This window comes from Oryza sativa, chromosome 6 (genome assembly GCF_034140825.1).
Source record: "Oryza sativa Japonica Group chromosome 6, ASM3414082v1".
In the NCBI taxonomy this organism is placed as follows: domain Eukaryota; kingdom Viridiplantae; phylum Streptophyta; class Magnoliopsida; order Poales; family Poaceae; genus Oryza; species Oryza sativa.
The window spans coordinates 8273618-8413961 of record NC_089040.1 but is presented as its reverse complement, the minus strand read 5'-3'; the positions used below and the strand labels follow the sequence as shown (position 1 = coordinate 8413961).

Below are 140344 nucleotides of genomic sequence, written 5' to 3'. Positions count from 1 at the left end.
CCGATGCTTGTTTTCGATTCAGAAACTGCCCAAATCTAGGCGGCACTGGGCCTAGGAAAAGGCCCAAATATATCTTTCTCGGCTCATAGGCATTTAAACAAGATTCAGTTATTTTTTAAAAAATATATATATTATTAAAATAAGTTTGTAAAAATAATAGTCTATAAATATCTTATTATACTATCTCGCTTTTTTAAATACTCCCTCCGTTTTTAATAGATGACGCCGTTTACTTTTTTCTCACATGTTTGACTATTCGTCTCATTAAAAAAAATTACGTAATTATAATTTATTTTGTTATAAGTTGTTTTATCACTAATAGTACTTTAAGTGTGATTTATATCTTATACATTTACATAAAATTTTTGAATAAGATAAATGGTCAAACATGTGTGAAAAAGTCAACAGCGTCATTTATTAAAAAACGGAGGTAGTATATGACATTGTGAACTCAAGGCATGACATCCCATTTATCTTATTAGAAAATTAAGTAAAAACATGTCATTTATTTTTGTCATGACTTGTTTTATCATTGAAATTACTTTACATATGACTAATATTTTTGTATTTTTAGACTAAATTTCCGAGTAAAATAAATGATCAAACGTCATATTAAAAATCAATATCGTCATATATTTTGAAACGGATGAAATATTACTTTTTAAGTAAAAATTGGTTCTCTAATCGACTCTTCGGTCATGAATTATAGGCACCATGAGTGAAACTCACACGGTCACACCAAGCGTGCAATGGGGTGTTTTAGAGGTATCGCAACTTAACGTCATGCAAGCAAGAACTGAAGAAAGTACTTTGAAAAAAATCATTCATATATATGCGCAAATTCCTACACATATCGTTTTACGACGATCTTAATTTTCACATATGAACAAATTCCTCTGTACAAAACAGAGAGGAGACTCATGGCTCCTGGGGCTGGGATCTACTGGCTAGAAGCACCGGAGGTGTGCTAGGCTGCTAGCCATCTAGGTTTGAATCATCCCTTGAAATTTACAAACGGGGTAAAATCTAGTATTGGAAAAAAAATATAGGATTTTGGTAAGAATACATATGCAAAAGTATACATGAAACCCTCTAAAGCAGTGAAAGGTAGGCAGTTTTGGGAATAAACTGTAAAAGCTTTGCAGGTCGGAAACAAACATTAAAAAGCACGACAGCATATTAAAAATGAAACAGACAAATTTTCAAGATGAATTCGATTTTCAGTGCTTTGAACTATTCGCAGAACTGATATGGTTTTTCACAAATCACCATCTATATCTTATATACATATATTTTTCAAGACAATATATTGATTCCGGTCCTTAGCATATTAGTGTGATGAAGACAGCAAGCTTTTAAAGTCTGCGTGTCATAATCTTGAGGCAACGATCGTACAGCTTTTTGTCAACTTCAGATAGAGGTTCACAAATAAGATCCCATATTTGTGTATTTTTTCTCTTGCGTTGATGTTTATTAGTTTGTGTTTGCTTCATGTTTGGGAGTGTTTTATTTTTCTTTCAACTGCGCTCGCTTTGAGTAAATTGGTGTAATAATTTACTGTAATTCGTCGAGCAAAGGTCGGGATAGTATTCTATTCCATTATTAAAAAAAATAGCGTTAAATAACTAAAAAGGAGAACAGAATTCCCAGGACAGAAAGCTCCTAGCCGGCCCATCATTTACGGTCTTGCAGAGGCCCAAGCCCATGACTAGCTCGCGGGCTATCTCTGTATCTATCTAGGAATAAGTTCAGTTTGACACTAATTCGTATCACTGAACCGCAATACAGGATATCTCAACCCTCCAACTATTAAAATCAGTATAATTTGACTTTCTCGTCGGTTTTGAACGGTGGTTTTGCTGACGTGACATCCACGTGATGGTATTGACCCGGTTTTCATTCCGTGTGACGTTAACGTGACGCTTACATGACATTAGAATCGAGAATGCTAATTAGCGCAGATCTCGCGCGCGTTTCCGGCCCATCAGTCGCGTGTGATTCCGGCCAGCCCACCAGCGAAAAAGGAGTCCTACTTTTCCATGCAAAAAAAAACGTTGGGAGGCACATGCTGACGCCGGTATTGGAGCAAAAATCGTACTTCCTATAATAACCGTATTAATTAACCTTTTCTTTTTTATTGGGAATTTGAAATTACATGAAATTTTAAACTTTTAATGCAGATCATAAAACTTTCAAGTCAAAATTTGAATTTTTTTGAAGTCAAAATTGGAAAACTTTCAACTTTTCATCTAAAATTTGAAAACTTTTCAACTCAAATTAAAAACTTTCGATCCAGATTTAAAAAATTTCAACACGAAATTGAAAACTTTCAACTCGGAATTTGAATTTTTTGAAATCAAATTTTGAAAACTTTCAACTTTTCATCTCAAATTTGAAAAACTTTCAATTCAAATTTAAAACTTTCAACCCATATTTGAAAACTTTCAATTCAAAATTTGAAAACTTTCAATCCAGATTTGAACACTTTCAACCTAGATTTGAAAACTTTCAAGTCAAATTTAAAAACTTTCAATTCAAAATTTGAAAACTTTCAAGTCAAATTTGAAAACTTTCAAGTCAAAGTTAAAAATTTTCAATTCTATATTTGTAAAGAGGTATGCGAAAGATTAGAAAAAAAATAGGAAGAAAAAAAAACACATCGGAAAAAAATTACAAAAAAAAGAAAAAAAAAAGGGGCGCGCGGGGCCCAGCTGACGCGCGCGCCAGCTAAATTGTTGGCGCGTACGCGCGCGCTAGGAGCCCCCCATTAGAATTAACAAAATATGTGGAACTCATTTATCATTCACACAAATGTGGGCCCACATGTCATTCTCTTTCCTTCTCTTCTTCTTACTCCTCCCTCCCCCCCTCCTCTCTCTCTTTCTTTCCACTTCCTCTTACCCTTTGGGCGGCGGCAGGCAATTGAGGGTTCTAGCGGCAAAGTCAAGCTCGCAGCGGCGATGGCGAAGGAAACGACAACTGGTGGTTCTACGGCATGCTCACGTTGGCCATGGCGGAGGCGCTGGTGCTCTGCACCGTCTTCAAGGATGAGGTACGATTGCCGTGGTGGGCGCTCCTCTGCGCCATGGCCGTGGCCTTCTTCTTCACGCTCCCCATCGGTGTCATCTTTGGACACTAATTAGATGGGACTAAAAATTTTTAGTCCGTATCACATAAGATGTTTGGACACTAATTAGAAGCATTAAGCGCAGACTATTGACAAAAACCCATTGCTTACTACACCAATGAGGAAAATCAGTTCCATCGAAAATATGAGGCTTAGTTGAAAACCTAGCGGGAGTAGCCATGGCAAAAACTTTAGATCGATAAAAATCCAAAGAAGAAAACGAGGCTCTGATACCACTTGTAGGATCGAATCACAAGAACTAAGCCAACCAGAGGAGGGGTGATATGGTTGGTATACCAAAAAACCGAAAACTTTTAGCGGAAATAAAAGTTACCCTCGAAATCGATGGAGATCGATCTAACCGAGAGGATGCCGCCGGTCTTACCGGTGTTGAATCTCCGGTCTAAGCGTCGAAGCTGCTCGCCGCGCCTGTCGCCGCCGCCGGTCATAACCCTGAACTAATTCGCGAGACGAATATATTGAGCCTAATTAATACATAATTAGCCTATATGATGCTACAGTAAACATGTACTAAGTATGGATTAATTATGCTTAAAAAAAATTGTCTTGTGAATTAGCTCTTATTTACGTAGTTAGTTTTGTAATTAATACATTTTTAATACTTCAAATTGATGTTCAAACATCCGATGTGACAGTGGGATCCAAATACCACCTTAGCTGTAAATTTGGAAATTTGGAGATACTGGAGCATGAACCAGGCCGTCTCCTTCATCACAGACTTCAAACTTGGCCACTACATAAAGGCCGTGTTTAGTTTCTCTCCTATTCCCAACTTTCCATCACATTATATCACATCAAAAAATTTTCTACACACATAAACTTCTAACTTTTTTTTCAAACTCCCAACTTTCTTCAAACTTCCAACTTTTTTCAGGAACTAAACCCACCCAAAAAATTCCTCCAAGATCCATGTTTCTATTCCAGGTTATTTGCTACTACTTCGTACTAGCATCTATCGATATACTATATCATTAATATCCCAAGCCAGTAATCAAGTACTATGAATAAGACGGTGAACATGTCAGTGGCGTGGTGGCTGTTGTCGACAGTGCTGCACATCTGCGACTAGAAGCACCTCCCGGACGAATCCAGATCCGGTGCAGTCATAGAAGAGTGCAAGTTTAGCAGTTGGAACCATTTTTCATCATTGGATCAAGGCAATCAACGGCTGAAACAAATGCTACAATTGTTTTAAACAGTAATTGCTACAGTGCCTGCTATAGGAACGAACTTTGTACGGTCATTTGTGAACAGTATCAAGGAAAGATCTAGGACGTTAATTTATAATCCAATGGTGTCCTTATGACTGTATAGCCACTGCATGTGATCCCAATCCCTCCCGGACGGGAGTCCGTGGACGTGCCCGGGCTCCAGCGTGTTCTTCGACGCGTCGCTGATTTGGGGCCCCTCGAGACGCAGAGACGCAGGCGTGACGCACCGGCCCTCCTCTGCGTCACCGCCCGCCTCCCCTGCCACGCCGACCGCGTCTGCATGGCCTGCGCCGCCGCTCCCCACCGCCGGATGCCGCCGCCGCCGAGAGGCATAGGAATAAGTTCACTTTGCGCCCGCCGTCTCCTCTGCCGCCGCCGCCTCCTCCTCCGCCGCCTCCATTCACGCCAGCTCCAGCCCGTACGCCGCCGCCACTCTGGCCCCCATCCATCACCGCCGCCAACGCTTCAGCCCGGCAGCGCCCACCCTCCCATCGCCGCTTCTTGTAGAAGTCCGAAGGGGAGAGAGGGGGGATGAAGAAGAAAGACGGAGAGGATGGCATATGGGTCCCACATGTCGGGGCCCACAATTTAGTTTTATGTATGATAAATGGGTTCCAGCTATATATTTTTATCTCTAATATTACCTAAGCGCCACGTCAAACCACATATACTAGGTGAACACTACCACGTGTACTCCATGTCAACGAAACTACCCTCTAGAACCATCAAAAGAGTCAAATTGCACTGGAACCATTAAAAAAGTCAAATTACACCGGTTTTAATAATTGAGAGTCGAGATTTTCGATATTATGGTTCAAGATACAAAACGGATCTAATCACAAGTTATCTAAGTGAACTTATTCCATCTATCTACACTGCGTCAGCAGCCGTCGGCGATTCGGTCGGCCCTGCAATCCACGACGAGATCTTCACCCTGCACAGCGGGCAGCTATCGCTCTTCTTCATCCACGACCCGACGCACCCCCTGTGGAAAATGTGGCGGCACGCCGGCACCTCGCTGCACAGCTCGCCGTGCCTGAGCTCCTCCAGGCAGACGGCGCACACCAGCGTCTGCGTCTCCGACGACGACGTCCTGCCCTGGGCCTGCGCGTACGGGAAGTAGGGCAGCGCCGCCTTCGCTGCCGCCGGCGCCACTCGCTGCTGGCCCGGGGGCGCCTCCACCACCCGCAGCATCACCACCCGTCCTCCGACTTGGGCGTCCCGTTGAGATGATGACCGAGGTCGTCGGCGGTCGTCCTCGCAGCAGCACATGATCGCCACGATAAGGCACAGGACGAACGCCACGTCAACCACGAGCATAGCCACCTCCCCCAAACTCAACGCCATGGCGGCCGGCCTGGATGTGTTGCGCTTGTCCGTCCGGCCGGGACGTCGATTTTTCTGCCTCTTGAAATAGCAGGATCGGTAGTCTGCTTCTGCTTGGAATATATGGGATTTGGAACTAATAGTTCAGAACTTTTAGTAGGACGAGGATGCCGAGCAGGGTTCGCCTTTCCGATTGGGTGTTGGATTCGGACCAAGTGGTGTGACATTTTTCGATATGTTTCGATCAAATTCCGGTCGAATTTCGATCAAATTCGGACCAAGAGAATCGGATTCTTGGAGCAGTTAAGGATGTAAGTTTCGGGAAATCTCATGCATGATTTTGACTCGGAAAACGTTGGTTGAACAATCGCGACACTACTCATCATTTCATCAAACACTTGTTGTTTAACTCATCCGACAATGGAGATCAGATATGACTGGGGCTCGAATCACACGAAAAGGCGACGGCGTTGTGCCGGCGCAACGGCGGCCGATCGATCTGTTGTCTGCACGTCTAAGGCTTTGGAGGCGGCGCGGCGTGGGTCGACGGCGACGCGCCGCCGCCCACGACGACGCGAGGCGCGGGGGTGGAGGCGGCGGCGGCGGTGGTGGCGTTCCCGTTCCCCTGTACGGCGCCGGCGCTCACCATGTCGGCGTAGAGGCGGTCGGCGATGACCTGGTTGGCAGCGTCGGAGGTGTGGTAGGCGTCCCAGAACACGAACGCCGTGCGGTCGTCGCAGAGCTGCGCCGTCGGCAGGCACAGCCCGCCCACCGTCGTGTCCACGTCGCAGCACGACGTGTGCGACGTCTTGAACCCGTACTTCTGCGGGTGCTCGATGAGCTCCATGACGACGGAGTAGCAGTCGGCGAGGGACATGCTCGCGCCGGGGAGCTTCGCGTTGAGCCGCTCGAGGAGGTTCCTGGCGGCGGCGTTGAACTGCACCGCGTACGCGTTCACGTCGTCCAGGCACCCGCCGTCGTCGGAGAGGACGCGCTGCGACGGGATGCAGCCGAGCGGGGCGAGCCCGCTGAACCACACGTTGCGCGCCCCGAGATCGTACAGCCTCTGCGATATTCGACAACAAATTCCATTTGGCCAAAGCAACAACAAAGTGTTCGTCCCAACAAAGATCAATGTGTGTCGATTTCTTACTGTGAGCTGCCTGTCCATGGTGTCCATGAGGAGGCCGATGAACTCTTCGTGGGTGTACACGATGCCGTCCGCCATGAACGGCCGCAAGAAGTTGTTGATGTAGTCGTTGCTCCCTGCAATTAATCAAGTTCGCCCCGTGTCAGATTGATCACTAATTAATCCCCTTTAGTAAGTGACAGAGCTGAGCTGAAGAAATTCTATTACCAAGGCCGACTTGGAAGATGGCGCCATTGACTACCTCCTCTGCGGCCTTCTTGCCAATCTTGGCGATCATGGCGTTCTTGATCTCCTCGAACGACGATATCTGGTTGTCGAACGACAGGTACTGAACCTGCAAAAACAGCAAGGCCACCCACATTCATGGCACGAACTGCAATCATGCAATGTCGAGGTAATCTTTTGCTGCAAAGAAGAGGAACACGTCGCCCGTGGCTTACGAAGTAAATGCCGGTCTCGTTGAGGAGGCCGGCGCCGCCGGACGCGAAGTTGACGCCGCCGAGCACCTCGTCGTCGGTCATGTACAACGACAGGAACGGCGGCGGCGGCGGGACGCCAAACTTGGCGGCTGCACGCACGCACGCACAGAAACATCACATATCTTGCCGTTCGTGCCGAGAGAAATCCAAAGCTTTTTCTGTCTGTCACTTGCTTACCCATGATGTCCCCGATGGTCCTGCCATTGGTGAACCGCCCGGTGGGGAATCCGGTCTCGTAGTCGACGCCGTACCAGGGGTAATCGGACTTCGCGAGCGAGAGGATGAGGTAGTTGTTGTTCCCGACGTCGGACATCGAGTCGCCGAAGATGTAGATCACTGGCTTCTTGGATGTCACCGCCGCGGCGACGCCGCCACCGCCACTGATAACCATGGCGACGACGAGAACGGCGACGGCGGCGAGTGCTGCCATTGCTAGCTCCTTTTCTTTCTTTGTGTGTGACAGTGTGTGTGCTGGTGATTCTTGGCCTGTGTTGCATGGACCGTGGCCGCATGTTTTATAGTCTTGGACAAATGGCCATTTCCTGCAAGTTTGGGTGTTCTTTTTTTTTTTTTTAGAAAATGGTTTGTTTGTTTGATAGGGTGAAGTGAATGAATTGCAACAGCTAATCGTGTGGGAAAAGGCTTGGAAGTTTAAACCAGGGAGAGAATTCAATTGGCATGTGAGCAGAGGTAGCTGTGGTTGTTGTTGAATTTGTTTGTGCACTCTGTTCACCCTGCTAGAGTTTTTCTTTTACGGATTTTCTTTCGCTTGGTTCATAGAACGAGAATTGGTTAGGAAAATGGCATGTTGGCAACCTGGGATGCAAAGATTTGCTTTCTTTCCGTTCGAGAAGGAGCACGGCGCTAGGTGAACGTTGTTGAGTTTTTTTAAAAAAAATGATGGTGGCTGTAAAAATGGATTGTATAAACTCCAATGCAACTATGCAAGTAACCATATGTCTCCAGGCTAAATACTGCTCCCATCGCTCCATATGAAGGTATTTTAGGTTTTTCCTAATTCGAACTTTTTAAACATTGGCCATTTTTTTAAAAAAAGATTAATACTATAATACTAAATAAATACAATAATAAGACGCGGTTAATGATGGATTTTAATTAACAAAACACTAGGGTTATGTATACTTAGTTAAAATTAGATAAGTTTGACTAAAACGCTTTACACTATTGAACGGAGAGAATATTAGCAATAAAATAATAAACATGGTTTTAAAAAACCAGTTTGCCGATACTACCAGTTAGCAAATAAAAATAAAGTATAGTGGCACCATATGTCAGTACCCTGCCTCTTTCTCTCAATCCCTCCCTCTTTCTACTGCAGCGCGACAATCATGAAGATAAATATAACCGGTCATCGGCGGTGACGATGACACCGCTTCCCAGTGGCTGATTCAGAAAATTGATTCATTAGTGTCATAACGTGCTTATTAGTGTTATAGTATGCTAATTATATTTAGATCATAGTATTATAATATATGGATAACAGTTTCGTTATATGTTTTACCAAAATTCATCGGTGTCGCCTGACACTGACACCGGTCATAACACTGCAGATCTTCCCCCTGCCGCTTCCTTCCCATCTTTCCGTGCCTCCCCGTCGCTGGCCTTCCCATATCCTCCCTCTCCGTCGTGCTCACTGCCTACCTATCGAAGGCGTGTGTAATCCGGTGAGAACCGAGAAAGGGTCTTTGACGATCTAGGCACCAAGGGCGTTGTGCGGGGATGAGTCGAACTCCTCCCTGATCTGACGCGGAGAAAAGGCATGGTGGTGTAAGACGGCCCATGGCAAACATGGCGGCTTGAGGATGCCATGGTAGCAACACAGGCTCATTGCTCAAGCTCGCCCTCTCTCCTCGTATCGACTGTCACCACAACTCAAGCTCGATCTATCCATGGTGCGTCGGTGCCAAATCGGGTCACCATCATCTCTCTGATCCGTTGAATTCTCATGATGCCTAGGCCACTTAGGGCTCCACTGGTCGCTGCTCCGAGCTCCCTTTACCACCGATCTTGAATTTGTCGAACCTATGCCTCCTATGTGCCACCAGGTCACCAACAGAGCCAAGCTCTATTGGCTGTGTCGGTGGCAGCTCCTAGTTCCACGGTATGGAAAACAAGACTAGCCGACCTTAAATCAGATCAACTCGAGCGAGCAGCAATGACAGAAGAGTTAGAACCGAAGGCTGTGTTTAGTTTAGCACAAAGTTTGGATTTTGGTTGAAATAGGAGATGATGTGACTGAAAAGTTGTGTGTGTATGACAGGTTGATGTGATGGAAAAGGACTGAAGTTTGGATCCAAACTTTGGATCTAAACACACCCGAAGGTGAGAAGAGGACAGATTGACGATGTGTCTGCTAGCTCGGATAGAGTGCCACTGGTGACTTAAGCACTGGCATGCCCGCGACTCGACAAGAGAATGGGGTTTTTTTTTAACTATTTGCCACCCTTACGGAGTGCCACTATTGAAATACCACTCTTCCAAAATTTTTTACACAAACACCACATGAGAGAGGTATTTTTCCTAACTAAAGTGCCATATCAGTAAGAGGGACTTGAAATGACCTTTTTACCCCTAGTATGAAAAATATGAGAAATTATATACAAACATATATAAGAAAATATTATTTATTATATCTCAAAAAGAGTTATCGCGGGCAAATATACGTCGAACAGGCTCACCATAATTTAATAATAGATTCAACATAGGGTGAACTTGTTCAACATATATTTATCCATGATAACTCTTTTTAGATATAATATAGTGCGTACTTACTATGTTGAATCTATTATGAAATTGTGGTGATCTTGTTCAACGTATACTGCGTGTGGTAACTCTTTTTTAGATACAATATATTGTGTTGAATCTATTATTAAATTGTGGTGAACTTATTCAACGTATATTGCCCGTGATAAATCTTTTTTAGATATAATGTACTATGCTAAATCTATTATTAAATTGTGGTGAACTTGTTCAATGTATATTTGCCCGTGATAACTCTTTTTTAAGATATAATAAACAATATTTTCTTATATATGTTATATATATATTCTCTCATATTTCTCGAACTAGGGGTAAAAAGGTCATTTTAAGTCCCCCTTGTTGACATGGCATTCTAGTTAGGAAAAATATCTCTCTCATGTGGTGTTTGTGTAAAAAAATTTGGAAGAGTGGCATCTCAATAGTAGAGGCACTCCGTAAGAGTGGCAAATAGTTAAAAACCCCAAGAGAATGGTGACTAACCGCTCAGCCCCCACCGACCTCCCAAGCCACAGACTGTCGTCCCCACCGCGTTGATGAACCATGTCATCTGAAATTGCTCTCAAAATATACCTGTTTTGCTTGTTTGAGAGGTGCAGCTCAAACTCAGGTCATAGCTCAGGGTCGCTTAATGGACTTATCCTTTGAATCGGTGCTCCGGCCATAGCCTTGTTACTGCAAGACATAGCCCATTGAGCTTGTGATATTGGCCAGGCCTAATCGTTGTTTTGGGCCTAGTAGACTTGTAGAAATTGATGCTTACAGCATGGCTTGTTAAGAGTGTCGGTTCAGACTAAACTCGGGGCATCAAGGTTATCCGGCCGGCGAAGTCTTGCGAAATGGACCGTCGTACTCTCGTAGACGTGTCCTTTCTCTTGTTCGTTGTGATACGTGGGCATTTCTGTCATTGGCAAACCGCACCAGAAGCGAATCCATCCGACGCAAACAAAGCCACTGGTAACCGCCACCATCCCAATTTACCAAAACGCCCCAGGGCAGCTACCCCCAACCCCAAAAATCACAACCGCAAACCACAGGGGAATTTAACTATTTGCCACTTTTACATTTGACAATTAACCAAATACCCTTCTTAAGATTGTACTTAAGAATTTGCCATTAGAGAGAGAAGCTTTTGTAACTTTTTGCCACTTTTTGCCCTGTGGAGTGCCACATGTGCATGCCAACATGGACCAACGTGAAAAATGACCAACCTACCCCTTCTAGCTAGTGGTAAGTTTCTCAGTTGCTAAGCCTGTCCGCATTGAATCTTAGTCATAATTCATTCACTGGAAAGATACCAAGAGAAACCAGCAACCTGCCCAATCTTCCCATTTTACCCTTTTAAATTTATAAGGCAACAACATCAATGGCACCATTCATGTTACAGTCAGTTCATTAACTTTTTGAGGCGGCATTCGGATGTCTTTTTTCTAACTTCTACTCACAGTTATTAGGACTGACCGGACCGGCGGTTGGACTGGAAAAAACCGAAACCAGGGCCTCCGCCGGTCTGAGTTCTACTCCCTCATTTTTTTCGCATGTTTCTTTAATAACTTTTTAAATAAAATTAAGTTACTTTAAAAATATATATTAATCTATTCTTTATTTATTAAAACTCAAACTAAATTAGTCATGCGCTAATTCTTTGCTCAGTTTTACGTGAAGAGAGAAATATTTCCAAACCATGCTATCGTACACCTTAATCGAGCTCACTCCAGGTGGCACCATCCCAACAATACCAGCCAAATTGGAATACCGTTTAGCAGCTTGAAAAACGTACACATGAAAAACGAGAGAGATGAGTTGTGAAAGTGAACAAAAGAACTCAATCTAAGTATCGTTTTGAAAGTTTGTTATAACCATCTCAGTGAATCTATTCCTTCAAATATTGATTTGTTAACTGATGTGGAGGTACTCGGTCTTTAATATAGTACCTCATAAAAGTGAACAGCATCCATACCGATGCAACTGATTCGCGAAAACAATTTGTCCAAATATTATTCCTAACTCAGCTTATATTACAGACATTACTAACAAGGGTAGATTAGTCATTTCGTGTGCCTGGTCCATGCTGGTATGTATATGTGGCACTGAACAGTGCAGAAAGTGGCAAAAAATTACAAAACCTCCTCTCTCCAGTGGCAAATTCTTAAGTGCAAATCTAAGAAGGGTATTTGGTTAATTGCCAAACCTCAAAGTGGCAAATAGTTAAATTTCCCCAAACCACATGCCCTGCCGCCGTCTTCCGTCTGCCGTCTGCCGCGCCATCTCCCCCAAATCACCGGGCAAAATCGAAAATTTCCCCCCAATCTTCCTCGGCACGGCGCGCTCTCTTCCCTCCCCTTATCCGCTCCTCCTTCCCTCGCAAGCCACCGCCAAAATCCATTCCAATTCAAAATCTCCCCACCCCCCCCCCCCCCCTCAAATTCCCCCCACCCCCGCATTATAAATGCCCCCTCTCCCCCTCCCCACCGCTCCCCACGCCGCCGCCGCCGAATCCCCACAACCCCAAATCCCCATCCAGAAACCACCCCGATCCGCGACGAAGATGCCGGCCGCGCCGACGCTGGTGCCCGCCTGCGACCTGGAGGAGCCGCTGCTGGCGGAGTCGTCCGAGCGATTCTCGATGTTCCCGATCAGGTACCCGCAGATCTGGGAGTTCTACAAGAAGGCGGTGGCGTCGTTCTGGACGGCGGAGGAGGTGGACCTCTCCGCCGACGCGCGCCACTGGGACGCCGCGCTGTCCCCCGACGAGCGCCACTTCATCTCCCACGTGCTCGCCTTCTTCGCCGCCTCCGACGGCATCGTGCTCGAGAACCTCGCCTCCAGGTTCATGTCCGACGTGCAGGTCGCCGAGGCGCGCGCCTTCTACGGATTCCAGATCGCCATCGAGAACATCCACTCTGAGATGTACTCGCTGCTGCTCGAGACCTACATCCGCGACGGCGCCGAGAAGGACCGGCTGTTCCGCGCCATCGACACCGTCCCGGCCGTGCGCCGCAAGGCCGACTGGGCCATGCGCTGGATCGACGGCGGCGAGCGCTTCGCCGAGCGCCTCGTCGCCTTCGCCTGCGTCGAGGGGATCTTCTTCTCGGGCTCCTTCTGCGCCATCTTCTGGCTCAAGAAGCGGGGGCTCATGCCGGGCCTCACCTTCTCCAACGAGCTCATCTCCCGCGACGAGGGCCTGCACTGCGACTTCGCCTGCCTCCTCTACGACCTCCTCCGCGGCAAGCTCGACGAGGCGCGCGTCCGCGAGATCGTCGCCGACGCCGTCGACATCGAGAGGGAGTTCGTCTGCGACGCGCTCCCCGTCGCGCTCGTCGGCATGAACGGCGACCTCATGAGCCAGTACATCGAGTTCGTCGCCGACCGCCTCCTCATGGCGCTCGGCTGCAAGAAGATGTACAACGTCGCTAACCCCTTCGACTGGATGGAGCTCATATCCCTGCAGGGCAAGACCAACTTCTTCGAGAAGCGCGTCGGCGACTACCAGAAGGCGTCCGTCATGTCGAGCCTCAACGGCGGCGCCTCCGCCAACCACGTCTTCAGCATCGACGAAGACTTCTGATTTGCCAATCTCCTCGTGTACATCTCCAACCCTCGCAGTCACTTGCTCTCTGCCCCCCCTTACTAGTAGTAGTAGTAATACATGCGCGTGGTGCTCCCTAATGTTATAGTTGGTGTGTTGCTGGTTCTTGTTGGTGATGTATCCTAATGAATTATGAATCCAGTTGTTTAGTATCAGCTGCCCGTGTCCTGCACGCAGGGTGTTCGACGAAATGGCTGAGGCCTAAGCTAATGTGTGCGCGCAGCCAGGGCGTTCGACCAAATGCCTACACGACGCCGTGCCAGTCTGGGAGTGCAGGCAAGGCGTTCGGTGAAATGCCTGGGAGGATAAGGGGTTGGGGACGGATTAGGGTTTTAGGAGAGCGCGGGACCATCTCCTGGCGGCTGGTTGCGGCGCGCCAGATTTGCCGGCCTTGGCGCCTGGCCCAGTAGTACACAGAATCTACATGTGAATCGCAGCTGTAACTTTCAGTTGGATAATATTGTAACGGTGAGATTTCAGTTTTTGTACCTATCTGTCAATCTTTTGTTAATCTGTAGTACTAATATCAATCTACCTTTGGTATTTATCTCTCAGTACTAAAATATAATAACTTCTGAATGGAGAGAGTATTATGAAAGGAAAATGTCATGTGTAATGCTATTTTGCGTGACATTAACAACCACTTTCGTGTGATCATGGCACGAAAAATGGCCTCATGTTTGTATGGCAGAAATGCGCCCACATCAGTGGTGAAATCAAAAGGTCCAGCATCCATCCATTCAGCTTTCCAGGCTTGTTACATGACGGTGTTCCGTACTCGCAGCTGCTTGGGAAGAGTGGCGCACGCTTTAGTTGTTTATGACCTAGTAGCTGTACATACACCCGCTCCATTAACTAGTCCGGTCCTTATCGCAAACCAGATTGGAAAACTGGAAGCAGGGCTCGCGGGAAAACAGGGCAAAAGTGAAGAAGGGCTTTTAGGTTTCGCGCCAACTGGGATTTGGGCGCGGCGGCGCGCGCGCCCACTGACGCTCCTCTAGTCCTCTTCCCTCCAAACCGTTTCTCTTCTCGCGAACATTTTCTAATGCAACGGTGAGCAATTCAGAATCTTGCCCAGATGCATGTGCCCCAGCCAGTTATCGGAAAAAGTACACAGGAGATCTTGAACACTAAAACCGGATATGGCGCATCTCCCAACTTATAATACCAGTGCAAATTAGATCCCTTATCGGTATTGTTCTCGGTTTTAGCTAGTGTGCCTCTTTAACTAGGTCTTCGTCTCATGTGGTATTAACGTGACGCTTACGTGGCAATTGATCCCGGAAAAAAAAAACGATGGGCCCACAAGTCAATTGCACTAGAAAAATAAAAAAAAGGGGCCCACGTGGGACCCACATATCATCCTCATTATCTCCTCTCCTCTTTTGGTTTTCTCCTTCTCGCCTTCGTCGCTCGCTGCCGGCCTGCCCGCCTCCCTCTCCCTCGTGTTCCTCGCGGTGCAGTACATCGCGATGCTCCTCACAGCCTTTGCCGTTGTTGCATGGGAGCCCCACCACCGCAACCGACCTAGCTGCGGCGGCACCACCGGGCACGGGCGGTGGCAGGAGCAACCACCTCCTCGAGAACGGATCAAGCGACACAGGGCGTGAGCCACAGCGACCGGCAGCGTGGTGGAGGAGGGAGTCGGCGACTATGTGTTAACGACCAAATTTGGTAATCCAAGGATCAGATATGAAAGAGGAATCGAGACGGAGTTCGAGATAGAGATTGTCTCGGAAACAGAGCGAGGATCGGCTGAAGTCCGAATCGGCTACGACTAAGATCGGCAGAGTTCGAGTCGGACAGGGTTAGCCGATTGAGCCGAATCCGACAATATGACACGGCATATGTTGTCGGGTTAGGTTGACACGCTTCATGATGATTGCCACGCATGGATAGAGTCCTGAGAAGGCAATTGTATCTATTAATTACGATATTTTATATAATTTCCTTAGAGATATGTTTAGGCAAAAGTCTGTCGCAAGGACTTATGGTATGTCAGAGATAAGAGTCGTGTCCGATATGGAAATATTTTGTAATTCTCGGGTATAAATAGACCCGAGCCCCATGTAATCAAACTAACACACATTCAATACAATCTCGGCCCATCACCACCCTTTTTACTTTTGTTTTGTTTCGACGAGTTCTTGCTTTCGGGTTGAGTTGCATCGGTTTCGATTTTCAACAAGAGGTAAAACTTGTTATGGCGGCTTGCGTTCTCGGGATTAGTGCTTCCATATTTATGATACTCTAATCTTGTTTATGTAATTCGTCGAGTTATCATATATCTTATATAATCTCTGCCAATATCGCTATCTAACCTCTATTCAGCTAACATCTATTACTAGAAGGCAGCCGATTAGGTTAAATATCGATGTTGACTTAGATTATATATGATATCTACCACTCTATGAAACATCCAACGGCTTGATTGTCTAGATATTGTTCTTCTTTTTACACTTATAGCTGCATCAGTTGAGTTTGATCTTATGAGTCGTGATTAGAATCTCAATCTCTAGCCTGCCTTTGGTTGCCGATTAGGGTAGCATTGGGGTTTCAGCCAATCTTACCTGATTTGACTATATTTGTCTTATGTGCTTAGTTTACATGTTAAATCTGCCCTTTATGTTAAGATTTTGTTGCATTTAAGTATATTAGGCTTTTGTTTGGTATATTCTACTTACTTTAATATCTTAATATAGAGTGGTATCGGAGTACTAGCCGATACATGCTAGATCTATCTGATCGGCTATGCTATGAACATACATAGCCTCATTATTAGTATATATTTCGATCTAAGTGATTTATACTGTCTCGGCATGGTGACCGATCTTTCCCAATCACTTGATTTAAGTATATATCGATATAAGGTTTATATATTGCTAATATCTACAGCCGATCGAGTAGATTTAGTTCTTTCTTACTTCTTAATGATTGCCGATCATTGCATATATGACATCAGCTCAAAGATAAATGATATGTCATCGGCAATTAGCCGATCGGCTATCGTTTATAGATTTAACCGTGGTTTCTTTGTCTTTGTTTCTTTTTGATTGCAGGATCAAATCAACTAGCACGCTCACACACCCAAAGGCAAGTTTTGGACCTGCACTGGAGTTAAGCAGATCTCCCAGGCCTCGTGTTTTTACATCAACACTATGACATGGGAGCAGGTGATGTGGAGGAGGGCATTGGCATCAGGCATGCCATGTTGTCGGCCATGGCTTCCTCCGCTAGCGGCCTTTTTCCACCACACGCACCACCATCACCCCCACCTCGTCGGTGACGACGATGACAAACTCTCTCCATCCTTCCCCTTCCCCTCCTCCGCCCACCCACCCCCCTCCTCCCACCTCACCAACAACGACGACCGCATCAACGCAAGCACCTCCTTCCCATTCGCCCCAAGCGCCGCTGCCGTCGCTCCCCTCATCCAACTCCCTCTTCCTCGGCGTCCTCTGTCACGCCCAGAAATTCCCGAATAGAATTCCAAGCAGAATGTGCATTAAAATCCCCGTCCAGGACCAGCCGGGGTACACAAACGACAATGTTGACATTCAGATCCACGTCTTACAAACATCATAAAGTCTTACATAAATGCAGCGGAAGAAAAGAAAAACAACAGGAGCTAAGCCTTGACTAAACTGCAGCGGGAACACCACTCCACAGGCATCCTCGACGGCACGGACGAAGCCTACTCCTCAGAGAAACCTTCATCTGACCCGAACTCGAACTCTGGGATTGGGAAAAGTAGAGCAAGACTGAGTACTACCCACTGTACTCAGCAAGTCATACCAGAATAGGGGTATGATGCAGGGAATCATCAAAGAAGAGCTAAAGTGGTTTATTTGCATAAAGCGAGCATTTATAAACAGAGATTGAAAGATTTAAACAGTTGTAATAATTAATTAGTATTAATCATCCGCTGTCCAACGCTAACCCACGTTGCGACAGGCCCAACCATCCACCTAAACTACCCAAATTCAAAAGATTATACTAGGATGAGACTAATCACGGTGAATCTGGTTGACCGCCCATAACCGCGGGCACGGCTATTCGAATAGTTTTACTCTGATCAGAGGTGTACAACTGTACCCACAAGACACAGCCCCACGACACGTTTCCGTGCGCCGACATGTCACCACGACATATCGGAAAGAGGCTGTGACAGGACCATTCGCATAACCCCCTCTAACCAAGCACACCACACCTCAGGTTTCACCCCCACTCCTCGCAAGGCAGCGGGCAGTCCCCTCTCGTGCCTAGGTGAATCCGGAAGCCGCATAGGCCGTCGCAGGGCCCATCCAAACTCCATCACGCCCACCCTTGCCTGGATGCGTCGGCTAGAGGAAAGCTACACTACAAGCCCAGCCGTTGCCCACGCTGGCTTGTGGTAAGTACGATAAGTTCTTCCAAGGCATCCCGCGAACCGGTCCTTAACTGCCATGGGTGCGACCAGCAAAACCATGCACCCACAGCCCACCATGTGATTCATTTTAATTAACCAACACCAGAGCGGTGGTACTAATCCAACATTATCATTAGAACCAACAGTCTAAACATTAATATGATTTTCCCCATTGTGAACTAGTTGAACTAAGCATGGCTAAGCAATTCCTAGTCCAAACTCTAATCATGTTATAACCCCAAGCTAACAAAGGAGCATGATATCCAAAAACATGGCTGTAACAATAGGTAACCATCCCATAGTAATATTATAAAACAATGCAATATTTGAAAGAAAACAATAGAGCATTTGCAATATAGGATCAACATGTTCAAGTGACAAGCATGACTTGCCTTGCTCTGCTGCTGGAGGAACCTCGGCGACTATCTCAAAGTACACCGGAGCGTCGGAGGAATCGGAATCTAGCGACATACAAAGCAAACATTGCAAACATGCTATAAGACTACTGAAACAGGGAACAAAACCATTTTTAATGGATTCTACACATTTTTCTTGATTTACTGAGACTTGAATGGGCTTAAACGGAGCTCGGATGAATTAGTTATGAATTTTAGAAGATTCACTGTGTTTATTACTATAAAAGAAAAACCTTAAATCATTTATTGCGCAATATATTCCAGGGCTGACGTCAGCACGGAGGGAGGGGGGTGCGGCGCCGACAAGCGGGGCCCGCATGTCAGCGGCGCACGGGTGGCCGGTCTACCGTGGACCGGGACCACGCGGGTGATCCACCGCCGGTCCACGGGATCGACGGCCCGGATCGGCCCGGGGCCGATCGGACGGTGCGGCGGCGACCAGGCTAGGCTCGGCTCGGCACAAAGCCGGCCGACCGGTCACGGCGACGGCGCGCGCACGCGCACGCGCGTTGCCGACGACGGCAACCGCCGGCGGAGACGGCGGCGCAAGGCGGCGCCGAAGGGCGGTGATGCTAAAGCGACGACTAACGGGCGGCGGCGCTAAAGCGGCGGCTAGGAGGGAGAGGGAGGGGAAAAGAAAAGGGAGGGGTGCCTCACCGAGGGTGGCCGGCGCGGAAGAAGATGATGGCAACGGCGACGGCAAGCCACGGGAGGACGACGTCGGCGGGCGGACGAGCTTCGGGGTGCCCTAAGGAAGGAGAAGAGAGGGATTAGAGAGAGGGAGATGGACCACGGCGACCGGAAACCATGGCCGAAGGCGGCGGTGGAGGTGGTGCTCACCCGAGTGCGAGGGAACGAAGGCTCCGGCGACGAACTTCGACGGAGGAGGGGTGGACGGGGTGGATCTCGGCCACGCGAACCCGACGGCGGCGACGGCGCGGCCTGGCGGCGACCCTAACGGCGGCTAGCGGCAGCCGGAGCAGCGGAAAAGGCGGCGGCAAGGGGTTGCACGGCGCGGGAGCGATGGGAGGCTCGAGAGAGTGCGGCGAAATTGGGAAAAAGTGAGAGGGGACGACGGCGATGCTTAAATAGGGGAAGAGGGAACCGGACGTGGCCGGGAGAGGCGGGAATCGCCGGCCGACGTGGGGAGTGGGGGAGGAGAGAGAGGCGGGATTCGAAAATCGAATCCCGGCCATCTCGGGCGCGGGCGCGAGCGGGAGAGAGAGAGGAGTGGGCGCGGGAGACGCGGCGCACGCGCGGGCGTGGTCGACGTGGCCCGGAGGAGGCGGAGACGAGGGCGCGGCGGCGGTTGCGAGATCGGCGGGAGGTGGGGGAAGGACCCGACAGGTGGGCCCCACCTGTCGGCGACCCCGGAGAGGAGGGCGGCGGGACGGCCTGGCTGGGCGTCGGCCTGCGGCCGGCCCAGCAGGGAGGGGGAAGAAGGAAGGAGGGAATGGGCCAGCGGCCCATCCGAAAAAAAAGAGGAAAAAGAGAGGAAAAGAAAAAGAAAAAGGAAAAAGGATTTTCCCTGAAATTGAAATATTGCTTGCTCAATTTTAATTGGTTAAAATTATTTCTAGAGCTCTGAAAATTCCACTAAAAATCCTGTTAATGAATTTCGACATGTTGAACTCAAGAAAAATTCCACATGTCAAATCCGATTATTATTTGCATTACTTTCTTAGGGTTTTCTCCTGATTTCACCTGCATTTTCTTGGGGTCGTTTTACAAATTAAATTTTAGGCTTGGGAGGAGAACTTCGGGGTGTGACAAACCTACCCCCCTTAAACGGAATCTTGGCCCCGAGATTCGGAGGAGCTGGTGAAGAGGTGCGGATGGGCGGCTTTCAACTCATCTTCCCTTTCCCAGGTTGCTTCCTCTTCCGAATGATGACTCCACTGAACTCGGCAAAACCGGGTGACCTTGTTTCTGGTTCTCCTTTCGCTGGTATCAAGTATACGAACCGGCTTCTCCACATATGTTAGGTCCTCCTGGATATCAATGTGTTCCGAATCAGCCTGTTCTTCAGGTACCCTTAAGCACTTCTTTAGTTGGGACACGTGGAACACGTTATGGATGCCGATCATGTTGGATGGAAGTTCTAGCTGATAAGCAACTTCTCCCCTTCGTTCCAAGATTTTGTATGGTCCCACGAAGCGTGGTGCCAACTTGCCTTTCGTCTGAAACCGGTGTACTCCCCGGAGCGGAGTGACACGAAGATACACGTAATCTCCTGCCTCAAAAGTGAGCTCCCTTCGACGGTTATCCGCGTAGCTCTTCTGTCGAGACTGAGCAATCCTCAATCTTTCCCTGATGATTCTGACTTTCTCTTCTGCTTCCGCTAATACCTCTGTTCCGAACAGTTGACGCTCGCCTGTCTGATCCCAGAAGAGAGGTGTGCGGCACTTCCGGCCGTATAAAGCTTCAAACGGCGCCATCTGTAGACTGGCTTGGTAGCTGTTGTTGTACGAGAATTCCGCATATGGCAAGCTTTTGTCCCAAGCTCCACCAAAATCAAGAGCGCAAGCTCTCAACATATCTTCCAAGATTTGATTGACTCGCTCGGTCTGACCATCAGTTTGCGGGTGATAGGCCGTGCTGAAATTTAAACGGGTCCCCATTTCTTCCTGCAGCTTCTGCCAGAATTTTGAGGTGAACTGACTCCCTCGGTCAGATACAATCTTTTTGGGTACTCCATGTAGGCACATGATTCTCGAAAGGTAAAGATCCGCCAACCTTTTGCCCGTATATGTGGTATGTACTGGTATGAAGTGAGCAACCTTAGTGAGTCGATCCACGACTACCCAGATTGAATCGTGACCCGACGATGTCCGGGGCAGTCCCGTTATAAAGTCCATTCCAACCTCCTCCCATTTCCATTCCGGGATTTGAAGAGGTTGGAGTAAACCTGCTGGTCTTTGGTGCTCTGCCTTCACTCGTTGGCAAACATCACAGAGTGCGACGAATTCAGCTATTTCCCTCCTCATGCTGACCCACCAAAACTTTTCTTTGAGGTCTTGATACATTTTGGTGCTGCCTGGATGAATGGAGTACTGGGTCTGATGAGCCTCAGTGAGTATCAGATCCTTCAGTTCCTTGTCGTCAGGTACACATAATCTTTCTCCCAACCAGATTGTGCCGTGTTCATCTTCGTGGAAATCCCGGGCTTTCCCGACTCTCATATTCTTTTTCAGCTCTGCTATTTCAGAATCATTTACTTGAGCTGCTCTGACTTGATCCACGAGCGTAGGCCGTGCCTCCAGAGCGGCTACGAACCCGTGTTCAACAATTCCCACGTTGAGTTGCTCAAACTCCTGCCGCAATTCCTCACACATGCCCTCGATGCATAGGGCAGTGCAGTAACTTTTCCGGCTTAATGCGTCTGCCACCACATTGGCTTTACCCGGGTGGTAGTGAATGCTCATGTCATAGTCTTTGATTAGTTCCAACCATCTTCGTTGTCGGAGATTTAGGTCCGGTTGGGTGAAGATGTATTTCAAACTCTTATGGTCCGTATATACTTCGCAGCGGTTGCCAATCAGATAGTGCCTCCAGATCTTTAAAGCATGAACCACTGCTGCCAATTCCAGGTCATGAGTTGGATAGTTCCCTTCGTGTGGACGCAACTGCCGTGAGGCATACGCAACCACCCTGCCCTCTTGCATTAGGACACATCCAAGTCCGTGACGGGATGCATCGCAATAGACTTGGAAGTCTTTCATCTGGTCGGGCATAATCAAAACCGGTGCGGATACTAATTTCTTCTTGAGCTCCTCAAAACTCTTATCGCACTCAGCTGTCCATTTAAACTTCTCATCTTTTGTCGAAACTAGATTTCGGCAATAATAAAAGGGGGTGGCTATCAAGCTGGAAAAGTGTATGGGTTTGGAGACAAAGGATTTATACAGGTTCAGGCCTTCTTATAAAAGAAGTAATACCCTACTCCTGTCCGGGGATGAATCCGCCGAGTGTATTATTGATTGTATGATTTGGGGAAAATCAACATATGCCCCTAGAGGCACCCGGACCCCCCTTATATATGGGGAGGAGTCCGTGTTACAAAAGACAATCTATATCCCTAACGGAATATGCAGATACAGATAGAATACAGTCGTGACCGACTAAGTCTCAGGGTATTTCCTTGATGCACAAGTTGAGAAACAAACCCAAGATACACATAAGATATTCTATCTATATTCGGTATCCTATATTCAGCCCAAATATCATCGCCGTGTAGATATGGGATATCCATAATCTCCACAGTAGCCCCCGAGACCTTTGCAGTCAACCATCATAGCCTGCTCAAAGATAATAATCCGAGTGCTTCAAACTTTTCATGCCAAGGCCTGCCGAGTAGCGAAAACGAAGACTGTAAAGGGCGAAAAGATAAAGAATATGGTGCATCGAATAGATGCACCTAATTAGGTATAGCCTCCAACTATGTGATTAGTTAACAAACTAAACATATAGTTGAGAACAAAATAATAGCATAATTATGCATCATATGACAAAAGCATACACGGCGCCTAAAGAGACATTCCAGCCGACTGCTTTTTAGCCATAATAAAAGAAATCCAAGTGGTTAACACTCTAAAAAGTTCACGAATGAACACACTTGACAGGCATCCGAATATAAGACTCTAAAGATTACCCACCAAATATTATAAAAATCATGGTAATGAATAAGTCTAATAGCCTAGGCTATGACTATTTACCACAATGAAAACAGGCATATAACATACCGAGGAAATGACTATGATAAAAACAAGTCATTCCAAGTTAACCCAGACAGCTTTTGTAGCCTAAAAAAAAGCGTACAAAAACAGCATAACGCCTTTCTGTCGGGCACCTTTTAATTTGCATTGCAATAATTCCAAAGAATTATATGACCGCGTAAAAAGGATTTTATCAGCATTGGGCAACACTATTGTGTACATAAATTGCCAAAGCAAAAAATGCCTAAGTCCCTAAGGAACACAATGGGCCACGCTGTTAAAAGTATTGGGCTGAGATACTATTCAGGCCTAGGCCCATTCGCACCTCCGATACCCTTAACAAGAAAACCCGAGATCCAAGCGACGCTTCGTCTTCCCCGCCGGAACTCTCGCCATTTTCCCCACTCCTTGCTACAGTACAGAGCTACGCCGGCAAACTAGGGTTCACCATTCCACTCAAATCCACCTTCAAAAAGTGATCAAAATCCTTCCCGTGATCCACCGCCTCAATTCCTCATCTCTCCCAAGCCATCCCTCGAATCAAATCAACGCATTCGGGGAAAATCGATGGCGGAAGAGAAAGAAAGCTTCGAAGGCCAATGGGCGCCGTCCGACGTGACGGAGGAGAACCTGAAGGAGATGGTGGCACACGGCGTTCTCCCTGCCAAGGAGATCATCGGGTGGCGGCCAGCGTGCGGTGAGGCTTTTCCGACCCCCGATACACACGAGGCCGTGGTCTTCTCTCATTTCTTTTATGGTGGATTTGCTCTTCCAACCTCAAAGTTCTTCCGTGGGATACTGAATTTCTATGGAATCAGCTTACATCATTTGAATCCGAACTCCATAGTCCATATTGCAAATTTCGTCCATGTCTGTGAAGCTTTTTTGGGCATTAGACCTCATTTTGCTCTGTTCCGCCGAATCTTTTTCCTTAAGCCTCAACCGAACAAAAACAAACCATGCGTAGTTGGTGGGGCTGGATTTCAACTGAGGGGCACTCTGAGCCAGAAGTATTTCTCTATGCCTTTCAAGACTTCAAACAAAGGATGGCACGCCAACTGGTTTTATATTCAAAATCCCGAGCCCGCTCTTCCTGAGTACTCCTGTCTTCCCCCAGTATACCAAGATACCTGGAACTCTCTTCCCATGGGAGATGAAGCTGCCCAAGCCTTAGAACTGATGGAACGCATGCTGAAGCTCAAAGAGCAAGGCTTACAGGGAGAGCAAATCACTCGGCATTTCATTAAGTGTCGATTAGCTCCAATCAAAGAGAGATCCCGCACAGCATTCGAGTTTGACGGCAAGCATGATCCAAACCGTGAAGACCCAGACTCTCTGGACTTTAAAATCATGAAGGAGAGAATGTATAAAATCTTCTCAAATGCTATTGTCGTCAGCTACTCACATCAGCTGCCAGTTGTACCATATAATGCATTCAATCCGCCTCCACAGGTATGTATCTGAAACCTTCAACTCATGACCAAAACATAATTTTATCTTCATGTTGAGTGAGCTAACCGTGGAAGCATCTCATTCAGGAGTACGTATTGATGAAATCTGATCCCCCAATTGCTCAACGCCGATCTCCTCGCCAGCACACCGTTCAGGGAAGTGGAGGGCCGACAATCAGGTCAGACCCGCAACCTCAAACCTCCAAACCGGCTGGGCAGACAGGTTCTCGCAAGAGAAAGCTGGTGCTTAATGACGACGAAGGCGATGACAGCAACAAATCTGGGGACAAGGGCACGCCCAATAAACTCCCAAAGCATACCATGCCCAGGAAAAAACTGGCTGGCCGTCAAATGCCAAAGATTAGAACATCTTCCAGGTATAAACTTCTCGGTACCATTTTATTTCGGCATGCTTCTCTCATAGAAATTACGCTGAATACCGAAAGGACACTTTGCAGGAAACCGTCCGATATAGATCCAACTGGAAAAAATCCTGATCCGGCTGCCACAGAGTCAAATTTATCCAAAGATGCTGATCCGACTGCCGAAAACCAGCCGACTGCCGAAAGCCAGCCGACTGCCGAAAGTCAGCCGACTGGCGCCCATGCTTCGGATGACAAGGCCAATCCGAGTGACCAGCCGCCGACTGGAAACCAGTCGGCAGCTACTGAAACTGCAACAACCCAAGAGCCCCCGACTGGAAACCAGTCGGATGTAGGTCTAAATCAAGAGATTCCTGAAGCTGAAGCGCAGGCGACAACTTCTCAAGGACCAGAGGCTGGTAATGACTCAGTGATTGGGTCTCCGGATAAAGAGCAGGGATCACCTCACGCTCAGCTAGGCACATCCTCAGGTAACTCATCTTCTCAAGTGATGCCGTTCAGAATAACTCCAGCTTACTCGTCTAATGTCTTGGGAATACATCAGGTCCACTAGGCGGCGACGAAGAAGAAATTCTCCGCATAAAGGCAGCTGATGACTCTCGTCCTCCTATCTTACTCAAATGGTGGGACGAGAACTCTCAAGTTTCCGGCATTGTCATAAATCGCCAAAAAGAAGATGAGGAAGTGTGCCAGCTGAAGAAAGTACTTGGAGAAGCTACTCGCATTGTGAATGTAAGTCTTCTAGGTGACTGCCTTTAATGACTTTGTTTTCTCGTTAGCAAAACTAATCCATGAACCACCGTGCAGAGAATCCATCTTCGCAATGAGGCCAAGACCACAACCTTAGAAAAGCTGGTTCCTCATTTGGGAACTCTTGAAGCCGTTAGGAGCCAGCTACACGAGGCCAAGGAGCATGCCAAGAAAACGGAGAAGGAATTAAGGGAACGAATTGCTCAGCTCCAGGATTCAAACTACGAGCTGAGTGGTTCATCAAAAGGTAATCCCTAGATCTGTCCCATTTATGCTGTCATAACTGGATCCTCAAATATTTGGATTTCAAACAGCGCAAGCCACCAGGATGGCTCAAATGGAGAAGCAAATTGAAGCCTTGAGAAAAGACAAAGCAGAACTAGCTGCTGAAAGGGACTCGGCCTTGAAGGAGGTTGAAGGTACTGCCAGCTGACAATCTGAACTTTCCTCTTTTTAATGCAGCAGATTCTTATTATAAATGTGTTTTGTAGACCGTAAAATCAAATCTCAAGCTCAGTTTGACGTCCTGGTTGGTAAGATCCAGAGGCTTGAAGGAGCAAGAGATGAAGTTGCCAATGTCGCTACACCACTTGTCCAAGCTATGTTCCTTAATAACAGTGGTCCGAGTGCACTTGACGCAACCGAAGTCTTTGACAAGCTGAGAGTTGCACCGGATGTATATTTCAAGAACATCAAGAAAGCTGGAAGTATGGGAGCTAGCATGGCATTGGCGATGACCAAATCCTTGTACCCGAGAATTGAAATCGACACCATTGATGGATTTGCAGACGGGACAAGCGAAGAGGCTGCTCTTGATCTTATCAACAATGCTCAAAATGCGGCTGACAAGATTGCAAGTGACGTTGTAGAGCAATTCCGCAACAACGACCTTCAGCCGAGCAACAATAACTCTGATGATGAAAGGACTGACTCTGACTGAGTATTAATGTAACAAATGGAGACTCAATTTGTACAATACTGGTGTATTTATGCTGTGCTTGATAGTTCCAGCCAAATCTTTGATTTCTTAAAAGCTTTTATCAAGCTTTGTTGAGTCTAAAACCCAAAGAAGCTATTAAAAACTTTCAGTCCTCGCAGACTAAGTAGAAAAATCGAACAAGGCAATGATAAACCAAGTAAGCAAATTGAATTGATAAAAAATCACACTCCATTATTATAATAATAGCCCCCGACTGACAACTTCAAGAAGAAAACTTGATGTTGACAGTCAAGATAGGGAAGTACAATGATAAACTTAAGCGTAGAAACGACGAAGATGTTCAATGTTCCAAGAGTTGTCGACGAGAGTACCATCTTCTCGCTTGAGTCGATAGGAACCTGGCCGGGTGACGTCAGAGATGATAAATGGCCCCTCCCATAAAGGAGATAACTTGTGCCGATCCCGTGTAGTTTGAATTTTCCTCAAAACCAGGTCACCGACTAAAAAGGCACGGGATCGAACATTGCGATTATGATAACGCCGCAACCCTTGTAAGTATCGAGCCGACCGAATCAAAGCTGCTTCACGGACTTCTTCCAACCGGTGCAAGTCATCCACTCTGTCCTCTTCGTAGCGTTCTTCACGGAAAGTTCGAAAGCGCAAAGATTCGAATTCAACTTCACTCGGCAACATTGCTTCTGCCCCATAGACAAGGAAAAAAGGTGACTGGCCTGTGGCCCGACTGGGTGTAGTTCGCAAAGACCAAAGCACCGATGGCAGCTGTTGCACCCATTTGCCGGCATAGGGTTTTAGCCGGTCAAAGACACGCGTTTTAATCCCTTGAAGTATCATGCCATTGGCTCGCTCCACCTGTCCATTGCTCATGGGGTGTGCCACTGAGGCATAGCAAATCTTAATTCCAAAGTCCTCACAAAAGTCTTTAAAAACTCCGCCAGTGAATTGTGTGCCATTATCAGTGATAATCCGATTGGGCACTCCAAATCTATGCACAATATTGATGAAGAAGTCTCGAGCATTATCTGCTGTGATTGTGACAACCGGTTTAGCTTCAATCCACTTGGAAAATTTATCAATGGCCACAAAGAGATGCGTGTAACCACCGACTGCCTTTTTAAACGGACCAACCATGTCGAGCCCCCAAACCGCAAACGGCCAAGACAGCGGGATAGTTTGCAACTCTTGAGCTGGTAAATGAATTTGTCTGGCAAAAAATTGGCAACCTTCGCACGTGCGCACAATTTTGTCGGCGTCGGACACTGCAGTAGGCCAGAAAAAACCCTGCCGGTAAGCTTTGCCGACAATGGTGCGTGCAGCAGCGTGATTTCCACATATCCCAGAATGTATGTCTTTCAGCAATTGTCTCCCTTCCTCTAAAGATACGCAGCGTTGCAGAATTCCTGAAGGGCTTTTCTTGTATAACTCAGCTTCATGCATAACATAAAGTTTGCTCCGCCTTGAAATCCGCTCGGCTTCATCTTTGTCTTGAGGGAGTTCTTGAGAAGTCAAAAATCGTATGAGGGGCTCTCGCCAGTCGGCTTCAATCATAGCTACGTCATGAGTGCCCGCAATTTGAGCAGTATCTTTGTGAGGTACCGTCGGCGTATAAAGGTGTTCGACGAAAACATCGGAAGGCGCCACCTCGCGCTTGGATCCAAAATTGGCAAGTCTGTCGGCGGCTTCATTATTATGTCGAAGAACATGACTTAGCTCGAGTCCATCGAACTTGTCTTCCAATTTGCGTACCTCTTGTCGATATGCCATCATATTGTCATCAAGGCAGGACCACTCTTTCATAACCTGGTTGACAACCAGCTGTGAATCGCCTCTAACTATTAGACGCTTTATCCCTAGGGAAATTGCAATCCGCAGCCCATGAAGGAGGGCCTCATACTCGGCAACGTTGTGGGACGCCGAAAAATGTATCCAAAGTACATAGCTTAATCTTTCTCCAGTTGGTGAAATTAGAACCACTCCTGCTCCAGTGCCGGAAAGTCTTTTTGACCCGTCAAAATGCATGGTCCAGTGCTCCATCTTCTCCGCGGGGGTATCCTCTTGGAACTCGGTCCATTCGGCGACAAAATCAGCTAACGCTTGGGACTTGATTGAAATTCGGGGCTTGAATGATATGTCCAAAGACATCAACTCCAAAGCCCACTTTGCAATCCGTTCGTTTGCTTCGCGGTTGTGCAGTATATCACCGAGTGGAAATGATGTGACCACCGTTACCGGGTGACCTTGAAAGTAGTGAGATAGCTTCCTGGTAGTGATTAAAATACCATATAACAACTTCTAAACCTGAGGGTACCTCGTTTTGGAGTCGGCTAGGACCTCGCTGACAAAATAAATCGGTCGCTGGACTTTCTGGACATGGCCTTCTTCCTCACGCTCAACGACCAAGACAGTGCTCACAACCTGGGAGGTGGCAGATACATACAGCAACAACGGCTCCTGCGGGTGTGGTGAGGCTAGGACCGGTGGCTCGGTGAGGAGTTTCTTGAAATCTTCGAAGGCCTTCTGTGCTTCAGGTCCCCACTGGAAATCATCTGTTTTCTTTAGTAGCTTAAAGAAGGGCATCCCCCGCTCGCCAAGTCTTGAAACAAATCGGCTGAGCGCCGCCATGCATCCAGTCAGCTTCTGAACATCTTTCTGGGTACTTGGCGGTTTCATGTTGAGGATAGCAGTAACTTTCTCCGGGTTGGCTTGGATGCCTCTATGAGACACCATAAAACCAAGCAGCTTCCCTGACGGTACTCCGAAGGTGCACTTTTCAGGGTTTAATTTCATCCTGAAAGCACGGATGCTCGCGAAGGTTTCTTCCAGATCCGAGATCAAATCATCCTTTTGCTTGGTCTTGACGACTACATCATCCACATAGGCTTCAACGTCGCGGCCAATCTGCGTTGAGAAGCATCTCTGGATCATACGTTGATAAGTTGCTCCTGCGTTTTTGAGTCCAAATGGCATGGTGACGTAGCAGTATGCCCCGAAGGGCGTGATGAATGAAGTCTTCAAGCAGTCGGATTCCTTCAGTCGGATCTGGTGATACCCCGAGTAGCAATCCAAAAAACTGAGAAGCTCACAGCCGGCGGTCGAGTCAACTACCTGGTCAATGCGAGGCAACCCAAAAGGATCTTTAGGGCAGGATTTGTTGAGGTCAGTGTAATCAACACACATGCGCCATTGCCCTGTTTTCTTCCGAACTAGAACTGGGTTTGCCAGCCAGTCGGGATGAAGGACTTCTTTAATGAAGCCTGCTGCTAACAGCTTGGTTAATTCCTCCTTGATCGCGTCCTTCCTGTCTTGTGCGAATCGGCGGAGTCGTTGTTTGATAGGCTTGGCGTCTTCTTTGACATGTAAGGAGTGCTCAATCACCTCTCTAGGAATACCGGGCATATCAGATGGTTTCCACGCAAAGATATCTTTATTGTTCTGAAGAAAGGTGATGAGCGCGCTTTCCTATTTACAATCTAACTCGGCGCCTATTACAGCAGTTTTAGTAGGATCAGAGGGATCTAGGGGAATCTTCTTAGTCTTGGCTTCGCTTTCTCCACTTTTTGAAGTCTTGGTAGCGGGCACTTCTCCTTCGTCCGCCGTGGCTGCAGCCAGTCGGATATCCTCTCGAGCAGACGCTATCTCGCGGGTTTGGGCCATGTCGCAACTCTCCTTGTCGCATGTGACGGCTTGCTTGATGTCACTCCGTAGGGATAAGACTCCTCGGGGACCAGGCATCTTCATCATCATGTAAGTGTAGTGCGGGACGGCCATGAACTTGGCTAATGCCGGGCGTCCGAGTATGGCATGGTATGCTGTCTCGAAATCGGCGACTTCGAAGCTGATATTCTCTGTGCGAAAGTTTTCCCGAGTGCCAAAAGTGACCGGGAGGGTGATCTGGCCGAGTGGAGTTGCGGATAATCCTGGAATTACGCCGTGAAAAGGCGCATTGCTTGGTTTTAACTCGGAGCGAGGAATCTGCATATCATCCAAGGTCTTGGCGAAAAGGATATTGAGTGCACTGCCACCGTCGATGAGGGTTCTGCGAAGCTTGACATTACGGACCACTGGGTCTAGTACCAGGGGGTACCGCCCCGGGTGGACCACTCGGTCAGGATGATCCGAGCGGTCAAACTTGATTGCAATCTCTGACCATCGAAGATATTGGGGCGTGTCGGGCTGAACAGCATTGATCTCCCGTTCGGTCAACTTTTGCTTCCGTTTAGACTCATAAGCCAGGGGGCCGCCGAAGATATGGTTGAGCTCCTTGCGGTGGTCTTGAAAACCTGCCGGGGTGTCGCCGTCGTCCTTCTTCCTCGACGTGCTTTGTTCTTCGTCGGAGTTCTTCCGTGTAGTCTTGGTGTATTGATCCGCGAATTGCTTGTAGACGAAACAATCTTTGGCCACGTGGTTGGAGTTAGGATGGTGCGGGCATTGGGAGTTCATGATCTTGTCGAACGTGTTGACGCGCGAACGCTGTCGAGAAGAGTGACTGGCGGTTGCAACAAGTTCTGCAGGCTTACGCTTGCGGTCCTTATGATTGTTACTTCCACCTCCTCCCGAAGCCGGCGTATCCTTTTTTGGCTTCCAACTGGGACCCGACTGCTTTGACGTGGTGACGGCGTCTTCAGCTTTGGCGTACTCGTTGGCTTTTTCAAACATGAGCTTGACAGTCCTGGGAGGCTTACGCCCGAATTTGCCAACCAATTCTTCGTGGCGAATCCCTTTGGTGAATGCGACGATGATGACGTCGTCGGTGATGTCGGAGATCTTGTTACGCTGTTCAGAAAATCGCCGGATGTAATCTCGAAGGGATTCTCCGGACTTCTGAATGACGTTGTAGAGGTCGTATTGTGTGCCGGGACGCTCGAAGGTGCCTTGAAAGTTGGCGATGAAGTGGTCACGTAACTCGGCCCAAGATCCGATTGTACCACGGGGCAATCCATGGAGCCAAGATCGGGCGGAATCCGCTAAAGCCACTGGTAAATAGTTCGCCATGGCCTTGCTGTCTCCTCCTGCTGCGCGGATTGCGAGACCGTAGACGGTAAGCCACGATTCTGGGTTAGTGGTACCATCGTACTTCTCTATTCCAGTCGGCTTGAAGCCGGCTGGCCAGTCCACTCGACGCAGGTCGTCGGTGAAGGCTGCTACTCCGTCAAGGTCGTCGTCGTGGCGGTCCGGCGAGTGATGATAGCCTCGAGCTGCGCGGCGCTGTATGATTGTATCGCGAAGATCGACGGGGCGGCGACGAGGTGGTGAGCGAGGCCGTTCCACTCGGCGCTCCCTATGGTGGTCGGGAGGTGAGTGAACAGACCGCTCGTCGTGGCCCCTGCTCCTGCGATTGGATCCTGCGCCGGTGATGCTGAGGCTTGGATGACGGTAGTCATGAGATCGGAAGTGGGGGACTCGGCTGCCAGTCGGCCTGTGGACGCTTTCGGAGTTAACTGGGACCGAAGCCGCAATCACAGTCTTCGTCTGGTTCAAGATGTTGACGACGTGATCGGATTGATTGAGCTCGTTTTCCCTGAGTAGGGTGTCAAGGAGGGTGATCGCGGCAACCGCATTCTGTTGAGGGGTGCGAAAAACCGGCGTCCCTTCAACATCTTGCTGGCCGATGAGATCACGCGCCCGGCGCCCTGCTTCCAAAGCTCGCTGCCGTCGATCCTCAGCCTCCTTCGCGGTCCGCTCACGCTCCTGCTGCTCATGCCGTAACCGTTCTTGTTCTTGTGCTTGATGCTCCTCTTCCAGTCGGCGGCGCTCAGTCTCGCGACGCGCTTCGGTCTCCCGGGCTTGGCGTTGCTCCTCCGTCTCGTTATTGGCCATGAAGACGCCAAAATAGAGAGGGGTGTAGTTGTCATCTAGGCTTCCGTCGAAGTCGTCGAGATCCGGGTCGTGGTAGCGAGAGGTAAACTCGTCGTACTCCACGATGTCGGTGGGGCGCGAGTCGACGGTGGGAGAGCTGTAGTCGCCATCTAGCTGATCCGTCGAAACCGTGCCGAGTGGTTGGAGGATGACGCCAACTTCCCTGAAGCTAGGCGAAATCGGTGTTGAAGCCGACTTCCGCCTAGGCCTACGGGAAAGAGACGCTGGCGTGATGGAGACGGCCGCCAAATCGTCGGGGAGCTTCATCAGGATCGGTGGGTAAACCCCATCATCTTGATCTGGTGACGTTGGTGAAGATGCGATCTCGCCCGAGTGGTTTGAAGCCGACTCGGTCGAGATGGTCTTGAAGTAACTTTCAGCCGCGTTTGGGAGTCCAAACGGGGCCGAAATCTGGTTCTCTCCCGACTGGTCCGACTCCGAGTCAAGGAGAGAGATCTTGCCGAAGATGTTGGTGACGAAGTCGAGGCTGCCGAACCGAAACGTCTGCCCGGGTGGGAAGACGAGGTCGTCGATGCCGGAGATGGAACCCATTGCACTGATCGGCGAAAAGCTTGACGCAACCCCTACCTGGCGCGCCAACTGTCGAAACTAGATTTCGGCAATAATAAAAGGGGGTGGCTATCAAGCTGGAAAAGTGTATGGGTTTGGAGACAAAGGATTTATACAGGTTCAGGCCTTCTTATAAAAGAAGTAATACCCTACTCCTGTCCGGGGATGAATCCGCCGAGTGTATTATTGATTGTATGATTTGGGGAAAATCAACATATGCCCCTAGAGGCACCCGGACCCCCCTTATATATGGGGAGGAGTCCGTGTTACAAAAGACAATCTATATCCCTAACGGAATATGCAGATACAGATAGAATACAGTCGTGACCGACTAAGTCTCAGGGTATTTCCTTGATGCACAAGTTGAGAAACAAACCCAAGATACACATAAGATATTCTATCTATATTCGGTATCCTATATTCAGCCCAAATATCATCGCCGTGTAGATATGGGATATCCATAATCTCCACATCTTTCTTGTAACGCCCCGATTTTCGTTCGGGATTAAAAATCATTAAATAATGCATTTTCTAGAAATTAAATAAAAGTTAAATCAATTTAATCAAGTGAAATAATGGGAGAATTAAAATTTTCCCTTAAAAATCATTGGCCGGGAATATTTTGCAATATTCTTTGTGCCCTAATGTACTCTCCGGAATTTTCCGTGAATTTTCGGAGCTCAAGAAGTAATTTTAATGGCACAAAGTTCATCGAATCAATTAAATAAAAAAAGAAAACAAAAACTCCCCTTCCTCCTTGGGCCATTTTCGGCCCAAGAATTCTTCCCCTCCCGCGGCCCGCGCCCTCTCTCTCCCTCTCTCGGCCGGCCTCCCTCCCCATCTCTTGGGCCGTCGGCCCGTTTCCCCACTTCCCCGCGAAGTCTGCTTTGCCTCCCTCTCTCGTTTTCCCCTCACTCTCCCTCCGACAGGTGGGACCCGTGGACCCCACCTGTCATCCCCTTCCTCCGGCTCCAACCGCCGCCATGGCCGCCCGAGCCTCCCCACGTCGCCGCAAAATCCGGCGCTCTCCCGCACCCGAGCTCGCATCCAACGACGTGGACACGACCCCCTCCACGTCCTCCACCATTTCCCCCACTCACCCCGCAAGAAACGGCGCCGGTTTGACCTCCCCACGAGCTCCACTTCACCTCCCCACTTCGCCGGCCGATTCCGCCACGTCCGGCCTCGATCCCGCCTTCCCGAGCCCATAAAAAGCATCCCCGTGCTCCCCTCGTCCGTTTCCCCCATTTTCCCCAAGCCGCCGCGCCCTCTACCGAGCTCTCCACGCCGATCCCCTTCGCCGCCGCTCGCCAGCGATCTCCAGCCGCCCGCCACCGCCGCTCCCGTCGCTGCCGCGCAGCGCCGTCGCCACCATCGGCATCGCCGTCCCACGCTTCACCCCGGCATCCGTTTCCCTTCCCTCCTCCACCCCCGGAACCACTTCTTCACCGTGCACCCGAGGCCGCCGACCCATTCGTCGCCTCCAGCCGCACCTCGTCGCTGCTAGCGCCACCGCCGCGCCGCGCAACCCATGCCGTCGGCATCCCCACTCCACGCCGCACGTCGTCCACCGCTACACTCCCCCAATCCACCACCGGGCTGCCACCTCCACTGCCAACCCGAGCCGCCATTGCCTTTGTGAGCGCCGGCTGCCGTCTCCCGTCGCTAGAACCGCCGCAGCACTGCTCCGTCGCCACCGCCGGCTTCGTCGCCACAAGCCCAAGCTCGGCCACCGTTTTTCTCTCCCTCGCCACCACCGAAACCACCATCCCACCACACACCCGAGCCACCACATCCATTCACCGTTTCCGGCCGGCAATCATCACCGCCATAGCCGCGGTCGCCGCTTGCCGTCACCTTTGTCGGCTTCGTCGTCGTGTGTTGCACCTCGTCTGCCTCCTCGCCCTCGCCATCCACCGCCGTGCGTCCCTCCGCGTCGTCGACCCAAGGAGCGCCGCCGCCTCCCTCCGCGGCCGTTCCCTCCGTCGCCGCGCCTCTCGGTGAGCCGCCTCCCTCCTCCTTTTCCTCTTTGCCGGCCGCCTCCCGTGCCAGCGCCGCGTTGCGCCGCCGCCGCCGCCGGTTGTCCGGCCGTCTGCGCGCCGCCGCCCTCTGTGGTCGGTCGGGCCAGCCCCGGCTGTGCCCGTGCCCGGCCACCGCCCTCCTCAGCCGCCCGATCGGCTTTGGGCTGATCTGGGCCGTCGGTTCCCGTGGACCGGCGGTGGACCACCCCGTGGTCCCGGTCCACGGTGGACCGATACCCTTGACCCGCTGACGTGTGGGGCCCGCCTGTCGGCGCCGGCCTCTTTGATGACGTCAGCGCTTAAGCTTTTCCTTTGAGAAAATAATTAATAATCGCGCAATAATTCGATAATAATTATAGAAATTCATTAAAATGGCTCAAAACCTTCTAAAATTCATACCTAATTCATTCGAACTCCGAATTGAGCCATTCAACTTGCAAAATTCATCTAAAATTAAGCTCTACATGTTTGTTTAGTTTTTATGTACTGTTTCCTTGGTTTTTATTAGAGTTTTTCCTCGTTTTGCGTGCCAGCGTGTAGTTTCCGTCGTTTCGGAAGTCCGCAGTCGCAAGGAAAAGAGTTCGGAAGATCAAAGTGAAGAAGCAAGGCAAGTCACACATTCCCCTTGAGCATGTTGATCCCAATTTATAAATGTTTTACCGTTTGCAAATAAACATGCATGTCTTGCTAATTACATGGGAATAGGGTTTACCTATCTGCTCGCTCGTGCCATGTTTACTTGATATCTATCCTTTGTCAACCTTGGGTGATAAATTGACTAGCTCGTGTTACTTATGTGACCTAGCTAGAACTATATGCTTAGCCATGCTTAATTACCACTAGCTCAGTTGATGGGATAATTACAATATTAGACCTTTTTAGTATCAGAGTGAGCTGTGTGCTCGAAACATCTGGCCATGTTTCATGGTCGTAATTATCCAACTAAAATGCGACTGAATGGTGGGCTGTGGGTGCATGGTTTTGTGAGTCGCACCCATGGCAATTAAGGACCGGTTCACGGGAAACCCTGGAAGACTTACAGCGCTTGCCACAAGCGGGAATGGGTAACTGCTTGATCTGAAGTATAGCTCGACCCTTTCCTAGGCACCGGTGGCGAGGGTGGGCGTGATGGAGTTGGGTCGGCCGGGGTGTCCGGTTGTCCAACTGCCGGATTCACCGCGGCGCAAGAGGGGACCGCCCACTGCCTTTTGAGGGGTGGGGGTGAAACCTTAGCGTGGTGTGGATGGTTAGGGGAGGGTTATGCGAAGGGTCTCGTCACAATCACTCGACATGGTGACGTGTGCATCATGGGCACATGATGACGCGGTGACATGTCGGTGGGTTGTGTCTTGTGGGTACAGTTGTGCACCTCTGGCCAGAGTAAAACTATTCGAATAGCCGTGCCCGCGGTTATGGGCGATCGACCAGATTCACCGTGATTAGTCTCACCCTTAATAAATTGACCCAATGCACTGTAGTACAGGTGGGTTGGTTGGGCCTGTTCAACGTGGTGTAGCGTTGATCAGTGGAGATCTAATTTACTTTAATTACTCAACAGTTTTACTGTTTTGCTCAATAAAATGTTTCACAACCGCCTTTATGCAAATAGCCACAAACCGTCCTTGTATCCCCTTGCACGTCCGCATCGTTGGTGTGGCTTGCTGAGTACGGTGGTTGTACTCAGCCTTGCTATTATTCCCCCTTTTCAGAAGTGTAGTGCTTCTGAGCTGAAGATGGAGTTAGAGGACCAAGGCTCAGACCCCAGTTGAGTTTTGCCTGTGGAGTGGAGCTGAAGCCCCGCTAGGATCGCCTTTTTCCGCTGCTGCTGCTTTTGTTTCGGTGTGAGGACTAAGTGCCTCTTCTGTAAGTATTTTACGCTTTATTTACGTTTGGAACTGTATATTACTTGTCGTTTTGTGTACCCTGGCTGGTCCTGGACAGGGATTTAATACACAAAATAGTCTGGAAATTTGGGCTAAATTTCTGGGCGTGACATTTCTTAAGCAACTGAGTCATGGGTCGGGCGATTCTGGAGAAGTTTTCGATGAATCGGCGGTAATAACCTGCCAGTCCTAGAAAACTTCGAATCTGCGACACGGTCTTCGGTGGGGTCCACTTGGTGACTGACTCTACGTTCGACGGATCAACTGCCACACCCTGGGCTGTAATGACATGGCCCAGAAATTTGACCTCCGTCAACCAGAAGTCGCACTTGCTGAACTTGGCGTATAGCTGGTGCTCCTTCAACTTCTCGAGTACTAGACGGAGATGTTGTTCATGTTCTTCTTCGGACTTTGAATAGATAAGAATGTCGTCGATGAACACCACAACAAACTTGTCCAGAAATTCCATGAACACTTTGTTCATCAGATTCATGAAGAATGCAGGTGCGTTAGTAAGTCCGAAGGACATAACCGTGCACTCATATAGCCCGTACCGAGTGGTGAAGGCCGTCTTCGGAATATCCTCTTCCCGAATTCTCAACTGGTGGTAGCCTGATCGCAGGTCTATCTTAGAAAACACTTTAGCTCCTTTCAGTTGATCAAATAAATCGTCGATTCGCGGCAAGGGATATTTGTTCTTGATTGTGACCTCGTTGAGTGCGCGATAATCAACGCACATCCTCTTCGTCTTATCCTTTTTCTCCACAAAAATGACCGGAGCACCCCAAGGTGAAGTACTTGGTCGAATGTACCCTTTCTGCAGCTGCTCATCAACCTGCTTCTTGACCTCTGCTAGTTCGTTGGCCGCCATTCTGTACGGTCTCTTGTAAATTGGGGCGGTTCCCGGTGCCAAGTCAATCCGGAATTCAATCTCTCTCTTGGGTGGCATGGTAGTGAGGTCTTCGGGGAACACTTCCGGATACTCGCAGACTATGGGTATATCTTCCATTTTCCCCAAGTTCTTCTCCACGGTGTCCACTGGGATTTCTGCTTCAATCTGATTCAAAGAGACCCCTTGCTTTGGTGAGACTAGTGATTTGTACGCCACGGTTTCTCCCTTCTCGTTGGTCAGGGTGACTGTGCGATTCGCACAATCGATGACTCCCTTGAACTTGGTCAGCCAATCCATCCCAAGAATGACGTCTAGGTCTTTGGATTCAAGAAGAATGAGGTTGGCTAGAAATGGTGATCTTTGGATTTCTATTAGCACTGAAAGGCTAAAACTGACTGAGGTTGAACTATTTCCCGGGGTATGAACTCTCATTGGTGTGCTAAGCTCTTCTTTCCTTAACCCATACCTCCCCACAAACTTCTTTGAAATGAAAGAATGCGTTGCACCAGAATCAAAAAGTACTGTTGCAGGGATTGAGTTAACAGGAAACGTACCCAGTACAACCTCTGGTGCTGCTTGTGCCTCCTCCGCAGATGCGTGGTTGACACGAGCCTGGATAAACCTTGGCCCGGCACGCCTGGGCTTCGGGCATTTGTCAGCGAAGTGGCCAAGCTCGCCACAGTTGAAGCAGGACCCTGGTTTTGCTCCAGTCTCCTTCCTGGCTTGCGCGGACGGGCCTGACTGTGCCGGTGCCATTGGTGGGCGTGGAGCTGCACCGCGGTTGGGCTGACCTCCATGGTGGTTCTGACTGCCACTGGCGCCCTGAGGAAAGTTGCTAGGATTGAACGGGCGGTACTGGCGGACGATCATGGTGGTAGGTCCACCCTGCTGCCCGGGAGTGAAGCGCGGCCTCTGGTGACTTCCCTGAGGTGCCCTGAACTGTGCGGCCTTCCTCTTCCTGTCCATCTTGTTGCGTTGGTCCTCCTGATGAATTGCCTTGTCAACTAGCCTCTCAAAGTCGGCGTAGTCCCCAGATATCAGTTGGTTGGTCAGCTCGTCATCCAGACCTGCCATGAACTTTTCCTGCTTCTCGGCGTCGGTGCGAACATCCTCTGGTGCATATCGCGCGAGGCGATTGAACTCGTGGAGGTACTCTGTCACAGTCCTATTGCCCTGATGGAGTGCACGAAATTCCCTCTTCTTTTGTGCCACGACCCCATCTGGCACCTGTGCCTTCCTGAAGCTACGACAAAACTCTGCCCATGTGACTTCAGTACCCGGTGGGCGGGTGGCCATGTGATTGTCCCACCAAGCCGACGCAGGACCTTGAAGCTGGTGTGTGGCAAAAGCGACCTTCTCCTGATCATTGCACTGCAGGAGATTCAGCTTCTTCTCTATTGCATGGAGCCAGTCATTTGCCTCCATAGGGTTGGTGGTGCTGGAGAAGGTGGGTGGCCTGACACGTAGGAACTCAGGCAACTTGGACTGAGGGGGAGGGGGACCAAACTGCTGGTGCTGCTGTTCGGCGTGCTGCATCATCCTCTGGTGCATCTGCTGGTGCTGCTGCTGCATCTGCTGCATCATGGCTGCCATCATCTGAGTCTGATGTGCCATAACTTGGGCAAGGGTCGGATTCTCGGGAAGTGGTGGCGGACCATTGCCGGAATCACTGCTGGGGTGCACACCATCAGTGCGTTCTTCGCCGTTGCTGCCCTCGCCTATCGTGCGGGTGCCAGTCCTGGTGTAGACCATCTGGAGGGAAAAGCAGACGGGGAAAAGAAGAAAAACAGATGCTCAGGAACTAAGCTTTATTACAAAGGAATTTAAACTGCAATTGTTCTGATCTGAATTAAAACACTTAAAAGAGCAAACAAAAATCCTTATTAAGACAGCCATATCATAGGCACATGATATCGACCGTCGACTGATCCCAAACAAGCAACCTAAACACACAAACTAACAAGCAGAAGCTAGACAGTCGATAAACTAATGGGAAAAACGAGCCTAATGCTCGGAACGGCTCCTGCGGTCGGTGGAGTCGAAGGCGTCCTCCTGCTCATCACCCGGTCCCTCTGAGCGACTCCTGGAGCCTGGCAGATAAGTCTCGCCGCTGCCTGACTGTGAGCCACTGGAGCTGCTGCTGCCGAGATCGCGGCTGCCACTGGGAGTAGCAGACAACCAACCTCCGTTGCCACTGGCTGGACCTCTGGCGGCTGATGCTGGAGCGAAGGAGAGAGCGGACGCGGGAGCTGGAGCTGGAGCTGCAGGAACTGCGGGCGGAACTGGAGGTGCTGCGGGAGCTGCTGCTGGAGGCGGGTTCCTGGGCGCAAGCTGGATGCGCACGGGTGCCGTCGTAGTCTTGCGGGGCGTAGTGCGGATCCGGACTCCTCCTGGCGCTGGAAGACCCTTTAGCTGAGCGTTCTCCCTCTTCAGGCGCGCTATCTCGTCCTTCAGAGCGACGATCCTCATGAGCTTCCCATCGTTCAAGGCCTTGGTCGCCTTGTGCTGGTCCGAGTGCATCCTGTCCAATCCCCTCATCACAGCACACATGTGACCAAAGGTGGTGTCGTTCTCGCCGGCTGTCGGACGGAAGGAACTGACATCATCACCGTTGGCTCGACGGGGGTGGAAGCGGTACGCCGTGTCATGGAAGATGTAGTTGTGGCGCTCCCGTAGTCTGGCCATCATCAAGTAGGCTGCCTCCTGACAGGCGTGATCTGCTGTGCCTCCTGACGCCTCAACCGCCATGTTAGCGAGGCAAGTCCCCACGTAGCCATGGACCTCCAAGCGGACACGGTGAGGAAGCTCGCCACTGAGCGGTGGAATAGTCGTGTACTCCGGCGCGTTGGGGTAGCCCACCACCAGTGTCATGCGTGCCAACTCTGCCACAAAGTCGATCATGCCTTCACCGCGGTGGTTGGGTGGGTGACCGGCCATCTAGAGAAGACAAGGGAGTAGGATCAATGCATGCTCAAATCCAAATTTAAACAAAGCAATAAAGACTCAAATAAGGGAATCGAATAAGAGCGAAATTTTATGCATAGATCATTTTGCATGAGAGCGAACAAATAGGACAGACTCACATAACGATAAAATAATGAGAAATTAGATACATACTAATAATAACAAACAAAGCATAAATACCTTGCAACCCATGTTACTGAGCTAGGACCTAATGCATTTCACCCATCAAATCCCAACTGACTGACGAATAAATCCCAATAGTTTTACTAAAACCCTAGACTGACTCGTTTTGGCAAATCCCACTTAAATGAGCGACAAGATTTTTCCCCTGAACCACAAGAACAGATCCCAATTTTCCCGGAACAAATCCAATTGCAAAGAACATATGCAATGAAAAGGATTCAGAGGGCTCTTAGGTTTTTCCATTTGGCTTGTCCTACGGTCAAGGTCGGCTCTGATACCAACTTGTCACGCCCAGAAATTCCCGAATAGAATTCCAAGCAGAATGTGCATTAAAATCCCCGTCCAGGACCAGCCGGGGTACACAAACGACAATGTTGACATTCAGATCCACGTCTTACAAACATCATAAAGTCTTACATAAATGCAGCGGAAGAAAAGAAAAACAACAGGAGCTAAGCCTTGACTAAACTGCAGCGGGAACACCACTCCACAGGCATCCTCGACGGCACGGACGAAGCCTACTCCTCAGAGAAACCTTCATCTGACCCGAACTCGAACTCTGGGATTGGGAAAAGTAGAGCAAGACTGAGTACTACCCACTGTACTCAGCAAGTCATACCAGAATAGGGGTATGATGCAGGGAATCATCAAAGAAGAGCTAAAGTGGTTTATTTGCATAAAGCGAGCATTTATAAACAGAGATTGAAAGATTTAAACAGTTGTAATAATTAATTAGTATTAATCATCCGCTGTCCAACGCTAACCCACGTTGCGACAGGCCCAACCATCCACCTAAACTACCCAAATTCAAAAGATTATACTAGGATGAGACTAATCACGGTGAATCTGGTTGACCGCCCATAACCGCGGGCACGGCTATTCGAATAGTTTTACTCTGATCAGAGGTGTACAACTGTACCCACAAGACACAGCCCGACGACACGTTTCCGTGCGCCGACATGTCACCACGACATATCGGAAAGAGGCTGTGACAGGACCATTCGCATAACCCCCTCTAACCAAGCACACCACACCTCAGGTTTCACCCCCACTCCTCGCAAGGCAGCGGGCAGTCCCCTCTCGTGCCTAGGTGAATCCGGAAGCCGCATAGGCCGTCGCAGGGCCCATCCAAACTCCATCACGCCCACCCTTGCCTGGATGCGTCGGCTAGAGGAAAGCTACACTACAAGCCCAGCCGTTGCCCACGCTGGCTTGTGGTAAGTACGATAAGTTCTTCCAAGGCATCCCGCGAACCGGTCCTTAACTGCCATGGGTGCGACCAGCAAAACCATGCACCCACAGCCCACCATGTGATTCATTTTAATTAACCAACACCAGAGCGGTGGTACTAATCCAACATTATCATTAGAACCAACAGTCTAAACATTAATATGATTTTCCCCATTGTGAACTAGTTGAACTAAGCATGGCTAAGCAATTCCTAGTCCAAACTCTAATCATGTTATAACCCCAAGCTAACAAAGGAGCATGATATCCAAAAACATGGCTGTAACAATAGGTAACCATCCCATAGTAATATTATAAAACAATGCAATATTTGAAAGAAAACAATAGAGCATTTGCAATATAGGATCAACATGTTCAAGTGACAAGCATGACTTGCCTTGCTCTGCTGCTGGAGGAACCTCGGCGACTATCTCAAAGTACACCGGAGCGTCGGAGGAATCGGAATCTAGCGACATACAAAGCAAACATTGCAAACATGCTATAAGACTACTGAAACAGGGAACAAAACCATTTTTAATGGATTCTACACATTTTTCTTGATTTACTGAGACTTGAATGGGCTTAAACGGAGCTCGGATGAATTAGTTATGAATTTTAGAAGATTCACTGTGTTTATTACTATAAAAGAAAAACCTTAAATCATTTATTGCGCAATATATTCCAGGGCTGACGTCAGCACGGAGGGAGGGGGGTGCGGCGCCGACAAGCGGGGCCCGCATGTCAGCGGCGCACGGGTGGCCGGTCTACCGTGGACGGGGACCACGCGGGTGATCCACCGCCGGTCCACGGGATCGACGGCCCGGATCGGCCCGGGGCCGATCGGACGGTGCGGCGGCGACCAGGCTAGGCTCGGCTCGGCACAAAGCCGGCCGACCGGTCACGGCGACGGCGCGCGCACGCGCACGCGCGTTGCCGACGACGGCAACCGCCGGCGGAGACGGCGGCGCAAGGCGGCGCCGAAGGGCGGTGATGCTAAAGCGACGACTAACGGGCGGCGGCGCTAAAGCGGCGGCTAGGAGGGAGAGGGAGGGGAAAAGAAAAGGGAGGGGTGCCTCACCGAGGGTGGCCGGCGCGGAAGAAGATGATGGCAACGGCGACGGCAAGCCACGGGAGGACGACGTCGGCGGGCGGACGAGCTTCGGGGTGCCCTAAGGAAGGAGAAGAGAGGGATTAGAGAGAGGGAGATGGACCACGGCGACCGGAAACCATGGCCGAAGGCGGCGGTGGAGGTGGTGCTCACCCGAGTGCGAGGGAACGAAGGCTCCGGCGACGAACTTCGACGGAGGAGGGGTGGACGGGGTGGATCTCGGCCACGCGAACCCGACGGCGGCGACGGCGCGGCCTGGCGGCGACCCTAACGGCGGCTAGCGGCAGCCGGAGCAGCGGAAAAGGCGGCGGCAAGGGGTTGCACGGCGCGGGAGCGATGGGAGGCTCGAGAGAGTGCGGCGAAATGGGGAAAAAGTGAGAGGGGACGACGGCGATGCTTAAATAGGGGAAGAGGGAACCGGACGTGGCCGGGAGAGGCGGGAATCGCCGGCCGACGTGGGGAGTGGGGGAGGAGAGAGAGGCGGGATTCGAAAATCGAATCCCGGCCATCTCGGGCGCGGGCGCGAGCGGGAGAGAGAGAGGAGTGGGCGCGGGAGACGCGGCGCACGCGCGGGCGTGGTCGACGTGGCCCGGAGGAGGCGGAGACGAGGGCGCGGCGGCGGTTGCGAGATCGGCGGGAGGTGGGGGAAGGACCCGACAGGTGGGCCCCACCTGTCGGCGACCCCGGAGAGGAGGGCGGCGGGACGGCCTGGCTGGGCGTCGGCCTGCGGCCGGCCCAGCAGGGAGGGGGAAGAAGGAAGGAGGGAATGGGCCAGCGGCCCATCCGAAAAAAAAGAGGAAAAAGAGAGGAAAAGAAAAAGAAAAAGGAAAAAGGATTTTCCCTGAAATTGAAATATTGCTTGCTCAATTTTAATTGGTTAAAATTATTTCTAGAGCTCTGAAAATTCCACTAAAAATCCTGTTAATGAATTTCGACATGTAGAACTCAAGAAAAATTCCACATGTCAAATCCGATTATTATTTGCATTACTTTCTTAGGGTTTTCTCCTGATTTCACCTGCATTTTCTTGGGGTCGTTTTACAAATTAAATTTTAGGCTTGGGAGGAGAACTTCGGGGTGTGACATCCTCGCCCCCTCCCCTTCTCTCCCGTCGATCTTGAGGAGCGGTAGCGATGCCCTCCTCGTCCCTATGAACTCCGATGACAAGAGGCGGCCAACGAGCTCCACGCTCTCCTCTCCTTCATCTCTCTCTTCCTCGGCGAGCTCCACGCGCAAAGGCCGGCGCCCAACGCCTTCTTGGTCTTCCTCCACATCCCCTCCATTGCTCCCAGAACACGCGTCACCGCCGGACCTCCTCCTGCCTCGTGCCTATTGGCCTCCAGACCCGCCGCTTCACCCCACCCAGAAAGAGAGAGGAGGAAGGAAGAGAAGAGGGGAAAGAGAGAGGGTCATGACATGGATCACCCTGACATGTGGGACCCATGTGGGTCCTACACCGACTCAGCCACTACGTCGGACAAAACCGAGATCAATACCGTCTAAGGACCCAAAGTGACACAGTTTTGTAAGTTAGGGGATATTATATATTTGGTTTTTGGTTGAGGGACGATTTTATGATGAGGAATGCTAAACAAGGGGATCCCGTCAGGCCGAGATCCCCTTTCATTCACCGCGTCATCCATCGCAACAGCGCGAGACGAAGGGATTGGATTGGATTGAAGAGAGTGGTGGCGCCGTCGTCCCTCGCGTCCTCCCACCTCTCCCGCCTCATCGACCTCCGCCGCGCAGGCAGCGCTGTCACCATCGCCGCTGTCCCGGCGCATCCGTAGTAGCTCCGTTGGGGTGCTCCCGCCGCCGTGTGCAGCACCATGGCCGGATCCGGCAAGGTTGCCATCCTCCTTCCTGCTTAAACCAGCAATGCAAGCGAATGAATTTTTAGAGGGCTTGGAGGCAAGCGAGCGATGCCGTCCAGGAAGTAGCACCAGAAGACAGGCTTCTTGGACACTGCTTCCATCTCGATCGACCTCTGTCAGCGGGGCGGCAAAGCTGTCAACGACGTGCTTGTACGATTGGACCAGCCGCGGCTTGCGACCGGCGGTGGTGTTGCCGGGGAGGAAGAGCAGGTGCCAGCTCCGCTGCACGCCATCGTCGTCCGGCTGCGGCCTCAGGAGGACATTGTACTCCTTGTACTCCAAGGGATCCTCTCCTCCTGCTGTTAGGGCGCCGATGCATTGGTGGTGGTGGAGCGCCACCGGGGGAGGAATGGGCATGCGGTGCAATGGAGACGATGAGGATCATCTGATACCTCGCAAGTATCATCTGATACGTGGTAGAATAGCATGATACATTATATGTATCACGTGATACCGGCTAGGTATCATGACCAGATACCTCGCAAGTATCACCTTCTACGTGGTAAGAATCGCATGATACCTTATAGGTGTCATCTGATACCTCGCAAAATCACCTGACACGTGATAAAATCGTATGATACCTGATAAGTATCACTGATACAGGTTATGTATCAGGACCTGATACCTCGCAAGTATCACCTTTTACGTGTTAAGAATCGCATGATACCTGATAGGTATCATCTGATACCTTGCAAGTATCACCTGACACGTGGTAGAATCGATGATACCTGATAAGTATCGGGATCTGATATCTAACCGGTCGTTTTGGAACGGGATTCCGGTATATAGCAGCCCCTTTTATAATGGGTAATTTGGAACCATGCCATTATAATTTTTCAAAGTTTGAGATATGTCATCGGTATCTCAATGACATGTAGGACTCACATGAGTCAATAACATGTGGGTCAGGATGGCATATCTTAAATTTTAAAAAATTATAATGGCATGGTTACAATTTTCCCTTTTATAATTCGGTGACAAGACGAGGGACCTCTAACGTACAACCCCAGTTACGCCCCAGCTCAATCCGCTTTAGTAACCTACGAGTCGGCCCAAGGAAACTTGGGGCCCAACGGAGCGGCCCAAATAAATGGGCCCCTGCGTATGGCCATAGATGAGGCTTAATCCTACAGCCCGTATGAATTGGGCCCATGGCGACGGCGATGAGAAGGCAGCCCAATCTTTACATCCTGCAGACCACGCGGCCCGTGATGATCGAGCACAATGGAGTCGTGATCCGCCGCGTCCAAAGTACCAGACGTAGCGAACCGTGTCAAATAAAATCTGGCCCACTATCCGTCCCCTCATCGCCGCTGCTCATCTCCTTCCTCCCCCAACGCGAGTCCACCGAGACCCACCCCTGCGACGCCGCCGCACAACTCGAGCGGAGCAGTGCAGGCGAAACCCTACTCGAAGCCCGCGGCGAGCCACCGCCACCTCCAGATCCGACCACACCGCGCCGCCGCAGCGATGGTGTACTTCGATTCGTGGGACGAGTTCGTCAGCAAGTCCGTCGAGCTCTTCCGCAACCACCCCGACACCGTAAGCCCGCCACCACGATCCTCTCCTCTCCTCCCCTCCGATCCTCCCTCCCGGCTTTTCTTCCTGCCCGATCTAACCTTCCGCTTCGGTGTTTGCATCCAAGACCCGCTACGTTGTCAAGTACCGGCACTGCGAAGGGAAGCTCGTGCTCAAGGTCACCGACAACCACGAGGTACTCGGATCGAACTTACTTTTTTTTTTTCTGGATTTGTTTCGTTTAACTAGGCCACGGGCGCCTCGGCGAAAATTTGGGTGAAAATTGGCAAGTAAACGCGAACGGATGGAGCGGAATTGATCAGATAGAGAGAATTCTGGATATGTTGATTCTATTCGTTCATATATGTAACTTCCTATGGATTGATTTCGTTGTGTTTTGTGTAGATTATCGATTTCGTTGTGTTTTCTGTAGAATATTCATTGGTTGTGTGATCTGGTTATCAGCATGTGTAATACCATCCGCCGTGAGAACACTGCTTTAGCAGGGTCAATTTGCCAATTACAATGCACCTCCTGAATATGCTATGGTAGCTCTTGTTATGAAGTAGAGAATGTATAATAAACACTTATTGCATATGAAATTGGAACGGCTGCTGTTTGTCTGAGTGATGTATGATTCTGTTAATAAGTGTGAAAAGCTAAAGTAATTTATGTATTCCATTATAGTTTCCCATATATGTTCATGCTTACCTTTCCATTCTACTTTAAGACAAATAATTTGTGTTTAGGAAGTACACTTGTGCTCATCGGTTTCTTTTTATACAACAATATGCAATATGACCTACTTTATTTGATTAATTAATTATTGAAGGGTGAATGTGAGATAGGATATCAAACATATTAATTATACATCTATTTCTCTACTAGAAAAAAAATGCCCATGCGTTGCAACGGGTGAATGTTATTTTAATCTTATTATTGTTATACGGTTTAGCTAGGATGAAATTCAATGTGGGAATTCGCTTGGATATTTTTTTTTTAGAAAATTATGAGCTGCAATTAGGAGTCCGACTTTCATCTCAAGTTAGCATGCAAATTTTTCTAAAGAGATTTCTTATACGACTCCTTTTGTATTTCCAAAAGTAAACGAACCTAAAATCCGACTCAAACACGGATCTATATTTCCAAAAGCAAACGAACTTAAAAACCAAGTAAAATACGGATGACGTATCAAAATACCAGCAAAAACATCTTCAATTTTTATAATAGTAGAGAAGAGATAGAGATATATTCTAGTCCAGATTTGCAACTGTTCTATGCTTGTTTGACCCGTGGTGTGGCTGAATTTATTCATCGTTCTATGCTGCTTGTTGTCTGCTATATATGATGTTCAACAAGACAGGATTGACAGTATATAATGGATGCCTAGCTGTTAGTTCTGTGCTCTTCTGGTACTACTAGGAAAGCTTTGACTGAAAGAATGCCACAATAAATAAATCACTGTAGTGTCTTTTAACTGCACATTGTGATGCATCAGTTTTCATCAGTTTGTGGTTGAACAAGAAGGCTAGGATTTTGATATCACCATGATGAACCCTCTACTCTTTACTATAATTAGTTTAACCCAGTCAAATGGAATGAGAATATTGCCCTGAGTTTCTACTGCAAACAAGGAGCTGAAAATCTGACAGAATGTTCTTCAGCTGATTGCTCTGGCATAATTGACAACTACTTGTTACTTGGTAGTCCTTTCTGTGTGTAAATGTTTATTGTGTGTTGATGAATGCCTTGTCAATTATATTCCACACAAGACACAACCCAATAGGTAGCGCTTAATAACACTGCGAAATCATTTCTTGCTTACAGAGAATGTTAGAGCTTCTTCTGTTGCCATCTATTTGGCTGGCAGGTGTATATTGCATGGGAAAGAAAGTTTTTAGCTGTACCTATGAACCCCCTTGGCAAATACTGTGACTCAGAAGGTGTGGCGATACTAGATTTAAAATTACAATATACTAAACCATGGGGATACGAGGCAACTGACATACCATTATTTTGACAACTGCTGCACATTAGGAGCATTATTAATGTTAGCCTCATATTGTGCATGTGTGGGAAGTGGTACTCTTTTTCTTAGCATTTTCACAGCAATGTGTCTATCCAATGTTAATGTCGTACTCAACTAAGGAATTGTGAAGCTACACAGTGATCCTCTATTATGCTTTGCTGGTGTGCTTTTGATTTCTAGGGCAATGGATTGTCATAAATGGCTTTATTTTCCTTTGTTAGTTGCACAAAAGATTAGCACATGTTTTCTTTTAGGAACAAGAGTAGCAATTACAAGAAAAGCAGCGAGAACACCGAAGAGGCCAGCTAATGGACAAAGTAAAGTCTGGACGAGAGTAGCAATTACCCACGTGGCATCCACCGCTGTTGTTTCCAAGTACAATTTGTGTAATTGATAATTCGAGGAGTATTAGGCCATGATTTGTGTTGAAAATTCCAGGGCTTCGTATTTGGCTTAGGATACAGAGAATACAATTAGTTCCTGTTGTTTTCTTTTTGTAGCAAGTTTGTGTTCGTGAACTCCAACTGGTAAAACTCTAGAACAAATTTGGCCCGTAGCTAATACTACTACTTGCTTGAAATACTATTTTTATGTTTTATTGCAGTTGTAGATGTTCTGCTGGAATCTTGCAATGGATGCTTATATTATGTTGGTTGCAGCAAATTTGTTATAACATGCGCTCTCCTGTACTACTGTAACTGTTGTAATATTCCATTGTATTTGATTAAAGACATTGTATTCTGGTGTCAATTGCGTATATGTATGATCCAAATAGGAACTACTTTGCTGACCGAAATGTATACTGCAGTGCTTGAAGTTTAAGACAGATCAAGCTCAGGATGCAAAGAAGATGGAAAAACTGAACACCATTTTTTTTACTCTCATGACCCATGGACCTGATGGTATGTCTATTTTCTCCAGAGCTGCGGACATTCTATGTCAAGCCAATATAAGTGATGTTTCACTAATGTATTCCTACTCTTTACGTTGTGCAGCTGATATAAGTGATGTTTCGGGGAAGGAACAGGCAGAACAACAGCAATCAAAGAAAGGCCGGGGCAGGAGGCAGTAGTGTATTGGGTCTGTCTTGATTTTGTTCAAAGTAAATCATAACTGAAGTGGTGGATGGACATTTTGGCTCTTTGATTGCTCTCGTAATGTTCTGAAGGAGATGTGAGATATTTTGGGATTAATTCTCTTGAAAAGAACTGAGTACCTTATTACACTGTGGCCTGATCAGAAAAACAATCAAATCTTCAACCCTTACTTTTGCCGCACCTCTGTGGTTCTTTTAGTATGATATGTTGCATGATAATCTCAGAAATTCTTCGTTGTATCTTGCAAACTGCGTGGGGGTAGCAAAGCGATGTGTGGTCAGTTGATACTGCAGTTGTGAAGCAATTTGCATATGCATTCCTGCCAGATTAAAGCCGATAAAATTGGCTGTTTTTGCTGTGTGGCTCCTCTATATGCGAATCTGCCCATACATGTGGTTCACAAATATTTGTTTGTTCCTTCTTTCTTGGATTCAGAGCAGCAATATCAGGCAATATCATCAGAACGTGCCCGCTACTGCGATACGCAAATTCACCTCTGAACTCGATGCAAATTGAGTCTTCTTGAACTCGATGCGGTCACGTGCCTGAGCCAGGCATCATTCTTATTTTGATAATAATCCAGTTACTAATATTTAGTTTTATCAGATTTCTCTTCATAGTAGTAATTATCTAGGCAACATGCCCGAGCCAGGCATCATTTCTACCTTGAAAATCCAGTTACCACTCCCTCCTCTAGTCCTCTTTTTAATATGACGTTTAGTTCATTTTTATAGTTTATAACGTAAAAAATAGAGTAATATTTAGTTTGATTAGAGTTCTCTCATAACAATCTATTAAAAGAAGGTAAACCGACTGTTATACGAGATCTATTAAAAGGAGATAATCCGGCTGTGATACGAAGTAAGCTTATCTTACGAGATATATTAAAAGAAGGTAATTCGGTTGTTATACGAAGTAAGTTCAACTGGTTAGTGGTTAGGTTAGGTTTCTTGTGGAGTTGTGATGTAAGTAACCAACTCACCTAGTTTGGTTTCTTGTGGAGTTGTGATGGAACCAACTCACCCGGGTTCAAGATAGTGTATCTCAACTGAGTTGTTTTGTGGTGGAGCCAACTCACTCGGGTTAAGCCAGCGTATCTCAACTGAGTTTTGATGGAACCAACTCACATGGGTTCAAGCTAAGCCCGCATATTTCAACTGAGTTATAATGGAACCAACTCACTCAGGTTCGTTGGTTCAAGCTAGCGTATCTCAACTGGTTAGGTTCCGGGTTCAAGCCAGCATATCTCAAATGGTGGAACCCAGTGAACTGGTTACGTTCCAGGTTAAGCTAGCGTATCTCAACTGGTGGAACCAACTCAAACGTGATCAAGCTCCTCGACTGCGAGGTGTCTGTGGTAACTTCGTCAATTTTAAGATATGCCGGCTCAGTCTTCCTGACGGTTTTTAAACTTGTAAGCAGATTTCACCTAGGTCCACGAACTTGCAAATTGCACATCGAGATCCCTAAATTTGGTTTATTATATCATCTTGATCCAATGCCTTATTTGTCCGTGATCTTACCTACGTGGCATACCATGTGAAAGATGACATGGTAAAATTTCCCCTTTCCCTTTTTTTTATCCCCATCTTTTCTCTTCTTCCTCCACTATTGGATGCACCAGCGGCAGCGAGCAAGCAGCAGAAAAGGAGAGGGAGGTAGAGAGAGATTACACTAGTCACCTAGAAAGAGGCACTGACAATGGAGTGGAGCGCACCCTTGATCGACGCCTCTGCCTCTTTGTTGTCGCGCGCGTTACTAGTCGTTGCTGCCACCTCCTCTCGTCCGCCTCTTCGTCATCGTCCGTCGCCTCTTCTCCTCCACCTCTTCTACACGCCCGGGTATGCGCCGCCTCCTCCTATTCTCCATTTCTTCGTTGCCGTTGGCCGTTGCGCGCCCTGGATCTGCGTCGTCTACTCTTCTATGCCTCTTCGCCGAATATGCGCCCTACTCCCTTACTAGCTGGCCGAAGTAAGAACGCACCATCCCCGGCGGAGTTGCCGATGTGGCCCTATATCTAGTGGCAATGCAGCTGGCGGTGGCCACGGGGGGCGGAGGAGGTGCCAGTGGCTGCGGAGGACCCCTCCCTTGCCCTCGACTTTCCCGTAGCAGCAGCAGGCGGCGGCAACGGCAACGGCAACGAGGAAAAGGAGGCAACAAAGATGGTGGTGGTAGCGTCGAAGCAATAACAGTAGTAGCTGGCGGTTGCAGCGGCAAGGAAGAAGATGCTACGACGACATCTTCGAAGTAGTAGCAAGTGGCAGCGGGAAGGTGAGAGAGGAGGAAGAGGTATAAGGAGAGAAATGGAAGAGAAAAAAGGAAGAAAAGAAAAGGAAAATGAATAATAATTAATTAAAATATGCCATGTCATTATCCACATGACATGCCACGTAGGCATGACCACGATCAAATGAGTTTTTGACATAAATAATATAAAAAACTAAGTTTAAAGATCTCGATGCACGCTTTGCAAGTTTAAGAATCTAGATGAAACCTGTTGCTTATAAATTTAAAAACCACTGGTATAATTTACTTAAAAAAGACGAAGGGCTGCTTATAAGGTTAAAAGTTGTTGGTATAATTTACTCTAAAAATAAAATAGACGAATATTATATAGAGGGTGTTTAGATTCAGGTGTAAAGTTTTGGTATGTCACATCGGGATTATATAGGGTGTCGCATGGGGTGTTCTGCCATTAATAAAAAAACTAATTACAAAATCTGTCAGTAAACCGTGAGATAAATTTATTAAGCTTAATTAATCCATCATTAGCAAATGTTTACTGTAGCACCACATTGTTAAATCATGGGGCAATTAGGCTTAAAAGATTTGTCTCACAAATTAGTCATAATCTGTACAGTTAGTTATTTTTATTTAATACTTTATGAACGTGTTTAAACGTTCGATGTGACAGGGTGAAAAATTTTAAAGTGAGATAAGGGCCATACTAGATTGGAGAGGGTCATAAATTTCGATGGTAAAGACCGGATAGGACCGTGTGTGATTTTGAAAAAAAAAAGGAAAATAAAAAAATGTAAAAGGCTTCGTAGCACATCTTCTTTTTTCCGGTCACCGTGTGTTACTTCTGACAGAGCCGGTCAAACCATAGCTCTGAGATGCTTTTCAGCGGACAGGAGCTTTTCGGGAGAAGTCCATATGTGCGCGTCTTTTCCTCTCAGAGAACTCCACTACTCACGAAGGTTAAAAGGGCATAACTAATTATGGCCATTCCAGCATCAAAGATTCATTATGGCCTTAGGTGGTGGTTGAGAAGGAGGGACTAAACTTTAATCCCTTTCACAAAAACATAAGATAATGACTTATGTTTTTGAGTTTAGCCCCTCTCCCAAACACCCTCTTAGGCTTTGATTGGAAAGTTTATAGCAGCCATACCTTCTATCATCTCAATCTCTAACTTCTATTGTTTAGATTTTTACCTACCTTTTAAAAGTTTGTGATTATCTATACTCCTTTAAAAAATAATGATGATGATAAATAGTGAATCTGCCCTCACCCCTCACCAACTCCCTACCCTTTCGAAGTGAGAAGAAAGGAGTCAACCACCACCTCTACTTTTTATGAGAGGTAAAAATAATATTGTAAGGCCATATGCCACATATGTTAATCACAAATATATGTAGAATTTAAAATATAATATATATAAAAAATAATCAATAAAAGTAGGTTAATAATCATTTTTATCAATTAAAATCATGTTGCAACGCATGTGCAATATGCTAGTAGTATTCAAAAAAATAACAAGAAATGTGAAGCTAAAACCCTAGTTTTCCTAAATTATCAAAAGCTAACTACTACATCTGTTTAAAATAAGTGTAACTGTGGATATCCATTTTATTTTTAAAAAATATAAAAAATTAAAAAAAATAGTCACACATAAAGTACTAGTAATGTTTTATAATAATAATAATAATAATAATAATAATAATAATAATAATAATAATAATAAGACGAATGGTCAAAAGATTGACATAAACAGTATAAAACTGCACTTATTTTGGGACAAAGAAAATATTAACCAGCTACTTACTAGAATCAGTCACTTTGAATCGCAGGAACGAAAAATGCATGATTATGATAGGAACTCAAGTGTAAAAAAAAATAATTGCAAAATGCAAAAAAAAAACACACATAATGATCATTTGATTGGACCGTAAGAAAAAGTAGAAATCGGATGAGAAAGATATATAAACTCAAATCAAAATTCTAAGAGGTTGGAGCTCTTCCTAAATTGTCTTCTATATGATTGTCCATTCCATAAAAATTTCAAAGGATAAAATATGATTTAATCATTTGTTTTAAAGGCTTTCATTAGAAAATTTTTCATTAGGATTAAAATCTTTCAAAATTTCTAAGTTTTTTCTACAAATCAAAAGCGCCCTAAACTTCCCAAACAGAACCTAATACTACTAGCACATCCCACAAGTTCTTGCGGATGCTCAAAAGTTTCCATTATTCCATGCCCGAAATGCCATGCTGCAAGAACAGGCATGATCATTCATTCCATGTAGCACGTAGCAGTTTCTCGTTTCCAACTCGAACATAGACCAGCAGGTAAAACCAAAATCTTTGCTGCCATGTTGGGGTGTTGCCAAGAGACCGACCGGTTCTCCCGTTGCCTCTCTGCCATCTTTTCACCGCGCCGTTTGCTCTGCTCCGTGCTGGTAAAAAGCAGCGAGTCGTGCGGTGACTTCCCGAGCAGAATCATGGCCGGACGAACGAGAGGGACTTTTGGGGGGTGGAGGGGAGGGGGGGGGGGGGAGCTTTTTCGCCTGTTTAAGCCTCAAAAGAGTCGAACAAAAAGCTCACCATTCACCACAGGTTCCTGCTAAAATCCACCCGGCTTTATTGCCGAGGCGATGTCTTCTGTCTTCAGTCTTCAGAGCAGGTACAATAGCATATTATAAGTCAGCTATAACCACGTATCGAGAAAAAAAAGATAAGAGAAAAACGTGGGCTACAGATTTGTAACCAGCTGCAGCACGGACTCCAAGACGTATATGTGTATGAGAGGTGGGACCGAGTATTAATGGTGTAGTATATTTTTATAGTTAACTATTGTATGAATGGGCTATTAGATTAGCTATAGTTGATTTGGAGCCCGTAGTTGGCTATTTCGAGTACCAGCAACTGTAGCTGTGTTGTCGGATATTTTCGGTAACAAGCCACGTCGACTTACACAGGCACTCTATCAACTCAGAGTCCAACAACGAATCCAAAATATTAATTTATATAGTTCAAATAAAATCATATGTAAGGACGTATACAATAAAAGCCACTGCTATCAGTGGTCCTGAGATGCCACGTAGGCTAAGATCACATAGAAATCACACCACTCTATAATGGAGGGAGATGCTATATGGGCTAAGACCACAGAGAAGTCAACCACCCTATAATGGAGGCTACTGTAAAGTAGTTTTCTATTTCAGCATATAGAGTTTTACATGTTAGCCTTTATAATTGTTTTTACTTTCAGATAGTTAAAACTTTTGTGCTTAATTTAGATCCTACACTCCTGATGATCCCACTGTCAGCCTCTCACTTTTCTTATCCTTATCCATCTTGCATTCTTGCTCAATCTCCCCTCTTCTCCACCTCTCTCCCACTTCAATATCTTCACCGGCGGCACTCCTCTCCCCTCCCCGGTGGTCCCGCCTCTCTTGCAAACCGGACTGCATCCACTAATGAGCTCGTAGGCGGAGGGCGACGAGATCAACGTGGATCGAGGCTCACTGCCGGGCACCATGACGGGATCTCAGGCGGAGCGAATCGAGACGGCTCCCTTCCTAGGTACCGCTGTTAACGCGGATCTGGGTGGCCCCCTCCCCAGCTGCCGCCTCCTCTCCTTGTTTGGTCGCTGACACTTGCCCCGGCCACTGCCATTGGAGCGGAGTGAGACGGCTCCCTCCCTAGCCGCCGCCGACGCAGATCGAGGACGGCTACCTCCCCAGCCACCATCTTCCTTTCGCCGCCGGCGCGCATCCCCGGCCGCGCTGTCGGCGCAGATCTTTCCGGCATCCCATGTCGTCGGTGGCATCTTTCTGATGGTGGCATCGGCGTCGTCTTCCCGATGGTGGTCTCCAGGTATCTCTTTTCTCCTCCTCTCTCTCTCTCTCCAATTTTTTTCCTTGCGACTTCCCGGACCAAACAAATCAGCTCCTCTCTCTCCTAGTACCACCGCTTAACCATAGTTCCCTCTATAGGCTCCTCTGACACACCACGGAACCACCATTCCCCTCCACGGTGGCATCCAAATCTACGTAGAGGCTAAGACCACTAGTTTGAGACCATGCGTTGTACATGGCCTAAACAATATCGTCGAAAGCTGGTAAAACAGAGTACGTGACGGACCCTTTTCTGGAAAAGAAAAACTGTAAACCATATTGTCGAGAATTGCCACGCTGGTCTTCCACAACGCTACGACTCAGCGACCAGCCGGAGCAAATGCAGGTCTTGTACAATGCAGTACGACTAAACGGCCAGCCGAAGCAACTGCCCTAGTGGCCCACGAGTGGGCGAAGCCTCGGGATTTCGGCAACGTTTTTCAACTCGGCCGTTCGTGTCTGCACGTACACCTGCCTTTCCTCTCTGCCTACCGTCTCCAACCGTCCGGCCACCGTCCTTAACCTCCGGCCTACGGTTTCCCCTACCAAGAACGGACACACATTTACTGCACCGTATAGCTAGCCTTAAAACTAGCATGTTAGATTTGCCAACTCGCCATTGGTCCATCCCTTGCTTGGAACTCGGAGCAACACCAAAAACCTGCAAGCAAACAACACGATTAATAAAAGACGCCGACCGAGCAGATCCCGTGTTCCCGATATTCTCCAACTTTGGACATTTTCAACCCAATAACTAAGATGATGTCCATAACGTTAAATAAGTTGTCACTTAGGACAAAAAAAAATGATGTGGCAAGTGAATAAATGAGAAAAGAGAAGGAAACGAGACATGGTTTCTACATAATATCCAAGACATCATATGAAATAAGTAGCATTAAATTGAAGTATGGAATATTGATGTTTGCATTGGAAGAGTAGTGTCTAATACTAGTTTTTTTTTATGATGTGGAGTTTATGGAAACCATGTCTAGTGTTATGGGTTGGGACTACCCTTAAAGAAGGTACAATAGCAGACTATAAGCCATCTATAAATATATTTTTAAAAAATAAAGAAAGAGAAAAGCAGCGGGCTACAGATCTGTAGCCAGCTGCAGCACGAACTCCAAGACGTAATATATGTATGACAGGTGGGACCAGATATTAATAGTATATTAAGCAACTATTGTATGAATTAGCTATTACATTGGCTATAGATAATTTGAAGCTAGTAGTGGACTATACTATTAATTGGTCTTACATATGCCCACCACCACCACCATCATGCGTACATGTGGCCGTGGCAGTACATCAACATACTACACTGCATCTCCTCTTATTACTGCTGACAAAGAAAACATAGATATGAAGATAATTGCAACTTGGATTGCCAGCCTCCATCCCCTCGTCATTACAGTAGAAACCATTAATTCCAAGCTACGTAGCCGTAACATGCACGGATGGGCCCAAAAAAAGAAATGGCCATGTATCAGTATAATTCAGTATGGCCACTTCCGTCAGATCACAATAACGTGATCTCCATGTGTGAGGGGGCACGGGTGCACGGGCAGCGCCGGATTGGCGGATCAGCCCGACCGATCGGCTTATCGACGAGGGCGAGCGGATGCGCGATGATACGCAGTTAAGCGCCGGTGGACGTACCACGCTACGCATACGGCATACGTGCAGTGCAGGGGTGCAGCAGCACGTCATGTACGCGGCTGGTTGGTTGCCCCCACCGGGCGCTGGTACCTTATCGCGTGGCAGTACGATGGCTCCGGGTCGTCGTCACGTAGCTATTTTTAACAAAGTAACTTGTTTTAAAATGAAACTATTTCTTTATCTATCCTTTTATTTTAACCAATCACAATAATTCTTTTTAACTACTTTCTCTTCTTCACTAATTATAACCCTACTACAATCATTTCTATTTATTTTCTTAATATACATGCCTACCTAAAAATTTGTTACATTTTGGACGGAGGAAGTACGTGATATCGCCGGCGCCGGCCGGGGCCCTCGCGTCTTCTTCTTCCCCTCGATCCGTCACGTCCGGCCTCTCTCTGCCACTGCCTCCGGTCAATCCTGGTGCCCTCGACTTTTGCCTTCGTTCCTACGTACACCCTGTCCATGCGAACGTCCATCGCCGCATGGGGCCAACACAGTGTGCTAATGTACAACGGCTTCATTTTCACGTGGCAAAGCAAAGGTGGCTCTTTTATTTCTTTTGTGAAAACTCCAAATGTATTGTTATGGAGGTGTCATTACTAAAGAAAAAAGAAATTATCAAATACCTTAAAATATACATCGATCGTAGTAGCATGACTTAAAATAAGGGGACGGTAATGATAAGGGGCATAATAACCGCACCAAGCTTAAAATAAACTTAAACAAAGATTTTTTAAAAAAATTGTCGGGTTTTCTTACTATTTCACCTGCTAGGGTACAGTAACCCCTTATCTCCTTAAGGTTTAAAGAAGACACATACAACGTTATGAGCATGAAGGAGTATTATCTTTTGCCGATCTAGATTTGAGGATTGGGTAGTAGACCGTGAGGTTATCTTGGGTTTCTCCACAGGCAAAGACAACCTCTATTTGCGACATAGTGAATCGCTTATGTATTGAAAACTGCGTTGAGTTTCCTAACATGTATTACCTGTCTCGTTATTTTCTTATTAGCTCATTAGCTACAACCAAAAATTAAAATTTAAAACTTGATTTTGGATTTGATTTTCATCCCAGTCTATTTTTAACTGGTTTTTGGACATCTAATGATACATGTGCTAAAATTTTATGTATAAATTATTTTTAATATTTATTTATTTATATCATGTCTTACATGTCGTAGCTAGAATGACAAGAGTCTAAATTAACTTGACTTCGGGATAAACCCTACATTCCCCTCCTTCCTCTTTTCGGTTGGTGATCAGTTGAGTAGTGGTTTGGGATCTAGGAGAGGTGTTAGATTGTGAGAAGAGTCAAAAAGACAGATGAGCTAATGGTAATAGATGATACCGAGAATCGTACTGTTAGAATGAAAAACGTGTCTATTTTTTCTATGCTCAAAAGCTTTACACGTGAATATTTAGGAGAAAAAAGAATACATCTATAACATGACAGTTGTTATAGACAACATAAACTCCTAGAGAACAAGAAAAACTATCAATGGAGATGACTAGACATATCTATGCTCCTTAAAAAAAGAGAGTAATAGCGGTGATGGCGCCACCACCCTGTCACTAACTCCCTATTTTCTTTGAGGGAAAAAAAAGACATGTCAGATTAGAGAATCCACGACTTCTCTTTTTTTTAAAGGAAAATGAACAATATTAGATTAAAGTGTCGACACATTAGAGCAAATTTAATAGTATAGCCCACTACTAACTCCAAATCATCTATAGCCAATGTAATAGCCAATTCATACAATAGTTGCTTACTATACTATTAATACCTGGTCCCACCTGTCATATGCATATTACGTTTTAGAGTCCGTGCTGCAGCTGGCTACAGATATGTAGCCCGCTGCTCTCCTCTCTCTTTCTTTATTTCTTTAAAATATATTTATAGTTGTCTTATAACCTGCTACTGTATCTGCTCTTAGTAGCGAATATATGATATAATTAAGATATGATATATGCAGGAAGTAATAGTAATAACAGGTCAACGATATTTTTTTTAAGTTGAAATCCCTATCAACGCACGCTAGTAACAAGAGAAATACCCTCGGTATACCGTGGTGTTACGCTACTCGTGCAGTAGTGCCTCATCATGGGCTCGTCGAAGCAAAAAGCTCCGAGTCTCCAGCAACGTTTGCCGCGGACCAGGTCCACGGAGCCGCACCGCCGCGAGCCCCGCCCCGTCTCCTCGTACCGAGCGCCGCAACGTTCCGACGCGCACGCGTCGCGCCATCACTGGCCGCCTCCCCAGCATCCCATGTCGCTTTCCCACCTCTGCCCACCCTCACATGCCCCGTTAACCAGACCTCACTCTCCTCAGCTCAGCTCAGGCTCAGCTCCTCTATTAATTCCTCCCCGACCACACAGCACCAACCAACTAAACCACCACCACCACCACCCCCCGCCGAGACAGTGACACTCTCCTTCCGCGGCAATGGCGGCGGCGGGCGGTGCTGTGCTGCTGCTGGTGCTGGCGACCGCGACTTCGGTGACAGGGCAGCATGACTACAGCGACGCGCTCCACAAGAGCATCCTGTTCTTCGAGGGCCAGCGCTCCGGCCGCCTGCCACCCGACCAGCGCCTCCGCTGGCGCCGTGACTCCGCCCTCAACGACGGCGCCACCGCCGGCGTACGGACCACCACCGCTCTCTCTCTCTCTCTGTTCTAGCATTAATGCGGTTTGCAATGTAGTAGTAATGATGACGATGTCGCTGACGGTTTCTTGGAATGGTGGCGTGGCGTGGCGTGGCAGGTGGACCTGACGGGAGGGTACTACGACGCCGGCGACAACGTGAAGTTCGGGTTCCCGATGGCGTTCACGGCGACGCTCATGTCGTGGGGGCTGATCGACTTCGGGCGGAGCTTCGGGGCGCACGCGGCGGAGGCGAGGGAGGCGGTGCGGTGGGCGACGGACTACCTGATGAAGGCGACGGCGACGCCCAACACGGTGTACGTCCAGGTCGGCGACGCCTTCCGCGACCACTCCTGCTGGGAGCGCCCCGAGGACATGGACACCCCGCGCACCGTCTACAAGGTCGACCCCTCCCACCCCGGCTCCGACGTCGCCGCCGAGACCGCCGCCGCCCTCGCCGCCGCCTCCATCGTCTTCCGCGACGCCGACCCCGACTACTCCAACCGCCTCCTCGACCGCGCCATCCAGGTTCACTCCACACTCCATTAATTAAATACCACTGTACTAACTCCTCCTACTAGTACTGTTCCATGTCATTAGGGCATAAATGAGTAACTAAATGTATGCACGTTTTCTTTCTATCACTGGCACTTGCAAGCCACTCTCACTTGAGCACTCACTCTGCTTCGTGTGTGTGATGGGAAGGTGTTCGAGTTCGCGGACAAGTACAGGGGCCCATACAGCAGCAGCCTGCACGCGGCCGTGTGCCCCTGCTACTGCGACTACTCCGGCTACAAGGTGCGCATCCGTTGCCTCCTTCCCCTCGTTGCGATTCGGTTGGTTGATTGATTAACCGAGCGTAATGTGCGTCGCGATTGTGCAGGACGAGTTGCTGTGGGGCGCGGCGTGGCTGCACAAGGCGTCGCGGCGCCGGGAGTACCGCGACTACATCAAGCGGAACGAGGTGGTGCTCGGCGCCAGCGAGGCCATCAACGAGTTCGGCTGGGACAACAAGCACGCCGGCATCAACGTCCTCATCTCCAAGGTAGTACTAGCAACTAGTACCACTGCACTCGAGTTACTGCTACTCTTATTGACACTACTGCTTGTGGTAAAGTTAGTAACTGTGTTGCTGACGTGACGAGTCACGAGAGGCGAGGTGAACTATATGAGAATCAACCTACTAGCAGCGTTGTTAGATTGTTTTTTCGCAGCTGCCGATCGAGAGTCACTTGCTGGTTTTGATAGTAGTACTAGTTAGCGTCAGCTTTGCGTCGTGTTGATAGTAGTACTGGTTAGCATCAGCTTTGCTCGTACTGTTTTTGGCCGGGGACGCTCGGTCTCGGCCAAAACACTGGCTCTGCTGCTGCTGCTCAGCGCTGCGAGCCTGCAACGCTGCGTCGGCCCAGCGGGCGGGCACATGCGACTTACGTCGCGCCTCCCGGCTTTTTCCACCAACCCTGTGCACGACCATTGACTACACGCGGTTCCGTGGTATGGCCAAGTTTGGCTTTAGATTTTTTGCACATTTCAACATGAATAAAATCGACACACTACAAATAAAAAATCTTGTAAATGTTTACGTAAATTTTAGGCAATGCCCAAAAGTTGGCCGGTACAAATAGAAACATGGCGTGGATGTACAGGATGTCACGAGCACTGCTGGAAAAAAAAAGACGTGCGAGCTTGTGCAAAAAGGTTTGCTAGGGCTGTGTTTAGTTCCTGAAAAAATTTAGAAGTTTAGAGAAAGTTAGAAGTTTTAAAAAAAATTAAAAGTTTATATGAATAGAAAAGTTTTAGATATGATCTGATGGAAAGTTAGAAGTTTAGGTTAGTTGGGGTGAACTAAACACGGCCTTCGATAGGCCAGGGGCATGGGCGATGTGGAAAGAAGCACCTTTTCACGCACCTTTTGGCCCCGGCATGTGGGACATGCTGACCCCGGTTCGGTTGGCACGGCCTGAAGTTCTCCTCCACAAACTTCAAACTTTCCATCACATCAAAAACTTTTCTATACATATAAACTTCTAACTTTTTTTTCAAACTTCCAAGTTTCTTCAAACTTCACTCTTTTTCCACCAACTAAATTAGCATTGTGTGTTTGGCCGTATTTAGGGTGTGTTTAGTTCACGCCAAAATTGTGTGTTTAGTTCACGCCAAAATTGAAAGTTTGGTTGAAATTGAAACGATGTGATGGAAAAATTGTAAGTTTGTGTGTGTAGGAAAGTTTTGATGTGATACAAAAGTTGGAAGTTTCAAGAAAAAGTTTGGAACTAAACTCGGCCTTAGATTCAAACTTTTTTCTTCAAATTTCCAACTTTTCTGTTACATCGAATGTTTGGACACATGTATAGAGCATTAAATGTGGACGGAAAAAAACCAATTACACAGTTTGCATGTAAATCGCGAGACGAATCTTTTGAATCTAATTACGACATGTTTTGATAATGTGATAAATATTTGCTAATAACAGATTAATTAGGCTTAATAGATTCGTCTCTCAGATTACATACGAAACCTATAATTTATTTTATTATTAGTTTACGTTTAATACTTTAAATGTGGATCCGTATACTTAAAAAATTTTGGCACACCAACTAAACATAGCCTTTGTTTTGCTGCTGCTACTGTACCACACGTCATGTCTCCTCCTACTTGCGTTATTCCTTCCGTGTGCAAGCACCAGCTAGACAGAGCAATGTTGCTAGTGCTACCATCATCCTGCGTGTGTACTGTACTGTACTAGTATAGTACTCCCTCCGTCTCATAACAGAAGTGATTTTGAGTTTTTGTTTGTACTGTTTGACCATTCATTTTATTAAAAAAATTTAGAATTATTATTTATTTTCTTTGTGACTTACTTTATTATCCAATGTATTTTAAGCATAATTTTTCGTTTTTTTATATTTACACAAATTTTTTTAGGACGATGTTTGGATTATGTTTTGTCTCCTTGGTTGTCAACTGTAACCACATCTTGGTGGATAGCAGAGTAGTTTGGTTCAGTTTTAGTACATCGTTTGTGTACATTAGTGACTACTGACTATAGATAATTGTAATATGCTGCCTGCAGATAGAACAAGCGTATTGTTTTATCTCCTGCTCCACTTCTTGTGTCCATACATCAACCAAGCATGTGAACTGTATAGTTAGATTGACATGATGTGTTCTCCTAAGTCCAAACTAATCACGCAGCCATTTCCTGACGTAGGCATTTGTATGCAATGGTGATGATAGGGATGGATATGCACACCGTGGCACAGTGTTCTCCGCACACACATGACATAAGAACACATGTCGTGATCCTCCATGTTCTTTCAAGCATTTGCTGCCATCATTTTGGATTGCTAGCCAGCAGTACATTATACAATTACAGTTTTGAGATCCCCACAGCATGAGTGATTGATTACATTATCTAAAAACCGAGTGATTGATTAGCTGAACTATTACTCGTCACTGGACCGTGGGACCAGATTCTTTGTGGATAGATTAATCAACATGTAAGCAGCGTCAGAATGCCAGTCCACACTTTTTCAGTAGCTCGGTACTAGCACTGTACTATCAAATTTTCCAAGCACACTAGAATATCTCATAGATTAATGGATCATCATCCTCTGGAAAATTATTGATTAGTAGGAACGAAGTAGAGGCGAGCATATTTGTCTCTCATCAGTGACGACTCGCTCTTCTCTGGCCTTGCGCTCGGCAGTCGGCACGTTGCTGTTGCAGGCAATGGATGCTTCAGCGCTCACGGGTCTCGTGTTCCCGGCCTTGCTGACAGCCTAAACCACACCAAATCGATGACTTGATGTTCCTCATAATGACATGGTATTGGGTGATTAGCCACTAATGATATCTCTCTCCTGTGATTTGATTTTGCAGGAGGTCCTGATGGGGAAGGACGAGTATTTCCAGTCGTTCCGCGTGAACGCCGACAACTTCATCTGCACCCTCCTCCCCGGCATCTCTAATCATCCCCAGATCCAGTACTCCCCAGGTCTGTCACCTCCTAACAATCTAGCCCAATACACGCATAATCATCATTTGGATGCAAATGACTGATACGTGTGTTGTGTGTTTATGGCAGGTGGGCTGCTGTTCAAGGTGGGCAACAGCAACATGCAGCACGTGACGTCGCTGTCGTTCCTCCTCCTCGCATACTCCAACTATCTCAGCCACGCCAACGTCCGCGTCCCCTGCGGCACCTCCTCCGCCTCCCCCGTCCAGCTCCGACGCGTCGCCAAGCGCCAGGTAAAGGGAAAAAAAATTCTAGCTGCGACCAGGATTTACCAAACCGTTTTCAATCGATTTGAATAGAGTTATCGTCACTCTACGTTTTAGCGGTTAGCACAAGATATACTATGATTTTTAAAACTAGAAGATTGCCGCACCTGATAACCGTGGGTTTTGTAAGCCTTGGCCATGACACGCATGCCGCCGCCGTTGCTGCGCCGTGAAACCAACTGAGTTTTTTTTGGGTGCAGGTGGACTACATCCTGGGCGACAACCCGCTGCGGATGTCGTACATGGTGGGTTACGGGTCGAGGTACCCGCTGCGGATCCACCACCGGGGGAGCTCGCTGCCGTCGGTGGCGGCGCACCCGGCGCAGATCGGGTGCAAGGCCGGGGCGACCTACTACGCCAGCGCGGCGCCCAACCCGAACCTCCTGGTGGGCGCCGTGGTGGGCGGGCCCAGCAACACCAGCGACGCGTTCCCCGACGCGCGGGCCGTGTTCCAGCAGTCCGAGCCCACCACGTACATCAACGCCCCGCTCCTCGGCCTCCTCGCCTACTTCTCGGCCCACCCCAACCTGGCCCAGTCCGATCTCCTCTACGACTGAAAATCTGACGGCCCAACACAAGTGGCCTTCCCCGTTTTGCATTGGCCGTAGTGGGCCGATTTGATCGAGTAATTGGTTAGTAATTTAGTATTGATCCTGTAGCGTGTGCCGATCCTTTCCTGTAAAAAATGGCAGGAACGGGGATTGGTCGTAGCGTGGTTGTATGCACTGTACCCTAGCATTTTAGTAGCAATTTAGCGTATGCTGGATGCGATGTCTTATTGGCATCAGATGTCCATCCGGCTATGCGATGCATTCTGTTCGGCTATCTACTCTAAGCATCCTTTGTCAAGTGTCAAGGGGGCCGGAATTAGTGCCAGGATTAAGCTTTAAGCTAAGCATATCTGTAACGTCGTCGTCCACAAGACATGTCATGTGCAGCATTGGGCCTTTTTCCGGCTTTTGGGATTACTCCTCGCTGGAATCCAAAGCTTTGCTTGAAGCAGGCAGCTATTCTCGTACATTGTTCATCATTCCCCTTGGTGGCTATATGGATTTATGCCTCGAAAGAGCAAAGTTGCGTGCTCCGTGGCTGAAATGGAAGAAGGCAGTTTTGGCCCGGGGAAGTCAGAAGTCGCTATCGCTTTTTCTCCTCGCTCTCTGGAACACCAGGATTTCACTAGCCCCGTACCAAAAATCGAGCTGTTTCTACAATGAGTTGTGTGCAAAAGATTTGAAATTTGTACGTTTTGAACTGGCTTTTGTTGTACGAGACTACGGGTACGTGGTGGAGCTTGATTGGGGACTACGGGTACGTGGTGGAGCTTGATTGGGCAGGAGACATTCTTCTTCTCGTATGGGTGAAGCAGTATATGGACCCATGAAATGAGAGTGATGGATCAACCCATGCAGTAGTGCAGATCATCACATGCCGGGATGATTGTGAAACGGGAGATTTGTGCCCTGTTCTGGCACGGGGCTGTATCTTTTCTGCTGCCGTTCGATGGAATCGTCAATGTTCAGAAACATATTCAGAAAAAAATGGACAAACAAACAGCTGCTCCAGTAGTACTGCTACTGTTGCTATATATGCCTGTGATGCTTTACGGTGCACTTTGGTCCTGTTTAGTACACAAAACAAAAAATTTCACGCTGTCACATCAAATGTTTAGACACATGTATGAAGTATTAAATGTAGGGAAAAAAATCAACTATATAGATTACGTGTAAATTTCGAGACAAATTTTTTAAAACTAATTCCGCCATGATTTGACAACGTGGTGCTACAGTAAACATTTACTAACAACGGATTAATTAGGATTAATAAATTCGTCTCGCAGTTTTCTAGCTTAATCTGTAATTTATTTTGTTATCAGACTATGTTTAATACTTTAAATATGTGTCCATATATCCGATATGATAATAAAAAAAAATTTCCAATTAAACAAGGTTTTTAAGCTAGCAGCGACTGCAACTGCCAATGCTGCAGCTGCAAGCATAGCTAAACACAACTTCACTTCGGTAGCAACGTACTAGTCACCTTATTTAGCTATTTTACCTTGTATACGGCAGTGCCACGGAATTGAAGGAACTGTAGTTGCTGCACGGTTATTGCCAATTCACTCACAGCAAATACTAGTAGTACTTTATATAGCCATTTTATCTACGGAGTTGGTGAGTATATTTATAAACGAATCATTGCAAATTGTTAGTGCATCTACACAAACCATAGAGATAAGAGTAGCATACATGGCTTTCACTATGTTTTGTTTTATTCCTGTGCAGAATAGATTAGGGTAAGCAAAAGGGGTAGGGCATAAACAAGTTTGTACTGAGCTAAAGGTCCAAAGCAAAATAGTAATCATTCCTTGAAAAAACAAGAAAAGGAACAGAAGAGGACAAGAGCAAAAGAATCCATGGGAGGAAGAGAAAAAAGAAAGAAGCGTTCACTCCACTTTCACATAATCACCCCTCGACAGCTGCTTAATTACAAGAATGACCCCCGACCGGCGCTACCCGGCGCCGCCGCTGCAGATGCCGGTGAGCAACACCGGCAGCCTCGCCAATGACGAGGAGGCGGCGGCGCCGGCGGAGGAGGAGGAGGAGGAGCCCTCCGTCGCTCTCTGCAGACGCCACCGCCCACGCTCTTCGGCGGCGGGTTGCTGCGGCTGCGGTGGGCGCACCCTCCCGTCCTCGAACAGCGCGGTGGCCGACACGGCCGCCGCCGCTGCAGCCGCAGCCGCAGCCTCCCGCTCCGAGCCGCCGCCGCCGACGCCGTCGCAGAGGAAGTCCGCGCCGGCGAGCTGCCTCTCCATGTCGAGGAACTCCCCCAGCGACGTCGGCGGCCCACCGGCGTCGTCGCGGCAGAGCCGCCACCAGCTCCCGCCGAGGCTGCGGCTGCCCCGGCGCTGGCGCCTCCTCCGCCGCCGCCGCCACCCGCCCGCGCGCCTCCCCTCCTCCTCCTCCCCCGCCGGTCGCGCCGCAAGCGGGGCCCTCTCCCTCTCCGTCCTCGCCGGCGTCCTCGCCGCGCGACGCTGCCCGCCGCCGCCGAACGCCGACACGCCCATCAGCGTCCCCAGCGTCGTGCTCCGGTCGGGAAAGAACGACCCCGTCGACTGCCCAAAGAAGCCAAAAAAAAAACAACAAACACCTCCATTGATGACGCAAGAAATCAAACAGAGAGCACACGAAATGCAACCTCTGGAACTAACCTCGGTGTCGAGATCGGAGGAGGAGGGCGAGGAGTAGTCGGCGGAGGGGGAGGAGGGGATCATGTCGGCGTCGAGGTCCATCGCCGCTGCCTGCCTCGCTCGACGGTGGCGAGGCGAAGACTGAAGCGAACTAGCGAAGGAAGGGTTTATAAGCAAGTACTCCCTCCCTAGTTTACGTGTCCAAATTTAATCACGTGTCTTATTTAATTTTTTTAAAAAAATTATTTAAAAACATATCACGTATAAAATATTATTTTAATAAAAATAAAAATATTAATTATAAAAATAAATAAATAAAATGAATAAAGTTATATATGAAAACTTATAGCTGCGATTAAAATGGATGAAAGAGGTATAGTTTGGGGCGCGGCAGTTGGATGGGGTCGGCAGCGTGTGTGTGGTGTGGATCGACGGCGATGCGGTCTTAGGAATTAGGACCCCAGTTGCTGTGGCTGTGGTGGTGGCTTGTTTTACTACTACCCCAGTACTAGGCGTCATCGGCATTGGCTAATGGGTGCAGACCTCCGTGAACGAACAGGCAAGGCCCACACATCCTTGGATGTTGGATCTTATTCCTCGTGGTTCATCCATGATCCATCCTCGCGAGCAAAAAGGACCATTATTTATCGAGAGGAATTTCGAGGTCTTTAAATTGAGTTTAGCTTTGGTGCGAAACTATACAGAAACTTGGGTAGTTCCTTATAAATCATGGTGAAAATTGATTGGCATGAATTACATTGAGGGCCTGTTCACTTTGATGAAAAAAAAAACTTACCAAAATTTTGCCAAAATTTCTTATATAGTTACCAAAATTTGGTAAGGTTGAAAATAGCATCAAAGTGAACAGGCTCTGAATCAATTAGGTAAGGATGTACAAAATTTGGTAAGGTTAAAAATGGCATCAAAGTGAACAGGCTCTGAATTAATTAGGTAAGGACGTACAGGTTTTGAGATGCTTTAGGTGGTTTTAGTAGTTTTTGTGGTGTTCTTGATGTGCTTCTAAAGTTGTTTGTTATACTGGTATTTTTTCAGGGTGAACCCTTATTTCTTGGGTTGGTCTTTGTACTTCTTTTCTTCTACATGGCAACATGGAGGGACATCGCAGGCTAGAGACCAAAGGAAAAACATATCAAAGTTTCAAACAACTCCAACTGCTCCTTTGGGTACATTCTCAATATGCATTTAAGCCAGTACTGGGCATCATGTTTGCCATAACTTATTACGGTTTCGGGTTTGTTTGACGCAGACATGTTTTTGCGAGTATTTCCGGTTAAAGAGACACTAGATCATTGTTGCATATGGTACGAGTAACACAGGATTGTGATTGGTATTCCCTCCGTTTTAGGTTATAAATCGTTTCAGGTTATAAGTTGTTTTGACTTTGGTCAAAGTCATACTACTCTAAATTGGACCAAGTTTTATAAATAAATATAGTAATATTTACAATATCAAATTAGTTCAATTAAATCTATAATTTAATATATTTTCATAATAAATTTGTCATGGGTTATACTAGTATTTTTTCTATAATGTTAGTCAAACTTAAGGCAGTTAGTCAAAACGATTTATAACCTAAAATGGAAGGAGTGTATATAACATAAGAATTGAGATGACCGTGATAAACCGATCGATCAACTGTACCATCACATATTCATGTTAACAGGAAAAAAAAAGGTTTTTGTAAGCTAGTAAGTACTCCTGTTAACATGAAGGAAAGAATCTTGAAGCCGACAAGGATAACATCTATACATGGGAAGAATTAAACAATTTTGCAGCAATTAGCATAGCTACGAGATTCTCCCTACTGTTTGGTGCATTCCTCTGGAAATAGTTTCTAAAATGAGCTATCAGATTCTGCTGGAGAATTTTCTTCTAGCTACTCCGGTGCATATGGTACCAAAATTCTGTCAGCCAATGGTCAGTCAAGGGCGCCTGTGATTTGATCTGAAGTGAGAGCAATAATAATGTGACTAACTGATGTAAATGACTGCCAAATTGGCTAATAGTATAATTAATACAACTGTACCATGAGTCTATGATGCTCATAGATAGAGGAACTAATATATGTTTACAAATACTTCTATTTATTTTTGCGAAGAATATCCCTATTTGTCATAAGACATTATTCAAATGTAAACACCATTTCTTTTAATTACTAAATTTATAAATGTTCCAATACATACTTATAATATCAAAGTATGCCGTATGATAAATATAGATATATTCACTTCATTCTAAAATATACTCCACCATTTCTAAAATATAAGAAATTTTAGTTGGATAGAACATATCCTAGTATTATGAATCTAGATAGGCTCTATATCCAGATTCGTAATCCTTTATATTTTGGGACGGATGGAATAGAAAGTTATAGCCTTCGGCATGGGTATTAATTAAGAAGAGTGGTAAAAAATTTTGGTTATCTCCTCAGGATGGATGAGGTGACTAATTGTGGCTATAATAAAGTCAATAAGTAGTATGGGTAGTTTAATGATAAAAGTTAACTTCTACAAATATTAGGTTACTATATTTGAGCTAATTAATTATACTCTAGAAGTTATATTTTGGGATGGAGGAAGTAATATAGAATTTATTTTTCTGATAAAAATTATTAGTGGCCATAATTAAAACAATATCAGTCAACGCTTCTCATTAAATGAGAACAGTGGGCCATTAGCCAGCCATATTTTGGAATGGAGGAAGTAATATAGAATTTATTTTTCTGATAAAAATTATTAGTGGCCATAATTAAAACAATATCAGTCAACGCTTCTCATTAAATGAGAACAGTGGGCCATTAGCCAGCCACAAGCTTGAGGAAGAGAGATGCAGAAAAATAAATAGTAGTATTGACTCTCACATAAGAGCTAGCTCTATACATGTTTCAAATAGAAGCTAGCTCTATACATGTTCCAAAATAAATGATTTAAATACATAAGTAAGAGAGAGAAGAGGAAAAAAGTGAGTACAACCTTATAATATGAGCTTATATGTTGGCTCTATAATAGTAGCAAGTTTTACAGTAGAGATAGTAATCACCCGTAATTTTATTCGCATCATCTACTCATAAATTTAATATGGAGCTGACATATGCTGCAATACATTACGTCTAACACATTAGTACCAATAAATTTGCCACCAATTAATCCACTCCTCTCTTTTCTCAAATTCCTTAGTTAGATGTTTACTTCATCTTTGAATTCACAGCTTGAATTGAATGCACTGCTTGATTCTTTTTTTCATCTTTTAGAGCAGGTACAATAAAGCTGAGTCAGTAGGCTATACATTGATTCATATCACCAGAATCCTACGTAGAAGAGTGAGAAAAGCAGAGAGTGAAGAGGGTGGGCGCTTATTCTGTCGCCGGGTGATAGAACCGGAAACGAGGTCTTCAGCCTCCTTGCAGCAATAGTTTATATGTTTTGGTGGGCCTAGTGTTGTTTTCACGATTTGCTGTGCACAATTTTCCATCATCATTGGTGTGTTGGGCAAATAAAATCACCACAGCTTGTATAGTTGCATGCAACATAGATAGCTACAAGGATGAATGCTAGTTTTGATCACCACAGCTTGGATGCCCATGCATGAATTAATTGATTTTCTATTTAGTATAGCTAGTGTAACATCTAATTTACTGTATAAGCTTTCTCTCTCAGTGGCTATATATTACGTGGACAAATATTACCGCCGGTACCGAACCATACTATTGACCTTGCTCTTCCTTGCTTTAATAGGCTACTAGATGTAATACTAGCCCCCTAAGACCCTAATGATACGCATTTCCTCCTGCTTTTCAGCTTTTCTGGTTCGTCTTTGTCTACTTGTCTCTTCTTTAGTGAATTAACAATGTCGAGCTTCGGATCCTATCACCTAATTGACTCACTAGGAGTGAATTTTGCTGATGGATTTTTCAGCTCAAAACTTATTGTCCCATGTCCCATAAAATGTGCATCTCGCTCTGTCCTGTTTGTTCAGCAACTAGTGAATTTTGCTGATGGATTTTTCAGCTCAAAACTTTGTCCCATGTGCCACAAATGTGCATCTCTCTCTGTCCTGATTGTTCAGCAACTCTGCCAAGAATCTAGCCCAGTTCATGGTACTCCTGTTGATAAGTATTCGCTCAGTCCTCAAATAAGATCATCTTTGCTCCCTCTTGTCTATCCCAAAACAAAATAAATTTATCTTTGAGCAATCATTGTAGTGGAGTTTATGAAAATAAAGGATAAATGTATTAGAACTAGATAAAGTAAAGGACAATTGCATTGTGATTTGATAAATTAGTGGACATTCTAATCCTTTTGCTTTTTTACTGATATGTGTGAGATGAATGAAAAAAAGGCAAAATTTACTCAATGATATCTTTAAAAACGTGTAATTAGTTAGGAGACACCGCAAGAACGCGTTTATGCTATAGGACAAAAAAAAAACTAGTAATTAGCTGCTGGACACCCATGGATTATTTCATTATATTCGGAAAAATTGGAGAGAGAAACAACTATGTAAGTACGTTTCTACCCTTCGATTTTTTTTCTTTTTCTTTTTTCCTTTCTTATCCTTTTTTCTTTCTTATCCTTTTCTCCGCGTATGGTGTCACTGCTCCCCAGCGTTTGCACGATGTGCTGCACCGTCGCGAGCAGATTCTCCTCCCCGTCCTCCGCCATTGCCTCAGTAATCCGGCCCGGGAAAAAAACAAGCAGACGTCGAGCTACCTCACCTCCAGGGGCTGGAACGGCATCCCACGGCGAGCGGCATAGCTCCGATCTGGACGAGGGCACGACGCCTCCACCTCCACGCGGCTTCGCTTCGGGGTGGTGGTTGGGCGCGGTGGAGAAGGGGATGAGGAGGAAGAGAGAGAGAGAGAGAGAGATGACGGCCTCCACGCAGCAATGCGTTGCGGCTGTGGCGGCTGGCCGAGGGCGACAGCGCGTGGACCGGACGCTTTACCGCACAGCGGCGCAAGTTGTGGCCGCCGCGTCGGGTTGGATTGAGGTGACCGGTAAAACCCGCAGCAGCCGTCAGATGTGGCGGCATCGCGGTCGGATGCGTGGCCTCGGGGGAAGCGAAAGGCCATCACCGCCGGTACGGTTCGGTCCGCTCCATCTCCGCCGTTGCCGCTCCTCCTGCGCTCGCCCGCCGCTGCCGCTCTTCCAGCCTCGCCCGCTGCCGCATCCGCGACCGGGACAGCGCGCCGCTGTCAGAGCGAGACGAGGAGGACATGCTCACAGTTGGGCCCACGTTGGATTAATTTGAGCCAAAGACAAACTGGTCTTTAATGATTGTTTCTCTTTCCTATTCCTTTGAAAATAATAAAATAATCCCACCGGTGTCCAGTAGCTAATTACCAGTTTTTTACAATGTCCTACAGCAAATACACGTTTTTACAATGTCCCCTATCTAATTACATATTTTTCAGATGTCCTATAGCAAATTTTGCCATGAAAAAATAACTTATTTTGGAAAGATGCTACTTTGCTCATTCATCCTGGAAGGTTAGTGGGTCCTTTGGTGGAGCTTTTAATACATCTTCTCCCGTCTCCGTACCAAAATATAAGAACCTAAGACCAGATGAGACATTTTCTAGTACTACGAATCTAGACATGTACTTGTCCAAATTCGTAGTACTAGGAAATATCTCATCTAGTCCTAGGTTCTGCCTGTCCAGATTCATAGTAATAGGAAATATCCCATCCGGTTTGGAACAAAGGGAGTATTAACTTGGTAACAATTTTATAGAATGAATACATATGCAAAACAAAGAATTGAAAACATATAAATTTTGTAAAAACAGGTGTTTGGTTGGGTTGTCGGAAAGAAACATGAATTCGTCTGGATTTTTGGAATGCATCGTGTTTCTTACCTACTACTTATATCTATCTACCGTACATTAACAAAAATGGATAAATAGCTAACTGCTAGGGGATTAATTTGCCTCGATCCTAGGTGTGATGCCAAAACAATGAACTTGAAGTTGATGTTAAATTTCTAATGTTTTTCCTCTAGAATTACGGGGAAAGGAAAATTTCCTATTGCTATGCTCATTCCTACGAACCAGGGGCATGAACATTGGGCTTTTCTATAGTATTCCGATTGCTACGTTTTTCCTATGTTCTAAAGAGTTATAAATCCAGTCGAGTCAACAGAATTCTTAATCCCAAACATGACATAGAATTACATGAGTTTTCGTGATTGATGCCATCATGAGCGTCCTTGTTAAAACCGTATCCATTTATTGTCGTATTTTTATTCGGGTTTGGCTTCTAGACCGCTAAGTATAAAAATCTTATCTAACAACTATTATTATTATTATTATTATTATTATTATTATTATTATTATTATTATTATTATTATTATTATTACCCCTTTGGAGATTCGGCTAGGGGACGGGTTTAAGCCTAGGTTCCAAATGCGTGAAAAAGACTAACGCCAGGGATCATATAGGTTTTGATCGTACGGATGCGTTATACCCTACTCCTTTGTATGGACTATGGGTGGATGATGACAATGGGTTACAATGTGTGAAACTGAAAATCTAGTGGCGTATGCTAGCTTACTGGAATCGGAACCCTCTATCCATTAGCATGGATCATCCTTTTATAGTCCAAGTGGAGTCTATAGTGCCCATACATTCATGCGGGGGTAGGCTCCACTCCATTGAATTTGTTATGGTTTGTCTTGTCAAGGTCTTTCAATCCGGATGGAATAGAATGTTCACTCCTGTAGGCTGACGGAGGGGGGGGGGAGGCGCCGAAGTCAAAAGTGCCCATGACCGTATAGATGGCCATAAGGCCCGAGGCTCGACGGCCCGGCCCACGGCATAGCATTTTGGCCCGACCCAAGCACGGCACGACTCGACGGGGGTCAGGCTCGTGCCGGTCCATGCCTGGGCCTCCCCACCGGCACGTTTTGCCGGCCCGGCCTGGCACGACCGGGCCGGGCCGGCAGGCCAGTCCCGGCACATAAAGATTAGGGAGTAAAAATAGACATATTATATGTAACAGTCCAAAGAATAGGGACGATAAATAGACTTATTTTAGCTATATATATGTCAGCTCAAAGAGGAGGGAGGGAATAGCCTTATTTTAGCTATATATATGTCACAACCCAAAGAAGAGGGAGGGAAAATAGACTTATTTTAAAAGGGCACGATGGGCCACACGTTCCCTCAGGCCGGCACGACACGGCTCGACTACTGGTGGGCCGTGCCTAAGATGGAGGTGTAGCCCATGGGCCGACACGGCCCGGCACAAAGTGCCGACCGAGTCGTGTTGGCCAGATCACTGGTGGGCCGTGCCTAGCCGGGCCGTGCCGGGCGGGCCTTATGGCCATCTATACATGCCCGTATTATTTGTGGGCCTGTGACGCGCGGTGCAGGCCTCTCCACGCTCTCGATAGGAGAATTTTTTTTATTTTTAATTTTTTTTCTTTTAATATTTACAGAAATAATCCATCGGCGCAAAAAAATTACAAAAATAGACCCTGCCGCCCTCTACTAGGGCAGCAAGCTGACGTGGCAAACGGAGGAGGGACGGGTGGTGACGGCAGACGGGAGAGGGAGGGTTTTTTTTTTTTTTTACGAAAACCCTTACCGCCCTCAAGGGGCCCACATGCAAAAAGGCCAGCCCAGGCCTAGTACTTTTTGGCTGGTACTTTTTACATCTGGGTCCCTTGCCGCCCTGGGCCCAGATGCAAAAGGTACCAGCCAAATGCTCTTTAGGGTTGCGAAAATTGCATTTAGCCCCTTGCCGCCCTCACAAGGGGCTAAATGCAATTTTCGCAGACGGCGCCATCGAGCCGCCGTCTGCCACGTTAGCTTGCCGCCCTAATAGAGGGCGCAATAGATTATTTCTGTAAATATTAAAAGAAAAAAATTTAAAAATGAAAAAAATTCCTCGATAGGATGTGTATGTGACGTGCGATGATTCGTTGCCATTAACGCAAAGGAGTGGTTGAAGCAACCCCCTGATCGTGTCAGCCTTTCCAAAGCTCAGTCTTGTTATGCTTCTCATGGAATACCTGGGGCAAGGAGTATGCTCAGACCCCTGCCCAGGTACGACAAATGCTCAAAGGACAGGCCCACCTTGCCTAGGGCCCGAAGGTGGCTGGTTTTATCTCCGGGTGACCATCATGCCCAGGCTGCTCTCTTCGGGTGTCTTGAGCATATCTTGTACGCCTCGACGTATTCTACAGCGTCCCAGTGACCCGAGGGAGATGGGGACCTTTGTTCCCATATCTCCGACAATATACTTGCGAGATAGTCCACGACTAAAATATCAAGTAAAAAAGAACAAGCATTAGTATTCCATTAGTTGCAGATGAGAAAACGCCTTCTAAATAGGCCCTTGGTCTTCCCTTTTGCGACTGCTCCATAGCACCAGTTTAGGTCCCATTCTACATGGCTGAGTGTGTTTGGTTGGGTGGATAAGCCTGGATGGGAGATAGCCGTCTGATTTTTTTTAGGTGTTTGGTTGTAGGGCAGGACGGATAGGATGACCCGAAATAGGGAATATTCCCTCAATATGCTGGATGAGTGCATCCAGCCGATTTGGCTGGATGAAGTTATTCAGTTTTGGTCTGGGTGATGTGTCCTATTATGATTGGCTGTAGTTGGTTTGATTTTCTGTTAAGCAAGCTCCAAATGATTTTTTTCTCCTAAACCGTTTATCTAATTTATGATTTGATTACACCATTATATTTGTTACAATTAAATCTTTAAAACAAGATCTCGGATGATTATATTCTGATAATATATATATATATATATATATATATATATATATATATATATATATATATATATATATATATGACAAATGGGTCCCACTAACTTTTGGCTTTTCCCATCCATGGGATATCCCTCCAATCAAACAAGAAATTGGATCGCCATATCCAACAAAATATGGATGGCCATATTCCATCCATGCATGACCATGAACCAAACACACCCTAAATTACTAACGCTCTGCATATGACTTCTATGTACAATCCTTGTGCCATTGCTAACGGATGGTGAACTTCATGTGTGGTGTGTCGCTAGGAACGATTGAAAAACGCCACGGGCTTGCGCTTGGAAACGTTACATCGTACGAGTATTGTACATGAAAAATCGTACGTATAGCACCTCTCTTTACAGATTATGGATTATCGGGGACAGGTTTTCAAGCTTCTAAATGGCATGATTTGTGCAGAAGCTTTCTTCAGCATTTGTTATAGAACTATTTTAAATCAATTGAACTTTCTAACATTTAATTTATTTGTTTTACATCATCGAATAAGTATTAATACCATCCATCAGCACTTTATAATTAACCTATCTAAGTGGGTCCTGCCCCCCATGTATTACTATCGAGTATTCAAAATAATGGCCCCTTCTATACATGTTTGTTATTATTATATACTCACTCCGTTTCAAAATGTTTGACACCGTTGACTTTTTAGCACATGTTTGACCGTTTGTCTTATTCAAAAAAATTTATGAAATATGTAAAACTATATGTGTACATGAAAGTATATTTAACAATGAATCAAATGATATGAAAAGAATAAATAATTACTTAAAATTTTTAAATAAGAAGAATAGTCAAACACGTACTAAAAAGTCAACGGTGTCAAACATTTTGAAACGGAGGGAGTGTTTTACTACAGTTTAATGCTATATGCACCAGAGCTAGGTACCTTACTGTCTCTTCTGTTAATGCACGGATCATGGAAACATACTCTTTTGCACCACACAAGAGAAATTTGGCAAATGGACCCCACTTAAAAAAAAATTGGCGGAGCAATGAAGGATCGCTCCATCTTTGCACTAAAGCACTGATCAACTTGTTCAAAACAGAAATTTAGTTCAGACTTCATAATTGCTTCAATCGTGCATACTCATTTGAACGAGGAAAATGATGAGTTTAGACGGAGTCTTCATTAAAATGATCCATTTTCTATTCGTTCTATGTATTTAACATTAATTAAAAATGGAACCTAAAGAGGAATAGTGTTTTATGGAAATTAAAAATAACTCTTATAATAAAAGAATATGTGTATTTTTTTCAATGGAGTAATTTTAACCAAAGACAATTTAGTAAGAAGGAGTTAAAATTTTAGCAAGACATGTTGCTTTTGTATGAAGAATGAGATTATTTAACATTTATTCTTCGATTATCATTTTACTAAATTTATCTGGAGAACCATACATGCTTCTTTTGGCATAAAATCCCATATAGTATTCCTAATACATATATGGAAATCAGCTTGTTGGTATTGATTCAAAAATACGAAATCTATTTTAGTAGAAGCATATGCTTATATTGTGGTAGGAATGATATGGTTCTTATAAATCTTCAACTAAATCTTATATGAAGGATAATATATTTGCTCCGGTTGTAGGCGCAACTATAAAAAGTGTGACGAGGAAAAGGAACTAATACATAATGCATATTGAAACTGTCATGTAGATCTTCATCAATTTTGGATGTAGATTTACAAATAGAACTGAATAAGAGTTTTTAGAGTTATTGTCTCGTCATGTTTGAAATGTTTAGCAGCTCTATGTTGAACTCTATGTTGAACGAACTATATAATAAGTGGTTGTAGTTTCTTTTAAAGAAAAGCCGGATGCTATTTCATTATTTAAAAAAAGTTCAGACCTCATAACCGGGATATATAATACTGACATTGTGAGCTGCATAGCACCAAGGAAAATCTTGCAAGTGGCTGCTGCACGCCTGCACTTTGCTCACACATGCTTCCGTACTGAACTGAGATTTGCTATCCCATAGGCCATAAGCAACAATCAGCTAATTAATTAACCAATCACTCCAAACCAAACTTTATAGTAGTATTATCAATGCATGTGAAAGGATTCTTCATGCTGCTTAATTATCTGAGAAGAAAGGAGCAGGAGCGAAAACCATGAACGGATGAGAGCATTCGCTGAAGGAAACAAGGAAGCATGCTGTCAAGTTTACTGCTGCTTTGAGCTTCGTAATATTATATGGTAAGATCCCATAAGGGCACGTTTAAAGATAGAGCTTGGCATGGGCTCTTCTGTAAGTAAACATTTATTACTATATTTGTTTTAAAATATAAAAAGTTTTGCTTATATAGTTATATGGGTAAAATTCCTTCCTTCTATTTTAGAACATAGATAGTAAAAGACTATGCCCTTACAATAAATAAGACAACAAATTATTTAACCATTAACTCAACAAATAGTTTTCTATTACTATTTTTATCCGTTTTCCACTTTCATACAGCAAAGTTTTTATTTTATAGAGGCTAATAGTCGTTGTTTAGTCCGTTCTTAAACATAGCAACAATGTTTGCATCTCCTCTCCTTTCTTTCTTACTACCCTGTTTTAAAATAAGTTCACTTTTCATCTGTCCCACACGTACCAATTCAAAAGTATAAGACTATCATATAATATACTTTATAAAATCCCAAATGCAATTGTGCTCCAATTTACCTAATTTTAATGCATTTACCTCTTATTTTCACAAACTACAATACAATGGTTACTTAAAAATGAACTTATTTTGAGGCAAACTAGAGAGGACAAAGATGATCTTATCATAAGATGAAGGTAGTACATGTCAACAAATATTTTTAATCTCTTCTTTCTATAAAGCTAATGCCCACTAAACACCTAAAGCTCTCTACATGCAAGTATAGTATTTATTAGCACTCCTAAAATCAACATGCAAGCATGCCATATTAATAACCCACTAAGCACACAAAACTCAACATGCAAACATATAGTAATTATATCTACAACTTATTTCATTCTAAAATTAAACATACACATGCTAAATCATCATTATCAAATCATTTTCACAATATTTCAATCCAAATTATTTAATTATTTCTACAATATCTGACATATATCCTGTAGCAGAGCGCGGAGTATCATGTAGTTTAACAAGGCTAAGAGCCATTTATTGATGACAGTGGTACAATCTTCTAGATAACATAATTTGCATTAAAAAATAGAGTAGACCTAGAAAATATGTAAAAAATAATTTTGTTGAAGTAGAGCAGACCAACAAGTATGCAAGGAACAGGTATGCCGTATGGGTTATTTCCTGCATATGTTAGCGTCCATGGTTACTATTACTATAAATCTGGATAGGTCTTATCCAACCAAAATCCCTTATACTTTAGTACGGAGAGTAACATTTATCAATGTAAACCACTATAAATGCATCCTCCATCCAAATCAACTTTTAAGATGAATCTGCAAATATGTATCTATTTTTTATGACTAGAAAAAAAATACACGTGTGTTGCAAACGGGTGAAGTCTATTTTAATCTTATTATTGTTATATGGTTTAGTTAAGATAAAATTCGTGGGAGTTCGCTTGGATATATATTTTTAGAAAATCATGAGCTGCAGTTAGGAGTCCGATAGTTCTAAGTTAGCATGCGAGTTTTTTTTAAACAGATTTATTTTATGATTCCTTTTGGATTACCAAAAGTGAATGATCTTAAAAACTGACTTAAATACGGATATGTATTTCCAAAAGCAAACGAACTTAAAAACCTACTTATACACGGATGACGAACCAAAATACCGACAAAAACATTTTTAATTTTTATAACAATAGAGAATAGATATATTTTTATAAGTTTTTTTTCCCGGGGGGAGGGAGGGAGGGAGGGGGTAGCTTGTGCAACTCATGTGTTGATGAGTCCACCGGCCGTCCGGTAATCTTGAGCATCTCCAAATTAGACTCTCCAAATACTCATTTAGCCAACTCTCCAACTGATTTGGGTAGTCAAACTAGGTGTGCACTTCAACAGTCTCTCTATTTACATCTCCAAAATCACAAAGGGGCCCACATGTCATCCTCATATCTCCATTCCCTTCTTCTTCCTCCTCTTTCTCTTTCTCTTCCCCTTTCTTTTCTCCCGCGTGGCCGCATCGATCCAGCGGCGGCGACAACGGCTCCAGCAGCGGGCGACGACGGCGCCCCGCGAACACGAGGGGTGAGGCGGCGGTGGCGGCTCCCGCGCGCCGACGGTGGTGGCAGTGGCTCCCCGCGCGCGCAGCGGCAATGGCGGCGACGGCTCGTGCGCGAGGCGCGAGGCGGCAGCGGTGGCGGTGGCTCCCCTCACTCGAGCAACGGCGATGGCGGCGACGGCTCGTGCGCGAGGCGGCAGCGGCGGCGGTGGCTCTCCGCACGCGCAGCGGTGATGGTGGCGACGGCTCGTGCGTGAGGCGCGACGGCAGAGAAAGAGGATGGATGGGGATGGGAGTGGTGGTGGGACCTACCTTTGGCCAGTAGAGGAGGCTGGCTACATTTGGCTAGCCGGAGGAGCAATTTGGCTAGCCGGAGAAGCAATTTGGCCATCCGGATGGCTTGGCCATCTAGATGGAGAGACTGTTGGAGCTCATTTTTTTTGTGTTAGCTAAATTTTAACTTAAAAAGCCAAATAGATAGTCTGTTGGAGACTGGAGTTGCTCTTAGGCAACACTTTCGCAATGACGGCCACGCGGGTGGGAGTGAGTGCAACAGTACTGCCATACTATGTTCATGCTAGAATCACGAGCTGCAGAGAAGCGCGCAGCACGTAATCGCATCGTGTTGCAGCCTTGCAGGTGCAGGCAGGAACTAGTTTAGTTGGCCGGTGCAGTCGTGTTGCAGCTCGACCAAAATCTACTTGGCTGGTATCCAGTCAGATAATCACATGACCCTCGCTGTAAATATCACTTTTCCATAAAAGAAAAAAAAAGGCCTAATATACTACTAGTACCCTCCAACACAAATTGTACGATCATAACGTTGCTGTCTGCGTGCTTTTGAAAGAAGCATCACTCCGAATCCGAATACGATTATTGTGCGATTTAGTTTGATACTATGCTCCAGTCAGAACACTGCAGAAAAATGGACATGCACAGTCAGGCCTTGTTTAGTTCTCCATCACATCAAAATTTTTCTACACGCATAAACTTTTAACTTTTCCATCACATCGTTCCAATTTCAATTAAACTTCTAATTTTGGCGTGAACTAAACACACCCTCAGCATAATTCGTAGATTCTTTGACAGTGACCAACAGCGCATCCGAAAACAAAAGGAATGAATACACGTACCGGTATTTATATTTGGAGATCATGGCCATCTTCTCACCAAAATCTTGATGTTGAGTTGAGCCTGGAGCCAGCATCATCATCATCGAGTAGGCAGCAACCAATTATATATAGTATTTGTTGGTAACTGATCTTTTACGTGTGCCGTCGACGAACAGTATCAACAACAGAAGCGGAGCAATCACAGCCACCTGACTTTGAGCCTAATTTGGCTTATACTTATACTTGGAAGTTAAAATTTAAATTTTAGAACTGGATAGTTTTTTTTCCTTTTTCATCGTAATTTACTTTATAGCATTTGCTATGCTTTTGAGTCGCTAGGAATACATATATAAAAGTTTTGCTCGCAAATGATTTTTTATTTGCTAATAAATGATTCGAATAAGCATATGAATAATCGAAACAATTAAAATGATGTTCTTTTCCACCGAACAAAGTTCGGGATGGCTCGATCCGCGGTTGGTTCAATCTCACATATGGAATGATTGTTTTTTATTATTATTTTCAGTAAATGTACTCATCACTGTTTTGACCAATTCGATTGTAGTCTACTGGTAGTGGATAAAACATCTCAATGTTTATACTATCACCTTAATTACAGTCTAAGCACTAGATGATTTTTTTCTACTTATAGTAGAACTTATAACTAACTGGTCAAAGCATTCGTAGCATATATAGTTCAGGGAGAATAGTGGGATCCACGTGAGAATGCACTCCGTTGAAAACTGCTCACAATGTGTGAACCGCTACAACTTCTCTCTCTACCTGAATCATCTCCTGCTATTATGCTGACAAAGGACCATAGTATATTCTCTCTCCTATGAAGACATGTCCTTTGCCTAGCATCTCCTGCTACACTAGAATCTGTTGAGAGAAGATGCAAAATGTGTAGCACCGGTCTTAGCTCCTCTATCTCTTCTTAGTACCCCTCAAAATACAACACTATATAGATGCTCTTATGATCATTTCGTCAGTGATAATACTATATCACTAACTACCGGTTGAAATTAACCACTGGAAAATACTCCCTTGTCCTTTTAGACCTCTTCGAAACAAAGGAAAAACATAAAATTTCTAGAGAATTTGTATCCTATATGGTAAATAATCCTATAGAGACATTTAAAACAAAGGATTATTTCATATGGATTTTTTTTAGTTCCTATGAAATGGACTATTGATAAGCAATTTTGGAGGAAAATAAGTATGAGGTTTCAGCTCATGTTTTCCTTTTACCGTGTCTTGGATTCATGTGTTTCTCCTATGTACCAATTAAACAGTAGTTTTGAAATTTTCTTGTGTTTTGCAATCCCGTATGAATCCAGTGAACCATGATATTCCATTTCTATGTTTTCCTATTCCTAATTCCATAAGAATCCCATGATCATGATATTCAATTTTTTTCTATTAACATGTTTTCGTAATTTAGTGTTTGAAAGGAGCTCTTAACTTAGAAGGTTAAGCCAATGATAATTTTTTTTTTGACAACTTATTGATCCATATTAATCCATTTTTTTTAAAAAAAAATATTAAATACTTAATTAATTATAAGAAAAGTATATTGCTCTGTTAATTAATAAATACTTAATTAATAAATGGAGAGAATGAGTTCCCAGCTCAACAGAACGAACACAGCCTAGAAGGTTAAGCCAAGTTGGCAGGCGATGTACTGTCCTGCGATCGATCAGGCATGGCCGCATGGGGGCCGGACCGCCGGTGCGGCGGTGCGTGCGTCCATGCACATTTGACATACCCACGCACATGTGGATTATGACGTCGAACAGCGCCATGACCCAACTTCACTGTCACTGTGCAATCACACGGAATCCCTAATTGGCCAATTCAATACCCTCTTTAGCGCTGTCAGCGACAGCTGAGTGCTGCCAATAGGGGTGAAAACGGTAACGGTAATTACCGGCCGACCGGCGTTCGTTTTCGACTTTCTACCGGCCGAGCCATATGGAAATGGTAATCGACCGAAACAAAAATGGAAATGGTAAAAAATATGGAAATGAAAACGGAAATGGTTTTGCTGTTATACCGATCGTTTCCGTATTTACCGTATTCTCGCGGAAATTACCGTTTCTTATAATATGGTAATTACCGTATTCTAAATATGTCGATATCATAGGACATGTCTATACTTGACCCACAGCTTATAGATTGAATGGCTCTTCAATAAAATCTCTAACTTTTGTACATGGCTAAAATGAAGTTAATTTATAATTTATATAGTATAAGCTTGAATTTATGTATATATATATAACATACTTATGTAAGGTTAAATATATGTTTTTATAGTTTAATGTTTCCGTATTTGTTACCGGTTTCCGATCTGTACCGACATGTTTCCGTTTCCGTTTCCGGTTTTCCGATATTTCCGATATCGTTTTCGTTTCCGACTTTACCGTTTCCGATTTCGTTTCCGAGAAAAATATGGTTACGGAAATGGTTGAGGCTGTTTTCCGATCGTTTCCGACCATTTTCATCCCTAGCTGCCATTACTTCCATCTCATCCAACTCCACTGTGCAATGATATAGCCCCGCCTTCAATAACGGTGACTCCTCGATCGCGGAATGATCACAATTTTTGTTTCTTCTGTTTCTTTCTTTTGATGATTCGTCAGATCTTGATGGCATGTGTTTTGCAATTATTAGACGACGATTTTTCAAACGAACCACCTTGAAGAGCCAATTTTGTAGTTGCTCCATATCTGGGTAAATGGATCAGCTAGGGCAGTGCATTACTGTACTATACTCCTTGTTTTGTACATTCGAGATCGGTTCACAAGAACGGAATAAAACAACTATATATATATGTAGGATGGGGTTTCTCTATGCACAATATCTTATTGCTATAGGCTATCCATGTCATATTAATATAGTAGTTTATCCCTCAAGTTGACCTAGGACAAGATCTGTGCAACAGTCAATGCTGAAGGTAAATGGGGCGATGAGCCCAGCTATTTCCACATGATCTGTGCAGCAGATGGCAGGAGTCTGCTCCAAAAACCCAAGTTACCAGCATACATCTTTGATCACCAAAATTCCGGTTGCAAAATCCAAGAGACAACTGTCTAGGACGCCAGATAGACCTTAATCACCAGATGAGAAATTGAAGTTTCCAAAATCCAAGTAGCATGACATTGTCCAAATAAATTCCTATTATGAATTTATGGGTGAATTGGAACCCAGGAATCGACAAGAAAAACAAATGAGTGTCCCAGTAGCAGAAAAAACATATGTGTCGAACTGTCGTAGTAGCAGATGAGTATCAGGTGGCACGGTGGCAGCATACACATATTCTCCAAACAAAACGTATGAAAGAACACCCAGACAGATTTTCAAACCACATACTCCTATTAATTTAGTGATAGTTTCCTCATGCTGACACGAATTAATTTATTTATTGCAAAATAGTTTCCTTTCCTTTTTCTTTTCCATTTTGTTCTCCTGGAAGTCGGAGTAAATAAAAAGAAAAAAACAACAAAACTATGGTACTGTAAAACGGGCTGTAAGCCTGTAACAACTTCAAAAGGAACATAAATAAACTTATTACAGAATATGCCGGCTCAACCTTGTTTAACTCAAAGAAAATAGCGTGCCAAACACATCATATTAAACTTTCGGCATTGTTGTAGTGTTGTAAGGAGTGGATGGCTCAACCTACAGAACAGATTAAATGCTCACTTGAGTTGTCAAGAACACTTAGGAAACTAAATTTAATTTTGAAAAAAAAAGGAACAATAAATTATGATGAACTATCAAAAGAACATACAGCGAGATATCGTGTCAGCAAACTTGCAGTGCTGCTGTTGAACCCCTGGACAGGCTTTCCTTCCATGCGGGATGCATGCAGAGATTTTCTCACTTGAGAAGCCAGAGACTTGAGACAAAAAAATTACAGACATAACACAGTTCAGTCTTCAGATGAAGAAAACACATAAACATATGGGCAGGGGGAAGAAGTTATGGGAGATCACGTGCTAGATGGAGCCAAAACAACTAGACCTTCAAACGAAAATGGAAATATGTCTAAAATATGTTCAAGCACTAACCTTTCCCAGTTCCACTCCCCACTGGTCAAATGAGTTTATTCCCCATAGGAAACCCTGAACTGCAATCCGGTGCTCGTAGATGGATAAAAGCTGAAAAGTAGAGTTTGTTAGTACTTAGTACATCTGCAGAAAACAGCAACTCAATTTGGAATAAACAAAAAGCTCTTCCAAGTAATTGGGAGTCAACCAAAGACTTCCAAAGTACAACAGAATGGAGAAAGGATCATGTAAATTATACATCTCATAGGTTTGCATTATGGCAAATAACACAACTACATTCCAATAACTGCTGCGTGACATGATTACAAACAGGAAACAAAGCTACGAAGCAGCACAATTTAATTTGTCTGCACACGAGCTGCAGTGGGGAGGGCACTTAGTATCCGCTGCACACAATCTTAAATACCACCATAGGTCTCAGAAGCAGAGTAACTCTCCTACTGCTCTGCACATCAGTTCATCTCAAATCCCCCCCCCCCCCCCCCCGGGTCGTTTTTTTAAAAGAAGAAAAGGATAATTGATTTGACATTAATCATAGCAAGGAACCAGCATATTGTCATGTTTTTTCTCGAAACAAAAAATGGAGTATGCTGGTCAGGTCTTCATGACGATGAGAACGCATCATACAACAAGATCAGAATCCTATTGGTGATAAAAATTGCTATGGTTTAGGACTAGACTTGCAATGCCAAACAAGTGTCTGAATGCAATTTGCATACCTGTCCAATCTCATAAGCAGATAATGAGGGCAGCAATAAACTAAGTGATGGTCGGTTGCCCTGAAAAGTCTGTAACAACAAAAACGGACCAAGAGAGGCACGAGAATGCTGTGTCAGAAGTTACACCTATAACAGCAAGCATTAATTTATTGGGAGAACTAGACAAGGAATGACTAAATTATTATTACCTTATGAGAGATAAGATGTTCAGGTACTTTCTCGCTGTGCAGTTGTTCAGGGGTCTGGAAACATACAGTAAACTACTGTCAGAAACAAAAACAGTTCATGGATTATTTGCACATCCAAAATATATTTAGCTGTTTACCTTTCCATAAGCAAGTGCATCAGGCTGAGCAAAGAAATTGGACATCAATTCGTCATGATTGCTCACAATTTCCCCTGAAAGAGATGTACAATACAAGTGTTCAACGGGCAGCTGAAGATAATAAGGACAACATGCAACATATCAAGGTTTAACAAAGAGAACAAAATTCCTGTACTACTGGTACCTTTCAAGTAAACGGGTTGCTGGCTTTTCACGACGCCGATAAAATCACAAGGAATAACTCTTCCCTGGAAATTTAGGTACAAACATTATCAACAAAGATGCATATTCACAATAAGTTTCTTGATAATCCTTCAATTCCTTTTGTATTATTTAGATACTTGGAAAGGCAAGAAGTAGGAATCATTGTTACTCGTATAAGTTAAAATATTTTGTTTGAAAGAATGACAACACTGATTGAAAAACATGATGCTCATATCGCAAAAGAACTACAGAAGAAATCAAGGACAAGACTAAGACAAATGTACAAGGTGACATGGTTGCAATTTGCAGAATCCATCCATAATAATATAAACATATTGATGCAAAGGGACGATAGCCTAATAAATGAAGCATATCCACAATCAGCAAGAGAAAAAGAAATGTTGCATGCCATCAAAATGTCATCTACTCTAAGTGGTATGCATTGTCAAGCTTTGCATACTATGCTGGTCAAATAAGTTCTCTAAGCTGGTATCCATTGTCAAGCTTTGCATACTATGGTAGTCAAATAAGTTCCAGGTGGATTAACAATCTAGAAGTACTGATCATTACCTGATGGATTAATTGATAGAAGCTGTGTTGCCCATTGGTTCCAGGTTCACCAAAATCAATTTCACCAGTCTCAAAGGACAATTGAACGCCATCAATAGAGACACCCTTTCCATTACTCTCCATGCTAAGCTTTACAACATAATGAGCGCATGTTATGACTAGAAATAACTGGAGTGCCATGATGAAACCAGCTAAGATGAGTAGTAAAGTACCTGCTGAATATGTGGTGCAAATTTCTCAAGTGCCTGGGAATAGGGCAATATTGCCTAAAAGAACATTTATATTAGAAATAATACTCAAATGAAGGCCTAGGTCAATTCATAATTGAAAATATGATCCAATGGAACAGAGTTTCTTACTCTAGCTGGATATCCAAGAAAGGAAACATTCCACACACTCAGCAAACCAAGGAGTACCTACCCAGAAATGATAGACCTGTTAGATAGGTGGTTAGCAACAAAATAGAAAATAGAAAAGTCACTTACAGGTATGTTTTTCTCAAATGAAGATGAACGGAAGTGTTTGTCGATGCTGGCTGCACCCTCCAAAAATCTTCAAAAGAAAACAATTACTAAGAGTGTATCATGTATAAATCTATCATCAAATTTTAGCTTCAAGCCCCCCAACCTGACCAAGTGAACAACTTACTAAAGAGCTCCAACAAAATTTAATTATCAATCATTGGATTTAACTTTCCATAGAAACAAAAAAGTTCACATCCTAAATTTCCACAGTACTACGAAGGAACAGAAGATGTATACTCCTTTAAAAGTCCCTAGTGGTGGTGGTAGTGAATCTGCCACCCCACCACTGTCTTTATAGTTTTTACAAATAGGCTCCTGTTATTTTTTTGATATTATGGAATAGTCCAAATATTCGGATCAAACAAGTAAATACCATATATTCAAACAAGTAAACAAGTGATACTAACATATATGATAACTTTTTAATAAGCAATTACATATTATAATATATTTTTTTATCCACAGCAAAGTATGGTCATTTTGCTAGTACATTCTAATGGAGTAATGGACAAAAAGGGGCTGGCCCCAAGGTCTTATATTTCTGAGTCAGAAATTTTGGCACATCTTATGGTAATGGTGGTGGGTGATCACTGATACATATATGACGTATATGCTCATGTATGAAGGTAGCCTGATGTAACAAAGTCTTTTTTTTAGACCTTAAAAGTAGCTGTAGTTATTAGCACTCACCTGCCGATAAGATTAGTCTGCACTGTCATTATCGTGCTATAAGCTTTTTTTTTTCTAGTATCATTGTTTACTACCATAGTGCCATGGTTTTTCAAAATCTGGCATAATATGTGTATTCTGAACACAAGAAGACTAAAGGAACACGGACTCATTTTATAGTAATGAAATTGATCCTGTGTTACAAAGTTCAAACTCCTACAGATCTTGTATTTACTTATTTGTAATAAAAAAAAGTAGACATTTGAGAATGCAATATAGGTTCAGATGCATACTTCTGAACAATCGGAAAACCATATTGAAGAGATAAGGGCAGGACACCAACAGCACTGCAAACTGCAACATTGGACTACAGTTACAAACAGACATAATGATAAGGTAGCTGATATTTTTAAATTGAAAAAAAAATCTCACCACTATAGCGACCACCAACCCAGTCCCAAAATGCAAAAGCATTTTTAGGGTCAATTCCAAACTTCTCCACAAGCTTCAAAACCAGAAAAATGGATAGGTGAAATTTCATCACATTAGAATAAACAATTCATTGGCGTATTACACAACACTTGGAGTATGGAAGCAGAATAGTCAAACACGTTAACAATGCAATTTTAACACATTTATAATCCAAATGTATATAAGATACAAGAGTGCGGAAAAGAGATTAGATCAAGTGAAATTTGAATGTCAAAGTAAAAGCTCCAGAAGTACCTCAAGATTGGTACTGACAGCAATCATATGTTTCGCAACAGCATCAGGTCTGAATCAACACATTTAGGATCAGTCTCACCATAATAATGGGACTAGGGGCAAAGGTGTTTCAGGTGCTAATATACTAACCCAAGAGAAGAGACAATCCACTCCTTGAGAGTTCGAGCATTTAACATTGTTTCAGCTGTTGTGAAGGTCTTTGAGACAACCACAACTGCAAGTTTTTCACATAACAATTAAAACCTCTGCAGATATTCACAACATCTAAGTGAGTGGGTATGAAAGAACAAAGCATGGTAATTACCAAGTGTTGTTTCAGGATCTAAATCTTTGATGCTTCGTGCAACATCAACAGGGTCAACATTTGCAAGGCTACAAGATAACCAAAATTACATATAATTAATAGATGAAAACATCATGCATGAACGATAGAAAAATATGGAAACTGAATAACAAAAACAGTAAAACATCATCCAGATATAAATTGAAGTACTAAGCATAGGACAAGATCTCACATGAATCACGACTGACTTCACAACGTAAAAACTGCTGGAACAAATTACTTCGAAGACATAAAAGCAAAGGAATACTATGCCCCAGTAGAAAAAAAAATACTGGAACAAACTAGCAAGCTAAATAAACAAATTCACATAGTAGAATTTAACATAGAAATTGTACTGCAGAAACATACTGTTTGCAAAGCATATAATTGCTGTTGGCCTGCACATTACAATTGAAAACATGTCCCAAATACACACTTACAATCTTAACTGTCGCCCTTTGGCAGATTCTGCAGCTTCTGGATCTGAAAATTAGCAAGATTTTCAGGGTTTGGCAGATTATAATTTTCAGAAAAACAATCTCAGTGCAGAGAACCTAAGAATGAACATTATAGTAGTTCACCTGTCTGGAGGGCAGCATGCACGAACAGAGGACCAAGAAAGCTACCACCTATTCCAACTGACACAACATTTGTCAATGCTTTACCAGTTGCCCCAACCTGTGAAAGAAGTAGCAGTGATCAATCTTCAGTGTTCAAAAAGATTTACAGGGTTCAAGAAAAATCTTAACTTACCCATGATCCACTCCTAAAAGTTTCTGAAAACTGCTTGATTTTATCTTTTACACCCCAAACTTCGGGAACCACATTGACCCCATCACTTTTTATTACTTCGTCTCTTGGAGCCCTTAGAGCTACATGAAGCACAGATCTGTTCTCTGTGCTATTTATCTAAGAAAACAAACCAAGTAATGTTACAAATGCATCACAGCAACACAAAAAAGAAATGTATATATATATGGAATGGGAAGCTTAAGAATAGTCCAAACATTAATACTAAATTAAGAAACGGAGCTCAGAACAAAATAGTCAAGCTATTTAATATGCAGAATCACATGCAAGTTTAAATATTACATGCAAGCTAAATATGTGTACAGAGTCTTCATGGCAAGGAACTCTTTACATATGATGAAGTTACTGAATAAACACCCCCTTCAGAAAACTGAACATCTTTTGCAGATAATGATGCTTACCTTGTCACCACTAAACATCTTCTCAATCTTCTCCTTGAGCTTTGCCGCCTACAATAAATTGGTTAGATCCCAAATCATGACACCAAAACCATCGTACTCCTACATAGCAAACAGGTGTCACCTCTGCCAATTTAAACAGCTTCTCCATGGTCTCGCCAGTTGCACGCTGCCTCGAGTAATCCAGAAATATGCCTTCATACTCACTGTCAACCAAACAAGCACCTCAAAAAACCAAAGCAGAAACCCACACATGCAACAGGAGAAATTTCAATCCTTACGCTGTCATTGCCTTGCAGCGCTCGGCATCATCCATCAGATCGCGCAGGTGCGTCTTCTGAATCGCCCCGACGTGCGCCTGCTCGCCCCCGCATGCGTGGCGAAACACGAAATCATAGTGAGCCTACCAAAATCTATAATCGAAGCAAGCAATACATCGAATAGAAACCGCAGCAATGCGAGCACTCAAAAAAAAAATTGGCAGTGCTTCGAGCACGTATCAACTCACGCACCTGGAGGCCCTTCCACTGCTCGGTGTCGCAGATTAGCGCCGACGACGCCATGACTGCTACCTGCAACCAAAAAAAAAAAACCAAAACACAATCACGAAACCAGCCAAATCATCAGCGAAAAACGCATCCGGCTTCACCCGAAATCGGAACCAAAGCGAACCGAACAGACAGCCAATCTGGTACCAGATCGATCGAGCCTTGCGGCCAACGAGCAGCCAGCGAATCGAATGAAATCGCAAACAGTAGCGTTAGGGAAAAAAAAAAGCAATTCGGGAAGAGGAATTCAGGGGCGGAATTATACCGGAGGATGAAGGAGGGGGCGATCGGTGGATGAGGAAGCGGATCCGCGCTTCGCTTCCTGCGATTGAATTTATATCTCCACTTTTTTCTCGATTTTATTTTTTTTGGTTTGTTTGTTTATTTCCCCGTGTCTTTCGTCTCTGTGGGCTGAAAATAGTGGGGACGCCCGGTAGTACGTGATATGGTGGTGATGGGGACGCCCGTGGCCTGCACAAAAGTGCAGGCAGATGTACTACTGTTGGTTGAGATGGGTTGGCGCTGTGCAGCTCCGACCCGCAGCCGCAGGTCCACCACCTGGCGGCAACCGGAAATCGGCGATTTTTTTTTCTGAGAACTGCGATTCAAAAGAGGATTCGAGGGCTTCGAGGGTGGAGCCGAGACGATATAGGCATGTCCAACGCGCTGGAGGGTGGTCTCGTCTCTTTCGAGGCGAATACTCGTGCCAGTTCAATCGGGACCGCACCCCCTATAAAACCTGATGACACTCTCTCTTATGGCCCGATCTTCTGGTGAGAGGATAACTCTCGCTTTGATCGAGCGCGACGTTTGCAACGTGGCTACCAACCAGAACAAGTCCAGAATATCGTGCAATCGCTACACCACAAACGATGTTGTACCAACCATGACGCGCGGTTGATGATCCCTGCAATGCAAACGAGAGAACACTGCAAGAACAAGATAAGATGCAATCTAAATATTGCAAATAGGTAATTAGCACAAAGAAATAGTTGCGATTGAAGTGGTAGATCTAATCGACCCGGCAAATCAACACACCAACTATTGGAGGCTCTGAATCTATAGTCGCCGGCTAATCGAACGAGGACTAGAGACAAGGTGAATGGCACTTGGCAAAATTCAAGGAAAATAAAGCTAGGGTTAAGTGCTAATTCGTGGAGATGGAGGGAGACACTTCCGAGATGGGTCTAGTCTATTACAAGGCCTAAGGCCCAAGTTTGGTTTCAGCAACAGCACTGTCTTGTTTTGGCGATTCCCGTTGACTCGAGATGAATTTAGACATGAGACCAGATGCGTTTGAAAGGTAGCGAGATAAGCTTTCCACGAAGTCCAAGATCATCCAAATCAGAGTTGGCATGAAAACGCTAGGTCCGTTTGAAGTCAGTGCTGTCTCCGGAGGCCGAACTGGATTCCAAAACTCATTGGACTTTAATATCTTGTAGATCCTCCGTTCACTCGATGTATTCTTTGGCCATGTTTTATATTTCTCATGCTTGGATATATGCATATACTTGATGGTCACATCAACGCCGTGATCCTAGATGGCCGCGTAGTTTCGTCAGCTTTTAGGCCAGGAACAAGCCAGGAGCCGTGTTAGGGAGATGCCTCACCTCATGCCGTCACCTCGCGCCGTTGCTGCTCCTGCGCTCGGGAAGAAGATGGAGAGGAGGTAGGCTAGAGAGAAGGGCCTACCTAGGAAGGTCTGCTGGCGACCGACGACCCGATGTGCCACCCCGAGTGCCGCCGCGTCGATCTCGTCGTCGTCGCATTGATCCCCCCGCCGCCGCATCGATCCCCACTTCCGGCGCTTCCATCCGCTGTTGTCGCCTCGATCCGTGCTGAGGGGAGAGGGGAGCTTGAGCTCGTCGTGACCAGGTGAAGAGTGAAGGGAGAAGCGGCGCTGCTGGGAAGGGAGAGCCAACGGGGGAGGCGACGTCGCCCGGGAAGGGGTGGATTCTTATATATGTTTGTGATTTTAGGGGTTATACTGTAAATATTGGACGTATATACAAATAAAAATAAATTAAGGGTTTAAATGAAAAATGTAACCAAGTGATAGGTACTGAATCACAGAAATGAGATGGTGGTATGGCCTTCACACGTTTCATCCCACTTGGCATCACCTTTTTTATGGGGCTATACCTTGCGTTGGCTATAGCCTTAGAGTTCCTAACTTTCCTCCTCCCTTGTTTTCCGCATGCATGCTTTTTAAACTATTAAACGGTGTATTTTTTTCTAAAAAAATTTATATACAAAAGTTGCTTTAAAAAATTATATTGATCTACTTTTTAAAAAAACTAATACTTAATTGATCACGTGTTAATGTACCGTTCCATTTCCCGACGAACAGGGAGGTTCGACAAAACACACGTGTTTATTTGCCTCCCATCATTGGCACTCGAGACAGAACACGTGGATCCGGAAAAATAAGAAGACACGTGGATCCGGAAAAATAAGAAGAAAATTGTTCGCTCTGAGGACTTGACAAGAACACACTTATGTTGGATTGTTGGTGGTGACCTCAACTGGCTATGCTCATGGGATACAAATCTTAAATCTTCTGTTGTACTGCATATACAATAGGTGTCGCTAACACATTAGACCCATGTGTCAGTGACATCTACTGTATATGCAGTACAGCAGAGGATCCCCACTCGTCCTCGAGGGCTTGTCTATTGTTGGCAAATTGGGATAATTGGAAGACATTGCCGGTTAGGACTATATCTAATAAAATGCACGGTGTTGGGGCTAACTTTGCATGAATTAAAAAAAAACCTTTGAATGAATTAGTTGGGCTTTAGGTTGAGTGAAAAAGGAAAGATAAGAGAAGACTACAAGAGAGAAGAGAGTATTCGCTGGAAACGAGGGCATGCAAAATAGCAATTTCGGTTCACCGATGTCCAGAAGGGAAAAAGCAAACGACCAATTGCATATTTGCCACTGGTTTGAAGCGGTATCAAGAATTTGCCATTATAAAAAAAACGTAATTGCATGTTTACCATAAAAAATGATTGGAATATGGAATACTTGCCATTGGATTCACGGCTGAAAATAACACCGTTAGAAGATGGGTTTTCATAAAAAATAGGACAAGGATGCCCCTGCTCCCCGTTGTTGCTGTTGCCTCCCCTCGCCATTGTTGTTGCTCTTGCTGCAGTCCAACCAATTCGCTAGCTTGCTGCTGCTGCTTCTGCCATAGGGAGCTGCCACCACGCCCTGATGCTACTGCCCATGCTCGTGCTACTAACGCCCTCCCGCCCCACCGCCCCCCTGGCCGCACGTCATCTCATCATCCTCCCAAACGGCGCCCGTCTGCACGCCCTCCCGACGTTCGTCCGTTCGCCCGCCACACACCGCCCTCCCGCCAACCGCTTGCACATCGCCCGCAAGAGAGAGGGGGCAGCGAGGGTCTATTCTTGCTAGGGGTAAGATGGTCTTGTCATGTTCTTTTTTTTAAGTTAGTTTAATTTATAACTATTTTTGGCCTTTTAATCTTACTAGTTTAGATGGCAATGATAAACGAGAGCAATGGAAACTAACTTAAGTGGGAATGACCCTAGCCGCTGCCGCCCCTCCCCCTCCCTCCTCCCTGCTTCGCCGCCGCCGGAGCTCGTCGACGGCAAACCCGGGCGACGCGCTAGGATGGCGGCGGCAGGGCCATCTCTCTTGGCTCTATCTCGCCCCGGCACGGGCGTGGCGACGATGGCGGCTGGACGGCGAGGTCGCGGCAGCGGTACGGTGAGGTCGCGGCAACGGCGTGGTGGTGGGGCTCTCCGCGGCGTTGGAGGCGCGGCGATGGGGCTCTGCGCGACTCCAGCGATGGCGTCGCCAGATCCAGTTGCCCCGCCAGATCTGGCCGAGGTGACGACGGCGGCGCGGCGGTGGGGCTCTACGCGGCCGGCGACGGGCTCGGTCGGCGCCGGCGCCCTCGGGCGTTGGCAGGTGGCCTGTAGCTCCGGCGCGTTTCGTCGGCGACGACGGCTTCGGGTCGGCAGCGGCTCGCGTGGTCGGCGGCAGCTCATTCGGTCGGCCGGCGGCTCTCGGCGGAGAGCGCCCCGGCGCCAGCTGCCGCGTGGTCTTGGCCGGGGGCAGCAGGCCTGCGGCGGCCTTTGCCGGCGGCGGGGACGGCGCCTCTCTCTTCAGTGGTTATTCCATCTCCCTCCCTCCTGTTCCTCTAGATCCGGTTCTCCCCTTCTCCAGTGGTTGTTCCTCCAATGCTCTCTGGCGGTGCGGCGCCCGCTCCATTCTTCTTAGATGCTCCTCCCTTCTTAGGTTAGGCTGCTTCCAGTCGATGCTGAGGAGCTCTCTGGTAGGGGTGGCGTGCGGATTTTCGGCGTCCTGTTCGCTGGTCGTCAGTCGCGTTGTTAGTTTGCTGTGGGTGGGTTCCTGGGTGTGAGGCGGTCCCTGGTCGAGCTGCAGGGTGTTTGGCTGTTGAGGCGGAGTCGGAGCTGCTTGTCTTGCAAGCTCGGCAACGATGACCCTCAATGAACGTCCCGGCAACGCGGCGAGGGTTTGGAAGTGGAGCATTTTGAGAGAGCCTCGGGTGAAAACCTTGCCTAGTGCTATCCTAGGTTGATGATATCGACGCTTACCGGCGCCGTTTCCTCCTTGGAGGTATCGTCATGCTGGCTCTCTCTTCCTTCAGGTGAAAACCGGGTTCCTTTCGGAACGGGCGTTGACAACATCCTTGATGTTGCTCCCTTGTTGAAGGCTTCGCTCAGAAGGTTTATGCTCCACTAGAGGATGTTCGGTGGTTCTGGAGACCTCGTTTGCTTTATGTTGTCGAAGCTGCTTGCCTTTCGGTAAGCTTGGTAACGACGACTTTTGTGAGGTCTTTTTAGTTGTTTCTTTTCCTTTTCTGTATAGGTTTTTGCCAGTTTTCCGTTTAATTAACCGTGCTTGTTTGGTTTTTGGGCCCAGTTTTCTTTATTAATTGGGCCAATTCTCTTCTTCTATAAATTATGGCAGGAGTAACTCCTGTTGTCGGTTCCTAAAAAAAAAAAGAAACTAACTTCAGTGGCAACTTTACGGTTTGTGTATTTGTTAATGGCTTTTCCATGTTTGGGAAACTAGTGCTATATTTGCAATTCTCTAAAAGCAAAATGTATGCACAACACAATGGCAAAGCAAAAACGTTACTTGATCTAGACTCTCAGCAGGTGGAGCTGCAGCCAAGCTCGCCGGCGCATGGTTTGTGACTGCTGAGTGCTGACCGGCTTGGGAAAATGGAAAGAAAGGAACGAGAGGAGAGGAGGAAGAAAAAGAAATGAACACTGACAGTCACAAACTCTGGGAAGGTTAACTTTTTCCCAACTCACTTTTGCACTTTTTCTAAACTACTAAACGGTTTTTTTTTTCTAAAAAAATAACGAATGCTGTTTTAAAATATCATATTGATCTATTTTTTTTTAAAAAAAATAGCTAATACTTAATTAATTATATGCAATGAGTCACTCCGTTTTCCGTACATTAAAGGAGTTCTCAAATCTAACTACCGAACGGCAGCCTAAAAGGAGCTAATTTCCACATGATTTGTGCAGATGAATCTGCTCCAAAAATCCAAGTTACAAGAATGAATAATTGATCAATCACCAAAACTCTGGTTGCAAAGTCTGTCCAGGACATCAGATAAGTTCATATAAGCATGTACTACCATTTAGATCTTCATCACCAGATTAGAAATTGAAGTTACCAAAATCCAAGGAGCACTTAAAATTGTCCGAATAAATTATGATTTATTGCTTGGGGACGCTATAGAAAACATGTACGGGTAAATTAACAAAACTTTGGGGATTCAAGAATGCACAGATAGGTCTACATATACACGGGACAGTTTTCGTACCGCAAAATGGCTCGATCCAAAAAAAAAACATTTTCATGTTGAACTTCTGTATATGCACGCAAAAGAATCAATTACCAGATCAAAAGTCTGAGGGTCGGTATTACTCAATAACAATGTTCCTCGCCTTAATGTCCTCCTTCACAACAAGCTTCCCACCTTCGTCCCTGGTGAAAAGCTTATGCATCAGCTCATCCCAACTGGTTCTTCCTGCAGATTTTGCTTCTGAGGTGGCTTCACTATGAGTATCAGAGGGCGGCGTAGGGCTAGAACCCTCCTGGATCTCCACTTCAGACAAGTCAACTGCGTGAGGAACATCTAAGGTCTTTGCTCTCTCGAGGGCATTCTTGTGTTCTTCCTCAAAACTCTGCAGTCTTTCCATCTTTTGTTGCGCAGGCGGAGTTGTTGGTTTCTCATTTCCTTTCATAAGCTGCAAAACAGTGTCGCTATAATTATAAACAAGTATTCTTCATGCAACTTAGCAAATTAGTGCGGCAAATGTTAAGATCCAATGAACATTTATCTTTCTTTTGGGTTCTTTAATTTAGCTGGTGGAAAATGAGAAGAACACAAAAACAATGATGGTAGGCAATTTGGCACTAGTGTACCATGTTCCTTCATTAATGTTGCTGATAGGAGCTTTGAGCTGTTGGTGCCTAAGATGTTCATGTCTGATTTTTTTTTCTTTTTTGAAATCCCTTTCTTGTCCACGTCAATTTGGTGCTAGTAATAAGTAATAACAGGATTTCTTTTCCCAAAAATACTGTACTACTGAACACGCATGGTTGTAAAACAAGTTTAGCTCTATATTCTTACACTGTCTTAGAGAAGCAAAGTTTGCAAAAAAGAAATGTAATAAGAAGAGGAAATGACAAAGGTTCAAAGCCAAATACTCATATCAAATATGTATACCCACTTCAAATTTAATTATCCAGCCATGATTATGGATAAACCAAGAGATCATAAAAATAGCATTTGTCTTTCAGCCTTGTGCTTTTAGAGCATAGAAAAATCGCATCAGAAGTATTGATCAAACGTACATGCATCTTTGTAGAAATCAAAAGTTTATGCTTGATGGTTCAAGTAAACAATCAAGAACCTAATGTTTTGAGATCCACTAAGCCTACAACAAGGTGAGTTGCATCATGTCAGTAATAATGTTCAACAACATAGGGCGGTCTGTTGCTAAACTCTTAATGGTACCCTCCGTTTCACAATGTAAGTCATTCTAGCATTTCCCACATTCATATTGATGTTAATGAATCTAGACACATATATCTATCTAGATTCATTAACATTAATATGAATATGGAAAATGCTAGAATGATTTACATTATGAAACGGAGGAAGTACTAAATAAGCCCCTATATTATGATACTAACAAATCATCATCCTCCAAGCCTGTCATTAGTTTCTTTATATTTTCCCTGAAAGTTGATAAAATCTGATAGATCCCAATTCATGAGACTAAGTACTGATAAAACAGTAGATTGATGTATAAAAAATTCAACATCGAACAGATAACAGAGGAACAGATTTTTAATCAAATAATGATGCCACAATTTTTTTTCAAATTAGCATAACACTTACCTCTAAAGCCTTTTCTGATTCTCGTTCAATCCATACAATCGCATGATCAGAAGTAGTACTGCATGACAACACAATATGCTCAAATCGGCCTTCCACTGGAATAGCAGTTCTCACCTCAGGAGGGAATCTTCCACATCTACAAATGAGTAGTACTACAGTTATTGTCAATGCGGCACAATATCTGACCTCTCTCTCCGCCAAAAGAAAATCTGTCATCTATTCATGTCATAATAACCATATATGAGGACACAAATTAGACTTTTTAAAACAGCACATGCACTCTGTATTAGACTAGTCTATGGGATTCTATGTCAGCCATAGATATTGAAATGAGTCAAATTTGTTTGAACTGTATCATCTGCTTATCTGTAGCTAATATGATAGAGATGAATAGTATGCTTTTGTCTCCTGAAGCTTTCCTTTTTTAGCTGCAGGGAGAACTACACCTCCTAAAAAACAGGAGGTACTCCAGCCCATGCTCCGTATAATTGAATAATTTAAAATCACGCATCAATATTTTTTATGTATTTCTCACTACCTCAGAAATATAGATGCTATTGATGAGTATGGAACAATGTTTTCTTGACTAGTGCTTATAAAGCACAAACAGTTAACATTTCTGCTTGCTTTCCGAAAAATAGATTGGCAATTGAACCCTTTATTTAGATCATGGAAAGTTTGAAATATGAACACCAGAAGTCCAGATCATTGCTGAAACTTGTTCTAGAATAGCACGAACAAAGGCAGAAAGGTTAAAATGCTGGCGTGACATAAGAAACAACAAATAGCTTCTATTAAAAGGCACCAATTACCTGCAAAATTTCCTCTCGACTATATGATACATTCGACCAGGAGCATAGAGTCTTCTTGGATCTTTAAATTTTCTCTTGTCTTGCTTAAATGTATCTCTCAGGCACATGATAAACAACAAGCAGGGCAAGCTGTCCAAGGCATAATAAAGGTCTGGTGAAAAAAATTAACCACTGTATGCAGTTCTTTTGTCTTTTAACTGAAAGTAGAACTATACAGGTAGTTGGAGAAAAGTGGTCGGGAAAAAGTTACCAGAATATAGACCCAAAAATGTACTCCAACGGTGTTGGCGTTCTTGGCAAAAAATCATCCTGTAAAAAGATAGTGTACATTGAGGGTATGAACTTCAGAGGAGATTCAATATAATACGTATCTTAAATGCTAGTAAATATTAACATTCGATTTATGAGCTACACACTTGTTCAGCATTAAAACAAGACCGCAACAGATATACTACAACATATGGAAGTGACATAAATCATCCCGACACAGATAGCATATTAAACTAAGCAATCATCCATGTTTCTTAAAAAACACCTAATAATAGTACTAAATAAAACTTTGGCTTGCTACATGAATTAAATTCACCCAAGAACATGGAAACAGGTAGACATTGCTACCTTCCTTTGTCACTTCTCTAATCAAACACGGCATACATAATTCAACAAACTTTTTTTTCGTGAACGCTAATTCAACAAACCTCCTATAAGCTTCAGAGCACAAGCTCCAGCTACATGATTCCTTCCGTTCTGGACAATCAAACTAGTGCACAGCTTAAAATTTCAGACATTCCAATCACACCACAGCCACAAGCAAAGCACATTGACCAAATTATCCCCCCCTCCTATCTCCAACCAAATTATCCCCCCCTCCTATCTCCAACCACTCCAATGGGGAAAATGTTTCTAACGCCAACCACTCCATTGGGAAAAAATTTTCCAAGACAGCGAATTCAACGGCCAACATTTCACCACAGAAGAAGCTGCACGCTCGCTCGCTCGAGGTCGTACCTGCAGCACGACGGAGTTGATCACGTCGGCGTACTTGACGGCGAGGTTGAGCGACATGCACCGGGCGGGGGCGAGCGCGTAGCACCGTATCTGGCTCCTCGGTATGTTCCCAAACATCTTCCGGTTGTTCACCACGAGCACGGTCATGAGCGCGGCGATGCCGGAGCCCAGCGAGTGCCCCGCGAAGATGAGCTTGTAGTCGGGCCCGTTCTGCTGCAGCAGCTCCTGCAGCGTCTTCGTCTCCCTCTCCAGGATGAACTGCGCCGCCTTGAGAAGGCCGTGGTGGACGTAGCCGCCGTCGAACATCTGCATCCCGAGCTTGTTGTCCATGAGAACCTGCAGGGGGGATCGAGCCGAGTCAGCCTCCCTCTCCAAATCTCGCCGCCGTTCATGGCATTCGGGTCGATCGGGGGAAGGGGAATCGCTTGCGGACGACCTTGTAGTCGGCGTTGCGGGTGAGGTTGAGGCCGCGGATGGCGAGGACGACCTCCTTGTGGCGGTGGTCAACGTAGACGATGTAGGGAGGGCAGGTGTTGCCGACGTGCTCGTAGGTGGCGCGCTTGACGACGCCGGCGAGGTCGACGCCGGCGTACCCGCGGCCGGGCGGCGCGAACTTGGTGGGGTTGGAGAGGTCGTCCTCGTAGATGGCGAGGATGACGCGGCAGATTCGCGGGACGGGCTCGAACTCCCCCGGCGCCGCCGCCGGCCACGCCTCGCTGTCGTAGGCGCCGATGTAGGTGAGCCGCTTCCACGCCCACCGCGTGCACCCCAGGCACACCACCCACTCCAGCCCGCACGACACCGACATCGCCGCCGCCGCCGCGACGCCGCTCTCTCCTCCGGTCGCCGCTGCTGGCGGCTGCTGCTCTGCTGGTGCTTTGGTTGGTCGTTGCAGTTGCTTTTATTTCGAGTTTTTTTTTTAATTTTGTGCGCTGTTTGTTCCGGAAGCCACGAGGTTTGGGGGTGGTGGTGGTGGTGGGGGGCGAAGTGAGGCAGTGAGGCGGCTGAGCTGTCCGCGGGCCGGCGGCCTGTGCGCGCACTGGGTTTTAACGCTTTTTATCGTAACGCCTTTTCAACGCGGAGGCTTTCCTCAGCCAACCGGAAGAATCGACGACCATCTCTCCCGGAGTACTAGTACTGGGTTCCATTTAATAATCTTTTTTTCCTGAAGTTAAGAATATCGCTTTGCTGGTCTTTTTTTTAGTCTTGAAATTTTGCTAAGATCAGGTAGAATAGCAGGCTATAAGCCAACTATAAATATATTTTAAAGAGATAAAGAAAGAGAGAGAAGAGCAGCGGGCTACAGATCTGTAGCCAGCTGCAGCACGGACTCCAAGACGTAATGTGTGTATGACAGGTGTGATCAGATATTAATAGTATAGTAAGCAACTATTGTATGAATTGGCTATTACATTGGCTATAGATGTTTTGAAACTAGTAGTGGGCTATACTATTAAACTTACTCTAAGAGTAGGTACAATAGCAGACTATTAGCCAGCTACAAACATATTTTAATGAGATAAAAGATGAGAGAGAAAAGCGGCGGGCTACAGATATGTAGCCAGCTGCATTACGGACTCCAAGACGTAATATGTGTATGATAGGTGGGACTATATATACTAATAGTACAATAAGAGCGGGTACAATAGCAGGCTATTAGCCAGCTGTAAACATATTTTAATGAGATAAAAGATGAGAGAGAAGAGCAGCGGGCTACAAATTTGTAGCCAGCTGCAGCGCGGACTCCAAGACACAATGTGTGTATGACAGGTGGGACCATATATTGATAGTATAGTAAGCAACTACTATATGAATTGGCTATTACATTGGCTATAGATGAATTGGAGCTAGTAGTGGGCTATACTATTAAACTTGCTCTAAGCAATTATTGTATGAATTGTCTATTAGATTGGCTATAAATAAATTGGAACTAGTAATAAACTATTAGATTGTGACGGAGCGTGGGGCTCCTCACCGGGAGACCGCGCAGGCCCCCCTTTGCCAGTTCGGCCGGGGGCGCTAAGTGAGGTTCTTCGCCCTCGATCTGAGGAACGTCAGTGAGAGAGGAAACGCACAAGACACGGGCGACGTAGACAGGTTCGGGCCGCTGAGAAGCGTAACACCCTACTCCTGTGTTCTGGTGGATCTGTGTGTGAAGGAATCACATAGAGCCGGAGAGCGAGAGAGAGTTCAGGCTCTAGAACCCGTTCGCCAGAGTCCCACCCCCTCTCCCTCTCTCTTCTTAGGCCTGGGCCTCCTTTTCATCTGATCAGGGGTCACCACATGGGCCTCTAGCTGCCTAAGAAAGGAAGCATGCTTTTTACAATGAGGGCTAGTCTACAGCCGGAAATGACTTCTGACAAGCAGGGCACACGCCTCCTGCCCCGCTCGCCCGCTCTCCCCGTGGACGCCCATTTCAATCTTCATTTAATGGCCAGCGACTTCCTTGCCATACTTGCGCTGAAGCCTGGAATGAATCTGACCGGGACTGACATACCAACTCCAGGAGTCAGCACGCCGGCTCCGGCTAGGGACGAGAGCCAGGAAGCTCTCATCATTCCGACGGGACGGGGCGAGGCGTGTGACAGGCCGCCTGTTGCCACCTAACCCGCGATCTGACCGGTCTATGACCGGTCACACACCGCGACTGGTCACGGACCGGATAAGCGTGCTTTGCGCCGCATTAAATGCGGCGTGGCGCGCTCATCCAACCCGCTATAAATGCGGTTAGGTGAGCCCCGCTGTGCTCACCTAACCCACACACGTGGCGCCAAAACCACAGGGGGACAGGGGCGCCCCGGCCCTCGGGGCCGAAACAGGGGCGCCCCAGCCCTCGGGGCCGAAACGGGAGCGGCCCGACCCCTCGGGGAGACAGAGGGAGGGGTGGCCACGTCACCCTCGGGGGTCAGGCCACGTGGGTGACCGCGGCTACCCAAGTCTCTAGTCACGATACCCCCGGTCCCATGTCACCGACAGATTGGCTATAAATTAGAGTACTATTAAACTTGCTCTTATGTAGTATGTACCTCAAACGACCAATATTTTGACGTGTATTTTGTAGTGCAGGACCCCTCGTTCCGAAATGATCATCATTTATTTTTTTAGTTATCATCATTTATTTTTTTAAGTTATTTTTAAATAGTTATTTTTAAATGATCATTATATTTGTGTTCATTCATTAAATCTATAAGTTAATTGTGCATTGGAGTAAATAAACTTTGATAAATACATTCATACATAAAAGTATTTAAAACTAACCTGCAATATCTTAATCTTGCTAGTAGGGATGGTACATGTATTGAATTTATTGCAGAGTAAATATAGTATGGGAGAATTATCAGTTTTTTTTCTTGGTGTATATACATATGATCATCAATTTGAATGGAGAGAGAGAGTATTTCCTACGGAACAGTTTTCGTGTGTACACAGCTCGGATGTATTATTATTATTGGTTGGTTCATTAGTTGTCATCATCATTAACGAATTGCTCAAGCAGTTGACATACGAGGATAAGGTGGTGTTTGGATTCAGAGACTTAACTTTAGTCACTGTATTTAGACACTAATTTAAAGTATTAAATATAGACTACTTACAAACTAATTATATAATTACAAACTAATTATATAAATAAAAGCTAATTCGCGAGACAAATTTTTTAAGCCTAATTAATCTATAATTAGAGAATGTTTACTGTAACATCATATAGGCTAATCATGGATTAATTAGGCTCAATAGATTTGTCTCGCGAATTAGTCCAAGATTATGGATGGGTTTTATTAATAATCTACGTTTAATATTTATAATTAATGTTCAAACATCCGATGTGATAGGGATTTAAAAGTTTTAGAACCATCTAAACAGGGTCTAAGCTAAAACAGGGTCTAAGCTAAGAGAGTGGGCTCATAACACTGGTAGAGAAACCTTTTTTGGTCGGTCGACCCAATTCCACAATAGTCCCGGTTCCATTAAAAACCGGGACTAAAAATGATTTTTAGTCCCGGTTAATAAGAGGAAGATCTTTAGTCTCGGTTGTTGTTACCAACCGGGACTAAAAATCATCTTTAGTCCCGGTAGGTAACTCCAACCGGGACTAAAGTTCCCGATTGATTCCATGTCAGGCCGTGTCAGGGCCCTAAGATCTTTAGTCCCGGTTAGTAACACCAACCGGGACTAAAAACCTATTTTTAGTCCCGGTTGGTGATACTAACCGGGAATAAAAATCAAAACACACTATATAATCCATAGTACCGATCCTCTTTTCCCGTCCACACAACAAACTCCTCCCTCTACCTCTTTTTTTTTTCCTCTCTAACTTCTTATTTCTTTCCTTATCTCTAACTCCCCTCCTCTCCTTCCTTTTTTCCTTCACCCATAGTGCAGAAGCGTGCCGGCGCCGCGGCGGCGGCGGGTGGCTGGCGCGGAGGCGGCCTGCGCGGCGGCAGCGCGGGGGGCCGCTCGGCGGCGACCGACGCGGCGGCGGCGGCGCGGCGCCGGCCGGCCGGCGCGGAGGGGAGGCGGCAGTGGCCGCCGGCCGGATTTTTTTTCTTTTTTTTTTTGAGATGTGAATCTGTGATGCATTTTTGTGTGAGATGTGAATCTGTGATGAATTTTTTTAGAACCCTATGATGTAATTTTTTTAAGAGTTTGTGATGTATTTGGAGATGATTTGTTTGAGGATTTGGAGATGTTCTGTGATATGTGATGATTTGGATATGGGAGGGGATGGTGTGAAATCAATATTCAATATTAAAAACAGAAAAAATAAAGAAAAAATAAAGATGCCATCTTTATCCCGGTTGGTAACACCAACACCAACCGGGACTAAATATTGATGTTGAACCGGGATTAAAGATAGCGATCTTTAGTCCCTGATTCGTAGTCCCGGTTGGTTACGAACCGGGACTAAAAAGCACTTCTCCACCAGTGTAATCAGAGGCCATACAGCGCAATTATCCTCGCCAGGTTGGAAATTGCTGATTTGGCCCGGATTTCATGGCAAATTGGCAATTGTGTTACTGTTAAATAAGTACGGAGTAGTACTTCATCCAGCAAGATGAATGCACCTAATGAACTGGCTCCGCTCTTCCCTGTGGTCAGGTCAAATACAATTGGATGCTTTGCTTCGGCTGTCACTCGCATCTGCAATCCGCTGTCCACAGAGAAAGAAAAATACCTTCCCAATTTGAGTGCAAGATGACATTGACCTGAATAATCCTGCATGCGCGACAAGCGCCCGTGGACGAAACCTTACGCGTGCAAAATGTGCAGGTAGACAGTGACGCGACACCTCCCTAACAACTCCCCCCATCTAATCGGCAAATTCTACCTCGAATAGGTTTGATCGCGTGTTTGTTGGACACCAAGATTAAACTGTTTTCTTTTTTTCTGTTATAAAATGTTAGCAGCAGCAGCAGCAGCAGCAGCAGAAGCTGCCGTTTTCTTTGGTAAACATCTGGTGATGTGGACGAGGGCCGAGGGGATTAGGAAATGGTTTGGAATGTGCAGAGGAGTAGGTCAGTGGTACGAGGAGGCTGCCAAGGTGGTCAGGTCAGGATCAGGATACTAGACATTATCGTTTTCTCAAAGTAATATCGTATCGTAGAATCGTATCGTAGTATTGGGGTACTATGAGATTTTCTTTTTAAAAGTTTAATTAATATTAATACTAATTATATATAGCTATTCAATATAAAAAAATGTAGTAATGATATATGTGATGCAAATAGAGATATGTATCAAGAGAAACCATGTTGGTTTTAATATATTTAACTGATTTTTATATAAATTTAAGCATATTTATTTAAATTATTTTCAAACCATGTTATTTTAAATAATATTTTGTATTATCGTAGGGATCGTGGAATCGGGATACCACCTAAGATTTCGTAGGATCATGTAGTAATAAATAGTAGGATCGAGATACTATAAAAATTAGGATACTAGGTGGAATCAGTATCGTTTCGGCTTGGTAGGATCGTAGTATCGTAAGATACTGTGATACGAGTCGGCTGACAACCTTGGCTGCTAGCGACCGAGTAGCGTGGCGAAGAGCAAAAGCGATCGAGCGATCTAGGAAAACAACAAATTAAGGAGCGGAGCGCCCTGTTCACCCGTGCAGCCGCTGTTTTGCTTGCTAGCGTCGAATCATCAAATCGGGCACGCGGCCCCGGCAGCCGGCACCCATCGTTTCCTTCGAAGCGAAGGCTATTTTCGTAGGAACTTGTCGGGTGGCGGGTGATTTCTTTCCTCCCGCGCGGCGAAGGCACGACTACCGCGGATCGTCGGGGTTGTGTGAGGTCACCTAATTTGGCCCATAATTTAATTTGTGAGTTTATATAAACTGAAAATAAAAATGAAAAAAAATCTCCCACGCACGATCGCCTGCTCCCTGCCCCGCCAGCCGATCTCTGGGAGCATATTGTCAACTAGATCTGGAAGAACCACCGTCGGGGTCACCATAGCTCCGAGCCGATTTGCCTTGCAACCGAGTTTGTCACATGACGACCGGTCACAGCCGCTCCGTTCGTCTCGGATTGCTCGCCGACATCGCCGTCACTGAGGTCTTCGCGATTGTCGTGAGGCGCCTTTTGCGGGTCACCGATCGCACACTTTTGCTCTATATTCGGGGATGCCGACCTGAGGCGCTGGCCAACGGTGGAGGGAGAAAGCGTGGAACTTGAGGCACCGATCGGTGATGGAGGGAGAGAGAGAGTGGCACTTGAGGTGCCGACTGGCGGTGGGGGAGGGAGAGCGGCGCTGGCCGACAGTGAGGGTATGCATGATTTTAGGCTATGCATGATCACATAATTTCTCTTATGTGGAATTTGGTGGTGTACTGACCAGAAGAAGAAGCCATGAGAGCCGGTCTTAGTTGTTTGTCGGTGTCGTAGTAGTAGGGCATCGGTGATGGGATCACCGTGCGATAGCGGTGACAGAAACGTCGTGGTGCGGTAGTGGCGATAGAGTTCACCCTTCGTTCCCCTTCAACACACCTTAAGATCGATAGTCTAAGAGTTTGGTTTTGGCTAAGCCGTAAGTCGGTCGTTACCAATGAACGGGTAGCGTTCCCGTTATATGTGTGTGAATTGAGGGGATCGTGGGCAAGTCCGTTACGTAGATAGTGCATCCGATCATCGCGTGAGAGACTCGACAAAAAATCCGCGCTCGCCCAATGGTGCCAGATCTATGTTGGTGCAAACTAAGTCAACGAAAACAACGGCCTGAGAGATTTACTTAGCTACAACACTGGTCCTAAACTTAGATGAGATACGGTGTGCCAGTCAGTTTGATCATGCAATCGACAAGATAGATAAATACTTTGATCACCAGAGAGTCGATCGGCTGACAAGCCGATGAAGTAATTCTAGCCGATGTCCGATACCAGCCGATGTCGATAGGGTTTTGAAAAATCGGCTATATACCCTATATATATATATATATATATATATTCTGATACTTGAGTAAATAAAGATACAAAGACAATCAACAAAAAATAATGTAATAAAACAATAGTATAATACAATAGAAAACAATCGGCTTATAATTATATGATATAATGAGTGGATTCGATGGTTAAAGCATAAATTGGTTGGTGTTCCAATGTCATTAAATCTAAACGATTAGGTAGTCAATGAAACCTTTCTTGCAATCGGCTAAAACCAACTTGTACACAATCCTTATAAGCCAATGCAACGTCCAGATAACTCATCGGAAACCCGATGAAACCCTTTTTCGCAATCAAAAAGCAGGCTAGAGAGTATGGTTTTAAGCATGATTTAGTAGATCAAACCCAATTGATGCAACACTAAGTATGGAAAGAAACATAATATATAATCAATTAAACCTTTGATTGATTTTCAAGGTGGTGGATACCTTAGCTAATCTAGATCGACAAAACAATTTAGTCGATACCGGCAAAACCATGACCGATACAAGTAAATTGATTAATTGACTTAGACTAACTAAGACATGATAAATAGTTAGGCAAATATATCAATTAGTGCGATCCAAAAGGTCGCAACGATGCAGCCTTGAACAACACCAATGTATAGCCGATATAATTGCCAAGCCCGGTCGGAGATCGAAATCGATGCAGTCCTGCGTTAGGTACCAAGTTCCGCTGGTGATAAGTAAAAACCTCGAAAAAAAGGTAGTGATGCGCCGAGAGTAGTTGTATTGATTGAGAGATAAATTACAGGAACCGCGGGTGTATACATTTATACCCATGGGTAGATATGAGTCCTAATCAGACATAACACAAACTTTCCTAAAGGTAAAACACTAAAATACACTAAAATTAATATATTTAATATTTAGTTATATCTATTAATTTATACTTTTACTAGAAAAAATACTCGTGCGTTGCAATGGGTGAAGTTTATTTTAATCTTATTATTGTTATATGGTTTATTAGTTAAGATGAAATTCACTTTGGTTGTTCGCTTAGATATATACATTTTTAGAAAATCATGAGCTGCAGTTAGGAGTCCGATCGTCTCAAATTAGCATGCGAGTTTTTTTAAACAGATTTCTTATATGATTTCTTTGATTACCAAAAGTGAACGATCTTATAAACTAACTCAAATACGGATATGTATTTCCAAAAACAAACAAACTTAAAAACCGACTCATACACGGATGACGTACCAAAATACTGGCAAAAACATCTTCAATTTTTATAATAGTAAAGATAAAGATGTCTAATTTTTAGACTTACATTATAAATACACTAAAATTATATATGTAATTTAGGGACTTACAATGTAAATATATGCTAACTATTTTTTAATGAAAAATATGACGCCATCAGTATAGCTACTCCCAAAGAAAAAATATAAAGTTCTTATCGGACACTAAACAAACTTTTCTAACAATTTAAAGAAAACTAACTGACTCTGAATAGATAGAATTAAACCGTCGTGTCATAGTTTTTACTATTTCTTTTTGAACTATGTTTTATATAAGTTTTCATCGGCTGGCTGTGTTATTTTTCTTAACAGAATCCATTAAATCTTTTCCAAAATTTAGCGTGAAGCAATCGGTCCTCGACGGTTAGACGCGCGTGGGCGTGGTGGGGTGGGCCAAAAGCCCATTGGCGCAATTCTCAGACTCGGCGGCCAGAGGTCAATCTAACACTTCCCCTTCCCTTCCCTTCCCTTCCCTTCCCTTGGCGGCTTGACGGGAGAGAAAGAAAACCTCCCGTCTCTCGGCTCCTCCGCTCCTTGCGCCATCTCGCGGCTGAACAGGGGAGGTGGCGAGCAGAGCAGCGGAGAGCAGGGGAGGGGATCCTGCAGGTGAGCATCCTCTTTCTCGAATTCATCTCTCTCTCCCCCCGGGGGACTACTTCTGTCTGGAATTTGCTTGCGTTCGTAAACCCTAGCTTCGATCTCTTCTAGATCTGGAAGAAGCTCTTCTCTTCTTAATTTCAGAGCCTTAACCTTAGTTCAAGTAACAACAGTTTGTTGTTTGTTCCACCAAAAGTTTGGGGGTTCAACTGAACCCTAGGTTGGATCCGCCCCTGGTGAAACCCTAGGTTTTATTATCTCAACGCATCGCAAGATCCCCATCCCTTCTCAAATCAGTGAATAACGATGAGGAAATTTGATAAAACACCATGTATTGTGTGCACATAAACCTGGGTATTATTGTACTAAAATTCCCCAAATGCCCATCCTTATTTAAAGTCTAGGCAATATAACAAGTTGGGCACATATTTACTTGAAACTTTCATGTTATAGTCTTATATGTAGTGTGTATAGGATTTTGAAATATTGATTACTTGACTAAGATGATTAATTAACTGGGTTATGTGCCACAAGTATGCTCCTGGTTTTCTAAAACTTCAACCATGAAATCTGTGGTTTGCTGAAATTTACTCATAAATTATTACACCCAATAGAGATTTTATGGTATGAAAAACCCTTTTTGGATGAAAGGTTTCTTGTAGATTTTTTTTTCCCGTTTTTCTTCTCTTTGGATTTTTTCCCCTATGAATGCGTCACTGCTTCCGGTTTTTCTTAATGTTAAACTGTGAAAAAATTTCTTGTAACAAAAACTGTGAAAAAAATGCTTTTAAAGTTAATCTATCTATGCCAGTTTGCTCAGCTCCAGTACAATGGAGCCATGGACAAGTATTAAAGTTGTCTATACTGACTGCAGGGTTTAATTCATTTTGAACTTCAGGTTTTCTTTAGAATGGCGACATCTTTGGATATGTCACTGGACGATATGATTAAGAACAACAGAAATTCTAGGGGGAGAGGAAGGGGTAGGTCACAGGGAGGAGGTCGAGGCAGAGGTGATGGCCAAAGGTTCAGCTATGGTTCAGGGCGTGGACGTGGTGCTGGCACCTTCCGTGGAAGGGGAGTAGGAGTGCCTTCACGAAGGCCACTTGGTGTTAGTACTCGGTCATCATCGTATGCTATTGCCAAGGCAAGGACAAATTTATTGCTATTTTTCTGTATACCTTCAAGAATCTGAATTATTAGGGACCTACACAAGAGGTGGTTAGAAAATTAATGAAATGAAACGGACCATGGGTTCATGTCAGACCATATCTGCCACTTTGTAACCGTGGAACTTCAGAGAGGATCTGACAGGTTTCTCTTATTGAAATCACCCTGAGAACTGGCACTTTTCTGCTGAGAATTTCATGGCACAATTGTGTTGGTTTGGCCGGTTTATGCTTGAAACTAGAAGCATCGTCTCTCCTTCATTGGCATGCTGATGGTCTATGTATTTACTGATTGGATACTTGTTTATGTGGATAAGATCTTCAATTCGTACGGAATTTTGTGCAATGGTATAGGGTTATTATAGTTTTGCTGATGCTAGTTGATTCATCAAGTACCATGGATTGATGGGTTTTGTGGTTTGACGCTAACTATTTCTCATCATCATCTGGGTATGTGTGCTATGGAAAATCATCAGTCATTCAACAAAACCAAGGATATTGTATGGAGGCAAGATCTGTTTGAGGACAGCATGGTTGCTGCTGGCCTTTCTGTGACAGAATCTAGTACAAAGCTGTATATTTCAAACTTGCACTATGGAGTGACAAAAGAAGATATACAGGTAGCTGGATCTCTGCGTTTTGCACTATGCATGCTGGAATCTGACAGTTCCACACACATTGGGAATTTTCAAGCTCATGTTCTCTGTTCACAACTCTGCTTCAGGAACTTTTTTCCGAGATGGGTCATTTGAAGCATTGTGCTGTTCATTATGATAACAATAGACGCCCAACTGTAAGTCTGTTTATCCGAGCTTGGTCTTTTGTACTGTATGCATATTTCAGAATTAAGCATTGTTCTTTTGATTTTCAATTGGTAATTTGGTATTCAAACATTTTTCATGTTATATTCCAAACATAGAGCAAGTGTCGTTTGGTTCAACCAAAAAAAAAAAAAAACTGGCTCATACATCCACTAGCTATTAGGTAAATTGTACGTTGGATCACTGACCTTGCCTAGTCAGTTAAGTTGTCACCAAACTTGCAAACATCATATCTACATCATGGATACATTTAAGGTTTGCTCTAAGAGTCATTGGCGCACCAAAGTTACAGCCAATGTCATTTCATGTTGACTTGTACCGTCATAGCTTGGTTTGCACATAAATTGAACATGATAATGGCCTCTACTACAGTCCTACTGAATTTGCAAAGCCTTTCATAATTTTCCTCTGTCCACAGCACCTATGAGTGGTAGTTGCAAGGTCTTGCCTGTTTGACACGGCTCCAGCTTCACCTCCACCTCTCCTGGAGCTAGAGCCCCACCAAACGGTTTCAGTCACCCAAAAAGGGAGTGGAGCTGGCTGGAGTGCTCTCACAAAATGAACTAGAGAAGTGGATCTGGGTTTAGGCTGCGTCACAACTCCACTCCAGACTCAACTCCTAGAGTTAAATTTAGGAGTTGGAGCCCTACCAAATGGGCCCTAAATGCTCCAAATGCTGGAGTTATCATGATTGTTGCTAGGGAATAATAAAGAGCGAAGTCAATGGCAGTCATAAGGCCCAGCTGCGAGTGTGGGGTGGATGCAACGGTAGCAGAAGCCACCTCTGATTATCACCAGTGGTTTTCCCAGCTAGATGTGTCCATGCTATGTTACAATTTATGAATTTGACATGTCATGTCATTGGCCAATACCTTATTAAGTTAATGACCTGGTACGGACCACTTAAACAATTTGATATCTGATTTTACAATTTAGGAGATCAGTGGTCTACTTGAACCAGCTGGATGGTGCAGTTTATGATTTAATGGGATCTCCTTCATGCACTGTCTTAGAATTTAGTCTAGCACATGACTGTAGGTACATGGACCTGTAAGCATAATGAACTAATTGAGGTCTAAAATGTGGTATGCTGCTTTGTGTGATCACCTCATCTTGTATTGTTTATACAGTATATTGACATTTTTGTTTGTTCAATCTACTTTTGCTCCATTGATCAACCAACATGTTCCTGCTTAAAATAAGTATGCAGGTGCTTCTGTTAAAATGCACGAGATCATATGATAGAATTCTAATATTGCTACTTAATTGTGGTCATATATTGATGGATATTTTTCAACAGGGTTCAGCTGAGGTGATATTCACTAGGAGGAGTGAAGCAGTTGCGGCTTTAAAACGATATAATAATGTGCGCCTTGATGGGAAGCCAATGAAGATCGAAGTGATAGGAGCAGATTTGGGTATGGCTGCTCCTTCAGCACCCCGTGTTAGTGTTGTCCCTGGTGCAAGGGGTAGAGGACAGCGAGAAGTTGTAATGATGTATGGTTCTTTCCTGTTGCCAGTGAATATCACTAACTATACCAGCTGGGACTTTTTCTTTTTGTTTCTGACATCAGGAATGTATTTTTTTTAATTATTTCAGGCCTGGTGGGAGTGGGTTTGGTCGAGGTGCAGCTGGTTCATCTAATTTCATTCCTGGGTAGGTTCTGATTCTGTATCTTTTAGTTTCTAACCTCAATATATGGATTTTTAGGGCTACATGTGTATTAAGAAAGTAGGTGAAATTAAATGAGAGAAGGTTGTGATTGATTAAGAGGAGGTAGGTGGAAGGTTGTGATTGGTTGAGAAGAGAATGTAGGTGAATTTGTTATATTTTGAGACAAAATTTTAATGCTAGAAGTTATATTTTGGGACAGAGGGAGTATCAAGAATGAAAGTTACCGGTAGTTCCTGTTTGCTCCCGTCATATTACTGTTGAAACAAACTCCCCTCAAATGGCCATTTAGGAACAATCTTCTTCTGGCAAGCTTGTATTCAGATACTCCTTTATGTGGGAAGTTCCGTTTGCCGTTCACTAAATGTGTTATGCTTTATATGCTATGTCTGTTTTGTTGCCGCACATCTTCTTTAGATATTGCCATTTATTTTCACCATTTATGTTTTTGCGCAATGAAGTTGCGATATGCTTCTTATGAGTTATAGTAGTATACATGGGAGGAACCATTGAGTATGATCATGCTAAAAGCTTGTCTGTATTTTGTATTTTTGTATGTGGCAAGCATCAAATACCTTGTTTTGGGCATATAGATGTGTGAAATATTGTTTATGTACTATTTATCTGTAGCATGTTTAATTGTAATCGTGTTACCTTGTACTGACGTCTGGCGACATGATGTTACTTCTAGGTGGAAGCGTAACAATTTTGCACAAAGAGGTGGGCAAGGCCGAGGTCGTGGCCGTGGACGTAATAACTTTGGGCGTGGGCGTGGGCGTGGCTATGTTCGGAAGGGACCTGTGGAGAAATCAGCTGAGCAATTGGACAAGGAGCTGGATAGCTATCATTCCGGGGCAATGAATGTCGACTAAGATGTCACCTGGATCTCGGTGGAGGCGTGAAATTTGCAGTTTGTTATATAAGTATCTGTTTACATTTACCGCTGAGTTATAATAGCTGGTGTTATGTCAGTTATTATTCAAGCTTTAATATTAGGTTTCAACTGCAAATTCTTGTTCTAGGCTAGTCACTACTCCATTATATTATTATAACTGGATTGTAACTGCTTGGCCAGCGATGTTTTTGGTTCTAGTTTTTCATTTCTTTACCCCTGCCCATTATACTACAGTGCATGGATCAGTATGGAATGATGCAGGGGTTGATAGGCACATCACATTTTCGATCCACCATAGCCAGAAATTTGAGTAATCTGTTTTACTTGGATTCAACTTTCATTTGTTGCATGCCAGACGAAGAGTACCAGGCAGATCCTATATAACACGATAAGCGAAAGCTTCCCATTTTCGAACAGCACGTTTGGTACACAAAACATCATCCTAAATCAGATAAACATTTTTGTAGCATAATCATACTGCATGTACTCGAATTTGGATACAGTTTGTCATACACGATACAAAACATACAGAGACGAGTGGGTAGCGACATGTCGAAGCCATCACCATAATTTAAATAGCTATATTGCCGGGTTCTCTCGGCCAAGAACGCCAGCATCATCTAAAGAGATAAACTAAGGTTTAAGACGAATCCTCGTCGGAGGAATCATCACCGGATGTCACGCCGGACTGGTCGTCCGATTCATCGTCAGAAGAAGCAGCCACGGTGGGCTTCGCAGACATCTTGCTCATCGCCGCCGTCTTGCTTGCTCTCTGCGAACGAGCCGCGGTCATCACCACCGGAGTGGCCGCAACACGGCTCACCGACGTCGCGTGCAAGTTATCCTCCTGGCCATCTATGTCACTGTCATCGCTGGAGGATGGCGACCGTCTCGCCCTTCTCCTGCTGGGAGGAGGCCGGACTGACCGTGGTGCTGGCGTTGGTGGCACCACAGAATTGGTCTCCAACCTGAAGCCAGCATCCAATCCTAGTTTCTCTGAGACACAAAAAAAGTACAAGGAACAATCGGTAAGATTAAAGGTTGAGAATGTGTTAGGATGGTGATGAAATGAAACGATGGACATACTGAATATTTCTTCAGCTTCATCTTGTGGCAACTCTTCTTCCGGGTGCTCATCGAGCGATCTAAGCCGTGATGCCATTTGAGACAGCTCCTTCATAAGGTCCTTATCGGAAGAAGCCGAAGCAGCCAATGCATTGATCAATCCTCTCATGCATTTGATTGCCTTCTGTTCGGATTGCCGGAATCTCAGAAGCACAGCAACCTTGCACAATGCCAAACAATATGCTTTCGCAGCTGCAGTCTTCTTATCCGGGCAATTTGCTACCTACAATTTCCCAAGCATTTAATGTCAGTTTATTCCCACCATTCTTAGTAGAGATTATTTGTCAAAATTGTACGATTCACATTATATAACAGATTACATTTAGTTTGGTAGTATCAAGCAATATTAGAAGCATGTGTAGATTTCAAGAACTATAGCCTGTCAGCAGTACCTCAACTGCAATACGGATGGCAAGCCCTTCCTCACTAATGTCGAAATTGTTCAACATATCTGGTTTAGTTGACTGGCTTTCAGGACTCGAACTAGCTTGCTCCGTAGTTTCGGTCGAAAAGAGTGGAGTTTGTACCATTTGAACCATAAAACGAGCAGCTTGGGCAGCATATTTGCGCCTTTTTGAAACAGCATGTGCACTACCCCCAACATTACCATATAAACCTGGCCACATGGCTCTCATGACTGGCACAAATGCACTGGAGACACACCTCTGCAAAAGATAAAGGTATTATCATTGTGTTTAGTTAACTTGCATAATGTATTTCTAATCTGGGATACACTGTATGCATTGCAACTTGCCTTGTGTTTGTCTGAAAGGGCTGGATAGTGCTGAAAGAAGACAGACAGACACTGTTTCAATCTGGAGAAACAAGTGCAAGTAAGAGTGCTGCAAGACTAAACTTGAAACAACAGAAAGTGCAAAATGTGCAATTCACCTTTTAAGTTCTTTAGTTTCCTCCATGAAATACAAACTGACAAGTCGAGCCAGGATTATAGGATGCAAGTCAGCAGATATCCTTGCATAGTTCTCGCTTAGAAGAAGAATTTTTGCAAAACCTTCACCAAGAATGGTTGGGACATTATCATGATTATCACCTTCAAGATTAAACTCCCAATCATCTTTAAGAAACCCAGAAAATAGAATATCAAGAACTCCAATATTTAGATCGTCATCATTCATATTGGAGACGTCTACTGTAGTAAATTGGGATTTCTCGTTGGTAGCATCAGATGACTCAATTCCAATGGTTTGGTCTATTTCTTGTGGACCATGCCAAGTTACAAGATCAATCAAGGCCTTGCATGCCATGGCACTAACCAGGTCAGGTCCATTGATGAATGATAACCTCAATTGCTTCACCAACTCTGCATTTGGTCTGTTCTCTAGCAATCCAAAAAGACAAAGGCATCTCAAAGCAACCCTTTGTACATCATCATGATTCTGCTTTGTCTGCAGGGATAAGATAAACGTCATCAAATTCAGGACTAGTACTCAATAGAGGAACATTAGGACATATGTTTAGTATCCGGAAGGGCACAAAATAATGCTAGCATACAAAGTGTTGTAAACCAAAAGAATGTAGAACAGTTAAACTTACCGCAGGAAGCAACAAAGACTGAAGTAATTCCAGAGGTTCAATTGCTTTGCCTTGAAGGCTCTGTAGGGATGAAGCATTCTCTAGGAGAAGGCCTGTCACAGCGAGACAATGCATCCAATGCATGAAGTCAGCAGTTCTCTCCCTGCATGGTCGAGCCAGTTCTTCAACAACAGTAGCAACCACCATTTCAAATTCACCAACAGAAGCATGCACTCTTTTAGCCAATTCTGCTACTGCTTTGGCCCACTCCTTGTCCCCTCCAAGGCTCACACCATCTCCAATAGCCATCTTATTCCCATCTTCATCAACTTCATGTTCAAGAGGCCTGGTCAAAAGCTCATGTAGAAATGAACTTGCAATTTTACGGTTCATGGTATCAGAAAAGTCAAGCATTTCACCGAGCAACAATAGTTGCCGTGATGCAAAGTGATAATTTGGTCCTGAAATGGAACATACAGGCAATGGTGAATTAGTTTGTACATATTGGAATGCTCAATCTATATTGTTTTCGAACTCAACTTACCAGCAGAAAGGTGCGCCTTTACCAAATCAACGTAGTCAGATATTGTGCTAGGAAGAACACTGTCTAGAAGATCATTTTTATCAGAAGCCTCAGAAGCATATACTGCTGCTTCTGTGCCTGTAGTTGTTGCAGCCTCCGAGCCTTTGATCTGAAAAATAATTACTTACTATCAGTACATTGGTTTCATGAATCAAGCAAAGCACTGATCAGGGCAGTATACATTGATGGGACCAATACAACCTTATTACTGTGCTGAATTCCAAGTTTCGAACATATCCTCTGACATAAATAGTGCCATATGGCCCAATACTACTTCAGCAAAAACAAAAGGAGTTTTGCAATTACAAGAACTTTAATCTGTTTGTGACTCAAACACCAACTTTGGCGTATTATATAGCATGCCGGTGTTTGTACTGGAATATCTCTTGACAAGCAATCATAAGTCATAACAAGAGGCACCTTTTTTCTGCCACCAAAGAACCCTCTGCGGAGCTATTTGGTTGATTACCACACATTGCTCCAGCTAGTTTTGGTTAAATATGCCAACGTCATAAAGATACAGCGTTATGCTAGTCATAACATGTAAAATAACAAACTTAAAATGTTTGTAAGTTGACTGTGCAAAAAATGTGAAAATAAACTAAATAGTCCATAATCAGGTTCAGGGGTAAATCAGCACACATAAGCAACAACTTCCATTTTCATTCTCTTTCTTATGTGATTTCCAGGATTTTGTTTCCTATCATCCCATGTTTAAACAATTGCAACAATAACTACTACCGTATATGCATCATCCTGTTATTGTACAAGTACCATGAACAACAAATATATTGCACATGAAAAGCAAAGTACAGTGCTTACCTGAGCTTCAGCTTGCAAATGCTTGCACATAATTTTCCAGTAGAGAGCAACCTCAGCATCCATAAGCTGAATATTGGAAACCTTTTCTGCTGCAATTGTTGTACAGAGAGTGCCATCAACAAACAGAAAAAGAGAAGTGTGACTTTTTTTATATATAATGGAAGTTTATCCAGCCTCTACTTGAATCAAGGATCTATCCGGCTAAAGAGATAGGACTAGATGACCACCATTGACATAGGCCCTGTTTCTTTCAGCTTGGGATTATTATAATCTAGATTATTGAGTCAGATTACTATAAGCTAGATTGTTATAATCTGTAGTAGAATAAGCGGTTAGTTGTTTCTTTCCTAGATTATTAGAGCCTAGATTATTGGGTTTGCAAGTCTAAAGAGGGAGTGGGTGGCATGGTGGGTAATTTTTCACCCAATAATCTGGAAAAAGCTCACCTAAATGAGCTTATCAGATTATAATAAGCTAGGCTCCAGATTATAATAAGCTACTTCAATAAGTTGTCTGTTTCTTTCAGCTTACTCCCAATAATCTGGATTATAATAATCCTAAGCTGAAAGAAACAGGGCCATAGATAATGAATTGATCAGCCCGTTAATACATACTTGTTGTCAGTGGTATACCTGAACAGATCCGTTCAGTTCTGTGCATTGCGTTCAGCATTATCTTTTAGGTTTGGTTATTTTATTGAAGTGCGTTGCATGGCCAGTGACCAGATATTCAGATTTCACCATGAAGGCATGGGCATAATAATTAAAGGAAATATGCATGACTACGAAAATATACCGATGGTTGTGCTTAGATTTTACCTTCATCCTCAGTATTTGCAGTGAAGTACTGCCTAATAGTCTGCCCATCTTGCACGCGCACAGAACCATCTTTCATAAGCACCCCCATTACTGTTTCTCCAACTTCCTCATAAGTCTCAACATCAAGAAACCTGAGAAGGGTGATGACATCTCCACTACAATATTTCATAAGCCACTCATCCTTCAGCATTTTCAGGCATTCACTATTCACTGATGCAGACCTATCAGAGAGACCTCTGTGAAGAAGACTTGTCCTCTGCTTGATGCTGAAACAAAGAAACTATCAATTCACTTATATAGTATTAGACTGTTCATTCCATTCAAATACATTTGTCATTTCTACATCGAGTGTCCAGTGGACAGGACTACTCACCTAAGACTTTGTAGGGGAAATTTGGTTGAAAGCACACAGTATGCTGCTCTCCTAACAGACTCACTTACATCAAGCGTTGATTCAATGACAGTCTCCAGTGTAGCATTTGAAGGCGGAAGAGACAAAATAATTGCTTTCCGGACCTCCTTCACAAATGGAGCAATCCCTAGTGAGATGAAATAATAGCGAAGTCCAACATTCAGAATAGGTAAAGTTACTAAAATGATATCACTTACCACATTTTGTTCTTTTTCAAAGGTCTCAAGGAAAAGATCAACAATGTCACTGTCCTCCCCATCACTCGCAAAGCGAGACAATGCACGCACAGCGAAGGCACGAATTCCAGGGATTCTATCCTGAACGCGAACCTTCATGCCATCAATAACTTCATCCCAAATCTCATCACTCACCTCAGCATCATCCGGCAAGCGCATTATTATCTACGTGAAGAGTTCAACTGTTAGTAATTCAGCAATATAAGTCAAAATCGATCCTCCCTACACTACACCATCTAAATTGTGAGGTAAGAACTACTGAAATTACAGGGTTCCTTACGACCAAAGCGAAATGCTCCATGCAATAAACAAATTATATCAAAAGAGAGGCTGTAGGAATGAAAAGTTTTTTTAGATACTCTTTTGCTAAAATTTTGCAAAATTGCAGAACACAATAGCAGAATTAAACACAACATTAACATAGCATCCAAAATTATACAAACTTCTCCAGTGACCAGTACTGACGAAAGCAAACGGAAATAAAATATTACAGGAATTTCCTTGGTTCACCTCAAAAATGATCTGGCAGGAGCGCAAGCGTGCGGGACGGTGCGTGGCGGCGGAGCCAGCGAGGAGGAACCTGAGGAACCCCTCGAGGAACCCGTCGCCGCCGCCGCACCCAGCCGCCGCGGAGGAGGCCGAGGCGAACGCGGCGGCGAAGCGCGCGACGCGCTCGGCCCCCGCGGATCGCTTCGCGAGGTCGAACAGCGGGGTCAGCGCGGCGCAGAAGGCCGGGAGGAACCGGCCCGCGGCGGCGGGGGACGAGGAGCGGAGCGCCGCGAGCTCCCTGAGCTTCCGCGGGTGCACGGCGAGGGAGGCGCGGCACTCGTCCAGCACGCGCGCCACCTCCCCCGCCAGTCGCCTCGTCTCCCCGGCTCCGGCGGGGGCTGCGGCGGAGACGGCCGCGGCGGGCGCCATGGCGAGGAGATTTGGGAGCGGAGAGAGAGAGAGAGAGAGAGAGAGAGAGAGAGAGAGAGAGAGATTTGAATCGCGGAGAGGGAAACGAAAGGAGAATTTTGGGGGTTTGGGTCTTGCGGCGTGGGACCCACCGGCCAGTCGAACACAGCTAGAGGTAAATCCTGCAGGAGGTCGGGCCGACCTCTTGTGCTACTGGACTTTATATGGGCCTAAATATGGTAGTTAGACCTGTCTGGCACATCTTCGGATCCAAGATTTCTTTTGGATGAGTATTCCTAGCTTCACAAATTCATGGATATAGATATATGATTAATTGATTATGTTAATAATATTTAGATGAATTATTTTGTTATCATTTAAGGAGAAATATATAACTTTAAACCACTATAATTTAACATACAGAATTCAAATCCTCGTGGATCTAATATCTGGAGCTGTATCAAATGGGGTCTTATGCTCCATAAGAGAGAGAATATCAATTTTTTCAATTTTATGGGAATCGGACTGATTGATTATCACAAAATTGTTAGTCCCCTTATTTTTTTTTTAAAGGAAAACAATACAAATGCTCACACTCATTCCCTGAGAACATATATCTATCACTATAAATATATACAAAAGACTAAGCCAACATATCTTAAGACTGATAAAGTTATCATAGGCGTCTCGATGTCGACAAGTATGTTACCTACCACTAAAAGAATGAATAGCTATAAATGTAATCACTAGTATCAAGTCTGGAACTTGATGCGAACCGCTAGGGTTTGTGGCCCGATCTTTCGATGAGAGGTGGGGATAAGTCGATTGGATGAAGACGACGTTCACGGCCCGACTACAACCGTCCAAAGACGCTGCCCTTAGCAACCGATACACCTTCTCCAATGGTCACCGCGAACTTGTGGTGCGCGTCAACCCGGCCACGAGGGCACTCATCCTGCAAGCAATCGAAGAATAAGCAAGAACAAGTAAAACAAGCACTGAATTGCTAGATGAAGATGAAAGTTTTTACAATAAAAAACACAATATGGTGGGGTTCTGATTACAAGCAGACGGGCGGTTTAGCCAACACGCGCGCTGCGAGCCGGTAGAGGGGAAGAACAACCACAGGGTCGTGCTCCAACCCTAGGACGCGCCCCTAATGGGCCCAACTTGATACACAGCCCATTGGGCCAAAGGAGGTGACGCAGCACCATGGACAGAAAGCAGTCGGGACTAAAACGACGATTGCAGCCGCTCTAGAACAGATATGGACATGTGGCTGGATCAATTTGAAAGTAGACTTGATAAGCTTTCCATGAAGTACTTGCACGCCCAAATCGGAGTTCGCATGAAGTTGTGGCGACCGTCAGAAGTTGGTGCTGTCCTGCAGTCCGAATCCAACCCGCGGAAATCCTCTCCCCTTTGGATCCTCGGATCTTCTCCATCGTTCCTGAGTAAAACAAGACTGCACGTGTCTCCGGGGTATAAAGAAGAGGAAAATGAACTCAAGAAGGAACTCATCTGATTGTTAAGTTGACGTGCACGAGCGCGGGTAATAGGACCATGAAGTTGTACTTGTGGGGACGTGGATGTATCGATGGTGTTGATGTCCTCATCAGAACCATAGTTATTAGAACCGGAACTAGGGAAAAACCGGAACTAGGGCGTCGGCCGGTCCGGTCCAGCTAAAAGACCGGTGCGCAATCAAACCGGCGAGAACCAGTTGAACCGGACGGTTTACTGCCAGAACCGGACAAAAACCGGGGTGGTTCGACCGCTGGGACGCGTCAAGCGGGGGTGGTTACATGGGCGCCACGTGGAGTTAGAGAAAATAGGAAAAAAGCTACAGAATCTGAGAGTCAAACCCAAAACACCCTGGTTTCCAGGGAGAGCCTCAACCACCAGGCTATGCCACAACTTGTGAAACATATACAACACACGTCTATTTGAACCGCTTTTAACCGGCGGTTTGACCGGTCCAACCAACAAACCAGTGAACCGAGTGCTTTAACGGTTCGATCACCGGTCCGGTCTTAATAACTATGATCAGAAATTAACCCTAAGTGGATTGGTTCCACCACATAGCCACACAAAACCTAACTAGATGAGATATACTCACTTCGCAGTCACTTTGTTATTTTAGGTCACACTCACTTAGTTAATGAATACTACTATAGGTTTTAGTATAGGTTTTAGTATTGCTCTCTTCTCTCTGTAAAATATATATATATATATATATATATATATATATATATATATATATATATATATATATATATATATATATATATATATATATATATATATATATATATATATATATCAATCCTTGGACACGCACTTTTTTAGGGAGTAGTACTATACTAATATTTCATCCGTCCCATAATATATTATGGGAGCATGTGTGATACTTGCGACTAATTCTCTCTCATCTGATTTTTCGCCAACTATCTCTGGACATGTTATCGTCAGCTCTTCAGTATCCAGCACGAAAAGTGATGGAGATCACCTTGCTGGCTAATCCTGCTCATCTATTATTCTTCAACTCCGAGCCTGACCACGAAGACGAGCTATAGCTCCAGAGCAGAAGCTCGTAGTTGACCAGTGAATCCACAAGTGCTGGCCTCATTTCTGTATAGCGCCGATCTCATTTTCTGATTGCCGGCGACAGTTTACCCCCCCCCTCCCCTTTTGTATGAAACTACTTATTACTCTCACCGTCCCACAATATTTATCATTCTTGATAATTTAATATAAATTAAGTTTGGAAAGACAAGACTATATTACCCCTTATTTAAAATAAATTTGGATAGAACATAGATAAATTTAAATTAGAAGTGATTGATGTGACAACTAGTACTCTAAAGCAATGTTTAATCTTTTGTTTTTTGACGTTTGTATAGGAGGGTGTCAATATACCAAAATATTGCCAAATTCAAAAAAGAAGAAGAAAAACTATAAAAATTCGGTTGAAATAATATCATATGAGGAAATTTGGGGGGAGGGGGGGGGAGGGTGTTGAACTCTAGGAAGACATCTATTTTGGGACGGAGGGGATACTTTATCCATCTCATAAAAACAAATCTAGTATGTGATTTGATACATCTTATTATAACGAATCTGAATAAGAGAATGATTCATTCTAGTATAACAAATCTAAACAAAATACTATACAGATTCGTTATATTAAGATCTAATCACGTAGATTTGATTTTTTACTTCCAATACAGGCTCGAGAAGATGTGCAGCTGGGTTGCAACTTGCAAGCGCTCTCACATAGCATGATAAGATCGATACCAAGCAGACAGTGAGACGGACCGATCGAGGCACATCAACGAAATGGACGTAGTTACGGTAACAAGATTTGACAGTTCTTGTACGACAGTACATGTAAGTTCTGCAATTTCCGTTCAAAGGAGAAATTTCTGCTATTTTTAGTTCCCCATGGTCAATTTCAAGCTACATTGTGGAACGGCTGGCTGACGCTATGAACTCATATCACTCCGAAAGAGATTGAGCTGACACCTCAGCCATCCATGTGATATAACATCAGCATGAACAGTAATATGTGTAAATATTTTTTTTTGAGAACAATATGTGTAAATATTAGTACATCTTTGTTACACTGAAGTTTAAAACCCACATACGGGCAAGAACATAAATAACATAGATAAACATTTGTAGTCCAGTCATAGAGGCTCATATATAACATGATATGTACACGATTACATTAAGTAGTCTCAAAAGTATTTTTCATATTGCCGTGTTGAATGTGATCTATTCTACCTTCCGTTGATCAATATACTTGTAACTCACTGCATGACAACATGAGGTCCTAGTACGTCCATTATTTAGACATTTCCATGTTGGCTTCTCACCCCTAGCCTTCAAATAGGTCCAACACATTATTCTCTATATCCTCAAGAGTGTATTTTATGAATTTTGAGTTCAAAAGCATACCAAATCGTCCCACGAATGCCCGATATGCTGGAATAACCTGCTGTAATATAACAAGGCGCAAGTGTTGTCGAAGCTGAGGGTTGGGGACTTTCCACGTCGTCTGGACCCTGCTTATTTCTCCGAATATTGAATTGAAGTTCTTGAATTTTTTTGTCAATATCAAACTTCTCTCTGTGTAGTTGATCCCTTTGTCTTTCAACTGAAACAGAGGTTCAGTCCAAGAAGCTCGGAGATAAGCCGTTGCATGCTGTTCCACCTGGACAAGCTGTTTAGTGACCCAGTTATCTCCTAACAATATCTTCAGATCCGGAGATCGTGCCTTTTCAAGCACATACATCGCATTGTTCATCAGGAATACATTCCGCAGGCATTCGTCTTTGTAAGATTTGGATTTCTCCTCAATATTTAGCTGTAGACGAGTGAGCAGAGTGAGAACGTAGCTCTTCCAGGGGCTTGTAGTCACAGTGCCAACACCACCCACCTCTACTGGTAAAATAATATTGAGCGTGTCACTGTAACCAGCAAGAAGTTTGATAACACCCATGGTATACTGAGGAAACGATAGGACGCTGCCGTTGAGCACTATCGTTTCATTATCATAGGACTCATGGTTGATCTGTGCTTCTGAAAACTTCAATAGTAGGCGAACTGCTTCTTCCCTGAGCTTTTCAAGAAGCATGTCAGCCTCCTGGCTGATTGCGTCCTTGGCATCACCATACCTGAGGGCTTCTATGCTCGGTTTAAGCTTTAGAAATTCCTCAAGCATTTGTACGAGCAGGGGCACTTTCTCATACTGTTCGTCTTTCACATTGGCTATCAGGCTTCCAAATGCAAATAATTGTTGAATAAAACGCATAGTGGCTCTGGCAAAGCAGTCCTCCTCCACCTTGCTGTCGGACCCAAAAATCTGTGTGCAAGCCTGACGCTCTTCAGGAAGTACTGTGCCAATAATGACTCTGAGAGCTTGGATCCATATTTCCATCTTTTGTCCATCTAGATCTAGTAGCATGTTGAACCCACTTTCAGAAGGAGAAGCTCTTGGATTATAGCTGTTAAGATCGATTTGAACACCGAACAGACAAAGACACTGCATCAATGTGCTATTACGGATCTCACCATAGGCATGAGAAAGGTTTGATTCATGTCCAGCAAGCATCATGAGCTCAGCGATCTCCTTTAGCAATGTTGAAGCTTCAGGGTCGATGAGATACAGGTGTACCTTCTCCAGGGAGAAAGAATCTCTGCTGTGTCCAGTACAGTATGTCCATCTATCATCACTAGAGCTTGTTGTGAATGAGGATAAGCTGGCAGCCTCCAAGTTGGTTATTTATGAGAACGAGGAGGATCGGACAGGCAGGGCAATGCTGTCATATAGTGATGCTTGGAGGTTGTCAGGGGGATGAAAGTATGTGCCTGAAATAAGAACTTGGCAGAAGTCGTCCTCAAGGTGTCCCATTGCAGACTGCAGAAAAAATAATTGTCAGTGCAATACTTCCTACAAAGTACTAGCAGAAAAAAAACAATGGTCAGTTCAATACTTCCTACATAGTACTAGTACTGGACTTAAAGTTTGATACTAAACTGCATTAGTGTAGTCTTCTATGGTGGTGTAGTATTTCCAGTGAGATGTAACTACTAGTAGGCAATACTTGCATTCATAAGATGGTGGCACCGTGGGCGTAACAAAGTTTCAGATGTCTTTTTTCTGAACTGACCAGAAATTCGTTCAAGAAGTCACCAGGAACAAGAAAATGGTTTGTTTTCAAATTGTAATATCTTATACTGCCAACGATAAGAATATCCATAAGGATTGAAGAAAGGAAAATGAGATCTCAAACAGGGAGGGCTTCAACCCAAGGGGTTTATCATTGTGGCGCCAGTAGGATAGATAGTCCCTTGCAGATCGGCAGAATGCATAGAACACTGTTCGAAGAGAGAATAAAGCAAGAAATACATGTAGTTCACTTTTGAATAAATTTGTGTAACAACGACAAAGAAGATCCCGTAGAATTCTAAAATTGTTAATCAAGCAGCTCCTTTGATGAAAACCTTCTGCACAGTTTTGAATATTTGCTTTTCTCTTGTCTGCAACCACTCTCTGTTCATAAAACCTTCTGCACAGTTTTGAATAACTGCTCTCATACGATCGACACACGTTCTCAGCTTTCCGAAATACCACTTGCCATTTACACAAGAATGGTATTTCGGGTTTTCTCTAATTTCTTTGTAAGTGCGAATCTTATTTCTTTTGAGCTTGTCATTCGGCGGCTGACTTCTAAACTTTCAACATTGAAAGCATCATCTCAGACGTGCACTGCGACATTTCCAGTTGGGAATATACATCCTGGTTACTAGTGGCGGACTCAGCGTAAAATTATAGCTATGGCATAGTTATTAGTTAAATGCTTTGAACCCAAATAAATAGACACGGTGAAGAAAGGTGGAAAGCTATGCTGCAAGCGTTTTTTTGAATCTTAAATATATTTTAGCTATTTTTTTTTTAAAAAAAACATGCAATGAGTTCTAGATGCACTGGAAATAGTGAAAAAAAACCCCTAAAATTACTACAAATTTGAATTCTAAACATTTAAAAATCAATTCTAGATTATAATCTGCAATTCGACCAAAGCAGTCTCATAGTCATAAATCTGAGTATTTTATACAGTACTTCACTGGTCTCATAATTACTATTTGAATTTATACCCAACCTTTCTAACTTCTGCTAATAGGATACTGACCATTCTTCTACTGCTAGATCAAACAAATCCAAAACTTTCCCCAATGAAAACATGTACAGTGTACACACAATAGTATGCAGATTACCTTGCGTAAATGAAGGTACAGATTTTCTGAACATACAGGTTACCTCCAAGGCAAGCTTAGCGCGTTGGCTGTAGGCGCCGCCGTGTGAGCCGAGGGAGATGAGATCCTTGACCGCCGCCGCGAGCGCGGGGAAATCGGAGACGCCGTAGCCGCCATCGGCGGCCGCCTCCCGGGATACCCACCTGTTTACGGCTTCCTCGGCAGCTCCCAGCATCCGGCGGCCGGGCTCGGCGGCGGAGTCGTCGGAGATCCCGGGGTTGCCGATTGCCGCGGACTGCACCGCCATTCCCCACCGCTTCAGCTCTGCACGATTGCAAGTCCGCTCAACTTCGAGTCCACTCCACGATATAGCGCGTTTCGCCCACTGCAAAGTGCAAACACTGCAGGTGTCCAAGCAGCTTCCTCCGTTGTTTGTTTCTTTCTGCAACCCCGTGTACTCTTAGGAAAAGAGCACGAATGGAGGGACCCATCTTTAATCGGTCGATCAGATTTCACAGTAATTCTGGTTGTACTAAAAATCGGTACTAAAAACATCTTTAGTCCCGGTCGGTCAACCAGATTTCACAGTAGTTCCGGTTGTATTAAAACCAGGACTAAAAACATCTTTAGTCCCAGTTTAAAAGCTTAGGGGTACTTTTTGAATTTTTAGTCCCGATAGTCCCAGTTGGTGTTACCAACCGAGAAAAAAAGATCAACATAAGCTTTACTGGTGTTACCAACCGGGACTAACGATCTATTTGTAGTTTCGGTTGGTAATACCAACCGGGAAATAAGATCGACATATACGGAGAGGCGTGCGCGTGGATCGGATAGACACATATCTCCTCCTCCTCTCCTCCTCTCCTCACACCCTATCTCTTCCTCTCCTTCTCCTCTCCCTCTCCTCTCCTTTAACTCCTCTCTTCCTCTCCTTTAACTCCTCTCTTCCTCTCCTCCTCTCCCTCCCCCCTCCTCCCCATCTGCAGCGGCGCTCGCGGCGGCCGGGTGCGGAGGGCCGGATGGCCAGCGTGGCGGCGCACCGGGCCGCCTCGCGGAGGGCCGGGCGGCGTCGTGGGGACATGGCAGCGGGCGGCGCGGGAGCGGGCGTAGGCGCCGATTTAGGTTTTTTTTTTTTAGGATTTGTGATTCGGATTGAGATGTATTTGATTTGTGTGTGATGTGAATATGTAATGTATTGGTGATGAATTTTATAGAAGTTGTGATGTATTTGGAGATGATCGATTTGAGGATTTAGAGGTGATAATCGATTTGAGATTTTACAATTCGGGGATGATTGATTTGGGATTTTGGGGGCGGGATGGAGAGAAATCAATATATTAAAAACAACGAAATGAAGAAAAGAAAAGAAAAGAATAAAGGAGCAACCGGATCTAGCCTGACTTTATCTTTCGTCCCGGTTGGTAACAACAAAGACTCCAGTTAGTAACACTAGCCGGTACTAAAAATAGATTTTTACTCCCAGTTAATTCACATGGGACTAAAGATCGATAGCGATATTTAGTCCCGGATGGAAAACCGGGACTACAGGGGGTTATGAACCGGGAGTAAAAACCACTTCTCTACCAGTGGAGGTGACTGTTGTGTTCGCTATTTCCAGTTCCTAACCGGAACACTAAAGCACGGAAAACGGAGCGGTCCATTAACGCGTGATTAATTAAGTGTTAGCTTTTTTTTTAAAAAAAATAGATTAATTTGATTTTTTAAATAACTTTCGTATAGAAACTTTATTAAAAAAAACGTACCATTTAACAGTTTGAAAAGCGTGCGTGTGGAAAACAAGGGAGAGGACCCGAAAAAGAGGGTACCGAACAGAAGGACACCGCAAACCCGAGATGAGCCATTAGCGCATGATTAATTGAGTATTGACTATTTTAATTTTTAAAAATAGATTAATATAATTTTTTAAAATAACTTTCCTATAAATTTTTTCCAACAAATGCACCATTTAGTATTTTGCGAAGTGTGCGCGCAGAAAACGAGGTGCTTTCTCTCCCAATCATCTAGCAACGAACGTATTATTTGTTTTACAATTGGATAATTTTAAGGTATCGGTATGTATCATATTTCCTATAATATAATTTAATACCTCCATGTATTAAATATCTAGATGTACCAAAAAAAATTTCAGTGTAGAGTTTAGGTACTTCGATGTATTTTCTCAAAGATTTCACTTTACATAAACATATAAAAAATATTTCTTTTGTTTTGAAACGCACTCGCTCATACCTGCACGGACAATCACCCTTTATAAATGCACACACGAATACACTACCTATGTGATTTGGATGTTAAACCAAGGTTGACAAAGTTATCACATATATCTTACTATTAATGATAATGTAAATGTGAACATCCGTGTCAAATTTAGATTTTAAACCTAGGTGAACAGGTTGTGGTCAAAGTTTCATAAGAGCAAGTTTAATATCGCCCGTCGCAAACTCCAATTGTTTCCAGGTCATCTAAAGTTGATTTAAAAGCTAACCCATACAATAAGTAGGCTCTAGAGGTGATGCATCGTTAATCCATAGCTTACTCTCTCCGTCCCATAAAATCCCAATCTAGGATGGGATGTGACGTTTTATAGTATAATGAATCTAGCCAAATGTATGTCCAGATTCATTGTACTATAAAAGATCACATCACATCCTATGTTTGCTTTTTATGGGACGGAGGGAGTATGTCCGCTGTCCGCTGTGCTATGTGCAGTTTTGCATATATAACTCATTTTCTCTGTCCTTGCTAAGCTTTTCACCTCGAGACTAGTGCTAGAGCTGGCGATAGAATTGTCGCTCGCTCACACTCTCTCTTCTTCTCTCTCTCCTCCAGCGTAGCAACACAGTCGACGTGGTACTGTTATCGCCAGGACATGTTGGTCTATTGTACCCGCTCTAAGTAGGACCAAGCCTTTTCGATTACTCCCTCCATCCCTAAATATAAGACCAAACCATTGTAAATATAAAGATAAATAAAGAATTATTATTGCCTCCTTGTATGGAGCAACTCAATAAATACAATGCATGAGATATAGAGGATGGAGGATTAAAAAAACAAAATTAGGGGAAAAATGTAGTTTTTAATTGAGTGCTTGCATGCACACCTTGTATTATAAAGCATAACTAGGTAATTTCATCTGCTGTATTTTGGAATACACTGTGCCTGTTCGGTAGGCCTTTGCTGCAGCGTTTTAAGCCGTGCTGCACAATGTAGGCGTTTGGCTGTACAAACACATGGCTGCATGAAGCTGTTGCTTGCTGCTGTAGCTAGACCATCCGAACAAAGCCACTGAGTATTAACCACTGGCTAGTCGCCCACCGTACGGCACTGTACCGTGGAACTAACTACTACTTTCATTTTAAAATATAAATATTTTTAGATTTTTTTTAGAGATTAAGGTTAAGAGTATAATATTAAGACATGGTTCGAAATGTAAAGAAACTTGAATAACAGGTAGTTGTAGAAGTAGTAATTTTTAAATGATTATATTTTAGTGCAAATTTGAAATGGTAAGCAAAGCCCGGAATGTCTCATTCCATTATCAAAAAATAAGGAGTTTTTATATTTTGAAACAGAGAAATTAATTAGTAATTGTAGTGGGCCTAAAGCCTGCAAGAGGTCGGCCCGACCACTTATGCTACTGGGCCTTTATATGGGCAATAAAATTCGAGTAGTTGGGCTTGTTTATTAGAACTCGACATTTTCTCAGTTCGATTCCCCAAGATGAGGTATGTATTGATATGGAAATGTATTATTTTGCGGATGAGAATGCACTTGGTTGATCTACATTTCTTAATGGCTTTGTTTGCTTCTTATGCTGCTGATTATCACAGAATTGCTAGTCACTTTGTTTTCTTATAAGGTCATACTCAGTTCGGATTAAAAAAAAAGGAGGTTATACTCAATTAACAACTCGCTCTTCAACTTATCAGCTACTGGCAAATTTTAAATTTTAAGACTTAATTTTATTTTTAAGTTGATTTTGATTTTTTTATCGTAGGTTACTCTTCAGTATTATTTTTTACATCACTAATAATACATATATAAAAGTTATAACCATAAATTACTTTTTATCACTAGTAAGTGTTATCCTAGTACTACAAATTTAGATATGAAATGTTCAAATTTATACTATTAGAATTTGTCACATCCATCCAAAATCTCTTATTTTTTGGGATGAATGGAGTATGGCTTATAATCAGCAAATGGGGAAACAACGTGACTTCTAGTTATCACTATGATACATGACCCGTTTGAGACCCGTTTGAGATAGCTGAAATTGATGGTTTGATGGATAATCTTATTTTTGATAACAGTTTTAGGGTATAAACGAATAAATTAACACCTATAGAGTGAAAAGATTGTTTTAAAAAAAATACTAAAAAGAATTATTTAAATTTTTCTTACAACACATCGTTTAGAAGCTTGAAAAATATACAAATGAAAATCCGAAATCCAAAAGGAGACAAGAACATGGCCAACTAATCCACTATCCAGCACGTACACAGGTGATGGAGATCACCTTGCTGACTAATCCAGCTCATCATCAGTTCTTCTCTATTCAACTCCGAGCCTGACCACAACAACGACTAGTTGGTTTATGGTTACAGTTAAGTCCAGCTAAAGCTCCCAGCTGAGCAAAAGCTTACTACCACGAGTATACTTACTGGCAGTTGGACCAGTCAATTAATCAATCGGCAAAGCGCTGACCGTTGACCGGCAGTGCAAAAAAAATTAGAGCACGCGCGCGCCGGTGCTGCATCGCCGTCCGTTTAATTCGGGTCACTACCGACGGCACGATCGCCGGCCGGGTGGACCGTACAGTTGTAATCAGCTAATCAATCCACCGTGTTGATTATCTCATCTCCGGATATGTGACAGCCACTCGCTAATCGCGGCACATCAGCGTGTCGTGATCAATCTGTGTCTTGGCTTTTCGGTTTTATTAGTTCAGGACGACGAGGACGTGGCCGTTCAGGTCATATAGTAATTTTTATCCTTCAGAATTTATACTAAAAATATAACAAACATATAGTTTTTTCTCAAAGAATCACAACTTTCCACCATTTAAATTCATTGTCTATCTTTTTTTTCTCAACCAATTATAACCTTATCTATTTAATTTCATCAACTTTCTTAATATCTGTGTTCGACCCTGAAACTTTTTTTTTATATGGAGATAATAGTTAGCATTGGTGATGGGGCAGATGATGACCGCTTTGATACAGAGGTGTGTGTTTTGCAAGTGCAATGTGTGGCATGTTTGGCTCCACAATCTAGCTGTTGCCCACTTGAGTTGGGTCACTTTTGATGGCGTCTTGCGGTTCACTACACTTCTCACGATTTTGAAGGGGATGGTGCTAGCTAGTGTAGTGTATTATATACTCTCTGGTTCCATCAATCTCACCGGTCACAGTGGTCACCGATGCATCGCTACAAATCTGACATGCAATAATTCACAAACTTTCCTCAGGTGTCACAGTCGTATATAAATGATGAAAGTATGGGTGTGTAGTGTGTGTTGATTTGTTTTGTTGCCAAGACAAACCCTACTAGCTAGGAGTACTAAATTTTGGTGGCCAATATTACACAACAATCCAAACAAAAGCCTTAGTATCCTCTCACTATCAAAATTTGAGTCATATTTGGTTTGTTGCCTAAATCAATCATATTGAAACTGATAATAAAATTTTGGTACCTTTCATATTACCAAACTTTGATAGTATTGGGGCATGCTTGGTTTGAAGTCTTACTAAATTTTAATAAAGTTTTTAAGAGTGGAAGCTTTCAAAATAAAAAAAAAGTAGGATAACAATGGCTAGAGTACATTTAGTTTGTTGAAGAACATGATAAAGACAACAAACCAAACATACTTCACAGGAGCTCTACATTTCCAAATATTGACAATGACAGCGAAGTGAGCATACCTCAACTAATTAGGTTCCTTATGATGGAATCAGCTCACCTAGTTTTAAGTCCTAAACTTAAAGATGCATGCTTGTATCTACGGCTAATTATTCTTTCAACGGTACATAACATACCCGTCATCAGCGAGACACTTGTGGTGACTTCATCATTCTTAAGATATGCTGGTCTAGCCTTTTGAAGGTTCTCATAGCGATAGGATATGAGTGTATGCGCGTGTTATGAGCGTCTGTGTTTTTTTTAAAAAATATTAACAATGACAAAATCTTAGCATTACCAAAGTTAGACAGGATTCATTTAGGCACTAAACAAAGCATTCCTTTAATTCTTAATGATGGACATAAGATCAACAAATTCTTACTATCGCTCCTATCAAACCACCCACCCGCCATCCCCTTTCATTTACTTATGGTTGACCTAGAACCAGTAATGATAAAAATCAGCTGTTAGTGTTCCAAATATAAGATACCATATGCATATGTACTTAGCTCGGAATGCCCATCATATGTCAAGTCTTGGAAAAAAGCATCATATGTACTACTGAGTAGATAAGAACAAAATTTAAGAAAAAAAAATAAAATTATATATATTTGAACCCAACCATCCATATTTGCTTCTCTAATTTTACTTGGACAAGGGAATATCCGATGGTATAAATATAAAACTTTCCAAGGAAAGGTAACAACCAACAAGTTAAAAGAGAGAGGTACAAATCAATACAAGTCACCTCCAATCTTATCTAGTTACTATTCGAGGAAGCCGACAACAGTTAGCCATCAACCACCATGCCCAAGCTTTATGCCGATATATTGGCAGGCTAGATTATATTCACCCCTTATACTCGTAAGATATTAATATCTAATGGCTCCGACTAATAGGAGTAGGGCTATTTCCCGCCATAAAGGGGTCCCTGTCTTCTTGCTCTCTTTACAGATTCGTTTGTATCCTTATATCAGCCAATGCTTACGTCATCCAAATAAACCATATAGATATGGATACTATGATCAGGGTATAACCCATCGACACCAGCAGTGCTAGTATTGCCATTGAATTTTACATAATATTACTACTGGTTCATGGTAAAATAAAAAACTGCAATGACTTTTATCATAAACTAATACGGAATAACAAATACAGCTAAATGACTAAATGAGGCATTAAACCAATCGATCAGATGACTTGGCATCGATTGATCGCCCACATTACTAAGCCTAAATCCCAGTGTGCTCCCCCTTCTCTCTCTCTCTTAGTTGCCATGCTGCTGCTTCACTCTCCTAGAGCCTTCGAAGATTTGGCCATCCTAAGGGAGCTGCCGGATCTAGCCTCCCCGAGTTTGGCGCTACCAAAATGGGCCAATCTAAGCACGAGCAATAGCCACACGAATGACACAATGACAGCAACGATGGCACAAGAGATGCTGGTGTAGGCAATAGAGGAGAGGTGTTGCAAAGCCAGATAAGGCAGCCCTTAGCTCTGAGCTCTCGGGCGCAGGCGATGGCAACAACACTTCGCAACTCAATAATGAGCTTATGAGGAACCGGTAGTGAAAGCAGTAGCCGTACTAGATTATGTCACATCTCAATTCTATGTTAAGGTCTTTTTTAGGATGGAGGAAGTATTTGTTATGCTTACTGTTGATGTGGCAGCAGCAAGTATAACCACGCCTAAAATCACAAACCAAATTATAGTATACCCTATCATGGACAGATGCATTTCGTTTTCATCATGTCTTGATGGTGTTTGCTGATCTCAATCATTAATTAATTATTCTATTATATTGTGTTTTTTTCATACGTGCGTAGATCAAATTCAATTTTGTTTATCTACTCCATATAAATGCCGTTGGCTCCAATGTCTAGTCCTTGCACGCTTGGACGCCGTACCTTCTGCAGATCGCTTTGCACGCGAATTACTTTAATAAAAAGAAGTTTAATTTAAAAAGCGTACTATATATATGTGCACTTGTGTGTACTACATGATCATCCTATTTAGACTTGTGTGCATTTCTGCTTGAAGTAAACATGTCGAATAAAATGTCTCTTATATATAGCTAGTATCCAAACCACTTCCTAAAGGCTAAAGCATGCGGAGAGCTCGTAGTCCACGGCCATATGTTAGGCCATTCAATCAACATATACCATCATACAGTGACTTTATTCTAGAAATATCATCGCCGTTATGATTCCGTTAGTAGTCTTCTGTTAAGTGCTATGGATGAATAATATATTTAATGACGTGGAATGAACGAAACCCTTACGACAGTGGTATTTCTAAGACAAAAATCACTTGTACGATGGTAGTTATGAAACTCACACTCATTAATGCCATTTCATGAATTTGGGTATTTGTCAACTGTATGTATTTCTTGGTTTGTTTAAAAAAAATATGTACATGGCATGTGGACCTAGAGCTAGAAAAACTATGATACTCCCTCCAGTCCAAAATATAAGCATTTTTGGACTCTAACATGGTCTCCGAGATGCTACTTTGACCAACAATATCTACAAAAGTTTTAAATAAAAATAGTTACATATTATCATAGTTTGTTTAATGATAAATCTAGTAACATCAATTTTACATGATTGATCTTTTTTATTTTTTTCTATTAATAGTCAAAATTGAAAATGCTTGACTTGTCACTATGCTAAAAATGCTTATATTTTAGAATGGAGGGAGTATAACGTAACCGTGGTAAGATTTAGTAGTATGTGATAGTAAACCAAGCACTCCTTTCGTTCTGTTGATGTTGTCAAACATCAATATCTTAAATCATTAATAAATTAAAACATCACAAATTTAATATGTGATAACGATATTAATAGATTTGCATGAAAAATAGTTTTATTTTTAATAATTTTTATAAACATATAATTAATCAGGAGGCATGTACGTTAGAGATTGTGTTGACGTTGAAAACAATAATTAAAAGAAACAGAGGTGGTACTTTATTTTACTATGTACTACATAAATTTATATATTAGAATAGCCGTTTTACATTTTCGTGCACTAAAATACATCGGAATTTTCAGCTTTTGATTCATTTGAAAAACTTATTTTATAAATAAACCCCTAAAAATACTTACTTAAAAATCGGCGTCACATTATTAGCGTTGTGGTCCAACATGACGGCTGGCGTCCCACTCACCCCTCGGTGGAAGCTAAGTCATTGATGCTGCTGCAGACCTATTGACGTGACCATCAAGTACATGGATACAACCAAGAATGAGAAATATAAAACATTGCCAAATAATGCATCGGATGAATGGAAGATGTACAAGATATTTAAATCCAATGAGTTTTGAAATCCAGTTCGGCCTTCGAAGATAGTACTGACTTCAAACGGACCTAGCGCCTTCATGCCAACTCCGATTTGAGTGATCTTGGACTTGATGGAAAGCTTATCTAATCACCTTTCAAACGCATCCGGTCTCATGTCCAAATTCATCTCGAGTCAACGGGAATCGTTAAAAAAAGACAGTGTTGTTACTGAAACCGAACTTGAGCCTTGTAACAGACTAGGCCAATCACGGAAGTATCTCCCTCCACCTCTACAAATTAGCACTTAACCCTAAATCTATTTTCCTCTATATATATCTATGTACACCCTCTAAAACAATTGGGTTTTGTTTAGTTGAATTTTTCCAAATGCCATTCACCTTGTCTCTTGTCCTCGCTCGATTAGTCGACGACTACAAATTTAGAGCCCCCAATAGTTGGTGTGTTGATTTACCGAGTCGATTAGATCTACCACTTCAATCGTAACTATTTATTCGTGCTTAATTACTTATTCGCAATATTTAGATTGCATCTTATCTTGTTCTTGCAGTGTTCTCACATCATTTGTGCGATTGCATGACGTCTTGGACTTATTCTAGTTGGTAGCCACGTCATAAATGTCGCACTCGATCAACGCGAGAGTTATCCCCCCTCACCAAAAGATTAGGTGACGAGAGAGCGTCATCATTTATTTGTAATAGAAATGACTTATTTTGAATAAAATATATCTACAAATAGGTTCTTGACAGCAATAGCACTAGCGTCAAAGATATATTTGTAATTTTTTTTATTACAAATAGATTCTCGATGCTAATGATATTGGCACTACCCTCCACATTAGTGACTTAGTCCCGCGCTAGGAGGGGGTGAATGGCGACAACATCGTTAGCACTACCATGTTGGATCACGGTACCAATGACGTTAGCGCCCGTGAAAATGATTACTCCCTTCATCCCAAAATATAAGAACTTAGAACCGGATGGGGCATTTCATAGTAACGAATCTAGATAGGCGGACCAGATTCGTTGTATTAGAAAATATCACATCCGGTCATAGGTTCTTATATTTTGGTACGGAGAGTATTTCTAAAATACGTTTTTAGGGGCCTATTTATAGAATAAGTTTTCTAAAAGGACAAAAAGGTAAAAAATCCAGCTAAGATACACCTACTAGTATCTCTTAAGTTCAACTACCTCAAACGTAATTTACTCCTTTTGAAACAGACATATGTCAGCGTCAACCCCGCGGCGGCCCAACTCCTTTCCCCAAGCACTCCAGTAGGGGGAATTTAACTATTTGCCACTTTTAGATTGGGCAATTATCCAAATGCCCCTTTTAGGTTTGCACATAATTTTTTGCCACTTTTACGAGATGCCTTCTTAACTATTTGCCACTTTTGCCCACGTGGCATGCCAACATGGCAACGGAGTGTAGAAGCCGGTGTGGGTCCCACTTGTCAGCCTCTCCTCTCTCTCCTTCTTCTCTCCCTCCGGTCCGATGTGGCGAAGGACGAGGCAGAACGACGACGCCGGCGGAGGACGAAGCAGAGCGGCGGCGGACGGGCTCCTCGCAGTCGCCGGCTAGGATGAGCCCCCGGCGAGATGCGCCGGTCGTCGTGGGAGCGAAGACGGCAACGAGGTGGGAGCGTGTGACGGCGGCGTGGACGGGCAGTGGGGGCGAGCGGAGGAGGAGGCAGCAGCGCGCAGCGCCTGCGGTTGCAGACGAGGGCGGCGCAGATGAGGTCGGGCGGAGGGAGGCGGCAGAGGATGTCGTGGAGGGCGTGGTCGGCGAGCACCGTGGTGGGGGAAATTTAACCGCCGCCACGCCTCCTCCTCCGTTGGCGCCGCCGCCACGCCTCCTCCTCCGGCGGCGCTCCTCCGTCGGCGCCGCCGCTACGCCTCCTAGGCCGTCGCGAGGAACCCGTCAGCCGCCGCTATGCCTTCTCCTCCACCAGTGCCGCTGCTACTACTCCTCCTCCACCGACGTCGCCGTTCCGCCTTCTCCGTTTCCGCGAGGAGCCCGTCCACCGCCGCTACACCTCCTCTTCCGCCGCCGCCGCCGCCGCTTGCCTCCGCGAGGAGCCTGTCCGCCGCCGCTCTGCTTCGTCCTCCGCCGGCGCCGCCGCTCTGCCTCGTCCGCTGCCACATCGGGCCGAAGGGAGAGAGGAAGGAGAGAGAGGATAGGCTGACTAGTGGGTCCCACACCGGTTTCTACCCTCCGTTGCCATGTTGGCATGCCACGTGGGCAAAAGTGGCAAATAGTTAAGAAGGCATCTCGTAAAAGTGGCAAAAAATTATGTGCAAACCTAAAAGGGGCATTTGGATAATTGTCCAATCTAAAAGTGGCAAATAGTTAAATTCCCCCTCCAGTAGCCCCTGCTGACCTGCTCTTCCTACTCTCTCTAGGCTAGTGTTTTAATAATATGAATACATTAAATATTACATATTATCTAAACATAATAAATAGTAGTTAGTTTAAAACAAGTGGTCTAGGCAATAAAGTAAAAGAAAGTTTCATGAGAAATTATTCTTCTTAAAACATGAAGCAAATAAATCGTAGTAACAATCAGGTGATAAAGCATACTAAGCTGAAAAACTGCAAAAGTACAAACAGCTCCTCTTCGTTGGCTCCCAAACGTCATTGTGTTGTCTTTCCACTGTCCTTGTCGTCACTCTCGGATGCACCAGGACCACCAGGTGAACACAACCGCCAGGTAAAGTGTGGTAACATATGGCAAGATTCTTTTTCTAGCACTTTGGTCCCACATATCATTGTCTCAGAAAAGTGTGGCAATGTTATACATTGTTAGTCAAAGTGTGGTGCCAAATTTATTCGCCTAACCTTAGGCAAGCTTGGCAAGAAAACTATGGCAATCCTAGACAATATTAGTATATGAACCAAACAGGCAGCTGCCCGCGGCAGCTGATCTGGAGTCGATGAGTGCAACGAGCCAACGATCGAGTATGCATTAAAAAAAAAAGTATGCATCCTGG

The 140344-nt window shown here is 44.6% G+C and overlaps 13 protein-coding genes across 19 annotated transcripts in view; 4 read left to right on the top strand and 9 right to left on the bottom strand.

Moving 5' to 3' along the window:
• The window catches only part of LOC107281252 (E3 ubiquitin-protein ligase EL5-like), a 3863-nt gene extending 746 nt beyond the window's left edge, over window positions 1-3117 (bottom strand). Inside the window, exon 1 of the mRNA XM_015786779.1 lies at window positions 3004-3117. Within this exon, the coding sequence (XP_015642265.1) occupies window positions 3004-3117 (114 nt within the window). The remainder of the gene's footprint in view (window positions 1-3003) is intronic.
• A 2112-nt stretch (window positions 3118-5229) lies between these two features.
• Window positions 5230-5706, bottom strand: LOC107275513 (RING-H2 finger protein ATL39). The gene has a single exon (XM_015786778.1). The coding sequence runs from the start codon at window positions 5704-5706 to the stop codon at window positions 5230-5232; it is 477 nt and encodes a 158-aa protein (XP_015642264.1).
• A 295-nt stretch (window positions 5707-6001) lies between these two features.
• On the bottom strand, window positions 6002-7798 carry LOC4340682 (GDSL esterase/lipase At5g37690). The gene is made up of 5 exons (XM_015787058.3): window positions 7492-7798; window positions 7276-7403; window positions 7043-7169; window positions 6839-6951; window positions 6002-6751 (listed from the first exon to the last, which is right to left on the bottom strand). The coding sequence occupies exons 1-5, from the start codon at window positions 7742-7744 to the stop codon at window positions 6200-6202; spliced, it is 1173 nt and encodes a 390-aa protein (XP_015642544.1). The 5' UTR covers window positions 7745-7798; the 3' UTR covers window positions 6002-6199.
• A 4774-nt stretch (window positions 7799-12572) lies between these two features.
• Window positions 12573-13836, top strand: LOC9266846 (ribonucleoside-diphosphate reductase small chain). The gene has a single exon (XM_015785804.3). It carries the CDS (start codon window positions 12641-12643, stop codon window positions 13658-13660), a length of 1020 nt encoding a protein of 339 aa, XP_015641290.2. The 5' UTR covers window positions 12573-12640; the 3' UTR covers window positions 13661-13836.
• A 32813-nt stretch (window positions 13837-46649) lies between these two features.
• Window positions 46650-50164, top strand: LOC4340680 (signal recognition particle 9 kDa protein). The gene is made up of 4 exons (XM_015785776.3): window positions 46650-46882; window positions 46986-47054; window positions 49696-49789; window positions 49883-50164. Exons 1-4 carry the CDS (start codon window positions 46811-46813, stop codon window positions 49957-49959), a joined length of 312 nt encoding a protein of 103 aa, XP_015641262.1. The 5' UTR covers window positions 46650-46810; the 3' UTR covers window positions 49960-50164.
• A 9992-nt stretch (window positions 50165-60156) lies between these two features.
• On the top strand, window positions 60157-65715 carry LOC4340679 (endoglucanase 17-like). The gene is made up of 7 exons (NM_001421528.1): window positions 60157-60410; window positions 60534-60941; window positions 61119-61211; window positions 61297-61458; window positions 64296-64410; window positions 64501-64664; window positions 64898-65715. Exons 1-7 carry the CDS (start codon window positions 60216-60218, stop codon window positions 65252-65254), a joined length of 1494 nt encoding a protein of 497 aa, NP_001408457.1. The 5' UTR covers window positions 60157-60215; the 3' UTR covers window positions 65255-65715.
• Window positions 65716-66877: 1162 nt separating this feature from the next.
• On the bottom strand, window positions 66878-68030 carry LOC4340678 (uncharacterized protein At3g17950). Of its 2 annotated transcripts, NM_001421529.1 has the most exons (2): window positions 67906-68027; window positions 66878-67809 (listed from the first exon to the last, which is right to left on the bottom strand). In NM_001421529.1, exons 1-2 carry the CDS (start codon window positions 67984-67986, stop codon window positions 67207-67209), a joined length of 684 nt encoding a protein of 227 aa, NP_001408458.1. In that variant the 5' UTR covers window positions 67987-68027; the 3' UTR covers window positions 66878-67206. The 2 variants fall into 2 exon arrangements, with proteins under 2 accessions (NP_001408458.1, NP_001408459.1); NM_001421530.1 differs by having other exon boundaries at window positions 66878-68030.
• Window positions 68031-85323: 17293 nt separating this feature from the next.
• Window positions 85324-92474, bottom strand: LOC4340677 (glucose-6-phosphate isomerase, cytosolic B-like). Of its 3 annotated transcripts, none has more exons than NM_001421525.1 (24): window positions 92123-92474; window positions 91822-91881; window positions 91591-91667; window positions 91434-91515; window positions 91313-91360; window positions 90855-91010; window positions 90683-90779; window positions 90542-90584; window positions 90084-90151; window positions 89909-89993; window positions 89780-89828; window positions 89486-89558; window positions 89347-89407; window positions 88346-88412; window positions 88220-88276; window positions 88073-88126; window positions 87861-87989; window positions 87271-87334; window positions 87087-87160; window positions 86950-87003; window positions 86762-86830; window positions 86043-86132; window positions 85763-85870; window positions 85324-85650 (listed from the first exon to the last, which is right to left on the bottom strand). In NM_001421525.1, exons 2-24 carry the CDS (start codon window positions 91870-91872, stop codon window positions 85603-85605), a joined length of 1704 nt encoding a protein of 567 aa, NP_001408454.1. In that variant the 5' UTR covers window positions 91873-91881; window positions 92123-92474; the 3' UTR covers window positions 85324-85602. The 3 variants fall into 3 exon arrangements, with proteins under 3 accessions (NP_001408454.1, NP_001408456.1, NP_001408455.1); NM_001421527.1 differs by lacking the exon at window positions 92123-92474 and adding an exon at window positions 91982-92086; NM_001421526.1 differs by lacking the exon at window positions 92123-92474 and adding an exon at window positions 92005-92083.
• A 5098-nt stretch (window positions 92475-97572) lies between these two features.
• Window positions 97573-102037, bottom strand: LOC4340676 (uncharacterized). The gene is made up of 6 exons (XM_015785713.3): window positions 101543-102037; window positions 101107-101442; window positions 100349-100407; window positions 100099-100227; window positions 99287-99422; window positions 97573-98126 (listed from the first exon to the last, which is right to left on the bottom strand). The coding sequence occupies exons 1-6, from the start codon at window positions 101912-101914 to the stop codon at window positions 97800-97802; spliced, it is 1359 nt and encodes a 452-aa protein (XP_015641199.1). The 5' UTR covers window positions 101915-102037; the 3' UTR covers window positions 97573-97799.
• Window positions 102038-110274: 8237 nt separating this feature from the next.
• On the top strand, window positions 110275-115160 carry LOC4340675 (THO complex subunit 4D). Of its 2 annotated transcripts, none has more exons than XM_015788724.3 (7): window positions 110275-110399; window positions 111289-111537; window positions 112036-112179; window positions 112284-112352; window positions 113681-113877; window positions 113981-114037; window positions 114744-115160. In XM_015788724.3, exons 2-7 carry the CDS (start codon window positions 111301-111303, stop codon window positions 114922-114924), a joined length of 885 nt encoding a protein of 294 aa, XP_015644210.1. In that variant the 5' UTR covers window positions 110275-110399; window positions 111289-111300; the 3' UTR covers window positions 114925-115160. The 2 variants fall into 2 exon arrangements, with proteins under 2 accessions (XP_015644210.1, XP_015644211.1); XM_015788725.3 differs by having other exon boundaries at window positions 111265-111537.
• Window positions 115161-115368: 208 nt separating this feature from the next.
• On the bottom strand, window positions 115369-121466 carry LOC9269856 (uncharacterized). 2 transcript variants are annotated; one of them, XM_015788722.3, is made up of 12 exons: window positions 120987-121466; window positions 120438-120641; window positions 120202-120347; window positions 119829-120094; window positions 119011-119099; window positions 118150-118297; window positions 117627-118066; window positions 116964-117478; window positions 116827-116887; window positions 116465-116737; window positions 116034-116295; window positions 115369-115943 (listed from the first exon to the last, which is right to left on the bottom strand). In XM_015788722.3, the coding sequence occupies exons 1-12, from the start codon at window positions 121392-121394 to the stop codon at window positions 115588-115590; spliced, it is 3168 nt and encodes a 1055-aa protein (XP_015644208.2). In that variant the 5' UTR covers window positions 121395-121466; the 3' UTR covers window positions 115369-115587. The 2 variants fall into 2 exon arrangements, with proteins under 2 accessions (XP_015644208.2, XP_015644209.2); XM_015788723.3 differs by having other exon boundaries at window positions 119011-119096.
• A 3474-nt stretch (window positions 121467-124940) lies between these two features.
• On the bottom strand, window positions 124941-128471 carry LOC136351179 (exocyst complex component EXO70A1-like). Its single transcript, XM_066311842.1, has 2 exons — window positions 125334-128471; window positions 124941-125258 (listed from the first exon to the last, which is right to left on the bottom strand). Exons 1-2 carry the CDS (start codon window positions 126490-126492, stop codon window positions 125254-125256), a joined length of 1164 nt encoding a protein of 387 aa, XP_066167939.1. The 5' UTR covers window positions 126493-128471; the 3' UTR covers window positions 124941-125253.
• LOC4340672 (uncharacterized) lies at window positions 126651-128471 on the bottom strand. Of its 2 annotated transcripts, none has more exons than XM_015785721.3 (2): window positions 128200-128471; window positions 126651-126795 (listed from the first exon to the last, which is right to left on the bottom strand). In XM_015785721.3, exons 1-2 carry the CDS (start codon window positions 128440-128442, stop codon window positions 126661-126663), a joined length of 378 nt encoding a protein of 125 aa, XP_015641207.1. In that variant the 5' UTR covers window positions 128443-128471; the 3' UTR covers window positions 126651-126660. The 2 variants fall into 2 exon arrangements, with proteins under 2 accessions (XP_015641207.1, XP_015641206.2); XM_015785720.3 differs by having other exon boundaries at window positions 126664-126795; window positions 128193-128471.
• Window positions 128472-140344: the final 11873 nt, after the last annotated feature.

Excerpts from the sequence above, each read along its gene's own strand:
- LOC107275513 (XM_015786778.1), bottom strand. The coding sequence starts at position 5,706 with ATGGCGTTGAGTTTGGGGGAGGTGGCTATGCTCGTGGTTGACGTGGCG.
- LOC4340682 (XM_015787058.3), bottom strand. The coding sequence starts at position 7,744 with ATGGCAGCACTCGCCGCCGTCGCCGTTCTCGTCGTCGCCATGGTTATC. Across the intron at positions 7,404-7,491 it reads GACCATCGGGGACATCATGG|CCGCCAAGTTTGGCGTCCCG; the intron begins GTAAGCAAGTGA and ends GCGTGCGTGCAG. Across the intron at positions 6,952-7,042 it reads CATCTTCCAAGTCGGCCTTG|GGAGCAACGACTACATCAAC; the intron begins GTAATAGAATTT and ends GATTAATTGCAG.
- LOC9266846 (XM_015785804.3), top strand. The coding sequence starts at position 12,641 with ATGCCGGCCGCGCCGACGCTGGTGCCCGCCTGCGACCTGGAGGAGCCG.
- LOC4340680 (XM_015785776.3), top strand. The coding sequence starts at position 46,811 with ATGGTGTACTTCGATTCGTGGGACGAGTTCGTCAGCAAGTCCGTCGAG. Across the intron at positions 46,883-46,985 it reads TCCGCAACCACCCCGACACC|ACCCGCTACGTTGTCAAGTA; the intron begins GTAAGCCCGCCA and ends TTTGCATCCAAG. Across the intron at positions 49,790-49,882 it reads CATGACCCATGGACCTGATG|CTGATATAAGTGATGTTTCG; the intron begins GTATGTCTATTT and ends TACGTTGTGCAG.
- LOC4340679 (NM_001421528.1), top strand. The coding sequence starts at position 60,216 with ATGGCGGCGGCGGGCGGTGCTGTGCTGCTGCTGGTGCTGGCGACCGCG. Across the intron at positions 60,411-60,533 it reads ACGACGGCGCCACCGCCGGC|GTGGACCTGACGGGAGGGTA; the intron begins GTACGGACCACC and ends GTGGCGTGGCAG. Across the intron at positions 60,942-61,118 it reads TCCTCGACCGCGCCATCCAG|GTGTTCGAGTTCGCGGACAA; the intron begins GTTCACTCCACA and ends TGTGATGGGAAG.
- LOC4340678 (NM_001421530.1), bottom strand. The coding sequence starts at position 67,986 with ATGGACCTCGACGCCGACATGATCCCCTCCTCCCCCTCCGCCGACTAC.
- LOC4340677 (NM_001421525.1), bottom strand. The coding sequence starts at position 91,872 with ATGGCGTCGTCGGCGCTAATCTGCGACACCGAGCAGTGGAAGGGCCTC. Across the intron at positions 91,011-91,312 it reads AGATGTTTAGTGGTGACAAG|ATAAATAGCACAGAGAACAG; the intron begins GTAAGCATCATT and ends TTGTTTTCTTAG. Across the intron at positions 89,829-89,908 it reads TGGATTGTCTCTTCTCTTGG|ACCTGATGCTGTTGCGAAAC; the intron begins GTTAGTATATTA and ends GTGTTGATTCAG.
- LOC4340676 (XM_015785713.3), bottom strand. The coding sequence starts at position 101,914 with ATGTCGGTGTCGTGCGGGCTGGAGTGGGTGGTGTGCCTGGGGTGCACG. Across the intron at positions 100,228-100,348 it reads ATTTTTGGGTCTATATTCTG|CTTGCCCTGCTTGTTGTTTA; the intron begins GTAACTTTTTCC and ends TGCCTTGGACAG. Across the intron at positions 98,127-99,286 it reads AATCAGAAAAGGCTTTAGAG|CTTATGAAAGGAAATGAGAA; the intron begins GTAAGTGTTATG and ends ACTGTTTTGCAG.
- LOC4340675 (XM_015788724.3), top strand. The coding sequence starts at position 111,301 with ATGGCGACATCTTTGGATATGTCACTGGACGATATGATTAAGAACAAC. Across the intron at positions 111,538-112,035 it reads CATCGTATGCTATTGCCAAG|TCATTCAACAAAACCAAGGA; the intron begins GCAAGGACAAAT and ends GAAAATCATCAG. Across the intron at positions 112,180-112,283 it reads TGACAAAAGAAGATATACAG|GAACTTTTTTCCGAGATGGG; the intron begins GTAGCTGGATCT and ends ACTCTGCTTCAG.
- LOC9269856 (XM_015788722.3), bottom strand. The coding sequence starts at position 121,394 with ATGGCGCCCGCCGCGGCCGTCTCCGCCGCAGCCCCCGCCGGAGCCGGG. Across the intron at positions 116,888-116,963 it reads GAAACTAAAGAACTTAAAAG|ATTGAAACAGTGTCTGTCTG; the intron begins GTGAATTGCACA and ends TTGTTTCTCCAG. Across the intron at positions 116,738-116,826 it reads CCCTTTCAGACAAACACAAG|AGGTGTGTCTCCAGTGCATT; the intron begins GCAAGTTGCAAT and ends TATCTTTTGCAG.
- LOC136351179 (XM_066311842.1), bottom strand. The coding sequence starts at position 126,492 with ATGATGCTTGCTGGACATGAATCAAACCTTTCTCATGCCTATGGTGAG.
- LOC4340672 (XM_015785721.3), bottom strand. The coding sequence starts at position 128,442 with ATGGCGGTGCAGTCCGCGGCAATCGGCAACCCCGGGATCTCCGACGAC. Across the intron at positions 126,796-128,199 it reads GCGCTAAGCTTGCCTTGGAG|TCTGCAATGGGACACCTTGA; the intron begins GTAACCTGTATG and ends TTTTTTCTGCAG.